This window comes from Panthera pardus, unplaced genomic scaffold (genome assembly GCF_024362965.1).
Source record: "Panthera pardus isolate Hobbes unplaced genomic scaffold, ASM2436296v1 HiC_scaffold_27, whole genome shotgun sequence".
In the NCBI taxonomy this organism is placed as follows: domain Eukaryota; kingdom Metazoa; phylum Chordata; class Mammalia; order Carnivora; family Felidae; genus Panthera; species Panthera pardus.
In genome coordinates, this window is record NW_026526843.1 from 7936917 (window position 1) to 8081095 (window position 144179).

General features: G+C 45.6%; 2 protein-coding genes and 1 non-coding gene across 9 annotated transcripts; all 3 read right to left on the reverse strand.

Annotated features, from left to right (window-relative positions):
• Positions 1-1104: 1104 nt before the first annotated feature.
• ARHGEF6 (Rac/Cdc42 guanine nucleotide exchange factor 6) lies at positions 1105-102330 on the reverse strand. 6 transcript variants are annotated; one of them, XM_019421506.2, is made up of 22 exons: positions 101909-102328; positions 100655-100738; positions 72166-72250; positions 69438-69559; positions 67877-68078; positions 57766-57836; positions 44469-44563; positions 41377-41472; positions 39623-39745; positions 22876-23014; positions 20140-20199; positions 17856-18002; positions 14768-14854; positions 14018-14096; positions 13254-13399; positions 12005-12130; positions 10504-10524; positions 9303-9396; positions 7953-8042; positions 5897-5996; positions 4151-4205; positions 1105-3544 (listed from the first exon to the last, which is right to left on the reverse strand). In XM_019421506.2, the coding sequence occupies exons 1-22, from the start codon at positions 102071-102073 to the stop codon at positions 3404-3406; spliced, it is 2328 nt and encodes a 775-aa protein (XP_019277051.2). In that variant the 5' UTR covers positions 102074-102328; the 3' UTR covers positions 1105-3403. The 6 variants fall into 6 exon arrangements, with proteins under 6 accessions (XP_019277051.2, XP_019277050.2, XP_019277055.2 ...); XM_019421505.2 differs by lacking the exon at positions 10504-10524 and having other exon boundaries at positions 101909-102329; XM_019421510.2 differs by lacking the exons at positions 100655-100738; positions 101909-102328 and adding an exon at positions 93413-93513.
• A 28173-nt stretch (positions 102331-130503) lies between these two features.
• On the reverse strand, positions 130504-139427 carry RBMX (RNA binding motif protein X-linked). 2 transcript variants are annotated; one of them, XM_019421511.2, is made up of 11 exons: positions 139272-139427; positions 138044-138172; positions 137740-137846; positions 137085-137256; positions 136377-136529; positions 135923-136037; positions 135705-135830; positions 135539-135621; positions 133675-134902; positions 132694-132776; positions 130504-131771 (listed from the first exon to the last, which is right to left on the reverse strand). In XM_019421511.2, the coding sequence occupies exons 2-9, from the start codon at positions 138150-138152 to the stop codon at positions 134592-134594; spliced, it is 1176 nt and encodes a 391-aa protein (XP_019277056.1). In that variant the 5' UTR covers positions 138153-138172; positions 139272-139427; the 3' UTR covers positions 130504-131771; positions 132694-132776; positions 133675-134591. The 2 variants fall into 2 exon arrangements, with proteins under 2 accessions (XP_019277056.1, XP_019277057.1); XM_019421512.2 differs by lacking the exon at positions 133675-134902 and having other exon boundaries at positions 139272-139426.
• LOC128774004 (small nucleolar RNA SNORD61) lies at positions 137926-137994 on the reverse strand. The gene has a single exon (XR_008418484.1). It is a non-coding gene; the product is annotated as a small nucleolar RNA SNORD61 (small nucleolar RNA).
• Positions 139428-144179: the final 4752 nt, after the last annotated feature.

Genomic DNA, 144179 nt, shown 5'->3' on the forward strand with positions numbered 1-144179 from the left:
TTAGCTGCAAGGGAGCCTGGGATAGGTCTTTTTTTTTTAAGGCTTCTGGGGAGAAACATAAGAGGGGGCACAACTCAGGAAACAGGTGTTGACGAGGATGCGGAGAAAGGGGAACCCTCGTGCGCTGCTGGTGGGAATGCAAACGGGTGCAGCCGCTCTGGAAAACGGTACGGAGGCTCCTCAAAAAATTAAAAATAGAACTGCCTCCGACCCAGCAGTCGCACCACTAGGTATTTCACCAAAGGATACAAAAATGATGATTCAGAGGGGGCACAGGCGCCCCAATGTTGATAGCAGCGCTGTTGACAACAGCCAGATGTCCATCGACTGACGAATAGATGAAGAAGATGTGGTATGTATACACGGTGGAATATTACTTGGCGAGCAAAAAGAACGAACGCTTGCCACGTGCAACAACGTGGATGGAACTAGAGGGTATTCTGCTAAGTGAAATTAAGTCCGTCAGAGGAAGACCAGTACCATATGGTTTCACTCATATGTGGAATTTGAGAAACACAACAGATGAACATAGGGGAAGGGAAGGAAAAATAAGATAAAAACGGGAAGGGAGGCAAGCCACAAGAGACTCTTAAATACAGAGAAGAAACTGAGGGTTGCTGGAGGGGTATTGGGTGGGGAGATGGGCCTGAAGGAGGGCACTTGTCGGGATGAGCACTGGGCGTTATACGTAAGCGATGAATCCCTGGGTTCTACTCCTGAAACCAATGCCACGCCGTATGTTCACTAACTTGGACTTAAATAAAATGAAAAAAAAATTTTTAAGGGGGCAGGAACAGATGCATCTGTCTCGAGGGGGAGCAACTATTTTCATCGTGACTGCTGACACCAGCATTCCAACTGTGGGCAAGATAGAGGCTACCACTGGTTGACCAAAGCCCGACACCGGGCGGAAAATGGTGTAGACAGGTCGTAGGCTGGGGCCAGAAGGAGAGGGGCGGAGAGGTTAAGGAAGGTCCCGTCTCATGGCACGAAGTATCTCTGTAAAGTGGGGAGCAAACGTCCCCTGCCCTGAGTGAAGACACGCGGGAGGAAACTGCCACCAGCTGGTGGGGGCGGGGGGAGAAAAGGAAAGAAACACAGGACTTAGTTTATAAAGCACTGTTATTCTTGTTTATTGAAAATGTCCGTTTGAAAAGTCTTCAAAATAAAAACAAGTTAGAAAATCTGAGCTTGTGTCAGAAGGGACGCGACGGAAGAGGAGCTACAAAGCCTCTAAGGGCAGCGGTTTAATTACAGGGTGACAGGAACCCACTTATAGAGTATTGTAAACAACACAACTACGGAGACACTGCTCTCGGGCTAACATGGCTTCGTTTCCTTTATATTATTGTTTAACGTGCGAGTGCGGACATCACTCGGCGCAAGCTTCAGTACCCAGCGTACCGAGGGCCTCTCCTGAGAAGGGCCGGGTTCCAGACACATGCATATGTACACGTCACTTTAAAATAAAGACCTTTCACTATGCTAAGCAATCCTACACCTTATCAACTAAAGGATTTCGCAATCGCAACAATGTTCCCTAGGGGTATAGTTTGTGCCATTCACTGCAAGCCATTGGTTAACCCCAGACGGGGCGGACGCTAAGATCTGTGTGGCTGTTGTTAAGTTTTAGGTGAGGGACGGCACATCTAGACTGCTGGGCTTCCGCACAGCTTCCAAAGACGGCCGCCTGGGGTTGGCTGATGGTGGGCGGCGGGAATAGTCCATTTCCCGTGGATGGTGTCATTTCTGCCGGGCGGCAAGCAGTCAACAGCCCCGTACTGTGTAGCTGTGGGAACTTGAGACCCCCCGGTACCAAAAAAGGAAAACGGGTTAGCAGGCTGGGGGTGTTCAAGCTTCAAGTTTGGTTTCTAGACAACACTTGCAAAACCCACATTTATAGGCACCCGTCAAACGTATCTGGAAGACAACCTTGACCGGTCCATTGGCCCTTGGCCTCTCTTTCCAGTGATTGTCCCCGCCTGCCCAATGGCACCTGTCTTTGGGAGAGAGAGGGGCGGGTTGTGCTGCTCTGTCCCGGAGCCTCATGCCAACGTTCGATTGTGTCGAATTCGGATGGATGCTGCTCTTCTGTGACCCTCTTCTAAACCGGGTTTACGTGGTGCTCATTTCTGAGACACTTACAGAGGCGATCACTTGATTCAAAGGGCAACTTTGGCAAACCGGTTCCAAATACTCAGCTTCACTAGTAACCAGCGCACGACCACTGGAGGGGTCCTTTCTTTCTGGACATACAAACCGGACCAATAGCACATCTCTGCAAATGATGCTTCGAGCCCTACTCGAAGAGGCTGATGAACATACAGCTTCTCACAGCGTATCTGGGAGAGCAATACGGGGAATTAAAGCTGTCTACTAGGGCACAATATCTCCTCGATGCAGATCGTTTTGAAGGATGAGAAGTCGCGAGGCGAATACGCAGTGTGGATGAAGGAGCGGCTCACAGTCCGTATTTTTTAAAAGTAAGCAAAGCGCACACTTACTAGTTTACGCACCAGTGGGTATGGTTGGCTTAAAGCACTGGGGAGACATAAACCTTACGCGGGAGGCAGAAGGTTAGGGGAGGAAACCTATCATGCGCTGGGGAAAGATGGCCAGCTCTGCTGCTGAAGGGGAAGATTGTCAAGTGCAATTTGCTAATGGGTCTGGTGTTGGCATGGATGCGTGGGGCTTCTGCCCCGTAGAGTGAAAATGTCAACCCGCACGAAAGAAATAAGGGTGCTACTGTCTTCTTGGCCCTACAGACAACACAGGGCGGGTAACAACAATAATAATCATAATAACAATAAAAAGTGTGCATTGAGGGGTGGCACATGATCACCCGGGGAAGGGTGGCTGGGTCATTGGGCAAATGTGCTAGTCTTCTACTCACCCTACCCTAGTCACAGCTCGGGGAGCTTCGCCTTCATTAAATTGGGTACTGAGGGGCTTCCAGATACAAGAAAGCGTTCGAGAAAAAGTCAAGTTCACATTTACTAAGCCACGGCCAGCCACTTTGCTCTGGTAGCCAGCCGCAAAAGAGTGACCCAGGGGTAATGGCTGGTAAAGAGGCACTATGAATTGAAGGCCATCTGAAGACCATTTAAGTCACTTGCCTACACTAGGTTTCCCTTTTCTCATCGGATGGAAAAGACTCTGGGGAGATTTCTACCACCTGTCAGAAGGATCTGTCAGAAGGAAAACAACCAACCAGTAACCAACCAACAAACACTCAAGCAAACAGGGAGACAGAGAGAGAAAGCGAAGGAGAGAGAGAGAGAGAGAGAGAGAGAGACTGACTCCGATACAAAATGAAAACCGAAGAAGTGAGCAAACAGAGCGTTTGAAGCTGGACATTTCAAGATGTCCCGAAGGCAACATCTGCCCAGCTGCACAGTGATGGTTATGGAAGGATGGAGATCTTGCTACTGGACTCGGCCCGAATACACTCATCAGTTTGCTTCAACAGCCTCCGGACCAGCTTTTCTAGGTCCCTCCTTGATTTCAATTCTTCTTCCAGGCATTGCTTCATTCTTTTATTTTCCTGTGATGGGAAAAGACTTGTCAATTCCCAAACCAAGTGGCCCCTTCTCAGGGCTCCTCCTGCTTATCCTGTTAGCAGCTTTCACCACTGACTGTACTTTCCTTTCTCGTGCTCCTCTGTCTCACCCTGAGTTTTGTGACAACTTCCCGAGTGTTCTTCCAGTCTCTGTTCTCCCCCCTCCAGTCCGTCCTTTACCCCGTCACCAGGCACAGCCAGTCCCCAAACACTGGGAAGAGTGTGCATCATGAAAACAGCGGATCACATCTCTAGAGGAGCCCACAACTCAAGATTTATGGTTCTCTTTACACTTATCCACTCACGGATGACTTAGCTTTGTAAAAAAAAAGTTCTGTTTACAAATGTCCGAGAGCATGAAAGTTATAACTAAGTTGGGGACCCTTTTGTAAACTGCTAAATAGGTATGTGAGCAATCCTGAGAAATTTAAACCCAAGACCACATGGGAAAACCAACAAGACCCACCTTGAAGACACAAGGAAAATAAAAATCCCCACCTCATCACCTTGTCCCTGGACCTCTCCTGAGAACACCTACCAGTGCGTGGTCCTGTTCTATGAGCTGAGAAAATGACTTTTATATTTCATTACCTGTTTCAGTTCTTTGACCTCATCCTTCAAGGCATAAACAGTATCGACAAGACTCCTAGAACATAAAGTTCAGAGTTTAACAGCTGGCACTGAAGTACTGTTAAGCAAAACGTAACAATAAAAGCAGCTTTCTAGAAATACAGATCCTGAAAAGCAGTGGACTTTCCAGCTGGTCGGGAGACATAACCGCCAAGAACGGTCCTCGTGGGGCCCTATTTTTGTGGGTGAACAACCATCAGCGCACGTGGTCATTCAAACACGATGTCATTACACCTTTTCTACACTGCCCTCCTCCTTGGCCACTTGCTTCCCAGCTGGGTGAACACAAAAGAAGAGACTAGGGCTCATCAAAAGGTTTCGATTCTTTCTCTGGGGCAGGAATGAACATCACCGAACATACAATGAGGGCCGTCATGAGGTCCTGCCCATCCTACAAGATCTGTGCCATGGCATTGCACTTTTCATCTCTCTGACCCTACATGACCCTACATGACACAAAGTCAGAGGCATTATTTCTGGAAGATTCCATCTATTCCAAAAGAGAATTAAAGTGCCCTGGCTGAGTCAGAACAGTCACTTCCCGGCTGGCTCTGCTCCTGGACAAGAACTTTGGAGATCCGGGTTCCAGTTCTGATCCTACCACCTACCAGTCCTCCAACCTTGGGTAACCTTGGGTACCTTGGGTAGTTTCTTTCTCCTCCTCTCCTTGTCTTAACTTTCTTCACAGACAGAATGGGGATAATAGTACATTCCCCAAAAACCTCACAAAGTTATCGTGTGGATTAATATAGCTACAATAATTATAATGACAATGATTATCATCTATTAAGTGATTACCATGTGCTAGCCTTTGTATTTATTTTTCCATCTAACCTCACAACAAACCTTAAAGTAGTACTATCATACCCATTTACAGATGAGGAAACTGAGGCACAGAGAGGTAAAGAGGTTTGCACCTAGGCCATACAGCTAACGTGATGCAGAATTTGGACTTGAACCAGGGCTGTCCCCTTGAGCCCAAGTGCTTTACCATTTTGCCACATCACTTCATGTACCAGATGGAAAAACACATTGACAATGTCAAGCACTTTGAAATATGCTGTCCTAGGCAAATTTAGGCCTGACTTCAGAAATGACTCAAGTTTAAACAAACCATTTGGCTGGCCACTTTGTGTTTATTTTATGAGCCCATGGGTACTTAACCTGATTCTCGCCCGTTAGGTCACCCTCACTGCCATGCAAAGGTAGACCAGGGACATCATCTCCCTGAACCCCAGCTTCCGCGCCTATAGAAGTGGTGAACATAAAGCTTATCTCACCGGGTTTCTGTAGGATTCTAAATAGGTCAAGTGTGTGAAAGTCCAGTGTTTGACTCAGTATGCATGAGAAGCATCCATCTGGGCAGGGAAATTGGTGCTGTGGCCTTCCCCAGCGCCATCTAGATTCATCTAGGGTGCTATTCTTGTGTGCCCTGAAGCACCGTGCCGTATGAGGGAGCTGATCCCAGGGGCAGCCACCAAGCAGAGAGTTCTGCCCGCTTGGCCTCCCTTTCCCCCTTCCCTTTGTTGGCGGGGAGGTGGGGGGAAGCCCTCCCACCGCTCCCAACTGCATGAGAGCAAAGAGGGCTATATTCCCGGAGAAGGATGGACTATCCTTCGGTGCAGGCTTTGCAAGAGACCCACTGCCCTGCCAGAACCTTCTTTCCGGCCCCCAGACAGATCAGAAACAGCAGCCTGCTCTACTCACTTCTCTTCAATGATGGTCTGGCCATTGCTCCTGGTTTCTTCAATGATGAGCTTTTCTTCCTCGGGGAGTAAGACCTGTGGAAGCGAATCTTTGCGAGCACCTACAAACAAGGATTCAGAGAGGGCAGAAAGGGGACAGTTACTGGAGACTATTCTAGGTGTTGGCCCCTTCCACTGTTGTCATCGAGGGGTCTTTGTGGATGGCATGCTGCTGCCTTGCACCCCAGAGAGCAGTCACCCAACATTTGGTGACTACACCTTCCCGACTGAGGAAACGGCCAAAATACACCGATTCAGTCTCGAAGCGGGGGGCCGGGGTGGGGTGCGTTCAGTCAGTCAAGGCCATTTTGGTCAAGGGTAGAGCGGGGGTTGGGGATTATCACATCATCTCAAAGATGTGGGCATCCTCAGGGCTCTGCTCAGACTGCCTCGAGGCTCTGGGACAGAAGAGGTGACGGAACAGACAAGGGACCTGGCCAAACAGCTCTCCTGTATGTCCAACCTCCCCCTCACTTCCGGATCCTTCCTTTCAGAGCTCAAGCCCTTAAACTTCAGTCTCCCTGAGCCACTGGCGTCCTCTCTTCAAAGCCTAATTCCTTCAAGTCATGAGTGCTCACTGCCTCCCCTTTGCTGAGGTGGCCCTGTGTCTGCCTTCCACAGGGCCCAGCACTTGGTAGGTGCCTAATAAGGAGACAGCGGACCGACTGACTGATCAGTTAAATGCAGCAGGAAACAACAGCAGTCGTTTCCAAGGAAGCACGACTTCTGGCCGGAGAGGGACAGAGGATGGGAGGTCACCATGATGCTAGACGCTTGCCACGTGTCAGGGGAGGCTGGGCAGGAGGGGCGGAAACGTGACTCTTTAGGCCACAACACCTGCCTGCCCCTGTGACACATCTACAGACACTGTCGACATGAAGAGAGCGGGTTCGGGGAGCAGGTGAGGTCAGGTTTTGCACAAGGGAGGCTTCTTCTGGGGCCTCCCCGTCCCCCTCGCTTTCCTAGTTTTCACGACACACATTGCTTTCCCTTTCCTTTCCTGCCTCCTCGAAACTTGTTCTCAGAGCTGGGCATGCCCAAGGCCACAGCCAGGATTTGTCTGTGAACTAGATGGTGTGACAGTCCTCCCTTCACCGTCAAACGTGTCAAGTTCGACATCAAACGTCTTCCTCCCGCCAGCCTTAGGGACAAGTTACTCCGAAGGCATCGGTCAAGGCAACCCACCAAAGTGATCCCCTCCCCCCCCACACCCAAGTGATTGGGCAGTGGCTGTGTTACGGAGCACTCGTGTCTTAAGCAAATGCAGACAGCAGACACCTCACTTGTGGTCCCCTGAACGCCTATAGTCACGGAAGACTCGTGTCTATGTGACTCGGTTTGGAAAAAAAAAAAAAAAAAAAAAGCTCAAGGATCAATCAGAAAACATCCGCTTGCTTTCCTTTGGTGCCTGAAAGTTGCTAGGGGGAGGGGTGCGGGGAGGGGGGGGATTACCCTCCCCCAGTAGCTCCCTGTAAATTGCACACATTCCAAACAGCCCCGGCTAAGCAGCTACATTTCCAGAATTTCAGAGCAACTTTGAAACTTGAGCTTGGTGAAGCACTGTTCGCTTAAATATGCAGCTGATCGGAGATAGTATTGTGACTTCCTTTCCAAATCTGCCCATGAGAAGAGATTAGCATCAGTTCACAGACACAGGAACTCTCTGGGTTCTTTAATTCCTAACTAGTGCTGGTGAAGGCATCTGCGTACTTCAAAGGAGAATGACTTTTTAAAAAACTTCTTTTGTTTTCATTTCTATCACCTCCAGCTTTTTTACTCTTGCGTGTCTCTTTCTCTCCGGGTGAAAAGAAAACACTGCATAAACAAACCGCCGGGCAGCTAAAAGCCCCTTATCGGAAAGATGCAGTTCTGCTCTTCTGCTCGCTGCTCCTCGGCACAAAGTCACCTGCTCTCCACACCCTGCAACCCAGCTGGGCTGCTTTTCTCTTCTTCAAAGAGGTGCCGAGCAGTAAAGAAGAAACAGGGCTCATTAGAGAAAGTGGTTTGGGGGAACCTACTTGAGCCATGGCCTTGTTGAAAGTTTGCGCTGGTGCAGTAGGCTTCGATCACTTTCAGGATCTGAGCATCTTCTTCCAGAGCAGCCGTACCTGTGAGATTTAATTACCAATGAGTTTGCAGAGACATCTACGCCCCTGGACCCTCAGAATCATGCACTGCACTCAACTGCTAGGGACTGGGCTCCCTGACCGGAAAGCTTCCTCCCCCAGTGGCTGTCTTTCCAGAGTTCTTTCCTGAAGAAATGTCCTCATCACTTTGGGGCTTTTGGTTTTAAGTTTATTTTGAGAGAGAGAGAGAGAGAGAGAGAGAGTGAGAGAGAGAAAGAGAGAGAGAGCGAGAGCCGGGAAGGGGCAGAGAGAGAGAGAGGAAGACAGAGTCCTCTCCACGTTGTCAGCACAGAGTCCGACGCGGGGCTCGAACTCATGAACCTCAAGATCACAACCTGAGCTGAAGTCGGACGCTTAACCGACTGAGCCACCCAGGCGGCCCTGGGGCTTTTACTAGACTCTTAGAGGCCGCAAGGACAGCACCAGCCTCAGTTCTCATCCGATATATGCCACAACCTGCCTCTCCCTCAAACTTCAAGGCTTCCCTTCTCTAGGAAGCTTTCCCCCATAGACCTCACCCGTTTTTCCAACCAGCCAGCAGAGTCATTGATTCCCCCTCCTGCCTCTCCTCCTCCAACTCATTCTTGAAATGACTGGAGGGCGAAACCCTGCTAGCTAGCGGGCGGATGCGCACATCCCGGTGGGGGGTGGGGTGGGGTAGATGCAGAAGCTGGAGTCCAGCAGATCTTTCCAGACTGTATTTTTGGCCAGGACGCACAGATCCGTCACCCCTTGGTGATACATCACTTACTCCTTCATGTGTGTCCCAAAGGACCTCGTTCCCAGCCATAGAGGCAAACACATACATATCCACTGGCTGACCGACTCTGCAGCCTGACTCTGAATCCAGCTGCTTCTATGCAGCAGCTGCCCGATTCCTCGGCTAACTCAGAGAACGTCACTGAGCGTTAACCTTCCAGAAGGATTTCAGCCTTCAGGTCTATTTAGTGTATCCTGGTAGAGGAAAATATCTTGGGCATCAGAAACTAAGGGAAAAAATGTATCCGTAGCAAACAGGTCCCTTTAGTGGTTCTCAACCAGGCAGGGCAAAATATTCAAAACGAAATCATACAGGCGGCAGCTGACTCAAAAATCTTAGAGGTGACCAAACCCTTGAATGCATGCATTTTTTCTTCATGAAACAGGGGGTAGGGAGGACAAACTGCTCTAATCATCTGCTTTCAAAAAAATCCTTCTGCTAGTTCATCCATAACCGACCTTCCAAAAGTACAAAACACATACTTTTCCGAATCACATACTCCTCCTCCGATGGCTTTCTTTCCGTCTTTCTTTTATGAAGAAACTTCTTCATCGTTTTGGGGCTTTTACTAGACTCCTGTAAGGACAGAGGTTTGTTTAGGAATTAAAATTCTCCCCCCAAGACAAATTAAAAAGAGCAAATGAAATGAAACCGAATGGCTCTCTCTTATTTTGACAGTCCCAAAAGGGCATCAAAGTTTAATAATGTACACAATAAAAAATGGCTCCAAGAAACTCTAAAAGCTTCCATAAAACAGAGGCAGTGACACTGGCCTCTCAATCGCCATAGGGACAGGTGCCGTGTACAGAGAAAATAGTGGGTGTAGATCCTAGGGAAACAACCGCATTCCTAACTTGGTTTATAGTCCTCGCTGATACAGTTTCCAGGGAATCAAGTAACAGTTGTAAATACTAATATGGTACATACTGCTTTTCAAGGAGCTTCAAAGCTTTTTAAATACATTTTCCTTAGTGACAGTCCCACAAAGAAGAATATTAATTTCCATTTGTCAGATGGGAAAATTAAGGGACCAAAAAATTTCCCTGAACTCAGAGAGAAGAGCCAAATGAGGGACGTCCTGATAAATAATTTGGCGTCAGGAGCAATGGGTGTAGACCGAAGCTTAAATATACATACAGAAAGCTGTATTTTTAATTAGCAGATAAAAGAGCCATGGATTACTGAATTTGCTTTTGCCGGATAAGTAACCGGTGCTCATTATCAGGTATCCAAACAAAGAGATGAGAATCTCAGACCCTAGTGACCGTCTTATCCCAATGTTCCATGCAAGGTATATACGTGATGTGTGGGTCATAATTAGTACCTTAAAATATATGGGACAAAACAATTGAATTTCTTCCACTTAGCCACAGCGACCCACTTAGACTTGAAAACGGACATGGAAAACTCACATGTGACCAAAAGGATCGGAAAAAGAGCGTTTACCAAAAAGACACAGGGAAAACAGGCATTTTCAAGGCGTCTAAGACAACATTTTCATGTGGATTTCACAAGAGGCTGCTTTCTGAAGAAAGTACTTACATGTCAGAACTGCATCTTCGTACTTTAGCCACCAATGAGAACAAGGGACAAAACAAGCATAAAGGAAAAGCTTCATTCATCAGAGGTGACAGCACAGCATTATGAGGCCACTGTAAGCCAAAGATATTGTTCTACCCTTACCTTTAAGATATAAGACATCCTCTAAAGTGAATATGTAAAGAAAGAGAAAATGAGCGTGAGAGGTCGATGGTTATAATGATCAAATCCATTTATCAGTAATTCTAAAACAACAGTCAAATGTTAGTGTCATCATCAATTACACAGAACATCATCATGTTTCCCGCATTAGTCTCAGATGCAAAATTGTCATGCGAAAGCCCAAGGAATACAGTTCTGTGCAGAATAACAAATACTGAAAATAACTGAAATACACACTGTACGCTAAGAGTATATTAATAGCTCTCTTCTCCCAGCAGAAACAACGTGATCATGCCTTAGTTTTAATGGATTAGTTCTGCGAAGGATTAAGTTAACTGGACCCTTCAAGGCTCACCTGAATTCGAACTTAGGAACTGACAATTACAAAATAGCGATCGTTAAAAAGGGGACCCAGATAACTACGATTTTCCCGGGTCGATTTCCACAGCAAACCCGTGGGACTGTTTCCTGGCCCAATTCTGAACAGAGGTACATAATAAGGATTCAGCTCAAGCATTATTTCTCCTGTCATGCCCAGTTGAAACGATCAAAAATTCCTCCGGTGTCAATACCGCTCTATTTTTACCGCACTCGGAGGCAACAATTAATCGAGACAGTAGCACAGTGTTTGAAATCAAAACAAACTTGAGATTGAGCTAAATCTGTGTCGCGCATCAAAACACACAGTCGATATGGCAATATACGCTGTCTTTGCTCCCTAATTCTAAGATGCGTCTCATAACCGCCACGATCTTAAACCTTCACTCAGGAAGACCTAGTTAAAGAACAGTTACTTATAAATGAGGCTCTTTACTGAAAGCTGAAATGATGATTAACATCTTAGGGAAACAAAACAAAACAAAACAAAACAAAACAAAACACCGTTTGGATGGAAAAACTAACACTCCACACAGTTACAGAAGCCAGTGACTGACATTTCCTGACTGTGACTTTCAGGAAAAAAACAGAAAGAACCTTGAAGTCCCCATACTACCCAAATATCCAATGTTGCTTAGAAGCCTCACTTGAAAAGACATTCTTTTCATTAAATTCTTTTCCCTTTCCAACTGCAGCAGAAGGTCCAGACTCTCATAGCTCAGACTTATGGCTTGGTCCCATAAGACTTTCCTGATTTGGCTTTAATAGATCAAAATGATCCAAAATGCAGAACTGGGTCTGCCTGGTCGCAAACTGAACTCCAAGGAAGCGGCTTCTGTTTAAGATGTGTGGACATTATATACAATTATCAGGAAGGGACCGGGGAACCCAGGCAGTGCACATAAACCCTTCTGGATAAATATTTGCACAGGGACAATGGGGAAATGGAAAATTAAGAAATAACAACATCCCCGAGTCTAACGATTCACGACTGACTGACATGTATCACCTAGCATAAATTCTAGCACATCCCCACAGAACTCTTCGGAATAAGCTGTGACATTAGCTTGACAGACACATTTTATACCATATGTAGCAAAATTACCTCTTTATAACCTAGTGCTGCTGATGGTCTAAGTGGAGGTGCGGGTCGTAGACAACTTAAACTCCACGGTTTTATAATCTGAGGAGGCTCCAAGGGTCCTCGGGACTGTCCGGTAGAGCTAAAAGACTGGGAAAATGTCTGATGAGATGCTGGCGATCTGCCACCTGAACCCGACCTTGTGCCGCACGGCAAGAGAACAATAGTTTCATTGGATCAGCAAAGCCAACCACAGGAAAGGAAAGGTGGGAAAACAAAAGTCCAGATGATGGGGTCTCTAAGGAACAGCACAAAATCGACTCAACATCCTACGGGCCTGTCTTCCCTCTCTCTTCTGGAATTTGATTCACTAAAGTCAGGGGTGGCTTTCCTTCATAAGAGAGGAGAGTGGAGTCAGCACTGGATGGCTTCAGTCGGGTGCCTGGCACTCTATCAGGTGCTGAAATAGGTTATCTCAGCAGAACTGCCTACGACAAACCTTAGCGAAGTGAAGTAACTAACTAGCTAGCAATTGACAAAGCCAAGATTTGACCTCAGATCTGATGCCGGAGCCCTTGTTCTTCCCACCACATCGCACAGTGCCTGAGACTGGAATTTTGGCATCACCGGTTGGAGTGTTAACAGCACTGCAATCTTCGCTCTCACTCAACAAGTACAGTAAAACCTCATCAATTCCAAGTCCAGGAATTCCAAATTCGTGATGACTTGGAAGAAGGCAGCGGCTGCAAGTTTACCCTTGAAGGTTGCCCGGTGAATGTGGAAGCCTAAATGAGATTACGTGGAGATGGTGAAGTACTTGGGCAGGTAAGCTATCTGTTTTTTGACTCAGCACACAACGAATAGGAGAATAACGGCTGCTAATTAACCCGTTGGGATGAGCACTGGGTGCTGTACGGAAACCGATTTGACAATAAACTATATGTAATAAAAAAAAGTGAAAAGAAAATAAATCTCGTTTACCGCTAAAACATCTCAGTGGGACTTCTGATTAGACAAAACTTTGCGGGCAGCTGGCGGGAGCTCCTCAACGCCGTCCGACAAAGCCGCACACCTCTACGTAAAACCTTTCATTAATTTGGATGGACCTCCCTCCACAAGTAGTCAGAATTAGTGAGGTTTAACTGTACTTCAAGACCTACGAATATAGACAACCCAAAGACTAAGGGCATGCTCACTGCTTCTTGTAAGTCCTCTGCAGGCAGGTGTGACGAGAGACTCAGTAGTCCCCGGACCGCACAAGTGGACAACTTACGGAATGAGCACCAGAAGAGGACGACGATGTTTTGGATAATGAGCTGCAAGAGGCAGGTCCCCTGATCAGTCTGCACAGCTGCTCCAGCCATTCCTGGAAGTCCTGGCTGTTGTTGCAATGGACCACAGTCCTCTCTACTAGGTTACCTGCATTGCCCCATTGGGAGCATTTGGAGACAAAAGACACGGAGGGCCTTGAGTTCACCTCATTCATAAACACACGTCGAGCAACTAAGGCTGGGGTGTCTGTTTCCATGAGTGTCCACAGCGATGAGATAACCCCTGTTGAAACCCCTGCTGAAGCAAGGCCAACATCCGATCTCGGGCTCCCTACTGGGGAACGAAGGGGGTAAGGCCCGGGGCCACCATCCCAGCGTGAGCTGCTGCGCCCTCTCGGTGCAGAGTGGAAATCACGTCACGTGGAAATCACACGGGCCTGGCAAAAGGGACCGTAGGCCAAAAGGTCAGGCCTGGTATTTTGCTCAATTTGTGCCTCTACGTCAGTCCATTCTGTTAGTTCTAACAAGTAGCTCCGATGCAAGAAAAGATTGAAACCAATGGCCACGCCGAGGCTTTTGAGTGGCCAGGAGACTTGGTTCTGTCGCCGGACCCTAATTATCCCAGAAAATGGAAGACACCTTGCTGTGGCCAGGTAAAACTTGCTCACGGACTTAGAGCAGAAAATAATAGCTTTTACTTACTCGAATCCCACTTCATTCCAAAAAGGATTTCAGGTAGCTACTTGAAAAAGACAAGAGTGCCTACCTGTGATTTCAAATGTGTAGTCATTTCCTTCGATTTCATCTAATCTGGTCACCACGATTCCCGCGACTGGTATTTTTCCCTATCAGAAAAGGAACATTCCCATCAGTTCTGTGGTTAGATGTGCCCCGGCTTATGTCTATTAGATTTTCTGACCCTCTCGGAAATCACTGCTGATTCAGGGCTCGACATATTTCTCTGGCCTGCATGCTTCCCTGCTTTCAAATGTGATCAGACGAGAAAGCAAGGGGGCAATGTGGCTTGTGTTTTGCTAACACATCCTAAACCATACGGTCAGGATTTACAAACAGGCTTACTTGTTTTCTAACACATTTTCCGGAGAATCAGTCAACAGAGTAAAGATTCAAAAAAAAATTTTTTTTTCCAGTTTCATGAACATTAGTCATTGCTAGGCCAGCTATAATAGGCAACAGTAACTTATAGCACTCCATATTTGGGGAGCGGACTGAAGGAAGTTTAATTTCCCAACGAGTGGAAGGACTTCTATCGGAACATTCGTAACCTAGCTCACAGCCAGCGCGATGGATGTTCAAGATAAATTCATTACAGCAATACAAAGGTTTTCCATCTAAGGAACATCTGCTCTTATAAGCTGTATAATTACAACAAAGGGTCAGAACATTCTGCATTTTCTGGCTGGAGCTTTTAGGGCCATAGAACAGATATCGCAACTGGATGCAAACCTGTTTTCATTCTGGGTCCTGCTGTTTGTTTTATATGAAATCTACTGACCTGATAGATAAAGCCACTCATCCGAGGACTTGCGGATAACATTATCAAGACACTTGAAAACAACATGAGGTACCGCTCCTCTTTTTCCTAAAGTGAAATGGAAAATATTAAGTGGAGGACAGAAAGTGGACATTTTGTTTGTTAAGAATTTCTGGAGTTGGGGCGCCTGGGTGGCGCAGTCGGTTAAGCGTCTGACTTCAGCCAGGTCACGATCTCGCGGTCCGTGAGTTCGAGCCCCGCGTCGGGCTCTGGGCTGACGGCTCAGAGCCTGGAGCCTGTTTCCGATTCTGTGTCTCCCTCTCTCTCTGCCCCTCCCCCGTTCATGCTCTGTCTCTCTCTGTCCCAAAAATAAATAAAAAAAACGTTGAAAAAAAAAATTAAAAAAAAAAAAATTTCTGGAGTCACTGTTGTACATCACAGGGCTTATATACGGCAACGAAACATGAACAGTGACCTTTTAAAAAAGATACCCAACTTAAAAGCACAAGACTAGTTGAATTCGACATCGAAGTGAATATAAAGCCACAGTTTATCCCTCTTTTTCCTATACGTAACGGTTAAATACAAATAACGTGCCTGTTTCCCAAGTATGTATGCCTGAGCAGTCACACAGTTAATGCCTTCCTACGCAAGCTGTAGGCAAAGCACAAGTCTCTAGGTTCGCAAAATGAAAATGATTTTACTCTGAAAAGTAGCAAAACAGAAGGGGCTTTCAGGTAGGAAAGCCTGAAATAGGAAATGTATTATGCTCTGGCATGTGTGTTAAGATCTTATTCATAAAATTACTTTTAATCAGTAAGAACATGAAAACCATCGTACTCATGTGAAACAAAGAAATAAATACCTTTTGAAAATGGCACCAAGGGAGATTTTACACGTGAGGGCTTCTCTGAACTCTACAAACAGATGCACACGTAGTAGATGCGAAAAAAATTACATCCAGGGGTGCCTGGGTGGCTCAGGTCACGATCTCACGGTTCGTGAGTTCGAGCCCCGCATCGGACTGTGTGCTGACAGCTCAGAGCCTGGAGCCTCCTTCGGATTCTGTGTCTCCCCGTGTCTGTCTCCCTGTCTCTGTCTGTCTCTCTCTCTCTCTCTCTCTTTCAAAAATAAATAAACATAAAAAAAATTTTTTTTAATTACATTCGGCTTACATGGCCAGCCATGTTAGCTCCAATGATCTCCATGCCCTTCTACAGACACTTAATCTCTTCTTCCTCCTTCCAGCAGCATCGCCTGCTTAATGAGCTTTTCCTCTTTCGCCTTTAACATACGCACATCTCCTGTCCTAACAGGCCTTCCCTGGCCCCTGTGGCGCCTTCGATATAATACAGGCCTGCCTTGTTTCCTTGCGGTTCACTTCATTGTGCGTCACAGGTAGTCGTGTTCTTTAACAGACTGGAGGCCTGTGGCATCCCTGCGTGGAGCAGGTCTGTAAGTGCCATGCTGCCAGCAGCATTTGCTCGCTTCATGTCTGTCGCGTCAGGGTAACTGTTGCCATATTTCAAGCTTTTTCATTATTACTGTATTTGTTATGGGGATCTGCGATCAGTGGTTATGACTCACGGAGAGCTCAGACGATGGTTAGCATTTTGTAGCAATAAAGGAATTTTTTACGTTTTGTAGACTACATGGCACTGCACACTTAATAAACCACTGCGCAGCGTAGAGATAGCTTTTATACACACCGAGAGACCGCTCTGGAACCAAACCCCCAGGATCTCCCGAGGTATGTCAGTACCCTGTTTCTCGGTATTTTATGGCCAAATGACTTGCTGCCTTCATTTTTCTCCTCATCGATTCCTCCCTAACTGCAGCCCCACCGCTGTCTCCGAGCCATCAATAACCGCCTTCTAGCAAAATCCGATGGCTTCTTCTTGGTCTCCATACTGCTTGACCTTTGAACCTTCTGCAGCACCCACCAACCTTCCCCAGGGTATCTGCGTCTTAAATGAGATTGCTTATTAACCCAAAGTAATGAATCTCTGACAGAGACCTGCCAGGGAGTATAGGAAGATGTCTGGGGACGGGGAAGGCAATTCTAACAGCCGATAAATCAGGCCAGGTGACATAACCAACCTTCCCCCCTCGCTGGACTGCCCCCTTCCTAAAAGACCTATTCCATCTCAGCCCTCCGTGCTTCTCTCTGGATACTTACTTCCTAGGAAGGCACATCTGTCAGGGACATCTAAATCCCTGCCTCTAACTCTGACCTCCCGCCCACGTTTCTCTACTGTTTTAATGGCCGCCCACAAGACATCGCCCCCTGGAGACCCACGGTCACTTGGACGTTAACAGGTCCAAGATGGCGGCCATCATCTCCTCCAGCCCATAGGTCACTGCTTCCTATCGGCTTTCCCTCCTAAATGGGGCTCAGATTTGGCCCTGAAGTTCCATTTTCTGCCCCCACCAGCTTCGTGGGGAAGGGGGGCGGGGTACTGCTCACTTGCCAACCCAGCCGGTCCTTCTGTTTACCTGACGTACGTGGTAGTCAGGTTAAGTATCATAAACACCCCTTCGCTACTCGAGCCTCTAACAGTTCCCTGTTGCCTGCTGGGTGGATCTGAACGACTCTTGCCTGACGCCCAGCGTTCTCATAACCTGACTCTGTCTCACCCCACGGCTTTCCTTCTCCCAACACACTTCCTCTGCTCCCGACAGCCCAGCTTCCTCGCCTTCCTGCAGCAAAAGGCCACGCTCCTGTTCTCTCCTGAGAGAAGAATGACCTCTGCCTTACGAAATGCTCGCCTTTTCCCTTCGTGGCCCTCCTCCTCGAGTCCCCTCTCCACAGCCTCCTTGCTCTCTCCCTTCTCTGAGCTTCCGTGCAACCCACTGTTGAGGCGCACCATCTACACTAACTACCTGGGTTCGTTTTCTGGCCGCAGCCTGTGTTTTCATCTGTGTTTAAGGCACGGCTCATCGCGTGGTCTCTCCTCCTCTCTCCCACAGCACCTGGCAGAGTGTGGGGCAAAGAAGAGGCGCTCGGTTTCCCGGCACGTTCGAGCAACCTGGCCTGGACGGACGAACGAATCAAAGAAGAACAAGAAGAAAGATGGCAGCAATGGCGTTGAGCTGTGAAACCTCTTACCTCACATGTTCCATACTGCACCATTACTTGTGACATAAACAGAACATTCCCCAAGGTTTTAATACTCTCTCCTTCCCACGCCTGAATAGGTTCAGAAAGTATCTGCAACTCCAGCTGTTTTCTCTTCCTTAGATCTTGGCACTGCCCCTATGGAACCAAAGCAGAACATACTGGAAGAGGAATTCTTGCGAAACAGACCCAAAACAAGAGCAGAGTTAGAGGAAGCTTTGGGCTCTCAGATTTCCACAGCGTCCTGATTCCTCACCACGAATCCCATCACCAGATCCGTTCCTCACGGACAGAGAGACCCACGGCCCTGAAGCTCTAGCCTGGGGCCCCCAGAGGTTTTGCGAAGAAGAGCTACCTTTCGCTGTGCCAAAACGGCGAGACAAAATGGCAGAACGGGCTTGCTTCTCCATCACCGCAGGTATATGAAGAGACGAGTGGCTGGCTGGGGTCCCTGCTCTAGCCCCTTTCCAGCTCGTCACCAAGCCGTTTTATTTTACTAACACATGCTCAGTTTCCAACCAAGCGACAGCTTAGTAAAGCAAACAAACACAAAATGACTCCAGGGGCTCTAGAAAAAGGGAAAACTAAATTTCTCCTGCTGCAGTGAATCAAATAGACCTTACAACGAAACAGAGGCACTGCCTATGCTTTGTTTAGGGACTGGGAGTAGGTTGGTATGGAGAAAAAAATACTACATTAATTCTGTTCCTAAAAGAATTGTAAGAAAGAGATACAACTGAATTTTATGAATACAAAGTGAAAATACAAACCAGGAAACAAAATGTGGGGTATGAATACTATATCTATCTATCTATCTATCTATCTATCTATCTATCTACATATAGATAGATATAGATCACTGTTTCAGAAAATGTGAAGTCATCTTAGAATAATTTTTAACAGTATTTACACATTTGTTAAAAAATGTAACAGTATTTACTCCAAATTGAATATGAAAATAAGCATATGGTTAGTTATGTTACTGTTTCCAAATAAATGTCACAGTTCCCTGGGGGCTGTGTTTTCTATAAAATCTCTGCTGCCCCTTTCGGCTAAATGGAAACTTGAAGAAATCAGTTCACTGGACACATGTTTCTGAAGCATCTAAAGTGGGAATAAATATACTAGAACCATCAAAGCAAGCTTCACAACATGTACTATGGTCAGAAAGGAATATTGTTGTCAAAAGGAATTTTATATTCAATTTACGTAGGACAAAATAAAAGGGACGCAAATAGTAATAAATGCCATGTAAAACTGCCAAGATTAAACTGTGACCTATGACAACAAAAGGTATTTAATGTAATACCTTACTCTGGACTTCAACTTGCTGTCTACCTGTGGACGCATCACGTACTGATCTTTCAACAGCAATAAAAATGAGGTGATGGCGAATGTTGCATCACAACCTTATAGCAAGAACCGACAACTAACCGTGGATCCCAATCCCTTGGAATGCTACATTAATGTCTAGAATGGGGGCACCTGGGTGGCTCACTAGGGTAAGCGTCTGACTCTTGGTTTCAGTTCAGGTCATGATCTCACCGTTTGTGGGTTCGAGCCCACACTGACAGCCTGCTTGAGATTCTCTCTCTCTCTCTCTCTCTCTCTCTCCCTCTCTCTGCACCTCCCCTGCTTGCTTGCTCTCTCTCTCAAAATAAATACATAGACATTAAAAAAAAAAAAAGAAATGTCTAGAATGAAGCTAAACTTAATCAATCACCCAAAGTGATGCTTTGTTTTCTCCTAAAAGGCCACCAAGTGCTTTTACATCAGTGGGTTCAAGAAGACATTAACAATCATGCTCAAGATACAAGATTACAAAACAATTGCATTTTAGTAGGTTTTTTTCCTTTCAGATTTGATGAAGGATTTCTTTTTCATACGCAAAGAGTAAAACTCACACCCTTTGGCATAAATAGATGAATCCAGCATCGATGGCAATCAGTGAGTGACAAGTTGCACAGACACAAGGTGAACGACACGGGGGTAAAGACAAAGAGACAAAAGGAAACCCCCCACCTACACAACAATGCTTAATGTGGCAGAGACTTCAAATGTGAGTGCTTTATACCCTCAGCCTGGCAACCTTTCATAGGTAAGCATGATTTTTGGAAGACAAAATTAAATGAAACAATCACTGCGATACTGTCGCTAAAGCTTATTGTTTCCACTCTAAAGACCTTTGCATTGGGAAAGAGACGTTACACACAAATCACTCTTTTAGGAACAACGCATACACAACGGAGAATTATAATTTGAGAGCATCACCTACCATGAGAGTTTTGAATGCTACGATTGCTTTCAGAATATCCTGATGATCTGGATGCGTATCCTAGTAAAGGAATACATTGTAAAACAATGTTAAAGGAGAACAGATCAGCGGTCGCCAGGGGTTGGGGGGGGAGGAGGGTTGCGGCTGCAAAGAGACAGGAAATCCGAGGGGATGATGGAACCGTTCTGTATCCCCGTTGTGGCGGTGGTGACACAAATTTAAAGATTACATAATACAACAGCACTTGAGCCTTTGGAATCTCAGCACCTCCGATTATCAGGCGAGCAAGAAATTAAGACAGCCGGTAACACATCATGGGTTTGGCAACAACATACTAGGTGCGGTTATTGGGGCAAGAGCTCTCGTTTCCCCTTTTGCTGCTATACTTGAGATAAGAAATAACCATTAGTTGGCGGGGGGCATCGTCAGGCCATGTTGTTAATAAGTGACCAGAGGTAGGGAGTTGTGGAAACAGAGGAGCGGTCGGAGAAAAATCAATCCAATCTCATTTCCTAAAATGCCTCCATTTTCTTTCGGCGGGTTCAACGTGGCAGACGGGGAAAACAATTCCAAGCTCCATACCGTGTGTTCTTTTGCAAGCGAGGTTCTTACGTATGGTCTGCAATTCCATGGTACTTACAACCCCGAAGAGTGGACAGCTTCAAAAACTACTTGCAGGGATCCACATCTCCGTAACTGTCCACGAAGGGAAAGGGGTGATGCTTGGGGAAGCTGTATACCTAACATGGGGGGCACATGGGGTGCAGCTGCGTACCTAACCTTGGGGGTATATGTACACCTAACCTTTGGAATTCAGCTGGAATAAATGGAAGGAGAAAATCCGCCGTTCGGCCGGCCTTGGGTCACAAAACGCAGCTGAACAGACCAGGGGTCTGCCCCAAGCCAAGAACTGTATCGCGTGTGTGGAGAAAGGTTGTATTCCATCATAGTTAGATGTATCCTTAGCCAGACTAGCGGAGAGCTGACAAGTTCAGGTTCTATTCTACCATTAGCCAGCAGCCAGGCTAAATGATGAGAAAGCTGGAGAAGGAGTCTCACCGGATGGTGAACTCGGGTGCGTGTTATCTGATGGTGGGAAATGGAAGGCAGCCAAAGGCAGGGAAGCAACAGAAAAGGGAGACAGGAGGGAACACGGGTTCCACTTCAAGGAAGGTCAAGAGAGAGGATCCCGGCAGTGGGGGCATCTGGGGAGTCTTCTCCTCAAACGGAGCGCATATTAGTACCTCAGCCCTGAGCAGTAACAGAAACTGATGCCGCTGCTTTCTGGATTTTTGTGATAAGCAAGGAGGGGCAAACCTCAAACGGTTCGGCAAACTGGTTGAGCTTTTGGAAAGGCATCCAGAGGTCAACACCTTCCCAAGCCCTAACTGAAATTTCACTCCGGCAGGCTTTACTCACTCACGGGCTCCCCGCTGCCTCCAGCTTTCCGGCAGGTCAAATAACCTGAGAATGTGGTTTTGCTCAGAGTACATGCTTTCAATCCTTACAAATGCTGACGAGACCGGCAGTGTGCAACCTTTTTCTTTAAAGATAATCAAGCCCTTTAAAACCTCAAAACCTTTCCCCAGACACAGGAAGAGCAACTAGGGTAAACGCAGCCTCCCCCAGAGGGCCCTCCTCTCCCACCCACACCACCTCCGGCGCCCATGCTCGATGGCTCAAGGACAATTCTAGAAGCTATCCCTGTTGATTGGTTTTTAAGAAAAGGATTGGGCCTCTCGATGAAATAATATTCAGTTATCAGGCCTCGGTGCAAACCTTAATATTCAAAGAAGATTATAGCTATGCCACGGCTGGGGCAAGCCAACTAGAAGTTTATAAACAAAAATGTGAGGGAACTTTGGTGTAGATCTACGATGCGTAGACAGATAAACTAATATTGGACCCGTCTATGAATCTTTAAGGAAATACCAGAATCTTCCAGTGTCATCCAGGGTCAGAAAGCTGAGTGATCACAGGGCTGTAGAGATATCGACCCCTGTCTAGAGTGAAAGTGGTATTTCTATTTTCTGACGTTTTGCTCTGTGTGTCTCCCACAGTCAGGTTGGTTCATATACCGGAACAACGGAAGATCTTGGTCGATTTTGATTGAACTGCCGTCTACAGATGAAGAAAACCTAAGTCAACCGGTTAGCATGGGCTTGAGAGAAGCGGCTGGACCGAGAAGGGGAACGATCATGAATATTGAGTAGTAAAGGAGGTGGGACCTTTGGTTATAAGATGAATAAATTCTGGGGATCTAATGTGCAGCGTGGTGGTCACAGCTTATACCACTGTGTCGTATACTTGAAATTTACTGAGAGTCTATCCTGAGTGTTCTCATCCTCTCTGTGAGGTGATGGAATTCACTTGCTCTGGGAATCATTTTACAATGTATACATATATTAAACCATCATACTGTAACACTTTAAAACTCACAATGTACAACCTAAATATACACAATTTTTATTTGTCAATCAGACCCCAGTAAAAGTGGGAAGATTAAATAAACTAAGTAAACCTGTAAAAAAATCTCCAGAAGGGGGAAATAAAGGAATGCTCCCCCCCCCCTTATTTTGCTGCATAATGAGGAAAACTAGAAGCCCAGGGAAGCGGGAAGATTGAATCAGGTAAAATTTGAAACCCAGGCCTTTTCTGAATTCCTCGGCAAGCTTAGTCTGGAAGGAGACTGGCTGCTTCTTCCAGAGCACAGGCCCATGCGTGGCCTTCCCTTACCTCCATATGGCGTTCCAGCTCTTGCAAGAGAGTCACGTACTTTTCCAGTCGCATGAACGGTTTGCTGAGGCTGGTTGTTAAAATGAGGATACCTGGGCTGGACGCACCTTGACTTTCCATAAATTGTTCCAGATCATCGCTAGAAAAAGAACGAACATGGCTTTGCTATTGCTTCATGTTCTATGCAAAGAATTATCAGCCAAGCATCATTTGCCTATATTTCGTACAATATAAAACCAAATAGAAGTTAGTCGCGCTAATCCAAATGCTGTCCCATGCACGTCAGTGCAAGCGGCGGAGGGGCGGACAGAGGGAGACACAGAGTCCAAAGCAGGCTCCAGGCTCGGAGCTGTCAGCACAGAGCCCGACGCGGGGCTCGAACTCACGGACCGTGAGATCATGACCTGAGCCGAAGTTGGACACTCAACCGACTGAGCCACCCAGGCGCCCCAACATCCAACATACGGTTTTAAAAAGTATTTTCTCAGTCGCCGCAAACATTCAAGTTATTGGCTGGTCAAAGGCGCAGGGTAGCGACTCACCACATGCTCCCTATCACCGGGCACCCACTCATAATGTTCAGAATCAAGTTGAAAATTTGGATAGCTGCGTGTTTGTGTGACTAACCACAAAGTCACGGAGCCTAGGATCTGAAACCAGTGCAGCAGGCGACACAGACAATTCCCATAAGGCAACAACTCGGTTAAAAGAAAAAGGCTATTCATATGTTGTGAACTGTGCCCAGGAAGCTCGTGCTTCTTCTGCTTTTTGCACCGTCTGGATTGTCTCCTTTCTCCCGGCGTGATATTGAGGCCTGGGGCTGAAAGATCATTTTAATATTCATTTATGCAAAATGAAATTAAAGAAGGACACCCACTGCCTACCTGCCAGCCTATTCTGAAACTTCTGCTTATTACTTGGCCCCTTTTACCTCTTTGCTTGCCCGGGCGTATCCAATCAGTCTCGCGTTTATTCCTTTGCATTCCTGCTGCCACTGTCTTGCTTCAGACCTTTCTTTCATCCCATCTGGTTCACTCCAAGAGCCCAACTGGTCTCCTGGCTTCCGGGCCTTTTTGCTTCCAAGTCTTCCTGCAGACCACGGCTCTAAGCCTCTTCCTTTCTCACTCAAGAACCTCTGCTTGCCTCCAAAACCAAGCCTTAACTTTGTAGACTCCTACTGGTCCCACCAATCTTTCTCATCACCCTCGATCACGAACCTTCTCCTACAAAATGACCTACTTCCTTGTGTTCAAGGAAACTTGGGGAGGGGATGCATGGCAGGTCACCCCTATTAATAGACACCGTCCCTCCTTGGGCTTTTGTGAGTGAGAGAGAAAAGGATGGCATTTCAGCTGATGTCCCAGGAACATGCCGTGCAGGGAAAACGGGCTGGGAGTCACTGCCTTAACGGAAGCTGGATCGCATGGGAGAGGTCACACCTGACAATCCACACCGAGTACTGTCATCGGTTGTTGCAGTCTGGCCCCCGAAGCCCCTGAGAGGAGAGAAGTACCCTGACCTGCAGTCATAAAACAGGTCTGGTCACCCTGGATCGCTTACCTAGCCTCAGCTGACTCATCTGTACAACAGAGATAAAACCCACTTCCTAGGGGCGCCTGGATGGCTCAGGCGGTTAAGCGCCCGACTTAGGCTCAGGTCATGATCTCATGGTTCGGTTCGTGAGTAACGGTTCGGTTTATGAGTTGGAGCCCCGCATCAGGCTCGCTGCTGTCAGCACAGAGCCCCCTTTGGATCCTCTGTGCCCCCTCTCTCTCTGCTCCTCCCCCGCTAGCCCACGCGCGCTCTCTCTCTCTCTCTCTCTCTCAAAAATAAATAAACATTTTCAACAAAAAACCAAGGGGGCCTGGGTGGCTCAGTCAGTTCAGCGTCCAACTTTCGGTGTCAGCTCAGGTAATGATCGCACAGTTCGTGAGTTTGAGCTCCGTAGTCGGGCTCTGCGCTGGCAGTGAGGAACGGGCTTGGGATTCTCTCTCGCCCTCTCTCCCTCCGCCCCTCCCCAACTCCCGCTCACGCTCTCTCTCAAAATAAAGAAATAAACTTAAAAAAAAAAAGATAAAAACAAACAAAAAAAACCCTACTTCCTACTAAAATTCTGAAGATTCGGTATTGGGGTTTAGAAGGCTACTGTTTCATGCTAAGATCTTTGCACACATTCATTCTTATTTAATATGGATGCCAACACTTCAAAACAGATGTTATCCTCATTTTACAGATGAGAAACCTGAGATTCAGGAAGAGAGAGTACTCCTAAGTAAGTAGCTAAGTTGGGGTTCATGCCCAGGTCTGAGGTCAAAGCCTCAAGTCTTTCCATGATGCCACACTGCCTCTGTACAGAAAAGTAGTTTGTAAACTTCAGCCTGAAAATGCATCTTTATTACTATTATTACTATGCCAAGGCAAATACCTTGCTAAAATCACATCTTTAAAAACTACCATTAAGCTGTGATTTCCAGCTTAATGGAAACTCAATTGATGTGAAGTTTCCAACCAAGAGCACAAAGTGCACAAGGAGGTTTAAAAATTCATTACATAAAAAATATAATTAGGAAAATAACTTGAATTTGGAGAATGCATCTGAGAAGAAATGTAATTTAGAGAAAATCACTTTCCTAATTTCTTTTCAATTTGGTAAAGAAGTCTTTCTGTGACTACAGAATTGCCCGCATCCTCAATATTCTAACTCTAATTGATACAGGGGTTACAACAATTAAAAGCAAATGCTAGCATGTACTTTGTTATTACTTTCCGTGCAGCACTCCAACTTCTAGGCTTGCTTAATATTATAAGAGAATTAAATTTTTTTTTCCATTTAACATGAGATCATCGGCTATCAGGAAGAAATGAACATTTGACGAGTGCAACGGAAGAACAAAATGGTCTTAATAAAGCCACTGCCCGTTACAATTAATAGGTCCTAAAAGACACATTTTACTTAGCCCGATAAATTTAATGCACAAATTAATATCATTATACAAAAATGAAACACTCAAATATATATTGTGATACCAAAGAACAAGCTGTCTTGAAAATGCAGTTTTTAACTTTATGCAGCCTATTGGAAATGTCAATGGGTTGACTTGTTTTTCAAGCTTAACATGTTCTGTACACGTGATACTATAAAACACAAGCAGTTGTCGAGGTATGGATGCTGTTTTAGACTCAACATATAGTGTACCTCACAGAATGCATGGTGGATGGGGCTCTGGGACATTCTGGGTTGGGCTGGAAAGCTCCAGAAAACTATCTTACCTTATAGTACCTATACAGAGCTTAACCACATCATATAAGAGCGTTTCTGTGGAATCTTTGCAGAGATTTCTACTTTTTTTTTTTTTTTTAATTTTTTAACGTTTATTTATTTTTGAGACAGGGACAGAGTGTGAGCAGGGGAGGGGCAGAGATAGAGAGGGAGACACAGAATGGAAGCAGGCTCCAGGCTCTGAGCTGTCAGCACAGAGCCCGACGTGGGGCTCGAACCCATGAACCGTGAGAACATGACCCGAGCTGAAGTCGGATGCTTCACCGACTGAGCCACCCAGGCGCCCCAGAGATTTCTACTTTGAATGATGAGAGGTCTACCTAGAGCAGCTGGAAAAGGATCGGAGATCTCCCCTCCACAGCCCCCTCCTTCCCACTCCCCTTTCGTGGAAATCACTCTGTTGGAGGCCCCGGGGTGGGGGTGGGGAGTCTGGCCAGTGGAAGATCCCAGGGATGCCGCTCAACTGGGCTGGGTGGATCCCTATTATTCCTTTTTCATTCACTTCATCCCACAGACCAGGCTGTCTGCTTCTTTTTTGTTCCCACCACTTTTTTTTTCTGACCAGTCTCACTTGACCCCTTCCCCGGTTCCTCAAAGACACAAACGGAACAGAAGCTACTTTCAGAATGTTCCCAACGCTCCTTGTCCCGAAGCAAATGCACAACACAGTTCTTTGGGTTTTTCTCAAAGTCTTCTATTGCTGACAACATGGTAAACAGAGGGTGAAAACTCACAAGAGGGAAAGGGCCCAGCGGTGTTTGTCGCTGCAATGGAGACAGAAGTAGGTAGGGTTCAGACCTGTCTTAGCGCTCATTCTCCCACCTCTTTGCTCTCTCTTTAAATCCGGGCCCCTCTCTCTCGTCAAAAGGATGGGAGCCACACCAGAGCGCGGGAGAGAAGTGGGTATTTTTGTAAGGGAGAGGTTAATCCCAGGAAGAAGGAAGAGCTTCAGTAATAAGCCTGAAGGGGAGAGAGAGGGGAAATCCCAAAAGACCTCAACCAGGGGATAACAAAAGACTGGGGCAGCCATTCAAATATATGTAAATATGGGGACACATCAAGGTGGGGGTCTGCCTCTATATCCAAATTCAGATAATACATTACTGCATTTTTCACCAGGTGCTAACACGCCACGAATTTTAAAGCCTTAGACCTCATGGCCCATTGTCAGGCGCATTTCTGGTATGATACTGCCACCTGCAGGCTGAAAGGGAGAAGTTCGACTGACTGGCCTGCCCAGGCTCCAGGGATTTTCCAGCGGCTGACCATCCACAGATTCGGCAGGCAAAGAACAGAAACCCACCAGAGTCCTTATTTCAGCTGACAGCTTCGTCTAAAACAGGATTTTAGACTGAAATTTCTGGAAATTTCATTCAACTACGCCTCGCCTTTACTGTGTCAGCATAAATCGCCACAAAATGCATGTAAAACAGCTGAGATTATGTTAGAACCACGTCTGGGGAAACCCCCCAAGTATTTCAATTTAATTTTCACTCCTTACATGCAAATCAAAGGTTCGATAAAAATTCCGTTCTATGGGACTCCAATGAGTCCTCCATCATTTCAAGGGATAGTATAAAATTCTCAAAAAACATCACCAACCCAAAGGAAGCAAACCGGATATAATCCTCCCCCAAAAGTTGAGAACCTCTAAATTAACTATGTGACAAACTTTAAATCATAATGTTTGAAGGAGTTTCTACGGATTCATAAAACTGAATTCCTAATATGGGGAAATGCAGTCAGTAACATTTTAACACACAGTTACAACAGAAACTTCTCTGAACACTACAGAAGTCTGCTACTTGAGGCACACTGTTTCTGGAATTGCTACTCTCAGGTTAAAAGGAAAAGAATATGTGCTCATAAAAATGGTAAGCTAACATGAGGGGGATCTCTTTTTTCCATGTTTAGTTTATATTTGAGAGAGAGAGAGAGAGAGAGAGAGAGAGAGAGAGAGAGAAAGCAGGTAGGGGGCAGAGAGAGAGGAAGATACAGAATACGAACCAGGCTCCAGGCTCCAAGCTGTCAGCACAGAGCCTGACACGGGGCTCGAACCCACAAAATGTGAGATCACGACCTGAGCCGAAGTCAGACGCTTAACCAACTGAGCCACCCAGGTGCCCCAGAGGGATCTCTTTTTATTGGTATTAAAAAAATTGCCCTTTGGGCACCTGGGTGGCTCAGCTGGTTAAGCGTCCAATTCTTGGTTTGGGCTCAGGTCATGATCTCACAGTTCGTGAGTTCAAGCCCAACGTTGGGCTCTCTGCTGTCAGCGCAGAGCCTGCTTTGGATCCTCTGCCCCCCTTTCTCTGCCCCTCCCTTGCTCGCACTCTCCCTCTCTCTCTCAAAAATAAACAAACATATAAAATTAAAAAAAAAAAAAGAAATTTGCCCTTTTACACACAGGATGTTTATGTATCCACCACAAGAAAAATGTCTCCGAACCATTTTTTTTTCTTTATTGAAGATGGGTGGTAAAGTATGAGAGCGTTCCTGGAAATGACAGAAACAAATCCAGGACTGAGGTCCCCTCCGGTGAGGGAGGGAGAAGCAGGAAATACGAGGGAGCACACACACAGAACTCCAGCTGCAGCTATATTTTGTTTTATAAGCTGAATGGTGGCTACCTGGATGGGATTTATTTTATCTCTGGTTTTTGTGTGCTGGAAATATTACACACCTTTTTTCTAAAAAGGAACTAGCAGCTCGCAGCAGATGAATAAAGTCAAAATAAGGGGTGGTGACAACTACCTTGGTTTTGCTTTAAATTTGTTTATTTTGAGACAGAGAGAGGTGGGAGGCAGAGAAAGCAGGGGGTGGGGGCGAGAGAATCCCTGTGCTGACTGCACAGAGCCCAATGTGGGACTCGATCCCATGAACCATGAGATCATGACCTGAGCCGAAATCAAGAGTCGGACGCTCGACGGACTGGGCCAGCCAGGGGGGGCCCGAAGCCAGAGACTTTGGTATACATTACTTCACTTAACCCACAAACCTGCAAGCTGGTGGAAACTATAAAAGCAACCATTTAAGGTCTCTAGAAACTGTCCTAATGGCATAATGATAAGTGAAAAAATATGTATTCGAGAAAACATTCTTATACTCACACAGAACGGGGAGAGTTCATGGCCTCTGAGCCAGGACCTGCTCCCCTCACCTCTCCTTCCTTCCCAGCTCAGCCTGACAGAGACCGTAGTGGCCAAGAAGACAGGTGTCCCTCTCCCCTTCGCTTCCAATCCAAGGACACCATATCTCACTAGCATATCTCATGTGCTTCAACGTTGAACTGAAAAAGCCAATTCCTGGCAAGGGTGGCTGAGAGGCCGGAGGCTTCCTTCTGTGCTCAGCACCCCCACAGACATAGGGAGGGGGCTCTACCCCAGGAGTGGCAGGCTGAAAATACCGGGGCCCCGCACCCTCACCCCCACTCACTGTTGGGCACAAGTTCTGTGCGGGGTGAGGCAAGCAGAGAAGGGCAGAGGCTAGTGCCCTGCCCAGACCACTGGCACAAAGATTATGCCAGGGGAGGAGGGCAGCCTACAAGAACAGAGGGCTCTGGAGCTCTCCCCAAAGGAACTGGTTTTAGTTGAAAAAGAGCGTGGGGAGGGGAGCGGGGCTGGCTCCGTCGGTAGAGCATGAGACTCTTGATCTCTGGGTCATGAGTTTGAGCCCCACATTGGACACAGAGCCTACTTTAAAAAGAAGAAAGAAAGAAAGAAAGAAAGAAAGAAAGAAAGAAAGAAAGAAAGAAAGAAAGAAAGAAAGAAAGAAGAGAAAAGAAAGGAAAGAAAGAAAGAAAGAAAGAAAGAAAGAAAGAAAGAAAGAGAAAGGGAGAGAGGAGAAATCCAAGCCTAAAGGCTCTTGCAAAAACAATGAAGATTTTGGTGGTGAGCAAATGAGAGGGCGCTGGCAGCTTTTCTTAATTAAGAGCAAGAATGTAAACCATAGGCCACTGAGGTCACTAGACAGAACCAAGGAAAGAGACTGCTAAGAACGGTCAGAACAAACTTCAAAGACTGGTCTCAAAAACAACCCCTGCGTGAACTTAATTGGATCAGATGACAGATCAATTTATGCCCCCAGGGAATTGTCAGAAACATTAGAGCAATCAGCTGGAAATCAGTGGATCTGGCACTAAATCAGCTGGATGTGGCATTAAATTGGGGTAAACAGCTTAACAGGAAAATCAGGGAGAGATGGTCAAAGAGAACCCCGCTAAAACCACTGTCATTTCGGGGTGACTGTGTGTGCATGACCAAGGCTGTGCCCTCTGAGGCGTGACCTCAGCGGATGCACGCTGTGGGCAAAACAGACCCCACTAAGACAGTCCAGTCAACTCACTAAACAAACAAATAAGCAAACAACAACAACAACAAAAACACCCCCCTCTAAGAGGGGAGAAGAGAATCCGTATCCAGAGTTGCTAAATCTAAAATTACATAAAGTGCCTAGTTTTCAAAAAAAAAAAATATATATGTACGACACTGGGGCACCTGGGTGGCTCAGTTAGTTCAGTGTCTGACTTCAGCTCAGGTCACGATCTCGTGGTTCGTGGGTTCAAGCCCCGCGCCGGGCTCTGTGGTGACAGCTCAGAGCCTGGAGCCTGCTTCGGATTCTGTCTCCCTCTCTCTCTGCCCCTCCCCTACTCGTGCTCTGTCTCTCAAAAAATGAATAAACGTTAACAAAAAAAATTTTTTTAATGTAACACACAAAGAAAAAGGAGTCTGTGACCCATACACAGGAGATAAAAAGAGACAACAGAAATTGTGAGAGTGACAAAATGTCAGATTTAACAAAGACTTCAAAGTAGCCATTATAAATGTGTTCTAAGAACAAAATGAAACCATGCTTAAATAATTACAAGAAGCTATAATGACAATGTCTCATCAAACAGAGAGTATCAGTAAAGAGATAGAAATTATAAAAAAAGAACCAAATGGAAATTCAGGCTATAAAGTACAATCATTGTGGGACGCCTGGGTGGCTCAGTCGGTTAAGCATCCGACTTCAGCTCAGGTCACGATCTCTCAGTTTGTGAGTTCGAGCCCCACACTGGGCTCTGTGCCGACAGCTCAGAGCCTGGAGCCTGCTTCATATTCTGTGTCTCCCACTCTCTCTGTCCCTCCCCCACTTGCACTCTCTCTCTCTCAAAAAAAAAATAAACATTAAAAAAATTTTTTTAAGTACAATAACTGAAATTTAAAAATTCACTAGAGGTGCTCAGTGGTAGATCTGAACTGGCAGAAGAAATCAGTGACTTTAATGATAAATTGGTAGAGAATGCAATCTGAGAAAACACAAGGGGGTTAAAAGAATAAAGAAAATTGAGGGGCGCCTGGGTGGCTCAATCAGTTGTGTCCGACTTCGGCTCAGGTCAGGATCTCGTGGTCTGTGAGTTCGAGCCCTGTGTCGGGCTCTGTGCTGACAGCTCAGAGCCTGGAGCCTGCTTCACATTCTGTGTCTCCCTCTTTCTCTCTGCCCCTCCCCCGCTTGTGCCTGTGTGTGTGTGTGTGTGTGTGTGTGCGTGTGCGCTCTCTCCCTCTCTCTCTCCCTCTCTCTCAAAAATAAACACACATTTTTTTCTAAAAAATTAAAATGAAGGGCACCTGGATGGCTCAGTCAGTTAAGCCTCTGACTTTGGCTCAGGTCACGATTTCGTAGTTCATGAGTTCAAGCCCCACATCTGGCTCTGTGGTGACAGCTCAGAACCTGGAACCTGCTTCGGATTCTGTGTCTTCCTCTCTCTCTGCCTCTCCCCTGCTCTCTTTCTCAAAAATAAATAAACATTTAAAAGAAAAAAAGAAAAATGAACAAGCCTCAGAGAAATGTGGGACATCTTTAAGCACAACAACACGTGCATCATGAGAGTCCCAAAAGAGAGAATGAAGCAGAAAAATATTTGAAGAAATAATGACTGAAAAATTTCCCAAACTTGAGGAAAATGTTAATCTACACATCCAAGAAATTCAATGAATTCCAAGTAGAAAAAATGCAAAGAGTTCCATATATAAATTATCGTAAAAATGCTGAGAGACAAAAGCAAAGAGAAAATATTAAAAACAGAAAGAGAAAAACAATTCATGGTGCGCTAGGGAACCTGAATAAGATTAACTGCTAATTTCTCATCAGAATTAATAAGGGCGGGGCGCCTGGGTGGCTCAGTCAGTTAAGCGTCCGACTTCGGCTCAGGTCATGATCTCGCGGTCCGTGGGTTTGAGCCCCGCGTCAGGCTCTGTGCTGACAGCTCAGAGCCTGGAGCCTGTTTCAGATTCTGTGTCTCCCTCTCTCTCTGACCCTCCCCTGCTCATGCTCTGTCTCTCTCTGTCCCAAAAATAAATAAACGTTAAAAAAAATTAAAAAAAAAAAGAATTAATAAGGGCAAGGAGGCAGTGAAATGATATACTCAAAGTAAAGAAACAAAACTGCCCACCAAGAATTCTATATCCATCCAAACTATCTTTCAAAAATTTAGGTGGAAAAGGGGCACCTGGGTGGCTCAGTTGTTTAAGCATCTGGCTCTTGATTTCGGCCCAGGTCGTGATCTCTCAGTTTGTGGGTTCGAGCCCCACATAGAGCCCTGAGTCAGACTCCATGCTGACAGCACAGTGCCTGCTCAGGATTCTCTCTCTCTCTCTCCCTCTCAAAATAAATAAATAAACTTAAAACAAAATTTAGGTGGAATGAAAATATCCCCCAATAAACAAAAACTGTAAGAACTCTTTGCTGGAAGACCCACCTTACAAGAAATACTAAAGTTACGTGATAAAATCAAGTAAATCCAGATGTAAACTCAAATCTACCTGTAAGAAGAAGAGAGATGTAAACCGACCTATCATAAAAGACAGTAAAAATACATATGTCTCCTTCTTCTCTTAACTAATGTAAAAACAATTGCATAAAGCCTGTAACATATAGAAATGTAATGTATTTTACAACCACAGCACAGTAACTCAAATCCACAGGAAGAAATAAACACATAGTAAACGAGAATGTTAATGTAACTGATGCTATAAATACATCCTTGCCCTCTTTTCTTCTCTCGTTTTCATTATTACACATAAAATAATACTTATAGCAATATACTATTGGGCTTGTAACTTACAGATGTAATATGTATAACAATTGTAGCCCAAAAAGGGAAGAGGAAACAGAGTTATACCAGGAATCACATTCGTATATCTCACTAGAATTAACTTAGTGTGACTTATAAAGGAGATTCTGATAAGATATATATGGAAAGCATCAGAGCAACTACCAAAGAAAGAATTCAAAAAAAAACAAAATCACTGAAGGACTTCTGGTTTCAGCTCTGACATGTAGAGTTCGGAAGGCATCATTACTATTCTCCCAAGTAAAAAACTAATTGAAAAATCAATGACTTTTCTTAGATCTACTGGGAATTGGGATCACAGGGAAACCACCACCCCCAAATCTGGAAAGACAGGTAAATACAGAGACTTAAAACAGAGATATGTTTCCCTGAAGGACAAACCACTGGCTCCAGTAACTGGCAGAAACATTCAAATGCTAATTTTAAGAGTCTGTTGGGGCCCGGAGCCTGCTTTGGATTCTGTGTCCTCCCCCAACCCCAGCACTCTCTCTGCCTCTCCCCTGCCCATGCTCTGTCTCGCTCTGCGTCTCAAAAATAAATATTAAAAAAAATTTTTTTTAAAGAGTCTAAGTGTGGACTACCTGGACAGTTAAAAAACCCCCAGCAACTCAGTCTCAGGATCCAAATATTTTTGTGGGTTTTGCATCCAAGAGCCCAAGCAAGTTCTCACGGTAAAGATCAGGAGAAAATCCTCTCGTGTGCTGTTCTTTACACTTAAAAGTTTGTTAAGAGGACAGATCTCATGCTACATGTTTTTTATTATTTTTTTTTTTTTGGTCACCATAAAAATAAAAGAGAAAAAAATTAAGTAGAGGAGAAATAAAACTGCCCCAGGCACACAAAAACTGAGGGCAATTATCGCCAATAGACCACCTTTGGAAAAATTGTTAAAACAAGTTCTTCCGAGAGAAGGAAACTTGGATCTACATCCAAAAGGAAGAGTGTTGGGTTGCCTGGGTGGCTCAGTTGGTTAAGCGTCCAACTCTTGATTTTGGCTCAGGTCATGATCTCACAGACTGTGGGATCGAGTCCCACATCGGGCTCTGTGCTGACAATGTGGAGCCTACTTGGGATTCTCCCCGCTCTGTTCCTGCTCTCCCCTGGCTTGTGGGAACACTCTCTTTATCTCTCAAAATAAATAAATTTTTAAAAAGGAAGAGTGTTAGAGAATAATAAATGCAGGTAAAAGAAAACCTTTTCTTCTTCTGATTCTTCGTGGATCTAATAGATAACTTTTAAAAGTAATAATAGTGACAATATATTAGGTGGTTTTACCTTATGGAAAAATAAAATGAATGAGCACAATGTTATAAGAGATGAGGGAGAATTGAGAATACTCTTTTATAAAGTACCCACACTGCCTATGAAATGGTAAAGTATTATAGTGAAAGTGCTGTTAGATTAGTTATAAATGGATATTATAAACTCTAAAGCACTAAAGTTTTTTTAGAAGTATAATATGCTAGGAGAGAAGATAAACTGAAATCATATAAAACATTTAACTAAAATCAGAGAAGTCAGTAAAAGCGGGGAGGGGGGGCGGATAGTAAAGAAACAAAGAACAAGTGCAATGAATAGAAAAGTTATAAACATGGTAAACATGAATCTGACTATATCAATAAGCACTTTAAATGTAAATGGTCTAAATACACCAATTAAAAGACAGAGACTGTCAGGGTGGGTTAAACAACAAGACTCAACTGCATATTGTCTACAAGACACAGACAGAATACAAGGAAAAGGATGCAAGAGATATATCATATTAACGGTAATCAAAAAAATAGCTGGCTTCAGGGCACCTGGGTGGCTCAGTCAGTTGAGCATCCGACTTCGGCTCAGGTCATGATCTCTGGGTTTCTGAGTTCGAGCCCCACGTCGGGCTCTGTGCTGACAACTCGGAGCCTGGAGCCTGCTTCCGATTCTGTGTCTCCTCCTCTCTGTCCCTCCCTTGCTCATGCTCTCTCTCTGTTTCTCAATAATAAATAAATGTTAAAATTTTTTTTAAAAAATGCTGGATTAGCTATATTAAGTTCAGAAAAAGCTGATATCAGAATAAGGAAAATTATCAGGGATAAAGAGGAAGCATTACATAGAGATAAAAGGGCCAATCCCCAACAAGACAAAATAATCCTTAACATGAATACACCTAAGAAGGGAACATCAAAATACACAAGGCAAACATTGATAGAACAGACAGGAGAAATAGATAAATCCACTATTATGGTTAGAAACCTCAACATCTCTCTATCAATAAACAGATCCAGCAGATAGAAAATTAGTAAGGATATAGTTGAATTGAACAGCACCATGAATCTAGTGATCTAGTTGACATTTATAGAATACTTCATCTAATCACAGCAAAATATAAATTCTTCTCAAGCTCACATGGAACATTCACCAAGATAGACCCAATTCTGAGACATAAAACACAGTATAACAAATTTATAAGAATAGAAATCAACAAAAGGTGCTGGGACATTAGACATCCACACACAAAAGAATGAAGTTGGACCCCTACCTCATACCACATGAAAAATTAACTCAAAAATAGATTAAACAGGGGCACATAGGTGGCTGAGTCGGTTAAGCATCTGACTCTTGGTTTCAGCTGAGGTCATGACTTCAAGGTTCATGAGTTCAATCCCCACATCGGGCTCTGCGCTGACAGCTGTGGAGCCTGCTTGGGATTCTCTGTCTCTCTTTCTCTCTCGGCCCCTCCCCTGCTCACTCTCTCTTTCTCAAAATAAATAAATAAACATCTTTTAAAAATAGAGTGAAGAGCTAAAGGTAAGAGATAACACTATAAAATTCTTAATCAGGCAAAAATCCTCATGACTTGGATTAGGCAATAGTTTTTTTAGATAGAACCCCAAAAGTGCAAGCAACAGAAGGCAAATTCGAAATTAAAACTTTTGTGATTCAAAAGACACCATCAAAAAACAAACAAAAAAGGACCCCATCAAGAAAGTGAATAGAAAATCCACAAAGTGGGAGAGAATTTCTGCAAATCGTATATCTAACAAGAGGATATAAAGAAGAATATATAAAGTGTTGCAAGTCAACAATGAAAAGAGGAATAACCCAACTGAAAAATGGGCAAAGGATTTAAAAAATATTTTTTTTTTAATGTTTATTTATTTTTAAGAGAGAGAGACAGAGTGCAAGCAGGGGAGGGGCAGAGAGAGAGGGAGAAAAGGAGGCTCCAGGCTCCGAGCTGTCAGCGCAGAGCCCAATGCGGGGCTTGAACTCACGAACCGTGAGATCATGACCTGAGCCGAAGTCGGAAGCTTAACCGACTGAGCCACCTAGGCGCCCCCAAAATAGGCAAAGGATGGAGGTACCTGGGTGGCTCAGTCGGTTAAGCGTCCGACTTCATCTCAGGTCATGATCTCAGCGTTCATGAGTTTGAGACCCGCATCGGGCTCTCTGCTGTCAGCGCGGAACCCACTTCAGATCCTCTGTCTTCCTCTCTCTCTGCCCCTCCCCCACTCACTTGCGCTTTCTCTCTCTCTCTCTCTCTCTCTCTCAAAAATAAGTAAACATTAAAAACGAATAAAATAGGCAAAGATCTGAATAGACATTTCCCCCAAAGAAGCTATACAAATGGCCAAAAAGCCCATGAAAGATATTTAACAGCATCCTTCATCAGGGAAATGCAAAGCAAATCACAATGAGATATTACTTCACACCCGTCAGGATGGCTACAATCACAAACGCTGATGATAAAAAATGGCGGGAATGAATATAAGTTGGTGCAGCCACCTTGGAAACCAGTCAGACAGCTCCTCTAAAGGTGAAACATAAGTTTTCATATGACCTAGCGATTTCACGCCTGGGTGTCCACCCCAGAGAAATGAAAACATATGTCCACACAAAGACTTGTAGCTAATGTTCATAGAGGCATTATTCACAATCCATATGTCCACCACCTTGAATGGAAGAACAGTATGCTGTATATTGCATGTAGTATATTGTGTATTGTATGCTGTATATTGTATATCTAAACAATGGAATCTTTTTTTTTTTTTTTTTTTTTTGGTGATTTAAAAAACAAGGTACTTAGGGGCACCTGGGTGGCTCACTCGGTTGAGTGCCTGACTCTCGATTTTGGCTCAGGTCATGATCTCACGGATCCTGAGATCGAGCCCCGGGTCATTGGGCTCCAACAGGGTGGAGGCGACTTGGGATTCTCTCTCTCCCTCTCTCTCTCTGCACCCCCCACTTGCATGCTCTCTCTCTCTCTCTCTCTCTCTCAAAAATAAATAAACTTAAAAAATTAAAAATTAACAAATAAAGACCAAGGTGCTAACAAGTGCTACAACATGGATGAACCTGGAAAACATTACGAGAAGGGAAACAAGCCAGACCCAAACGGCCCTGTGCTGTGTGATTCCACTTAAATGAAATGTCCAGAGTGCCAGCGAGTGCCTGGCGATTAGGATGGGTTTGTTTCGGGAGTGATAAAAATGGTCTCCAATTGATTGTGGGGATGGTTGCACAACTCTGAATATGCTAAGAATAATTTAACTGTATGTGAATTCGAACCCAGTAAGCCTGGTGTATAAAAAAGGAAGTGGTAATGTTTTATTTCTTAAGCTGGGTGGTGTGTACCATGGGTGTTCACTTTATTGCAATTCCTTAAATTTGCATTTAAGTTATTCTTTGTAGGTAAAATATATATCTTAACAAACATATCTGTTTAGAAGTCTGGCAGACCTGGGTTCTAATTCTGGCTCAACCGCTTAACGGCTATGGGTTCTCGGGCAGATTCCTTGACCTTCCAACGTCTTATCTGTAAAGCAGAGACGGTAATAATAGTAATTCCCTCATAGGCTCTTACATCATGTGCCTGGCACACTATCAGTGCTATTATTAGCTAATATTAGCTCTAAGGAGTTGAGCCACTTGCCTAAATAACTCAGATTCACGGCTCCGCTTTCTTTAAACGTCAACTTCCGGGTTTGCTATTCTACAAGAATTCACGACGTTGGTCAGGAAATAAAAACTGACCTTCGAGTAGGACCCACTGAATTCTACCTTAAAAATGTCCTTACTTAACGGCTCTATGAAGTCAATAACGCTTCTAACAGAGCAGGACAAAACCCAAAATTCCGCCACCTCCGAGGGTTGGTGTTGACTAGTGTTCCAGTCTGGCTCCGGGAGTTCAAGTCTGAGCCAGATTGAGAGAAGAATATTCCTTTTGGCCATGAGCAGTCTCTACAACTCCTATCCATTCTGAATCTAGTCTCCAGGTTAAGTCCTGAGAGACTCTGTGTGTTGTACTTGCTACTGTCCCCACCACGTCAGATTTCTAGCACATGATTTCAAAGTTCAAACGGCATCTTTAAACCTATCGTACAGGGGCACCTGAGTGGCTCACTTGGTCAAGCACCTGACTCTTGATCTCGGCTCAGGTCATGATCTCATGGTTCATGGGATCGAGCCCCATGCTGGGTTCTGTGCTGACAGCGCGGAGCCTGCTTGGGATTCTTCCTCTCCCTCTCTTTCTGCCCCTCCCCTCCTCGCTCGTGCGCGCGCGCGCTCTCTCTCTCTCTCTCTCCCAAAATAAATAAATAAACTTACAAAAAAGAAACCCACCATACAGCGTGCTGGCCCAGATGAATGCATCAGTAAATGTGTCAGGGACAGGGAGCCCCAGGGTCAGGAGGGGTAGGAGAGAGAAGCATTTATCAAGGTCCCTTGCGAGGCCTCTGAAAGGAGATACTATTCTGTTATTCCCCATGAATCTGAAACAATTTCTAATCCTGTACAATTATTATCACAGCCTAACGCATAAAGTACCTGCCAGGTAGTTCCCACCGCTCGTGCCCTTCCGCCCTCCATGTTAGTAAATATCTGCCTTCCAGTCACAGCGCTGCTTGAGACGTCCCCCGCCAGACAAAGGGAAAGTGAAAACGAGATGACCCCTGGCACTTGAGCTGTTTGGCAGCAACTCAGAAAAACCATTCATGGGGGCACCGGAAGACTACACCAAAGGATCCCAATGGAGTTTTGCTTCAGGAAGGCCTTCCCTGAGCCTCCCCTCCCCCCACACTAAGCTGATACCATGTTGCACAGTCTCACACCATCCTTTTCATTACCCTTTTGTCCTACAACATGGTTATGGTGTTTGATTTCACGTCTGCATTGCTCTCAAGAGTCTATGCTCTGAGGGGAGGGACTTCCTCTTCCTTGCTTACTGCTGTATCCCCGCCAGCCAGGACAGGACCTTGCACATAGCAGCTGCTCAGTCATCAAAAGTTCAGCTGGCGACCTTGGACTTCCAAATGAAGCAGTCCCAGGAAAGGATCTCACTGTAAAGCAGCCTATTTGGGGAAATGGTAACAGTTTACCTGTGCTGTGTGAGTACATTGACAGCTGAGGGGTGATTTGCGCAGTAAGCCAGATACATAGATTTAAAATGAGGCATGAGGTTCAGTAGACAGCCTCCTACTTTGTGTTGGTTTTCTGGGAACCTGTAAATAAAACAGATGAAACACAGAACGTAAAATAATAAACGCAATAAAGGAAGATGGCTCCAATCAAACCTGGCAACGTGCAAACCTTTGGAATTCTTTTGCCAAAATTAAAAGAGAAACTATATTATAATCACTTCCTCCATGAAATGTAAGCTCTTGACCACCAAACACAGCACCAATGCATAAGGTCAGGTACTTACCTGGAATTACGAAGTAGGGTGTTTTGGGTTTTTTTTTTTTTTAAGATATTTATTCAAGGGCGCCTGGCTGGCTCAGTCGTTAAGCATCTGACTTGGCTCAGGTCGTGATCGCATGGTTCGTGAGTTCGAGGACCACATCGGGTGAGCTCGAGCTCTGCTTCGGGTGAGACTGCCTCTCTATCTCTGCCTCTCCTGGGATTCTCTCCTTCTCTGCCTCTCCCTCACTTGTGCCTCTCTCTCTTTCTCAAAAAAGGTATTTATTCAAATTATAATATTCAAGTTTTTGGCCAGGCACACACAAAAATACTGTCGGCTAATTTATATGAAGTTCAAGTACAGACACAACTAATCAACTCCAAAAATGACATATCACAAAAGAGTATTATGTAGTCTTAGTGACCTGGTGGTCCCTAGGCAGGATGGCCTCAAGATTTTTTTAATTATTTTTTTTTAAGTTACAAGCCACCTGTTTTTATTTGTAGAAAAATCAGAAAAGTGCAAGAAAGAAAAAATATTACCCAGAACCCCACCATTCGGGGATTATAATAATTTTGGCATTTTCCTTGGACTTCCTCCTACCTCTTTCTCTATAAAATGGAAAACGAAGATTACAAATCTAGTTTGTGATCTGCTCTTCTCACCTGGTGACTTCTCTTCCCTCATCAACAAGCTGGATCCCTATGCACATTGAGGATGGCTCCACAGGTCTCTTTGGTGTGGGCTCTTACCATCTTCCTTCCTGGATGACCACCCGTGTCCCAGAAAGCTCAAGAAACAGGCAATCCCTCCAGTTTCGCTATAGACGATGAAAGCTGCCAACTTCTCCAAGATACACTGCTTGGAAAATGAATCTTGCTACAGAAATATACTGCCTGATGATCATTACAGCCCATTCCATAGTTGAACACTTCAACCATCGAGCGAGCCATCAAATATGTATTGTGGTTCACACAAAGATATACTTTCCTTTCCCCACTTCTTCAAGTTTCAACTGTTAATATAATAGATAAGATCCTGGGTGTGATTTAAAGAGAAGCAGCAGCTTGTGCAACCAAATGAGTCATCTGACTAATTTTCCATTTGCAATGTACAAAAGAAAATATCTAATCAATGTCAAAGGCATCATCCGCGGTCGATCGAGACCGTATTTGGCTCTTACACTGCCCAGGAGCAGTAAAAGCAATACAATTTTTCAGTAAAGTCAGGAACAATTTACTGCACGTAGAGCCCTGATATATACAACTAATGGTTTGGCCCTGTGAATGCCACCACCTAGCGTATTTTCTCTGTACCGGGACCGTTTATCAGAGTTGTAACAAATGAGTAAACATAAAATGCCCTTAATCTAAGACAACGGTTAAAAGGAAAACAAAACACGCCAAGGAAGCGATGTTGCTGGCTATCTTGATGGCAATATGTGACACTCACTTTGAACATTCTTCCAAGGCTTGGCAGAGCGTCTGTTGAAATGAGCATACTTCCTCAAAGTTCCCCAATAAAGATGTAAACTCCACAGTACTCAGACTGGAAAAAAAAACATACATAGTTTCAGTGGCTCGAATTTAAGGATGATTCTAGTTATCTATCTCTGGTCTAGCGAGCTGATGATTTGCTAATAACTGGCAAAGGGGACAAGGGAAGCAACCCCTAGATTTTAACTTTCGCTTTTTAATTTACACCAAGTCCGTGTTCTTAAACAACTTGTAAAAGCATCTTTACTCGGGGTGCCTGGGTGGCTCAGGTGGTTAAGCGTTGGACTCTTGGTTTCGGCCCAGGTCATGATCCCGCGGTTTCGTGAGTTCAAGCCCAGCGTCGGGCTCTGCACTGGCAGCATGGAGCCTGCTTGGGATTCTCTCCCTCCCTCTCTTTCTGTGCCCCGCCCCCCGACGCTGTCTCTGTCTCTCTCAAAATAAGTAAATAAACTTAAAAAAAATAAAAGTGAAAGTGTCTTTCCTTGATTTTCTTTTCCTGCAGTAAGAATAATGATCGTCAAGCAAACGAGGGTTTATCAAAGCCATTTAGGCATTTTACAGTGCAACGAGTGAACGAATTACAACTGCGTACTATCTAAATATCTTAATAGGCAAAATGCATCACAACGGGGGATAAACGTAAAGCATTTTGAGTCTTCTAGAGCCGCTGGGAGAGCAATCGAAGGATAGTATATATGCTCGCAGAATGCACAGGGGAAAAAATCACAAAACCCAGTTTCTCCCAATTTGCAATGCTCATAAATCAACAAAAGGAAATGTTTAGGAGAGGAGGTCCAGGAGAAGAAACTAGTACTGATTTGTCTGTGGAGTGGAACGGAGCAGATAAAGGCAAACGGAACAGTTTTATCCAGAGCTTCCGAACCGTGACCTCTGTCCATTCCTCCCCTACCAGACAGTACGTGGTAACAAGAAGCGCCAACCACACTCACTCGGCACTTTACACGGAGGCGGGCGTTTCACACATAACGCATCGTAACCTGCCCACAATTTTATGAGGTAGGGGCCGTTGCCTCCGTTTTTAATTAATTTTTTAAGTGTGTTTTTTTAATTTATTTCTGAGACAGAGAGAGACAGAGCATGAGCAGGGGAGGGGCAGAGAGAGAGGGAGACCCAGAATCCGAAGCAGGCTCCAGGCTCGGAGCTGTCAGCCCAGAGCCCGAGGTGGGGCTCGAACTCACGGACTGTGAGATCGTGACCTGAGCCGAAGCCGGACGCTTCACCGACTGAGCCGCCCAGGCGCCCCTGTTGCTTCCGTTTTACAGGTCAGGAAACCCAGGCACAGAGAGGTCCAGCAAATCGCCCGGAGTCACAAAGCCAGTGAAGGGTGACGCCAGAATGCCAATCAAAACGTTCTAGCTCCAGAGTCCATGCTCTTAGACCGTTTGGGGGAGGAGGCTTTTCTGAAGACTTAAAGGCCTTTCTTCTTCATGTATTAATACCAGGGGCGTGTTTCCCAGAGAGTCATTTTTGCTGACAAAGAAAAGGAACACCCAAACAAACGTTACCCGAAACCCCTCGGGCATAAAAAGCTGCCAGCTTCTCTGCCCCCATCGCCCTCCTGAACCACACGCTGGAAAACCCCTATGATGGGGAGTCAAAAGCAAAACGTTCAGGCAGCCAGCTTCCCTTTCCTCTTACTGTTTCCAGCTTGCTAATCAGTCACTCCTTCATTTGAAATCTCACCATCTCCCCTCCCAGGGTCACCGCCTCCGTGTCCTGCCTCTGCCTGTCACCTCCGCGAAACGGAAGGCACATGTTACTGGTGGCAGGAGGCACAGTGGGTCGAGCGTGGCCACTTCCTGGCTGTGTGATGGGTACGGCAGTAAGCCCTTCTGGACTTGAGTTTTCTGTGTTCAATGGAGATGGTGATTTCTTCCCGGGCGCTGGACCCAGTGATTCACTGGGGTTCCTTCCATTCAGCTCAAAGAAGCATGATTCACAGAATTCACTTCGTGCTTTACATAATAATAACAAAGGACACTTTGTTGTTGATCGCGTTTAAGCTCTTACAAAACATAGGACTATAAAATCCTTTCACGCTGGAGTAATATTCCCATAGTGCCGTGGAAAATTCCCAATTGGGAAATTCAGCCAGGCTTTACGCCTTAGCAAACATGATGTGGACAAAAGGGAGAAAAATCGTGAAATATATGAAACATATTTCCCTGACTGAAGCCCAATACTTTAGGCAGCTGTCCAGCAAAAGTAAACTCTTCCCGAGGAAAAAGAGGAGGCTTTTGTCCCCCATTACATGGGCCAACTGCCACATTTTCTATTTGACTTATAGATCGTAATCTCCAGTAAAGTGTAATCAAGTAAGATATAAACACAAACAGATGCAGTTAGCCACTGTTTAATATGCTATTCTAGAAGCGCACACACACACACACACACACACACACACACACACACACACACAAAATGAGCGGTCGATATTTTTCTTTCACGAAGACTAAGTTTTCAATTCCAGCCTCAGACAGTCACTTCGAAGAGCAGAATAAGGTTTGAATGTTTTGTTTAAAAAAACAAAAAAACAAAAACATTTTAACATCTCTATCATTCTCTTTTTGCCTGGCTGAAATACAGGCTTGAAGCGCCCTTATGAACATTCACAAAATGCCACACTCTTTCCGCTCTCAGACCGCGGGAAAGAGTTTCTGCCCTGGCAGGAAAAGGTCACGGGGAGCACAAAACTTTCCAGTTTACATGTTTGCTGCACAGAAACACCAGCAGGCCCTCTTGGGGCGAGGCAAAACCGCATGTGTCGCTTTTAGGATGTACAAGATAAAAATTGTGACAAATGCGGATCTGCTCATTCCTTCCACAGCCCAAAGAGACAGAAAGCCAAGCTCTCCAGCAGCAACATCTTGCGTAATTTCCGTTGCCTTGACCGCGTTTCTTGGCAACCTGTGATCTGTGGAAATTCTTCTAAAGGGCAAAATCAATTATTCAGTGACATAAGAGTAATGACTCGATGCGGACATTATCTTGCTTTATTTAGCAACGGGTTTAAAACGTAAATCTTACTTGTTATTGGCCTGCAGGGGTCTTAAGTAAGTGACAAGTAGAGACTGAAGTTCTTTAGCATAATCCTTTTCGGTGTCCAAAATGTTCTGTAACACCTGTGGAGAAACAAAGGTCAGGGTCTTGTATTTGTCAGGACAGTCCCAGCTAAGAAAGAGCTTTTAACCAAATTATGAGGCTAGCACTGTAAGTGAAAAGCACAAAATCTGAATGCCCTTTGTTTCATTCTAGCAAACTATTTTAATGATTACGGTTATATTGCATAAGTCATATGAATACAATTTTTCAAAGTCACCCATAACCGGAGGGGCCTGGCCATTTACACAGTACTGTTGAGAATGCTTTTGTTTGGGTACCAATTTGACAGTAAAATATATTTAATAAAAAAAGAGAGAGAGAGAGAGAGAGAGAGAGAGAGAGAATGCTTACTGTGCTTAAATCATTGATCCTCGGGAAAGGGCTCAGTTAGCTAACAAAGGATCATTATTCCCATTTTATGGAGGAGAACGTTGAGACCAGCCGCCTTAGAACGCGCAGATTCAATGTCAGGATAATTTAATGAAAATGGACGCCAAATGCCGTCAAGTGTCTTTATGTTTTTGGCAAGACCTTTAGGGGACAAAAATCTGAGGCCACGGTGAATTTTTAAGTAGAGTTAAACCTAGTCTTTCAAAAAAGGTAAAAGGTGCTGGGATGAACGATTCAAAGGGAAGAGGAAGCAGGAGTGTGAATTAAAACCAAACTAAAATCCTCTGGGCAAAACAACCCACGTACGGTCCACCGTCTCTCTTGCCCCACCAGTGCTAGGGGCCCGGTCCATCCCCCAGCCTCTTCCGGGGGCAGCTCCAACCTTCCCTCCAAGCTCCTCGAGACACGCAAGCTAACGTTTTCGTACCTTTTCTCTCCTACCTCCTGATTCATTCAACAAACATGTACCGAACGCCTACTCTGGGCCGAATGCCGCGCGGCCTGCCGGGAGCTTCCACTCCGTTCGCAGGGCCAGACAGCGTGAGGCGTTCTTAGCCGGGACGTGTACTCACAGGACAGTCCATGACGATCTGCCTTCGAAAGGTGGAGTGAGCGAGGCGAGCGGAGGCCCGGGCGACTGTGGGCGTTTGGGGGGACACAGCCGGACTGGAGGGTGGTCGTCCGGGCTCTGCCCCCGACTGACAGCCCGGCTACGGTTTTAAGGCTTCACCCGCCTCACCTCAGATTGTGACATTTCACCTACCTCAGGGACCATTGTGAAGAGGCACTGAGACACTGGACAGGTAGGTGCTAAGCGAGCGGGAGACAGTCCCGCCAACGTAAGGGGGCAAGAAAAGGTTTCTCCACGGCAGCGCTGTTGACATTTCAGACCAGATAACTGTCCGCTGTGAGGGGACGCCCTGTGCGTTACAGCATGCCTAGCAGCATCCCTGGCCTCTACCCGAGAGATGCTAGACGCCACTAGCCACCCCCTGCTCCAGCCTGGCGATGACACACGGGTCCCGGCATTGTTCAGTGTCACCGAGGGACAATACTGGCCCTAGGTCAGAATCCCTGCTTTAGAGGGAAGCCGCCCACAGGGTGGCTTCTGAAGCGAGGACTGAGGTCACACGGCCTTCTCCTCAGCCACTTCTGTCTCCTTTCAGTTCCTGTCTTCCTCAGAAACCACTGTCGAAAGGTGTCAGTGGAAACAAATCCCAGGGCCTGGAGGTTCCACCGCTCCCTGGAATTAATCCAGTGACGGGCTGGCGATGCTTTCCTCCCCCCCATAGAAAGTTTAGGCACCCCAAAGGAAGTCAGCAACTACCCTGAGATGAACAAAAAAAGAAAACACAACGTAAAAACACTCACGGGATGCCCTTAAGGCAGACGATATGTAGCTATAAATGTCTCTATCGAAAAATAAGCAACAGGATTTCTGGTTTCTGGGCCAGCATTTAAGGAGCTTGGAAGTCATTACTCCAGCCTAACAATCAGCAGACTAGTTGAACTAACTGGGGGAAAAAAAACAAAACAAAAACCTAACTCTTCTTCTCAGGGAATTGAGGTCACAGGGGACAATGCTACCCCCAGAACTGGAGAGACAGACAAGCGGACACAGAAAATCAAACCTTGCTGGAGCAGAAACCCATGAGCAGAGGCCTCTGCGGAACTCAGCAGCAGGGCAGGAGAATCCGAACTGTGACCGAATTGCTGGGGGGCTCAGCGTAGCCCAGTCTGAGAGTTGAAAACCCCAGGGGGCCCAGTCACGGGACAGCCCGCCCACCTTTTGTTTTACCTCCGCTAGCCACCAGGTTGTCTCAGTGAAGTGGGAGGAAAATCTCCGTCCTGCTTCAGAAGGGGGAAAGGAAGGGGAGCCATCTTGAAATACGCCACAGCATTCTGTTCATCCTAACAAGGTCTGCCCTCAAGAGAGAAACTATTTGACCAGAGCTTGATCTATCAGGTTTTTCGTCAGAGCCTAACCCACCTAGGGGAAAGGAAATACCCTATCCCAGTCCCTCTAGCCTTCCTGTCCCACCTAAGGGAGGAAAGCTGCTTGAGAAGCACTGGTGAAGTTCGTAATCCAGAGACATAAACTCACCAAAAGACTGAGACCTAATCACCGGGCTCCAGAATACTGCCCCTGCCCCCCGTGCCATGCCACCATATTACTAAAGACCTATTTACTGCAGTTCCTTTCAACTAGTACATCATGTTTGGCTCTCAACGAAAAGCAACAAGGCGTACTACAAGGCAAAAAACGCAGTTTGAAGACACAGAGAAAACATTAGAACCATGGTCAGATATGGCAGGAATGGTGGAATTAATGAGACTAGGATTTTAATATAACTATGTAACATGCTCTATGAAAGTAGACAACATACAAGAACAGATGGGAACTGTAAGCAGAATGAGAGAAATATTTAGAATAAAAATGAAACGGTAGAGGTCCAAAACACTCTAATAGAAATGAAGAATGCCTTTGGTGGGCTCATTAGTACACTGGCCCACTAAAAAAACAATCTCTGAGGGGCTCAGTCGGTTAAGCGTCTGACTTAGGCTCAGGTCATGATCTCACGGTTCGAGCCCCGTGTCGGGCACTGTGCTGACAGCTCGGAGCCTGGAGCCTGCTTCCGATTCTGTGTCTCCCTCTCTCTCTGCTCCTCCCTGCTCATGGTCTGTCTCTCTTTCAAAAATAAAAAAAATTTTTTTTTAATTAAAAAAAGAGTCTCTGAACTTGTGGATATGTCAATACAAGATTTCAAAACTGAAAAGCAAACAGGAAAGAAAAAAAGACTAAAGAAAATGGAACAAGATACCAAAGATGACATATGTTTAATGAGGCTAGCAGGAGAAGACAAAGAGAAAGGGACAGAAGAAATACTTGAAACAACAATGACTGAGAATTTTTCCACATTGTTAAAAACACCAAACAACAGATCCAGGAAGCTCAGAAAACACCAAGCAGGCAGATCATATTTAAACTGCAGAAAAAAACAATGATAAAGAAAAGTCCTGAAAGAAGCCAGGGGGAAGGGTGGGGAGGGTTGGGAACAGCTTACCTAGAGAGGAGCTAAGATAAGAATTATATTCAACTTATCCTCAAAAACTATGCAAGTAAGAGAGGAGTGGAGAGAAATGTTTAAAGTGCTGAGAAAAAAAAAAAATCTCCCCAACTTGGCATTCTGTACCTTGTGAAATTTTCCTTCAGAACTCAGGCATATAAAAATTGAGGGAATTTGTTGCCGGTAGACCTGCCTTGCAAGAAATGTTTCCCAAAAGTTTCTTCAGGAAGAAGGAAAATGCTACATAGGTCAGAGACCCAGATCTACATAAAGAAAGAAAGTACGAGAGAAGTAGTAAGTGAAGCATCTGACTATTTCAGCTCAGGTCACGATCCCAGGGTCATGGGATCAAGCCCCGCGTCAGTCACGCGCTGAGTGTGGAACTTGCCTGGGATTCTCTCTCCCTCTGCCCTTCTCCCCATCTCTCTCGCTTGCACGCTCTCTCTCTCTCTCTCTCTAAAATAAAAAAAATGAAATAAAATAAAAACTCGAATTTTTTGTATTCTTTTTTTTTAATGTTTATTTATTTATTTTGAGGGGGAGGAGGGGACGGGAGAGAGGGAGAGAGAGAAGCCCAAGCAGGCTCTGTGCAGCCATCACACAGCCCTCCGTGGGACTCGAACCCACAAACCACGAGATCATGACCTGAGCTGAAACCAAGAGTGGGTCGCTTAACCGACTGAGCCACCCAGGTACCCCATCTACTTTTTTTGTATTCTTAATTGATCTAACAGATAACAGTTTGTTCAAAATAGTAACAGGAACAATGTATTCAATTATATATGCTTATCTACAAGCATATATATGATGCCTACGTATGTTTATGTATAAATGAAATGAATGACAGTAATGATGCCAGGGGTGGGAAGGAAGAATTAGGTATACTCTGTTATTATAAGGTGCTTGTGCTACCTGCGAAGCGGTATAGTGCTCTGTGACAATGGACCCGGATTCCTTCTAAATATATATTGCAAACTCTAGGTCGACCACCCAAAAAAGTAAAAAAAAAAAAAAAAAAAAAAAAAATCTATAAAGACACAAACTACCAAAACCGACTCGCAAAAGAAATGGAAAATCCAGGAGCGCCTGGGTGGCTCAGTCGGTTAAGCGCCCGACTCTCGATTTAGGCTCAGGCCATGATCTCACAGTCATGAGATTAAGCCCCACATGGAGCTCCGTGCTAGGCGTGAGGCACGCTTAAGACTCTGTCTCCTTCTTCCTCTGCCCCTCCCCTGCCTCAAGAAAAAAAAAAGAAATAGAAAATCTGAGTACATCTATAACAAGCAAAGCCATTGAATAAAGCATTCGAAACAATTCCCATCATTTAAAGCCCAGGATGAGATGGCCTTACTGGTCGGTTCTCCCAAAAGTTGAAAGAATTCATATCAATCCTTCACAAACTCTTATAATCTTAGAAAAGAACAAAGTACAGGGTACACTTCCCAATTCCAAAACACACTCCAAAACTACAGTGACAAGATAGTTTAGTACTGGCATAGGATAGATACATAAATCAACGGAGTAGTCCAGAAATGAACCCCTGGTCAACTGAGTTTTGACAAGTGTGCGAGACCTTTCAATAGGGAAAGAACAATCTTTTCAGCAAATGGTGCTGGGACCACTGGATGTCTACATGCCAAAGAATCTGCACTCCAACTTTATAACATATACAAAAATTAAGTCAAAATGGACTCAAGAGTTAAAACTACCAAACTCTTAGAAGAAAACAGAGGAGAAAATCTTCACGACTTCAGATTTGACACCAAAAGCACAAGCAACAAGAGAAAAAAAAATACATAAATTGGAATTCATAAAAATTAAAAACTTATGTGTGTCAAAGGACATTATCGAGGATGTGAGAAGATAACCCACAGAATGGGAGAAATATTTACAAGTCGTATATCTGATAAGAATCTAGTATCCAGAATATATAAAGAACTCTTACAACTCAACAGTAAAAATAATTAAAAGTTGGCTAAGGGGGCGCCTGGGTGGCTCAGTCGGTTAAGCTTCCGACTTCGACTCGGGTCATGATCTCACGGTTCGTGAGTTCAAGCCCCGCGTTGGGTTCTGTGCTGACAGCTCAGATTCTGGAACCTGCTTCAGATTCTGTGTCTCCCTCTCTCTCTGCCCTTACCCCGCTTGCACTCGGTCTCTCTATCTCTTAAAAAAATAAACAAACATTAAAAAAAAAAAAGTTGGCTGAGGATTTGAATAGCCCTAGAGTTACCATATGACCCAGCAGTTCAATTACTAGAGAAATGAAAACCTATGTCCACACAAAAATTTGCACATGAATTTTCACAGAGCGTCATTAATAGTACCCAAAAAGTGGCAATAATCCGAAGGTCCATAAACTGGTGAATGTCTACACAAAACCTCGTGTGTCTATACAATGGAATATTAGCCGCAAAAAGGAAAGAAGCACTGATATATTCTACAACATGGATGAACCATGAAAATATTATTCTAAGTGAAAGAAGCCAGACACAAAGGAACAAATATTGTCAGCACAGAGCCCGTGCGGGACTTGAACTCACAAACCGTGAGATCACGACCCGAGCCAAAATCAAGCGTCGGACGCTTCCCCCACTGATCCACCCAGGCGCGCCCGTGCAAGTTTAAAACGGTGAGTCTTGTGGTATGGAAATTATACGGCCAAAAAAGCGATTTTAAAGACTCAAAGCACATATTTCTCATCTGTTAATGGAAACTCTTTCCATTTTTTTCTCCCTGACCCCACATCCTTACCCAGGATGGTCCTTCCAAACTCTAGTTTGTCCATCAGTGAAACTGCCTGCCCAGCTGGGCTGGGGTCGCCTGTGGTACCTCAGATAATCGCTTATATAAATGCGTTGCACTCATATTCATTTTGTATTCTTAGAAATGGGGAGAACTACACCAGAATTCAGCAGCACCGTCTTTTATAAGTAAGAGGGAAAACGTACGCAGACTGCTTCATTAACAAGATTTATTTGTCTACAGCATTTGTATCAAGGGTGGGAAAAGGCTGGTAGCGTGCCTTCCTGCTAATGTTCAGGAAGGGATGAAATCATCTAATCATCTCCTTTTGTTCACATTTTTCTAAAAAGACCAGGTCTGGATACGAGCCATCTCACATCCTCACCCTCCTTTCGAGCACTGTTGCCTAGAGCTGTGACACTACCCAAATCATCACGTCTGTTGAAAATAAGAAAAACAAAAGAAAAAAAAATCAAACCGAATCCGCTCACCCGTTGCCCGAAGGAACTTTTTAAATTAGAAACTGCAGGCGTTATTTACCTCGTAAAATGAGGTTTTCATTTTCTTTTTTTACTTTTTTTATCTTATTTTAGAGAGAGCGTGCACTCATGTGCCTGGGGGAGACAGGAAGAGAGAGAGAGAGAGAGAGAGGAGAGAGAGAGAGAGAGAGAGAGAGAGAGAGAGAGAGAGAGAGAATCTTAAGCAGGCTCTACGCTCGGAGTGGAGCCGGATGCGGGGCTCAATCCCATGACCCTGGGATCATGACCTGAGCCCCAGTCAAGAGTCGGATGCTCAATTGACGGTGCTCCACAGGCGCCCCATAAAATGTGATTCTTAACACAATTAAACAGCATTGTTTGAATCCGACCTCCCTCTCACCACTGAAACAGCGTTACTGTTTCAACGTCCTTCAAAACGCTATCATCTGGGGCTCCTTTACAAGAAATCAGTAGGATTTTGCAAGAAAGGTGCCAACTCTCCTGCTCCAGTGGCTTTATTTGCCAGGTGAGGCGGCGCACTTTCTAGAAGTCCCACTCTCGCTGGACCCACCAGCCTGGGACACGCAGAAGGCAAAGGTGAGGGAAGCAGGCGGATATCTCCCGCCGCCTTTCAGTGAGCAAAACTGAAACAAATTTCATAGCTAAACATTTCCTCCTTCAGAGCTAAACAGAAAACATATTTTAACTCTTATTGTTGAAAGTTTTGAGGGTGGCTGAATGCTGACTTTACAAAACTAAACTGACAGAGATGATCCACGATTCCTTCACTTAATAATGCAAAAAACAACAACAACAACAACAACCCAATTGAACGGTAACATGTTAAATAGCGCTGCCCTGGCTGCGGTCTGACGAGCAGAAATGCTCATCAGGGTGGGCACTTAGGATTCTTTCTCAAATTCATTTGAGCTTTTATTGCTTTCCTCAATCTCAAAAGACCAACTGATGAACTTCTGAGACTGGTTCTTTATTTTTCAGGCCACAGGGCATGTACTGTAAAGGGATAAAAAGGGAAGCAGACAGAGGAGGCTATGTGTTCCCAAACAGAAGGCCTCAGTGGTGAGTCAGAAAGCAAGGGGTTTGGCAAGCCAAACAGCAGCACAGTTTGATCGAGATGAAATCCATTCAAACTTACTAAAATAGACTGCACCCAGACATTGCCTTTGCCTCCCTGACTCTGTCTTCACAAGGGCGACGGAGTATTCTTTTGCTCAATTAACCTTGGACTAAATTCAGAGCGAGACAGATGGTAAGAAGCCATAGAAAAACAGGTGGCGGCCTTTTATGCCTCTATCCTGGGCTATTGATTTTCCAGTAAAATATATTTCCCACATTTCCTGGAAAGGCTTTAGAGTGAGTTCGTTTTTATAACTCTTCTTTTTTTTTTTCCAAAGGGAAAGAGTCATAGAATATGAAGAAATTATCTTAAGAGGCTAAAATGCATAAACAGCCGACCCTTGAACAACACAGCTTTCAACTGCGGGTCCGCTTACTGTAAATGTCTTTTCTGTTCCTTATGATATTTACATTTTTTTTTAAGTTTATTTATTTTTTAGGGAGAGAGAGAGACGGAGTGTGAGCAGGGGAAGGGCAGAGAGAGAGAGGGAGACACAGAATCCCAAGCAGGCTCCAGGCTCCAAGCTGTCGGCCCAGAGCCCGACACGGGGCTCGGACTCCCGAACCGTGAGATCGTGACCTGAGCTGAAGTCGGACGCTTAACCGACTGAGCCACCCAGGAACCCCCTGTTCCTTATGATATTTTAAATAGCATTTTCTTTTCTCTAGCTAACTTCACTGTAAGAAGACAGGATGTAATACATATGACATACAAAATATGTGTTAATCAAGAGGGAACCCCAGTGTAAACGATGGACTTTGGGAGATCATGACGTGTCAGTGTAGACCCCTCGCTTGTCACAAGTGGTCACCGATTCTGGTGGGAGACGCTGTGAGCGGGTGAGGCTGTGCGTGTGTGCGGGTGGGAGGGGTACGTGAGAAATCTCTGTTCCTTCCGCTCGATTTTGCTGTGAACCCCAAACCGCTCTGTAAAATAAAGTCTTAAAAAAGAGGGGGGGGGGGCGGATAAGCGCTAAAAAGGTAGAGAAAACTCCGGGTGGGAGCAGGTGGGTAGAGAGATGAGTAAGAGGGAAAATGGGGTAAGCAGAAGGTGGGTGGTAAGAGCAGAAATTGCGGGAGGCTTCCTGGGATTTTTATGTGAGGTCACATGTTACACACTCCCCACCTTTCCCACTGCGTACGGGTTCTCCAAGGCATACCCTCTAGGCATCCGCCACAAGTTACAATGAAGTAGAAGAAAGTTAGGAGAAAAATAAATTGTGCTGGCCGCTACCGACTGTACCTTCCTGTTTGGAGGTAGGGAGAGATCATCTCTCCCTCTGCAGACGGATAGATGCTCGCGCCCAGAATCGAATGTTCGGATCACTGCGTGTGAATACAGCACTCCACCTTCCCGGGGGGCATTTTGACGGGCGAAGAAGACAGTGCAGTCCACTCTATGACCAGCAGGGAGGGATCGCGGGCGCGCCCACTCTTGCCCGGGGGGATGCGCCCATGTGGCCCCCCTGCCTGAATTCCCTTCCAGCTCTTCTCTGCTTAGCTAAGTCTCGACACGCTTGAATCCCGTCTTCCACTGAACCTTTCCCTTTACTGGTTCTCCAACTTCAGTTTAGTGAGCAGCAGAATCAGCCGTTTCCTGGGGCGCCTGGGTGGCTCAACCGGTTGGGCATCCGACTTCGGCTCAGGTCATGATCTCACGGTTCGTGGGTTCGAGCCCGGCGTCGGGCTCTGTGCCGACAGCTCGGAGCCTGCTTCGGATTCTGGGTCTCCCTCTCCCTCTGCCCCTCCCCCACTCATGCTCTGTCTCTGTCTGTCTCTCTCTCAAAAATAAATAAACATGAAAAAAAAGTACTGTTTCCTGAGATCTATGGCCAGAGATTCTGATATACAGCAAGTCCGGTATGGGGCCCGGACGTGTGCACTTTTAACAAGCTCCCCGGGGCCTTCTGAGGCAGGATCCCCCAACCACGTTTTGAGAAGCCCATCTTAGGACACTTTATAACTGCATCATTCTCTGCCACGTGGCTTCCTGTCACGTCTGTCCTACGTTCCCAGTGAGACAGACCATGGGCACGAAGAGCTAAGCGCTGCGCACAGATTCAGCCTGATCGCTAAGCCACATACATCCCTTTTCCTGTTCTTTGTTTTCTCAGTTTTACTGAGGCATGATTGACAAATAAAAAGTGTCTATGCTTGAGGTGTATAACTTGATATATTTTTGAAAGATTTTATTTTTCAGTGATCTCTACACCCGACAGGGGGCTCGAACCCACAACCCCGAGATCAAGAGTCACACGCTGCTCCGACTGAGCCAGCCAGGGGCCCCTGTAACTTGGGCTTTTGATATAGGTATGCAGTGTGCAGTGATCGCCACAGTCAAGCTAATTAACACCAGCCCCTCACATCGTTACCATTTTCCTTTGTTGTTGTTGTTCTTTATTTTTAAATGCCTCCTGGCACGTCACAGCAAGTTATGAAGGGCAGAGAAAGCCAACAAGCAGCATAAGATTATTAGAAAAACGATGGATAGAAAAATGGCATGCTGTTTCTCAGTAGTGACAGAAGTTTAACAAACGGCAGTGAATTTTGGGAACGCGGAAGGAACCACGGTCAGGGGCAGCAAAAGCCTCCTCTGGGCTGCCACGGCCCTAAAGGACCCTGAGCACCTATTCCAAGCACCAGGCCAGGAGTGGGCAAGCCTCAGTTAGACACACTGAACGTGGCTCATGGCACACGCAGGTCTGGGCTGGGTACCCAAAGCCACTTTGGTCACACTGGAGAACTTGCATCAAGGCCCGGGTGGGGCAGAAATCAGCACACAGTCCCCTGGAAACTTGAAAAGGGGGAGACAAATCTACAGACTTGCAAATTCAAGGAGTCTCTATCCTGCCCAAATTGATCGGATGCGATTGGTTCATTTTACATGTCAACTTGACTAGGTCACAAGGTACCGAGCTTAACCATTATTTGGGTATGTCTGGGAGGGTGTCTGCAGATGGCATTGGTAGGTTGAGGAAAGCAGACTGCCCACCCCAGCGTGGCTGGGCATCATCCAATCTTTTGAGGGCCTGGAAAGAACAAAAAGGGAGAAGAAGGGAGAATTTGCTCCCTCTGCCTGACTTCTTGAGCTAAAAATATCAGTCTTTTCCTCCCTCAGACTAGAATTTACACCATTGGCTCTCCTGGCCCTCAGGCCTTTGGATAATTGAACTTCCAGGAATCCAGCTACAGGTCTTTATATGCCTTGCCAAAGTCCTACGTATAAGATGTTCACTGCAGAATTGTTTAGAGTAGTAAGGTACGAGAAGCCATGCACATGGCTTTCATATCTCAACTATTGTAAATAATGCTGCAATTAAACATAAGGGTACGTGTATCCCTTCGGATTAGTTCTTGTATTCTCTGGGTAAATACCCAGTAGTACAACTGCTGGATTGTAAAGTAGTTCTATTTTTAACTCTTTGAGTTAAACACACACACACACACACACACACACACACACACACACACACACACCATTGGAATATTATTCGGCCATAAAAAAGAATGAAAAGAATGAAATCGAGCCATTTGCAATGACACAGATGGAGCTAGAGAGCATAATGCTGAGAGAAACAAGTCAGTCAGAGAGAGACAAATGGCATACAATTGTATTCATCAAGAAACAAAACACACGAGCAAAGGGGAACAAAATAAAAGAGAGGAAAACCAAGAAACAGACTCTCAACCATAGAGAACAAACTGATGGTTACCAGAGGGGAGGTGGGGGGGGGGGGAACAGTTAAATAGGTGATAGGAGGGCACTTGTTGTGATGAGCACGGCGTACTTTATGAAAGTGTAGAACCACTACAGTGCACACCTGAAACTAATATAACACTGTATGTTACGTAACGGGATTTTAAATACAAACTTAAAAAAATAAATAGAATCAGCAGAGGCAGAGACAGCTCCAAAGCCGTGTGATGGCATACTCCAGATGCAAAGAGAGAAGAAGCTACTGCAACGTTTTCATCCACCATTTGACTGCATACTTTCTTTAAAGATTAAATCACGGTGGGGAGGGGGCGCCTAGGTGGCTCAGTCGGTTAAGCGCCAGACTACGGCTCAGGTCATGATCTCACGGTTCGTGAGTTCGAGCCCTGCATCGGGCTCTGTGCTGATGGCTCGGAGCCTGGAGCCCGCTTCGGATTCTGTGTCTCCCCCTCTCTCTGCCCTTCCGCCGCTCATGCTCTGACTCTCCCTCTCAAAAATCAGTAAACATTAAAAAAAAGTTTTTTTAAATAAAAAAAAAGAAATGTAAGAAGAAAAATAGTGACAAGATTGTCCCCTATGATTATTGCCCATGTCCCCTATGAAGCTGCTTCTTGAGTTTTCATACCCACGACCACTCATGTCATCATTATGGAGCAAACTCATGGAAGGGGGCAATTCTGACTTTTGGAACGCTACATATAGAGATGTTGAACAAGCTTATCCATGTGCAAAATGAAAGGAGTACGCAGTCCAAATGCACATCCAATATTGGGTGAAAAGTGACACTAAGGAGCACCTGGGTGGCTCAATCGGTTAAGTGCCCGACTCTTGATCTCGGTTCAGGTCACGATCCCACGGTTCGTGAGAACTGTGCTGATGGCGCAGAGCCTGCTCGAGATTGTCTCTCTCTCTCTCTCTCTCTCTCTCTCTCTCTCTCTCTCTCTCTCCCTCTCTCTCTCTCTCTCTCAAAAGTGACACTATTTCAAACAAGAAAACTTAGAGCTTACAATGATTTCTCCTTTTCATTAGTGATTGGGCCGAGTCTGGAAAGGAGACGTGAAGGAAAGCAGAGGGAAGATTAAGGAGAATAATACAATTTTTTTTTCCTCAAATGGGAACTTATTTTGAGTACTGTATCTGTCCTATTTATAGCTAATATATTTTGACATGTCTGTGTTCAAGCCAGAGTCATTCCACGCCCCCTGCTGTGCCAGAGGGCAGTCTTCCCTCCGGGCTCTCCTCAAATACAAGGTTCATAATATTTTGGAGGACACCATAATGGATTGATTGATTCGAAAATAAAATCACAGTATGCGATCACTTAAAACTAATAGCATTAGAGGAATGTGGGAACTCACCTTCTTAATATCTGGTAAGGCTATATCTAACTGCTGGGTTTCCCCATCACGCCTACTTATGAACCAATTTCTCTTTTGGTGCCGTTTAACAGGCCTTGCTCCAAATCTTTGGGCTACCTTGGAATTTTTCAGTACGGTGGATGTAAAACTTCTAGACATCTGTAAGAGGCCCACCAGCAGAAGAGCTCCACGGTAGCACAGCTGACATTAGACCCTTGCGATACTTTACCCAGTCTCCTATGAGCGTCACCTCAACGCATCAGTGGCTCAGCAAGTGAAAAGGTTCCATACAGAGAGTCAAGAAATTTTGTTAGTTCTGATCTGAACACTCACCACAGTATAATAGTTCTTGGTAAGTGGAGTAGTTTCGAATCCTTTGCCAGCCTTGGGGGAGAGGGGTCTCTCTGTGGAATAGACATTTAAATTATGTTAAGATCACACAGATCTAAGATGAACATTTTATAACTGAAGTCAACTCACATACTATAAATTTTGTCAAATGGAAGGATCAGTGGAAATGTACATTCCCCGACAAGTGACACTCTAATTTTACTAAACTCTAGATGGTCCAAGCTAGGGTTCTTGTCCAGACCCCTTCAATTTCCGAGAAGTTAAGGCCTAGCTAATGAATGGCAGGGCCAGACCAAGAACTTCACTCCATTTGGGCTCGTTTCTTTACTCCAGTATGCCTCTCCACTCACCTCATTCAAAACAGATAAGCCAAATTAATGCTAACCAAATACACATATTTGTAACTTGTAAGTTACTATACAAGTATAGTATAGATATATATTATAACATAGGTAATAGCAGCCATCCTTTCTTGGGGCTCTCTACTGTGCCAAAAATAAAATAATCAGAATCTCTAACACACTGAAAACGAGCAGAAAATTCTTCTTTCTTTTATGTATCGTTTGAGTATCATGACATCGTGCTACAAAATGCTGCCTTTCTTTTACCAAGTTAATCTTACCTATTAAACTCATGACTAAGAGACATCCTAACCCATTCTTTCTTTAAAAAAAAAAAAAACCACCTCAGGAAAATACAAGATGGTGATGATAAATGTTTAACAGTGTCACTAACACTATCGTTCCTCCCCTCATTTTCTCCTTTGTTTCATTTTGTTTTACATTCCATTTTTATCTTGCTATATTATATGCTGCTTTAAACTCTTTCTGAAGTATAGTCGAGTTTATATAAGTAACCAATTCATAAGATATCATCACACTTGATTTTTCTTTTTAAAAAATATTTTCTAGTTTTAAATCTATTACATCCCAACCCTAAAAAATGCAAATTATAGAGAAAACATAAAAACCAATGATTAGTCAGAGTTAACCATCATCAAAGTAACATTATAAAGCATGTCTTCTCACTCTTTTTATATATGTATTTGTGAACACACACACATACACACACACACACACACACACACACACACACACAGAGGGATCTTTCTTACTTTACTTATGGTTTTGTAATTCTCCTAACAACCTTTTTAAACATTTCTTATTTATTTACTTATTTTTAAGTGTTTTCTATTTATTTTGACAGAGAGAGAGAAAGAGAGAGAGAGCCCCAAGCAGGCTCCGTGCCATCAGCGCAGAGCCCGATGTGGGGCTTGATCCCACCAACTGTGAGATCATGACCTGAGCTGAGATCAAGAGTCGGACGCTTAACCGACCCACCCACCCAGGTACCCCTTTAATCTTATGTTTTTATGTTAGCTCGAACCCCAGTGTGGGGCTCCAACTCATGACCCCAAGGTCAAGAGTCACATGCCCTACTGACTGAGCCAGCCAGGCGCTCCTCTGTAATTCTATCACATTATCGCATGAATATTTTCTCATTTAACCTTGACTTTTAATTATTGTTATATTTAAAATATTATTATATTAAAATAATCCTTTTATTTATTTGGCACTTAATAGCTTTTCAGACATGTTATTTGAGCCTCACGACCCTAGCAGGCAGAGATGATTGCATTTTGCAGAGAAGGTCACTCAGGTCCAGGGAGGTGAAGTTAGTTACCTAAGGGCATGTATGTAGGACATGGCAGGGCCAAGACTGAAGCTCAGGTGTGCCTTGACAAGAGCCTGGGCTCCTAACCAATATGATGTCCAGAGGTAAATCTGCCGAGAAGGGCTTGGTCAATGGCATTTGCGGTGATTCCTACTGGCGTTCAGAGAGGCCATCAGTTTGAGCTGGGATGCTCAGAGAAGACCTTGCTGGGCAGGAGGCACTCAATCTAGTCCTGGAGGGTGGTGAGAATTCCAACCAGGAGAGAAAACAGTAGAGAACTTTCTGGGCAGGGAAGATTCCAGAAGCACAGTTGTAGACATGGCAATGCTCAAGGCAGGACTGTTCCTGTGCCAATCAATTGTCCAGCTGGGCCTTGCTGGGTAGGGTGAAAACAAGGCAAAAAGGCAGCCCTCTGGGCCAACTGTGTCACGTCCGAGTGATGACAAGTGGGGTACAGCCAGTTGCTGGAAGCTTCACGCCATTTCAAGATCCTCCTGGATCTACCTGGTGGCTTCACAAGATTGCAAGTGGCAGAGCCAGGACTTGAAATCAAGTATTGTACCAAGCCGGCTGTGCTTCCCAGGCACCACTGTTGGACTCTTAGACTTACTTGAAATTGACAGTTACCAAATTCTTTCAGTGTTTAGGAGGCCAGTTTCCTATAACGTAGTGATAATGGTTCTACTTAGAACTCATAGCCGAGAGCACCTGGGTGGCTCAGTCGGTTCAGCACCTGACTCTTGGTTTCAGCTCAGGTCATGATCTCCCAGTTCGTCAGTTCGAGCTCCACACTGGTCTCCGTGCTAATGGTGCGGAACCTACCTGGGATCCCCTCTCTCTCCCTCTATCTCTGCCCCTCCCCTGCTCGCTCGCTCTCAAAATCAATCAATCAATTAACCTAAAAACAGTTTTTTCTAAAAGAACGCACAATCGTTTTCTGCGACTGTAACGTAAGCCAGTCTTGATAAAAATGAAACTTTCTAGAGATACCGGCAAGATAGGGTCAGCTTTCAAAAGCCAGGCTGAACGGGAGGGTAAACAGTAATGGAGAGCCTGCCAAGACGGAGAAGCAGGAAGGAAAGGCCACAGGAATGGGTGATTGCAATGGAAACAAAATGTTAACTATGCAGAGTAGGACGGAGAAACATGAACCGAAAAGAAAGGACTGGCTGCATGGAGGTTCCTGGGTGGCTGAACAGGATGCAAAAAAACAGCTGGTGCTTTAAATAAGATCAATACCATTGTCAAACCTCTAGCAGGATTGACAGAGGCCAAAAGAAGACACGAATTACCAATATCAGGAGTGAAACAGGGGCTGTCACTACCTATCAAAAAGATGACAGGGGCACCTGGGTGGCTCAGTCGGTTTACGATCCGACTCTTGATTTCAGCTCAGGGCATGATCCCTGAGTCATGGGATCGAGCCCCGGCGGGCTGTAGGCTGCTCATGGAGCCTGCTTAAGATTCTCCTTCTCTCTCTCTCTCTCTCTCTCTCTCTCTCTCTCTGCCCCTCTCCCCTACTCGCACTCTCTTTAAACAAAAAAAAAGATGATAAAGCAATACTCTGAGCAACTCTACACATATTAACTTGATAATTAGATGTGAAACGAACCAACTCTTTGGAAAATAAAAACTACCATAACTCACCCAGTATGAACTAGACCATTTGAACAGACTTATAACTATTAGGGAAATTGAATTTCTAAACTTGAAACTCCAGAAAAAGAAATCTCCAGGCCTATATGGTTTCACTGGAGCATGCTATCACACGTTTAAGGAAGAAGCAATACCAATTCTTCACAATCTCTTAGAGAAAATAAGAGGAGGGATAACCTTCCAACTCATTTTATGAAGTCACTATCACACAGACACCAAAGCCAGACAAAGATAGTATAAAAAAAATGACAACTGCAGACCAATAGCCCTCATGAATATAGATGTAAAAAACCTTAACAAAATATTAGCAAATAAAATTCCGCAACATTTCTGAAGCATTGTAGACCATGGAATCCATCCCCATGGATGCCAGGTTGGTAAAACATTCAAAAATCAATCAATGCAACCCACAATATTAACAGTCTACAAAGAAAAATCGCATGATAATACCCATCAGTGCAGAAAAAGCACCTGAGAAAACTCAACAATCCCTCAAGGGGAAGAAACTCCCACCTCCTATCCCCCCCGAAATAGGAATAAAGTGGAACTCCTTCAACTCAATACAGAGTATCTACCAAACACCTGCAGCTGGCGTAGACATACATGGCACAAGATGTAAGGCTGAGCGTGGTCCCCCTGAGATCAGGAACAAGGCAAGGTGGTCTCTCTCACCACCTCTTATTCAATTCAGTTCAGCTCAATTCAATTCAATTCAAATCAACTCAATCACTGACATCAACCAACGTCATGAAGAATTCAAATGGGTTACTTGGCATAAGATAACTCCAACAACAGCACTATCCCACAGATAAAGCCATAAGAGACCCTCCTAATCCTGATATAAAGAGCCTTTTCCAATTAACGCTTGGTTCTTCCCCGCCCCCCCCCACCCCCCCCCCCCCCCGCGCTGCTGTACAGATTCCTATTGCCTGTTGGTGGTGACGGGACAAAAAGAAATCTAGTGACAATGGGTTTCTCTGGATATGAAACGTCTATGTGACATACCCAGGGGATTACAACAGGAAGTCTAAATATAAAGCTCAATCTTACTTTTGGTTTACAATCAGCAGGAAGAGTCATTTCTTAAGCTGCCTTAATACAAATTTAATTAGCCAGCCACCTCATCTCCTCATCTGATAACTATATTTACCTGCTGATAAAAAGTCTTAGAAGGATTTAATGACCCTTTAATGGAACCAGTTGCAGAAAACAGAATTTGCTTAAAATATCTGTTCTGATCATACTTGCTTCAATACTTCCTTGGCATGGACATTTTGCCAGGAAAATTTTAATGCAAAGTCCTTAGCTTTTCTCTAAGACAAAAACGAAAAAAAAGATACAATTTATGGTGTTACTGATGTATTGGCAGGAATTTTTTTTCATGCATAAATAACATGCTAATTTACAGGTCACCACTGATTTTTAAATAAAGGACTGAAAATTGTTACCAATGGCTAATTTTCTTATTTATAATGTATCTGACTCAAACAAAGGAGCAAAGGCCCTTAATATATCCTCTGATGCTTATATAATGCCTAATTGATTCATACATATATTTTTCATGAAACAAAATCTTTGAGAAAATGTTTTTGTTCAAAAGGGTTTCTTTTTCTCGTGCAACAAGAAAACGAGAGGTACGCAAGCAGGACTGGGAACAATGGCTCCATAATGTCACCACCGTCCAGGTCCCATCATTCTTGGTGAGAGGCCTTTATTATCACGGTCACCAAATCCTACCCTACCTTCAGCCTCAATCTCATGTTGAAAGGAGTCTCGTGTGTACGTGTGCGTGCACGAGATACTCAAACATTCTACTTCCTCACTTCCTACGGTAGTAGACTGGTGGCTTCACAGGTCCTCTGAAACCAGTCTCCTCCTGATGGGAGGGAAGAAGCTGTCCCCAGGGCCTTGACCATAATTATCTTCTAGACAAAAGTTACAGTGGAATCTCAAATTTAACATGTCACTCCCCAAGGGCAACTTTACCAGAGCACAAAGCGCTCCTGTCCATAGCAGGCTCAAGGGAAGAAAAGCGGGCACAGCCCTCCCACGGCACCAAAATCTGCAGGGTGGGGGTTTGCACAGGGCCAGGGTTGCTTTGTTCCGTTTTGAAGACAATACAGAGGCACATGGAATACCAGCCTGAATGAGAAGTACCCCAGGCTACCACGAATGAAGGTCAGAATCACCGACTATTCAAGTGACCTCAGCGTTACCCACTTGACCCAAGAGTAAATGGAGATCACAGGAGTTCTTGACTTCCATGCCTGATTCAGCCTCCCAAACGACCCAAGAGTTTGTGTGGCCGTGGGGTTTAAAACTCTAAATGGATGGTTTCATTTCAACGAAAGACGCATTTAATCTAGGAGTCATTTTTTTCAAACTCCTTACAGACAAATCTTCCCTAAGCTTATACATCAGTATGAACTTCACGAAAAGAAATAAAACATTGCGGGGCGCCTGGGTGGCTCAGTCCGGTAAGCATCCGACTTCGGCTCAGGTCATGATCTCGCGGTTCGTGAGTTCGAGCCCCGTGTCGGGCTCTGTGTTGACAGTTCGGAGCCCGGAGCCTGCTTCAGATTCTGTGTCTCCCCTTCTCTCTGACCCTCCCATGCTCACGCTCTGTCTCTCTGTCTCTCAATAAGTAAACATTAAAAAAAAATTTTTTTTTAAAGAAAGAAAATGTTGACAGGTGTATTTTCTACACCAAACATAAAATAGCACAACACTGAACTTAACGTGTCCCTCGGCAGCATCCTAAATAGGTTCCGGCCAACTTGCCACCCTGTGGAGGCGGCGAGAGGTGGTGTGGGCAAGAATTCGGGTCAACAAAGACTCATTACCTCCTTCCCAACAAGACATTTTCATGACACCGAACTGATCTCCACCACCCCAAGCTCCCTCTGCTCAGTCCTACCACAGATCCTCTGTGGCTTTGGTCCTCCCTGACCAATCACTATGGCTTGGATTGTCCTCCCCTCTCATCTGGACCTATCCACAGCCTACATGTCTCAAGCCCTACCTCCTCCACGAAGCCACTTCCAACCTCTCCAGCCACAGCACACTCTCCGTCCGCCGATAATCTGCTATGTATTTTTACGCTTTATCATCTACCACTTTACGGCGTCAGTTGTCAGTTTCGTCTCCGGCTATTAGCTCTGCCCCGGACTCCAAATCAATAATGACAGCTACCTGCTGGAAATCTTCAGCACGATGACTCTCTGGTGCCTCCACTCAACATGTCCAAAGCAACTCATCATCTTCAGTGAGATCTCCCCGTCACTAGACTATAAACATGAGGACAAAACTCATGTCTTAGGTTTCTCTGCCTCACCAGTGCCGGGACAGAGCCTGATATCCCAGTCATGGCAAAGAAACCTTCGCCGGCTGGCTGGGTGCATGACTCCACATGCCCTTAAGGAGCTCACCCTCAAGCTGGACCCCTAGACTTGGAATTATCTTCACCTCCTCCCTTCTGCTCATCACAAATCATCAGCAAATTTTCCTGATTGTTTTTTAACAGTATCTACTGCATCCGCCCACTTTTTCCGCTCCACTATCACAAAAGCAGCCCGCACGGCTCTCTGGATTGCCAAGATCTCAGCAAGAGTCTCTACTGGCTTCCCCACATCCTCGTTGGTTACCCCTACCACTTCTCTGCCATCCAGCCCCCACTTGACCACTAGAAACAGCTTTCGAAACCACATACTGTCCCCTACTATCCCCTGCTTTGTGTTGACACCCTTCTTCATATAGCTCCAGCCGAAGCCCCACTCCTCTTTACGTGCCTTACCCTCAACCCAAATCACCCTACCACCCACTCCACATCTTCCTACCTCCATGCTTTAACTTACTAATGCCCTCTAACCTTCTACCTGTCAGAAGCGTCTTTTCATCCTTCAAGGCTCGATTCAAGTGCTCCCCCCTCCCGCCGAGGTTATTGTTCATAGAATCTTTTTTTTTTTTTTTTGCCTGCACCAATAGCATCTTGTCTAGACTTAGAGCTTTGTCTGCGTTACTTATCCTGTGCTACCCTGTTACAGTTGTCTATGTACACACCTATCTTGACCACTAGACTGTAAGGTCATTAGAGGCAGGGTCCCCGAGGACAGACTATTATAGCCCCACCACCACTACTACCAAGTATCTAACTGATGCTCAGTGAACAAGCTGAACAGAATATAATGACCTGCCCCACGGTATCCATTCATTTTACAGATACTTAGAGAGCCTAAACAAAACAGAACATCTCTGCCCTCATGGTGCTTACATTCTCATGGGAATATACAGATGGTTAGTGAAGTAAATAAGCACATGTACACTATGTTAGGTGGAGAGAAATGGTTAACAAAAAATAGAGTAGGGAAGGGGGAGAGGGGCAATGGGGATAGGGTTCAATTTTCTTGGGTGACCAGGGAAGGCCCTACTGCAAAGCGGACAAGTAAGCAGAGACCTGAAGGAGGTGAGGGAACCAGGCATGTTAAACATGTCCCTGGTATACATCCAGGGAGCGTCTTAGGCAGAGGATCAGTAAGTGAGGTAGGTGCCCATTTGGCACAGGAAACCGGGAGCCAGTGTGGCTGAAGTGGAATGAGTGAGGGGGAGAAAGGTCAGAGAGGAGGTCAGAGGGGCAACAGGAAGCTGAATCCTGGAGGACCTTGTAGGCTAGTGAGATGACCTTGGCTTTTACTCTTTTTGAGATGGGGAGCCATTACCCAAGTTCCATTTTGAAAGAATCACTCTGGCTGCTGAGTTTAAATTCGGTTTAATTTAAGTAGCAGGCTTCCTGGCCCCAGCTGTCCAGACCTATCCTTGATGGCTGGGTAAGACGCTTCAAAGGGTTACCTAGGTGCTCAAATCAGAGCCAGAGATTGCCACGTGAGTCCTTAACTGAGCTCCAAACCAAAGAGAGTATAGAAGAAACCCTAAGGGAAGGGTCCAAAGCCCAGAACAAACAGCCCAGGGCAGTCCACAATGCAGCAGCCAGACTGTGCTACAAGGCATCTCAGCGAGGGACATGATGATGAAGGCATGCTGTCTGTCCACTTCCGGTGTCCTCTCGACAATGCTTGGACAATGCCTTGGGGAATCCCCAGGCAAGGCGGCAAGACCTGTGGCTTTCAATCTGGGGGATGAAGACACTGAATCAACGAACAAAGCTAGAGTGAATCTGGAAAGGTAGAGACCGTAACAACCAGACCAAAGCAACTGAAAGATGTAGCGAGGGGTAAAAATCAGCTGTGAGAATCATCAAAACCAAGGAAATTCCAAGAAGGCCTGTGAAAATATTTCAGGGATCAACAGAAACATCTCAATTCCCAGTAATAAAGAAAAAGCTAAGGGGTACCTGGTTGGCTCTGTCGGTAGAGCATGCAAGTCTTGACCTTGGGGTTGTAAGTTCATGCCCAATGTTGGGTGTAGACATTACTCAAAAATAAAATCTTCTAAAAAATGCTAAGAAATCTACACATACGTATATAACTATAAATCTTTTAGTAAACATTTATTCCATTAAGGGAGGTGCCCCCTGCCTTAAACCAACACACGACACAGAAAAGCGTGCAAGCCAAACTTTCTCTTAAATGCGCTCGGGAAAAGCTCCTAAGAGGGGTTATCTGGGGGAGGATGCAAAGGAGAGAGGAATTTGTATCGCCTATATTATACATCTTTGTAATTTTTTAATTTATTTACAATGAGCCTATGATTATATTAGCCGATAGTATTACTTTTGAGTCATTAAAAAAGCAACGAAGACGTCTACAAAAGAAAAAGCGCACTGAGCAGCTAACCACTCAAAGGAGCCCTTGGGTAAATATTTTGGGGAAGTGAAGAGATATAACAATGTGAATAACCGAACACTACTTTATCTGTATTGTGACATATTTTTATATATCAGGGTTTTTTTGGTGATATAGGCAGGGCCTCCTTGCTTAAATAACAAAAGGCAAGGAAGTGACCTAAGAAAGTTCTAGAAAGACTACTGAAGAATTCTTAGATTTCATTCTCCCGATATTATTACAAAAGAGGATAAGCAGTTAGCAGTACGTAAGAGTTAAGGGCAATTTTATTCAGACTCAAAGCAGCCAGACGGCTTCCTGCAGCCCTATGATTGTTATTTCTCGAACACATGTCTGAGGCATTTAGACTTAGGTCTGCTTAAAGAGCTTAGGGCTAAAAAAAGGAAGTTAGCACATGGCCTCTCTTATTATTCTTTTCTACCATGGTGATTCTTAGAGTGGCAGGAAGGGGACATAGTTAAGGTGGAACAGTTGTCTGAGCTTTGAATTCTTTAGCTTTTTTAGGTTTTTGCTGTCTTGATGTAATCGAAATGCAACTTCGTTTCAAAATATCGAATCACTGATTTTTCCTAGTTCCCTCCTACCCCAATTGTCGGCTTATAAATGCAAATACAAACAGTTTCTGTTGACCAATTAAAACTACAAGATTGTCAGTAGGGGGGCGCCTGGATGGCTCAGTCGGTTAAGCGTCCTACTTCGGCTCCGGTCATGATCTCATGGTTTGTGAGTTCGAGCCCCGCATCAGGCTCTGTGCTGACAGCTCCGAGCCTGGAGCCTGCTTCGGATTCTGTGTCTCCCTCTCTCTCTGCCCCTACCCCACTCACACTCTGTCTCTCTCTCTCTCTCTCTCAAAACTGAATAAACGGTAAAAAAAATAAATAAATTAAAAAAAAAAAAGATTGTCAGTAGGAATACAAGAGAGTACATGAGTCACGTTCCAAAAGGCTTTTGAAAGATCCACTTACCACTGGACTTAATTTCTCGGACATAATTACTAGGGAACCAGCCTGTTCTGCCATTTAATGTGCCTTCCCACCAGCCTCCTTCTTCAACTCTGGTGACATAAATGATGTCCCCTTTACAAACTGACAGTTCATCTTCATTAGTCTGCTTAAAGTTGAATCTTGCCTTTACTATCAACTGGTGGCCTCCATTTTCCATCATCTCCTAGGGAAATAAAAGCCACACCAGATTAAGCACCCATCTACATGGGGCAGGGGCACAAATGACATGAATTGAGGCAGATAACGTGGGATGCGCAAGGACGGAACCCCAGGTCCACAGCCGTCTTGAGTCTTTAACTTAGGAGTGGGGCTGGGGTGGGGGAGGGTAATAAACGGCGCAGAAGTGCATGCAACCTTTTGTGTTTACGAGAATGTGTATTTTGAAGGGGGCCATAGCTTTCATTCCCCTCTCCCCTCGCCAGTTGCCTAAAGATACTTGCTAAATGCGCCAGGAAACAAAGTAGAGTGATAAACTATTCCACCCTGCCTCTCCCCAACACCCAGACACGGTCTTACATAATTATAGGGCCAAGATTAAGTACTAATCTACACATAAAATCTGCCTCCCACCTCTCAATGGCTAAGAATATCTTAAATTGGCTGATTTAGTCATATGCAAACATCAAATATCCCGTAGATACCTAAGGCGGAGTTGTTAACCTGTCACGGGCTCCTTTGAGAAGCTGATGCGCACAGGGATCTTTACCTAAACCACCCGTAAGTTCCCGCACAGGAGGTCTGCACACAATTTGAGAGGGTCCAAGGGGGCGCGGAGGAACCGTAGTGTTCATCAGCTCCCCAACGGGAGCCGGGAGCCGTGATCTCAAAAGGTAAAGCGTAGTGTTCATCAGCTCCCCAAAGGGAGCCGTGATCTCAAAAGGTTAAGCGCTTTGGAAGTAATTAAAGTGCTTTGGAAGTAATAGCTCCTGATGGCTTAAAGCAAGTGGGTGGCTTTTGACAAGGAATAAAGGTCTCCAAAGAGCCAGCCGAGGATGAGGCGGTTCCTCCCAAATAAAAGCTCCTATTAAGACCAAATGCAGAGCTAACTGGGCTACCCCACGAGGGGAGTTCATCGTCACAGGCTCAATAGGAAGGCACAGAGAAAAAGCAAATGACAGTAACGATGATGATGGCAAGTAATGCATATTGATTGTCGGTTATGTGCCAGGCACTATCTAGTTCTCCTAATAAGCCAGAGGTAGAGGAAATGCCAGCAAGCTGCCATCAGGAAGCCGTTCTAACGACTTCCATTTGCACGGCATTCTCCGCTAAACGAGTCACTCGGTCCCAGGAAGGGAAAGAACTCTGGGACTTCGGCCCCGATTTTCTGACCCTCTGCCCCACATGCCTTTGATGCGCGCCAGCGGGCCAGCCCGAACTGGCGCCGGGTTTAAAGTAGTTTCACCGGCGACGCCCCAAACGCACAGGACGGCTATCTCGCCACACGGGGAGATGAAACCAGGATATCGATTTCATCTGACAGACTGTGAAACAGGCAAGGGGAATTGGCTTCTATACTTACCACTGCCTTTGACTGCCTCTGCAGCCCTGGAGCTGTGCTAACAACTGCTCCCTGTGGGCTTGTCTGAGAACTATTAGCACTAAGAGAAGAGGAACGTCCACATGGTCTTTCTGATAGCTGATCTGTGAAAAGAGGAAAAGGCAAGATAAAGGGAGCCACTCATGTCAGAAGCACGTCTAGAACATAACACAATCTTTCACGGGACATTAGCACGGGCGCCCTGGCCGTAATCCTCACGGTTACCATTCGGAACGTGCCAAGTGAATTTCCTCCCCCCGCCTCCCATTTTGGTGGCCAACTTCTTCATAGCCTTACTGGCCATCGCTGTCCAGTAGAATGAAAAACAGCGACAGAGCCACATTTTCTCTTAACCCATTTCCCTACGACTCTCCCCTCTTGAACCGGTTGAGACAGTACGCCCTGTTATCCAAGGCAGAACTATATTGGGTACCAAACAGCTGTTTGTGGCTCTTATTACTTTGAAATATTTCAAACTTCTCTCTTTGTGTTTTGGCCCTTAACTGGGTGGTTCTTGTCTTCCTCATATGCGGTAACATGTGTAGCGTATGTAATGTAAATTCTCACAGAAACTGGAGGTGCGGCGGTGGCGGGGGGCGGTGGGCGAGGCGAAGGAGAATCGGAGACAGAGTGTGTCTGGGAAAGATGCGATCTTCAAAAATTACACTCGAGAATCTTCTCTTCCTTGAAACCTTGTGAAATTCGATCAGACCAGCGCTGAGCTGGGTGTTTTCCGTATGCTGGCTTCTCGACAAATTCAAATGAGGGCTTTTTTCCTCTCCGTTTATTTTTAAAAGACATAAACTGCAAAAGTCTAAAGCCCAAACATTCCCTAGGCGACAAGCTCAGTATCCAAGTAATTTCCTTGATGCTGTGGGTTTTAACTTTCACCTCCTTGTATTTTATAAATATCCGCGGCAAGGGAAGAGACTATAAAACTTGCTAGCAGAGTTTGGCAAAGGAACGTATAATTTGGATGGCATAATGCTAGAATGATACGATCCTCCCTGCCTAGCACTGGCTAGTTGTCATATGTCTTAAATATAGTTACTCGAATTAGCTGTACTTCTGCTATACGCCTTTGCAATAGCTCAAAAGCCTCCTTTTTTTTTCCCAAATAGCAAAAGAACAACTCTAGAGAAGTATTTTTACATTTATTGCTATTATGTACAGCTCTTTTGACTAAAACTATAATTACTTGATAGCTTCCTAGATGCTCCATTCTATTTGGCACTCGACTATATTGTCTGCTCTCGTGCGCTAATTGTTTCACGTGGGTAAGTTGAGTCTCCCTAAATAGATGGTAATTTTCTCAGGGGCGGGGACCGTATCTTACACTTCCTTTGTAGCACCTGGCGGTGCTGGGCACACAGCCTGTGGACTCTCCAACAGTCTGAGCACCAAGACCTATGTTTGGGGGGCGGTCAGTCCGATGTGGGTTTGAACCCCAGCTCTGCCACTTACTTCCCGGTTGGGCAACTGTGGGCCAGACTTCCCTTATCTGTAATACGGACCTAATAATAATACCTACCCCCAGGGTCATTTCAAAGAGGAGACCACCGATGATTCTTAGAATTGCTTAGACCCATGGTGAGGGCTCAGTGCATCTCAACTATGCTTATTCCCACCCAGCTGTACGAAAGATGCTGTCTCACAGGAGTAAGGTTATACGCCAAGGCTATGGGGCGTTTTCTTCACATTTGCTAGGATTTATAGTTAATGCCTCCAATGTGGTGGGTATTAAACATTTAAATAAAAAATATTCTTTTCACTCACTACGACCCTGAGGTTTCGTTTCCAGTGCAAGGTCACTGACAACTTCTTTTTTCTTTTTAAAGTATGTGGATTTCTTTTTTTTTTTTAATGTTTATTTGATTTATTTTTTGAGAGAGAGATTGACAGAGTGTGAGCAGGGGAGAGGCAGAGAGACAGAGGAAGACACAGAATCCGAAGCAGGCTCCAGGCTCTGAGCTGTCAGCACAGAGCCTGACACGGGGCTCGAGCCCACGAACGGTGAGATCATGACCTGAGCTGAAGTCGGGCGCTCTACTGACTGAGCCACCCAGGCGCCCCACTGACAACTTCTTTTACGTGGACAGACACATACAAAAATCTATGAGAAAAACATGGCTCTAATGGGGAAGTAACTGCTATCTTCTGTAAACTTTATGAAAAGGGGAACTCATCTTTTCCTTTTCATTTTCTGTCTTGTTGTTCTCAGTTGTGTATTCTGTAGCTTTGGACGAAATAGTTCCTTGGTTCTTATCATTATATGAAGGCCATTACAATAACATCTGTGATAGATGTGTTTAAATCCTAAACTCTGAACAATTAAAAGGGGCGCCTGGGCGGTGCAGTCGGTTAAGCGTCAGACTCTTGGTTTCAGCTCAGGTCATGATCTCACGGTTCATGGGTTCGAGCCCTGCATGGGGCTCAGTGCTGGCAGTGCAGAGCCTGCTTGGGATTCTCTCTCTCTCCCCCTCTCTCTCTGCCCCTACCCTGCTCACTATCTATCCACCCCACCTCAAAATAAATAAGTAAACATTTAAAAAAAAAAAAAAGCATTTGACACCCACTGGGGTTGACTTGCAGGGAGGGGAGAGATGTGCACCGATCGAACAATCGTGGCCAAAGTTGGCTCCTCGGGGAATGAGACGCCCGTGGATCCAAATGTGTCACGCACGACTCACAAATGGCAAACCCAGCTCACCTTCTGTTGCTTTGTTGACAGCTAAAAGCGTGCTCAGAACCTTGGAGAAATTGACCCCTGCATAAAGGTCATCAGGATCAAACACCTATGAGAAAGGAAATTGAAACTGTCAGATGCCGTTAAGTGTTCAACTCAGCAAACCAACCTATCGAAAAGGCCACTCCCTCCAGCTCTCAGGAGAAAACGATGTAAAAGCCAAGAGCCAAACCTCCGTAGAGCCTTGCGAGAAGTGAAAGCGGCAGCTGAGCCGCCTAATGACATGTGGCAGGGCCCTCGGTGAGTCAGAGCGAAGCAGTGCTGGGAAATGAGAGCCGAGCCAAGAAGCTGAGCCCATCAGCAGACGCGCGCTCCGGCCCTGAGCGTGTCAATGCTCGGCCCCGTTACCGGAGCCCCGTAGGCACCTGTTACAGTTCGTGCCCGCCACCTACACAATGCCCTTCCAGCCCACGAAGAAGTTGCTGGAGCCCTTCTGACACGTTGCCACCTGCACAGTTCAATCGCTGGACTCAGGAGGGCCACTGGGGCATGCTGTCTCTTCCTCTGCTGTCCTCCCTGCTGCCACCCACCGGGTCCCAACGGCCTGGGATCCCAACTCCGTGGTCACTCAAACTTTTCCAGGTGGGTCTTTTGCTCCCAGCCTTGGTTCCTGGTTTCTGCCGTTTGACCTCGCCCCTCTCAGCTCATCGTCGTGGATTTGAACCTGTGCCGGCTCTTCCTGGCCTCAGGTGACTTTTCCAGACGTGACCTCTGGCCTTCCTAGTACTCCGCAAGTGTCAGCAACAAAACATGAAATAAATACGATATTTCACTTCGCCTTCGTTCCGGTATGCCACCGTCCCTGGTGAAGACTCCTATCGGTTGTTGTCTTAAATACAAATTAATTGTTGATTTGTAAATGTCTTCAATGTATTAAAATGCACATAGAATTCTTCTAGTCTCATATATGAATATTTGAAGCTAGCAATATTCTCAAACACAGGCACAATCTATTCATCTGCCAGCCAGCCCACAATGTAGATATACATATCTATAGGTAACCAGATGCCCAGGTTCTGGATGCAAGTTCACCTTCTAAAAGCATTTCATTCTTTGGGGCGCCCGGGTGACTCAGTCGGTTAAGCCTCCGACTTCGGCTCAGGTCACGATCTCACAGCTCATGAGTTCGAGCCCTGCATCCGGCTCTGTGCTGACAGCTCAGAGCCTGGAGCCCGCTTCAGGTTCTGTGTCTCCCCCTCTCTCTGCCCCTCCCCTGCTCATGCTCTCTCTCTAAAAAAAAAAAAAAAAAAATGACACACTCATTCTACTTTTAGTAAAGGGGTAATCCCAATATTACTAAAGAGTCAAATGACAGTACAATCCAAATATGTCTCTGAATCCCACAATATGAAATTCAAAATTGTCCAGGAATAAAGGGGTAGGCACTCTGTTTTAGTCTGCCAAAGCCTGGGTGAACAAGATACAACAGACCCTGGAGAGCGTATCTAGTATCCCAGAGGATTCCAGATTCACTGAATCTCCCTTAGAGCACATCGGTGGGGAAGTCTTAAGGGCACGGGTGCCACGATGGTAACCAAGCCAAAAGGTCATTTGTTTTTAGCCTCTGATTCCTAACGGGAGCGTGAATACGTGTGCGCGTGTGGATGCGGGTGCTGGGGAGGTGTGGTGGGGATGAGCAGCCTAAAATAAAAACCACGAGTAAATATTAGTAGGAAGAGACATGAGAGCAACAGCTGTGAGAAAAACGTCCCCCCTTTCCTTTTCTGTTGCTCCCTGATCCAGGTGAATTGACTGCCTACGTGCGGCAGATGCTGGCCCACATCAGGGGCCCGTACCCGTACAAGGGCACTTGACTGAGATTAAGACAAATAACCCGATCAGAAAATGAAACACGCATCCACAAGAGTCACCGCCTGTGCTTGTGGGAAGCTGCCGGGACTATACAGGGTTTCCTTTTTAGAAAACCCCCATATGCTAGAGTTTACCCACGGACACTGTTTTTCTCCCTGCAAGCCTATTCTGTAGCAGCAGCAACTACACAGGAAGGAGCTGGAAGAGGCCTCTAGGGAGTAGCAGAGACAGCAGAGCCTAAGAGTTATGATTTCAGAGCAGTTGGAAGATTAAATATAGCCAGGAACACCCTCCACCGCACCACACCCTTCCAAACCTCAAACTGCATGCTGTTAAAAATTCCGCCCCAGACTTTTCTTCCGCGCACCGAGATGGGTCCCTTACTAAAATGGAAACACTGGGAGGGAGCCTAACGCTTTCAGCTGTTAGCAGTCTTGTAGACCTTAATGGAAATGACAGGCATGAGACCAAGTTTAGAGCTGATGGTGTGGAAAACGTAAAGGCATTAGCGCCCAACTTGGGAAAAAGCGAGGGAGAACGGCCGGACGACGTGGAGAGGGTAGGGGAGCGCGAGGAGAACTGGACTGCAGTACGGGGCCGTTTGCCTGGGAGCGATCCCAACCATTTACACACACAAAATGGAGAGCCAATTCCCCTTTTCTGTCCGCAGAGCCCCGGGGCTTGTTAAAGGAAACGCACATTTGCACATTTGCGGCGTTGGTGCTTTTCCGACGGGAAGCCGTGATGTTACTACTCCCCGTCTGCTACTCCGCGTGTGCCCGAGTCCCGGATTAACTGAACTTGCTCTATACCATTTGGGTCCAGAAATTAGCTGGTTAGTCGCAGTGGGGTCTGTGAAGGTCGGATGAACGGCAGGATTCCTTCCCTCCATCTACCACGACTGTGATGCAGACAAGAAAGGGCGGCTTCTGGAACTACTACGAGATGCTTTCAAGGTCCCGCCTCCTGCAACGGGGAGGGGTGGGGGGGCGAGGTTCAAGGACAACAACGACGGACGTTTACTCTACTCTGGGTAAGCAACAGGGGAGACCGAGATTAAACCTCATGAAAGATGTTTTTTTAAGTGCCGTTGACCCTTGAACAACACAGGTTTGAAATGTGCGGGTCCACTTACACATGGGCTTTTTTCGATAAATACAGTACAGTACTGTAAAAGTACCTGCTCTTCCTTATGAGTTCTTTTTTTTTTTTTAATGTTTATTTATTTTTGAAAGAGACCAAGAGAGAGCAGGCGGGGGAGGGGCAGAGAGGGAAGGAGACCGAGGATCCAAAGCGGGCTCTGCGCAGCAAGCACCGAGCCAGATGCGGGGCTTGAACTCATGAACCGTGAGATCATGACCTGAGGCGAAGTCGGAGGCTCCACCGCTGAGCCACCCACGCGCCCCTCTTCCTTATGACTTGGTAACAACATTCTCTAGCTTACTTCATTGTAAGAATGCAGTATATAATACATCTAACATGCAAACTGTGTGTTAATGGGCTGTTGATGTTATCAGTAAGGCTTCGGGTCAATGTACATAAGGTCAATTTACATAAGGCCCAATACTACATCAGTGGCGGAAATCAGACAAGGCATTTAATTTTTACTTTTTTATTTTTTTTTAAATTTTTTTTAAACGTTTATTTATTTTTGAGACAGAGAGAGACAGAGCATGAACGGGGGAGGGGCAGAGAGAGGGAGACACAGAATCGGAAATAGGCTCTAGGCTCTGAGCCATCAGCCCAGAGCCCGACGCGGGGCTCAAACTCACGGACCGCGAGATCGTGACCTGAGCTGAAGTCGGACGCTTAACTGACTGAGCCACCCAGGCGCCCCAAGGCATTTAATTTTTAAATGTTTCCTCGCATTTTTCCATTTCGGATATCCACAATGACCGCACAATTTCTTTTCTGTCCACTAAACACCAGGTGTTAATTCTGGACTGTTGGGCATCTGGCAGTATAAACCACGCAGACATGTAATATTTTCATGGTTTTACAAGTAGACCCTTTGGGGACAGTTTTCACTTTCAATCTGCACGCCGTTCGATGATGTTTTCCCTAAATCGACCAGCGCAAGGAAGCACATGAGAAGAAAATCTCCAAACCCCCCTCCCCCCTCCCCGCCGCTCTATTCCCTCACTAATCTTACAGGTACACTGTACTGATTTACTGAGCCCTTGCGACACGCCGACACCGTGCCTGGAGATATTTATATGTCTCCATTCACTGCACACGATTCTCCCAGCAAGCCCGAAACGTGGGCACGTTTATTTCCCCCATTTTACAGATGAGCAGACTGAGACTCAGAGCGGTTGCGTCACCGAGCAAGAGAGTGATGGAACCAATGCAGATACACGAGAGAGAGCTCTGGGGGACATCTGAGCCCTGTCTGCATACTTCCCACTGTCACGAGGCACTAGAAAGAAGAGGAAGAAATCCGTGGGTTTGTACCCAAAAAGAAATCCCTGCCTGCTGTCAACACAAGTTCGTTACAACCGCTACGATGACTAATTCAACTAATCGTGGCAAGGAGAAAATGTCCCACAGGACCAGACTGTCTCCGCAGGGGCTGTGCCACATTCCCGTGCTGGCCTTCTCCTTTCAAGCCCCGACCCGGGAGGCACCGGCTCAGGTTTGCCGGAAGCAGGGAAGGGCTGCACTGAGCCACTCGCTATGTGTTCATCTGGTTCCACCTTGTGAGCCGCTGTCCATATTTGTGAGGTGTTGCTTGGGCGGGGGTTCAGCCCGGGGTTACAGGGCAAACCTAAACTACTCCTTGGCACCTCGCTCTGACCACCTGACATAACCAGTGACAGCTCCGGCCACGTCCTCGTTAAGAGAAGAAGCCACACCATAGAACAGGGTGTCGGAACAGGGTAACGTCTCCAATGTCATGAGGCTTCAGTACCCCTCAATTGACTTCCATTTAAAGTTAATTTAGGGGGCGCCTGGGCGGCTCAGTCGGTGGAGCGTCTGACTCAAATCTCACGGTTTGGGGGTTCGAGCCCCACATCCGTCAGTGCAGAACCTGCTTGGGATTCTCTCTCTCTCCCTCTCTGCCCCTCCCCTGCTCATGCTCGCGTGCTCTCTCTCAAAATAAAGAAAGAAACTTTAAAAAAAAAATGAAGTTCATTTAGGGTCTGGAGTGATCCCAATAGGCTCCGTCACTCAACTGTTAAAACCTAATCAATTAAAAAGCAAGTGATTCAGTGGAGCCACATGGACACAGCTTCTGTTTCGGGCCCGTTAAAAAAAAAAAAAAACAAAAACAGACTCCAAATGTTTTAAGAACATTCCATCTCTCCCTTGTTCCTACTGGGTAAAATCTGAAATGCACTTAGCCCATCTTGAATCACAGCCTCCAGTTCTCACAGCTGAGCGTGCTGCCTCTGTTGACCCCTGAACTTTGGAGGAAATGTCATTACGTGGTGCAGCAGAGCAAAGCAAATCCGAGCTGCTTAGTCATATCTCACGGGGTGGCACTGCTCCTGGCTCTGTGAACCCGGGATGCTTCCGCGCGGCTCCTCCTGAAAGCACTCACAAAGTCAGCAACCATGCCACTTTTCTGCGGCTCTGTTTCCCACGAGGGATGTGAGTGACGTCTTTCACCAAACCAGCACAGCGAAAGGCTCGCCGGCCCATGATCTGAATAGGGGACTCTCAGAGGCAGCACCTCGGCCGTGTCCCCAAGGTCCAGAATCTGCTCTTCAATTCTCATGGCTCTGGAGAATGGACTCGTGCGAACCAAGTTCGCCCAAGGCCAATGCATAACCCCAAAAGGCCAACTTGCGTAGTCCTGCTAAAAGAAATAAACCATTAAGCAGATTGGATACTGCCACTTTATGGCCAGCGTATCACTCTCTCCCGAGACAGAAATCCGCATGATAAGCCAAATCAGAAATAGAAATTTGTTGGGTAGTACAGCATCTAAGCAGAGGGGTTCTGGGAGATCACAGGCTAATGTCACTACTACCTGTTTACAAGTGGACTTGTTCAAACTGTCATTAAAAAAAGAAATGACCGATTTGGGGCACCTGGGTGGCTCAGTCGGTTCAGCGTCCAACTCTTGATTTGGGCTTGGGTCATGATCTCACGGCGAATAGGCTCGAATCCCGTATCAGCCTCTGTGCTGCCTGCTTCGGATTCTGTGTCTCCCTCTCTCTCTGCCCCTCCCCGGCTCACTCTCTGTCTCTCTCTCAAAATAAATAAAACTAAAACTGTTAAAAAATAAAAAATAAAAGACGCCCTACTTATAAATTCTGGCTCTAGCTTTGACCATCTACGTCCTTGCGTCTCTGTGGATTTGTATGGCGTCGTTCTCCAGAACTAATACGGGCTTCTCGATTGCCTGGACCTTAGAGAGTTCAGAGCCAGGAAGTTCCGCTGCATAGAGCTCCCGTGACAGGAGCGAAGACCGGAGTGCGACCCCCTCGTTGCTCACGTCTCGTCACAACATCACCAAATCCTGATGGCCGCTTCAGAATCGCCAACACCTCATGGCCTCCAATCTTCCTTGTTAGCACTCCTCCAGGGGAAAAGACCCTTTTGCTCCCCAACAGGGAGTTATCATCAATCGACGACTAAGTGTTCGGGAAGGAGGGGGATGACTGAGGAATGATCTAGGCATCTTGGCCGGGATGGTCACAGGATTAAGAAGAGAAAGAGACAATAGAGGGCTTTGGATAATTGCCCCAAGAAGAGAGTAGGCATCAGCGGAAGGGAAAGATGAAATCTCTCTTGTTAACAGGGCTTGCCAAGCCGAGGACAGGAAGCAGGGCGCCCAGAACCAGCTGCTGTTCAGCCAGACGCCATCGCGGCCCGCCCCGCCACCCCTCCCGCACTCCCGTCACCAGAGCCTTTGCAGGAGCCGCACTGGCTGCCGCTTCTGAGGGGCGGGGCGGACGGGTGATTCCTCAGCTGCTAGAAACATCTGGGTGCCAGACCTGGGGGTGTCCTCCCCAAGCTCCTCACCCCCACCCCTCCGGAGAAGGGGACTTATTTCCTAGCGTTCCAAATTGGAATGCGGAACACATTTTCCCAGAGACATAGGGTGAATTCTATAGTTCGGCCGCATTTATTAAACAGGCTGTTGTGGGCCAGCCAGAAAACATAATCCCTGCGTAGAACCTGGTTTCTAGGGGGAAAAAAAAATGTCTTCCGGGTTCCTAACAATAACTTGCAAATCAACCTTCGGAAAAGAGCCCGCTTTACGGTGAAGAATGCCTGGACGTGTGGTCCCAGACGAGCGTCCACATCCTTCATACTTTCTCCCTGTCCTCGCACGTCAAGGATGAACGATGACTCTAGACACCCCGAGCACTATCCCTGTCTCCGCGCTGCCCATAACGAGAGAATCGAGGGATACAACAGGAAGGTGAGAATAGCCTCCGAAAGTCTAACGGTCGACCAGTCCTGGCTGTTAGGCGGGCCAGGCAGTTGAGGAGGAGACGCACATGTGAAGACAGGGCTTCCGCAGCCCCAGCTGGCCTAGGAGTCCGCTCGGGTTCAGGGTGGGAGCCCTGCAGCCCAGCAGAATCAACGGCTTCACCACGAGTCCCAGGCACCGGAGACACCGGCGTCAAATGAACCCCACACGGAGATTAGGCAGGGAGGAGCACCGCGGAGAAAGGAACCGCGGTGCGGTGGCTTTACACGCCCTGGCCTGCTCATCCGCTGCCTTCCCCCAAAGTCCCACATCCACTTACCCTCGGGCTTCCGTCTTCTGAACTGCCACAGCCTTCCGGTCCGTACGGACGCTGTACAGTTCAGCCCTCAACCATCTACCGCTGTAACATTCTCTGTTTATTCGGTGGGCGTTAAGATCAGGTCTGCGTTTCCAACTAGAAGGCGGGCTCTTGGGAGTCCAAACTGCCCCACAGACGCGGCCCGGTATCCAACGCATGTGAGACGCTCGATAAGGGATCATGCATCGGCCGATCGACGGGGAGTGCCGGCAGAGAAACTTAAACACAAACGATGCCTCGAATGTGAGCCCCATGAAGCCAGGGCTTAAAAAAACGTTTTCACTTCCGTATCCTCGGGGTCTAGAAGGGTGCCTGTCACGCAGCAGGCGCTTAATACGTATTTGATGAATTCACAAGGGTTGAGAAGCTCTTGCCAATCGATGATTAGTCCTAACTGAAGAAACAGCATTGCCGAAATTACGGTAAAGTTAAAAAAAAAAAAAAAAGCATACGATTAAATATAAAAAGTCAGGGGGCACCGAGGGGGACTCAGTCGGTTAAGCGTCCGACTTCGGCTCAGGTCACGATCTCACGGTTCGTGGGTTCAAGCCCCGTGTTGGGCTCTGTGCTGACAGCTCGGAGCCGGGAGCCTGCTTCGGATTCTGTGTCTCCCTCTCTCTCTGCACCACCCTTGCTTGCACACTGTCTCTCTCTGCGGCTCAAAAATGCATAAACGTTTACAAAAAAAATTTTTTTTTTAATTTTTTTTTTTTCAACATTTTTTATTTATTTTTGGGACAGAGAGAGACAGAGCATGAACGGGGGAGGGGCAGAGAGAGAGGGAGACACAGAATCGGAAACAGGCTCCAGGCTCCGAGCCATCAGCCCAGAGCCTGACGCGGGGCTCGAACTCACGGACCGCGAGATCGTGACCTGGCTGAAGTCGGACGCTTAACCGACTGCGCCACCCAGGCGCCCCAAAAAAATTTTTTTTTAAAAAAGACAGATGATTGTATTGAGGAGGGCACCTTTTGGGATGAGCACTGGGTGTTGTATGGAAACCAATTTGACAATAAATTTCATATATTGAAAAAAAATAAAAAATAAAAAAAAATAAAAAGACAGATGATTAAGGAAGAAAATCTCAACTCCCACGTGACTTGCCAGGAAACACCTATCGGCTAAAATAACATACACCCGTATCTGTCTGCAAAATTAAGCCCTGCGACTGTGAGGTGACCTGCGTACTTCAAATTCCACGTTTGTGGATTTCACTGAGTTTCTGTGCCCAGTCTGGGCAAAGTCTGCAACGGCTGGCCTGTCCCAGTACCGGTGCCTTTTGGTCTCCCCACAAAGCACCAGGACCTACGAATCAGACAGCAAGGAAGCACCAAAGAGCTGAGGGGTTTCACCGCTTTGCTGGCCGTTGGCTCTATCGTTTGAACTGTTTCATTGTCAATGGCGTAAATGACAAACACCATAAGCCACACTCACCTGTTTCACACCTCGCTCTAAAACGGGCTCTGCCGAAGGAACTCAGGAGAAGCAAGAAGGGGTGACAGATTGAAAGCCTCCAAGCCACCTGCCCGAAGACCCCCTTCCACCAGCTCATCAGGGTAGGAAGGATGTTGTGCCAAAGTGATTACCGTCTTCTTCGTTGAGAGATCACCCCCCACAACATCCTTGGCAAAGACTTTTGGCACCACCCCCCCCCCCCCCCCCGCTCACGGCCACATGTGAGTCACATTTTCAAAAGTAGGTCCTTTCAGAGATGCCCCATCAATGCCCTAACAGACGTCAAGCAGTTAATTTTCCTCCACCCGATCCCAAGCAAGATGTCCACGTGGGATACAATCCACGCACGGCAAGGTGGGTGCTTGCGAGCTCTCATAGCAGACACATGATGGAATGGCGCTTTCCACGGACACCCAGGTCTCTCAGCCTGACGGAACCCCGCCTGCAAGTGCCATTTCATCTCAAGCCCGTCATTTCTCACCATGGTCTCCTCGTTTGCCCCAGAATTCTTCACGTTCTTCACCGTGCCTCTCTCTGACAGGTGCACGTCTCCTGATGGAAAACTTCCCTCACCCATTTGGTCTGGTTTGGTTTTCTTTTTAGTTTATTCATTTTGAGAGAGAGAGAGACAGACAGCAAGTGACCCGCTATTTCAAGACCTGAGTCAAAGTCGGACGCTGAACTGACTGAGCCACCCAGGCGCCCCTCCTCAACCATTTGAATCCCCCTTGTCCTTGGGGGCCCGAACAACATCACTCCCTTCCACAGGGTCTGCCCCAAACACGGCACCTCAGGCTACAATGGGCTTCTTCTTCTGAACTCTGTATTATGTTCTAGACCCTGGAATCACTAAGCCGGATACCTCGAGGTATCGCTGTTAAATGCGGCGAGTTCCCACAATGCCAGGCATAGCACCCACCCTAGAGACAGTGAACAAGTACTTGCTGATCATTAGTCTTTGCTTTTCCACCTAAAAGCTAAACAGGTATTTCTTCCACCAGAAACACCTGCCCTTTTGGTATGCCTTCCCCCGAAGGAAAGACAGAGAAAAGGTCTTTTTTTTTTTTTTTCTGGCAGAACTTGATAAATCGGGGCTTATTTATTTTCCATCGCTTGGCAAAACAGATTCTTCTCCTTGAAGACGGTGATTCAGAGAAGGGAAGAACGTTGAAGGAAGCGAAGGTACCGCCTGGGATCACATTCGAGAATCAAAGTTACCGAGTCCTAATGTGTGCAAACGTCACGTCTTGAAAACCCAATGAAATCAAAAGAGTTTGGGTAACGTAAGAAATAAGAGGTGAGTGGAGGACTGGAAAAGCAGAAAAGGTCTTCCCTTCGACATTATGGGACCTAACTCGCATACCATTAACTGTCTTTTCTTTTTTTCTTTTTAATTTTTGAAAACCACGAAACAGGTAGTCCAGCTTGGCAGAAAGAAGTTGAGTAGATACTGTATTAGAAGAGACTCAGCTTTCTCCTTACCCTTACTTACACTCACTAAAGAGTCATTTCTCCGAATAAAAGTCAGCTCCTGATATTTTACATACAGACTCTTAGATACACAAGCTATCTAAAATAAACTTTAAAAACACGCATCCGGTCATTCTCCATTGGACAAATACTTACTGAGCCCCTGGGAGACGCCAGGCACTAAGGGAGACATTCGTTGTAGGATGAAAACAAAAAGGATAGTATGTAAAATGAAGCAAATAAAGAAGCCACCCATGCATGGGCTCACCAAGCACGAAACCATGGTTTTCCATCCTGTTGTCTTTCCTGAAAAGTAATTTTTCGATCCCAAATCAAAATTTTCCCCAATCCATAACACATTCCCAAACACCAGCATGTCTTCAAGGAATGCTATCACAACACTTGTGCCCCCAAAGAAGTGGTTACATTTCTTTTGTTGGTAAAATACTGGCTGCCAGACGCTTCTCACAAATTATTGGGAAATATCCTGTTTGCTGGAGACCTAGCCATGAAGAATAGACGAAGGGGCACCTGTGTGGCTCAGTCAGTTAAACGTCCGCCTTGGGCTCAGGTCATGATCTCCTGGTGCATGAGTTCAAGCCCCACGTCGGGCTCTGTGCTGACAGCTTGGAGCCTGGAGCCTGCTTCGGATTCTGTGTCTCCCTCTCTCTCTGCCCCTTCCCCGCTCATGCTCTGTCTCTCTCTCTCTCTTTCTCAAAAATAAATAAACATTTTTTAAAAATAGACGAATTACAAGATGAAATGTTCAGGCCTGCTTCTCAGGCTGGGCTCTTCATAAAAGATGCTAAGAGCTTAACACCTTAAACATGCCTTGTAAAATGACGTCCGCACTTCCAAGGGTAGAGAAACGTGTCTGCTATTGTCCAGGGTGAGACAAGCCCTTAATAACCGTGTCACTCACTGCTTTGCAAAGTGCTGTTTCCACCTTTCCCTTAATTTAATCCTTCCTTTTCCCTGTTGCCCTTTTCAATCCCTCAACTGATACGGCTGATCTCTGTAATAATATTCAAGTTCCCAAGAAAGTATAAAGCTGGGATTTGACTCTATTTGTCTAAGCAGAACTTAATTAGGAAGGCAGATCTTCTGCCAGAAGGCAAATAGAAATGATGGGTGGCTCTATGTTCTCTCGGATGAGCCAGCTCTCTGAACCCACACACCCCTCTGTGTGATGGGGTCCAGTTCGCCGGGGTCTGCCTGAGCCCAGAGCTAAGCAGACAGATGTCTGGTGCCCTAAGTCTTTCTTCCAGATGAAATGCAGATATGGAGCAGCTTATGAACCGGGTGGACATCTATCCCCTCTAAAAAGCGGGTAAGCAGAGGCCCTGAAAAACTAGCAAGTGCCCTCACCCTTCTTCATTTGCAATTCAAAGGCCAGACCTTGGGCATCTTTTCCCTAGGAACTCCAAAGTCATCACCCCTCACACTGATCCCTGGGGGCTCCCGCTACGGGATAACATATGACCAGAGTAGGAGGGGGCTGGAGTAGGGGATAGCTGGCCTACATTGTGTGGTTTTAGTAAAGAGCTATATTGTGTTCTGTTGCCCCCCGAAACGGCCTGGATTACAATCAACGTTAAAACCAAATTAGAGGGGTGCCTGGGCGGCTCAGTCGGTTGAGTGTCCAACTCTTGATTTTGGTCAATTCATGATTCCAGGGTGTGGGATCAAGTCCTTCCCGTCCACAGGGTCTCAGCGTGAAGCCTGCTTGAGATTCTCTCTCTCTCTCTCTCTCTCTCTCTCTCTCTCTCTCTCTCTTTCTCGCTCTCTCCCTCTGCCCCTCCCCTACTTGTACTCTCTCTCTCTTTCTAAAATAAAAAAAAAATTTTTTTTGAGTGAGATTTAAAACAAGATAACTTGTATATCTCCCAGCAGAAAGATTCAATTGATCAAATTTTCTAACAAAACACATTCCCTTTGGTATTATCAATATATATTCAACCCAGGGGCGCCTGGGTGGCTCAGTCGGCTGAGCATCGGACCTCGGCTCAGGTCATGATCTCACAGCTGGAGTTCAAGCCCCGCAACGGGCTCTGTGCTGACAGCTCAGAGCCTGGAGCCTGCTTTGGATACTGTCTCCCTCTCTCTCTGCCCCTCTCCCACTCATGCCATGTCTCTCTCTGTCTCTCAAAAATAAACATTTTTAAAAAAATTTTTTTAAAATATATATATTCAACCCAATTCAGAAATGACATGCTTCCTTTTTAAGTACTGCCTACCGTGGTTTTTTGTATAGAGGCAATTGGTTTTGATTTCCCCCCTCAACTATGCCCAATTCATCAGTTTTATTACTTATTTCCCAGGGGCAAGGGAAAATGTTTTTTGTCAGTCATCACCAAACATAGAAAGCCATTTGTCGAATTGTTTAACTAAAACAACAAGCAAAAAAACAAAAACAAAACAAGCATCTTGCTCTGGAGTGTATTTTTATTTTTTTAAACCTTTTTTAAAAATTATTATATTTTATTTTATTTTTGAGACAGAGAGAGACAGAGCAGGAGCAGGGGAGGGGCAGAGAGAGAGAGGGAGACACGGAATCCGAAGCAGGCTCCAGGCTCCGAGCTGTCGGCACGGAGCCCGACGCGGGGCTCGAACTCACAGACTGTGAGATCAGGACCTGAGCTGAAGTCGGACGCTTAACCGACTGAGCTACCCCGGCGCCCCTGGAGTGTATTTTTAAGTTTCAAGCTACTGTAATTAAGAAATGAATATGTTGGTCTTAAAAGACACAAAAGTTAAACTATCTCCTCCAGGTAATCAATGTGAGAAACTGAAAATATTCCTTTTTCACGTTCTTCTAGCTCATGCCTAGACTAGAAAAGAGTGAAAAGCATTCCTGATTTTTTCGACTCCAAGAGGAATCCGTCCAAATGGTTTCTATTCCTCGCACACAAAATGGCGGCTGAGGAAGTTCCTGTGGTCCACAACTGAATAATTCGTAGTCTCCGAAGAATTCGGTGGTTTTGTCTTCTCCAGGTCCTCCTTGGAATGAGAGCCCCACACACATTTCTAGTCCTGAGTTCTTACAAAGGAAACCATATACGAATTGTCTTCAGCAGTTAAAACTTGGCCACGCTAAGCATCGAGAACAACAGTAAGACAACCAGCCAGAGACCTTAATGTGAACTTTCATAACCAGTTCATAAAACTCTTAAGATTGCACATAAATTGACAGAAATGACAGTTAACGTTTCCGACCTCTGCTCCGGGGATATCACTGAGCCACGATATCACGGAAATTTCAACCGTCTTCACGTAGCCTTCCGAATAAAATACGTAAACAAATTAAATAGGACATAGGAATAATTTTAAACACACTTCAACACACTCTCATCTAAATTCAAATTGTTTTCTGTGATGTGAGGCACAGAGAATTTCAAGTACAAGTGAAAAGAAGAAGCACTTCAATTAGTGAATGAACGATATTAATAACGGGCAAAGGACTGATGTCTGCTGGTAAAGACAAGGAGGGCTGCCACTATTCATCCATAGTTTCCAGAAAATGCTCAACTTTGTTTTGCCTTCAGAAGAGGGCTGTTAAGTATTAGAAAATATGTGGAGATTTTACCATCAACTTCACTTTTTTTTTTTTAATTTTTTTTTTAATGTTTATTTATTTTTGAGAGAGAGAGAGACAGAGCATGAACGGGGGAGGGGCAGAGAGAGAGGGAGACACAGAATCGGGAGCAGGCTCCAGGCTCCGAGCCATCAGCCCAGAGCCCGACGCGGGGCTCGAACTCACGGACTGCGAGATCGTGACCTGAGCTGAAGTCAGACGCTTAACCGACTGAGCCACCCAGGAGCCCCCATCAACTTTACTTTTAAAAAATGTTCTTTTCCAGGGCCGTCTGGCTGGTTCAGTCAGTTAAGCATCTGACTTTTGGTTTGGGCTCAGGTCAGAATCTTGCAGTTTGTGGGTTGGAGCCCCACATCGTGCTCTGTGCTGACAGTGCAGAGCCTGCTTGGTACTCTCTCTCTCTCCCTCTCTCTCAAAATAAATTTTAAAAAAACCTTTAAAAAAGGTTTTTTTCCCAAAATCATGCGGTCTCTGTCCAATAAATCATGGAACTAAGGAACAAGATGGCTGGATTTTGTTTTCCTGTTTTAAGGTTCCTCCCTGTTTAAATTCTCAAAGTAACTGGTGTAAAAGCTCAGAAATCTGGGAGAAGCTATCATTTTACAGAGGCCACAGTCTACCCCTGCCTGTGTCCCAGTTGGGTTTTTTGTTTGTTTGTTTTTACTTTTTTTTTTAAGTTTATTTATTTTGAGAGAGAGAGAGAGAGAGAGAGACAGCATGAGCAGGGAAGGGGCAGATAGAGAGAGAGAGAGGGAGAGAGAGAATCCCAAGAAGGTTCCACGATGTCAGCGCAGAGCCCAACGCAGGGTTTGATACCAAGAACTGTGAGATCGTAACCTGAGCTGAAATCGAGATTCGGAAGCTTAACCGACTGAGCCACCCGGGCGCCCCTGTATCCGAGTTGTTTTTAATGTTAAGATTTCAAAAGAAGATCTTCTCTCTAAAGCATGACTCACTTCTTAATAGACTTTGCTTAACACGGCTAAAGACTTAAGCAAAAAAAATTTTTTTTGATAACGCAATGTTATCATTTGCAAATAATCGTCTACTGGGGGGGGGGTTGCCTGACCCCACGCCAAAAGGCCCCGGGTGGTTATGTATTTGGGGGTCTGCTCTTTTTAGAGTTTTCCTGGCTCCTTCCCTGACACGCTGTTGACTTCATTGCCTCCATGTGGTACATGGACGTGAACTCTCTCTACCCCTGCCGGTACGTCTAGTCCCCAGCAGCCCCCCACTTCTCCCTTTATCACGACCTTCTATCCAGATGCTGTTCCCCAGTTTACAAAGTGCTTCCACAAACCTTATCTCATCTAATATAATTTTCTATTTCTAATCCGTTTAGGGATGAGCAACCAGATGACCCATAATGCCAACGAGCTCAGTTAGATAAGTAAAAGTCATCAGGCTCCGAGTGGGATCCTGAAGCAGTCTCCCAGGAATAGAGCGCGTAAGCCTTAAGGCAACGATGCGGTATCTCTCTGCAGCCCAGACTTTCCCTCACCGTTCAGTCATTCTACTGATCACTCACTTCATAAACAGTTCCTGAGTACCTGCTACGCGTACCTGTTAAACTGAGGGCTGGGATTATGAGAATGATCAAACCCAGGTTCCTGCCTTCGAGAAGCACCAAGACTAGGAGAGAGATCAACGTGTCCACAGTTCCCCATAGTGAGAATGGCCCATCAGCATTAAGACAGCTTGGCACAGGGGCGCCTGGGTGGCTCAGTCCGTTAAGCATCTGACTCTTGGTTTCAGCTCAGGCCGTGATCTCACAGTGGGTGAGTTCGAGCCCCAGGTCGGGTTCTGAGCTCTCAGGGCAGAGCCTGCTTGCGATTCTCTGTCTCCCTCTCCCTCTCTCTCTCTTCCCCTCACCCATTTGTGCTCTTCTCTCTGTCAAATAAATAAACATTTTTTTGAGTTAAAAAAAAGATAGCTTGGCACAAAGGATTACGAGAACGGGAATGATAGTCCCCCAATCCAGCAGAGAAGATTTTCCAGAAGCTCTCAAGCTGCGGAAGAAGCTTGGCATGTCTTTCTTTACGGTTCTCAGCTGGAGGTTGCTAGACTGCTGAACTCTAGATATACCACGGAAACGGTTCTCAAATCTGGCTGCACATTAGAACGACTGGGGGGACCTCTCGAAACAAAATAATTACAAGACACGGTGCCTTTGGGAAACTGTCGGGCGGTACCTACTCAAGCTGAACATATACCTACCCGATGACCCAGCTGTGCCATCCGTAGGTACAAACCCCACAGAAACGCGTACCAGAAGACATGCCCGAGGCCAGCACTGTCACAGCAACCAAAACCTGGAAACCACCATCAACAGGTGAACGGATAAACAAACCATGGGACGTCCACATGATGGGACAGTACCAGCAATGAAAAGAACGAGCCACTAGTATCCATAACATGGGTGACTTGTACAAATGTTACCCTGAGTGAAGGAAACCTTATATAAACGAGTACATGCTGTATAATTCCACTCATATAATGTGCCAAAGCAGAAAAAAAAAATGTATCTATTGTCTTAGAAGTCAGAGCCGTGGGGCCCACTGGTGAGGGGTGGTGACTAGGAAGGGGCACTGAAGGTGGTTTCTGGGTGCTGATCATGTTGTGTTTCTTTTTTTTTTAATTTTTTTATGTTTATTTATTTTCGAGAGAGAGAGAGAGTCAGAAGGTGAGTGGGGGGAGGGGCAGAGAGAGAGGGGGACACTGAATCCGAAGCAGGCTCCAGGCTCCCAGCTGTCAGCACAGAGCCCCGAGGTGGGGCTCGAACCCACGGACTGCGAGATCATGATGTGAGCTGATGTCGGACGCCTAACCCACTGAGCCACCCAGGCGCCCCAATGTTGTGTTTCTTAATTGGTGTGCTGATTATACAGATGTGTTCAATTCGTAAAGATTCGTCAAACTGTATACTTAGGATTTGTGCAGTTTCCTGAACTCATGTAATATTTCAATACCAAATTTATTTATTTATTTATTTACTTTTTAAATTTTTTTTTTTAATGTTTATTTATTTTTGAGACAGAGCATGAACGGGGGAGGGTCAGAGAGAGAGGGAGACACAGAATCAGAAGCAGGCTCCAGGCTCTGAGCTGTCAGCACAGAGCCCGACGCGGGGCTCGAACTCACAGACTGTGAGATCATGACCTGAGCTGAAGTTGGACGCTTAACTGACTGAGCCACCCCGGGCGCCCCTTCAATACCAAATTTATTTAAACATTAAAAAAAAAAAAGAAGAAATACCTAGGCCTGGGCCTCACCACAGGCCAATTAAGCTCAGCGGGGGGGGGGGGGGGGTTGGGGGGACCACAATGTCTGTATTTTGTAGAAGCACCCAGGTGGCTCTGATGTCCGGCCATATCTGAAAGCCAAGCAGCTTGGTGTTCCTATATTTATCAATAGCTCCTTTGTGGGGACAGCCTGGCACATGGCAAAGGGAATGAGCCCTGGAGTAAGGCCCATCAGCAGCGCCGTTCTGATTGGCGCATTTGCCCGGATCATCCCCAAACCTCAGTTTCCTCCACTGTGTAATGGGCACAACACCACCTCCCTGCCAGGACTGTCGGGAGGATTAAACAAGGTAATATGCCTAAAGTACCTAGCACAGTACCTAGAACACAGTAGGTGCTTGAGAAGCGGTAGGCACTCCACTCCTTTTCCTCCTTTGCATCTTAAGTTCGTAAGCACGGTGATGAGCGGGCCGCTGTAAAGGAACCAAATTCGCGCTCTCCAATTTCTCCTCCTGAATGAGTTTCTTTGTAAAGACTGAAGTAATATTATACTTGGACTGATGATGTCAAACAAATATCGGACATTTCCGGGCCCTGGTTTGCTGACTCTATTCGGCACCTGCTGTCCCCAAAGATGCATGGGGAGGACAAAGACAGCAGATAAATACAACAACCACAGACCCTCCTTTGGAAAGCTTTACTCCTGTCCTCACCCTTAAGCACAGCGCCAGCCCTGTGCGAGCAAAGACAAGGCCAAGATGTGAGTTGGCAGAAAGAATCGAAAAAATGAGTAGCTCAGAAGACATACCATCCATGAAATGTGCCAAATGAAACACTTTTGTATAAAAGTGTTTTAGGGGTGCCTGGGTGGCTCAGTCAGTTAAGCATCTGACTCTTGGTTTCGGCTCAGGTCATGATCTCACGGTTCATGGGTTCGAGCCCCGAATCAGGCTCTGCGCAGACAGCACGGAGCCTGCCTGAGAGTCTCTCTCTCTCTCTCTCTCTCTCTCTCTCTCTCTCTCTCTCTCGCTGCCCCTCTTCTGCTCTCTCTGCCTCTCAAAATAAATAAACTTAAAAAAATTTTTTTTAGCTTTAAAATGTCCTCTATTAGTAAAAACAAACCAAACAAACTCCTGGGTGGAGAGCAGAAGATCTATATTGGAGCTTTAATGCTACCACGGGTAAGCTGTCTGTATGACTTCGGTGAACTAACTTTTCCGTTTCTCTGGCAAACGAAGAGTAATGCCACCTCTCCTACACGCTTTTCCAAGGGCACGGCGAGTTTCAGATAAGGTTAAGTACAAGACATTCTGAAAAATTAAGCAGCAAAGAAACCCAAGCTGAGAATCCAAGCTGCAAATTTCACTTTGTTCCAAACTCCAATCACCAACCAGCACCACCCCCGGAGGCTGAGAACTCGCTGCTATGAACTCCTCCAAGCACACACCCAGAGCCTGGAGCCGGCTTATGTAAGAGTGAACTGCGGTACCGCCTGGCATGTAGCATAATACTTTGCTTCAGAGAAATCCTTGGAAATGCCTCAGCTGAAGTACAAGGGCAGGCCCTGGCCTTACGTTTCGGAGAGAGGTGCCCTCAGTCACAGAACACCAGGACCGTGGCTGGAGCAAATGATGTCATCCCAGCTCCCCTTACCGTGGTCAATGTCAAAATTAAGATAGGAAGTTCAAGGACAAATCGTGGGCTTTCCAGGCAAATAGAAGTTAGAAAGGCAGTTTGCACCTTAGGGTCTTGCAGTTTAAACTGTTAATACTTTGCAGAACCTCAACCGAAATCTACCCGTTTCGGTGATGGTTTTTAGGTTATATAAAGCTTTTTATTCACAAAAAGCTAAGTAGCCGCATAGACAAATATATTCCCGTATTCTATTTTTATTCCCGCTACACATTAAGAAAAGAAAAACAAATCATGTGAGTCACCCCTATAGCCCCAAACAATAACAAACCAAAAAATGAAAACAAGGTTTTTGAAGAGACAGAGATAAACTTGAGGGCTCTCCACTCGAGAGCTAAGAAACGAAATAGCTCAAATACCTGTTGGGTTCCTAAATGACTGGAAAATGAAAACTCGAAATTAACTACGGGCACGTCAGTACACCTTGTAGAGTACAGCCACAAACCCTTCCTGCGACAGACCTGTGTACTCGACGCCAAAGATATCCCCAAACGTGCGGATGCCCGGGACTGAGGGGGTGGGGAGGGGGGAGGCATCAAATTAGTATCGAAAATAGTGCTGTTGACTCCCGCCCTGGTTCGGGAGGGGGGGGGGGCGGGAAGAAGGACTCCTGTCCGCTGCAAACCCGGCGGCCAGGGCCGGACAACTCGCCCCTAAGTTTGGCGCGTCCTCGCTCCGCGCCCTCGGCCCCCCGCCCCCCACTCCCGGCCCCCGGGATCCCAGGGCACCGCCAGGCCCTGGCCCGGCACCGACCCCGCGGCCGGGGCTGCGAGCCACGGCAGGGGGAGGAAGGGCGGCTCCTCTGCAACCCCGGTCCTGCGGCACCACCCCGGCCCTCGCGCTCTCCCCTTCCCCTGACCCCTAGCCCCCAGGCAGGTCACCTGGCTCGGCCGCTGCCCGCTGCTCCTCCCGCTGCTCGCTCGCTCGCTCCGGCCGCGCCGCCGCCGCCGCCGCCGCCTCCTGGAAGCGGCTCGCCCTCGCGAGTCACGGGGCCGGCGAGCGGGCGGGCGAGCCCGTGCCAAGGCTGCGGGAACCGCGCGCCCCGGCCGGAGCTGGGACCCTGCGCGGAGCGCGGCCGCCACCCGGGCGAAACTGGAGAGCTGGGGCTCGGCTCGCCCGGGCGGGGAGGGGCGGCTGCAACTTTGCTCCCGAACGCGGGCGAGGAGGGGGCGCCCGTCTCCAAACTCCGTGCCGCGCCCGCCACCTCTCCGGCCGAAGGATTTTCTTTATGCCTTTTTTTTTTTTTTTAAGATCTAAAGGGAAGCCAGATTCTCGCCCTCAAGTTCTTGCTTCCAGGGCCGTGCGGCTCGGCGGGCGGAGGAGCGCGGCGCCGAGCGGGGTGCGGGAGACGCTCCCGCCGGGTGCGCTGGCGGCGAGCCGGGCCGGGGCGCGCGGGGCGGCGGGGCGGGCGGGAGCGGCTTCCCGGGGACCCCGCTCGGCCGCCGCGCGCTGGCCCCTCCGGCCCGGAGCCGGAGCCGGGCAGGGAGAGCGGCCTGGAGGGACCGGGCCGGCGGCGGGGAACCGGTGACCCGGACCTGGATCGCCGAAGTAGGAACTGGAAGTGACAGCGGCAGGGCAGAGCAGCAGCAGCAGCCGCCGCCGCCGCCGCCGCCGCCGCCGCCGCTGCCGCCGCCGCCGCCGCCGCCCGGGTAGCCGTGGCAGCGGCAGAAGCCGCGGCGAAGCGGCGGCAGCATGCGCAGTGTGGCCGCCGCCTGCTCCGGCCGAGCCCGGGGCCCGCTGGCGCCCGGCCTGCCGCGGGCCACCGCCGGGGCCTCGGGCGGGAGTCCCGGCCTCCCGGACGCGCCCTTCCCGGTGGCCTTGCTTCCTCCTGCACCCCCGGACCCGACCAGGAACCCCCCCACCCCCACCCCCCAGCGCCGTGCGGAGCCGCTGAGACCGCCAGAAAGGAAGCGCTCTCCGTTGGCCCTCGGCATCCGTCCCTTCCCCAACTCTCCTGGATGCCCTTCCCGGGCTCTCTGATAACAGGACCCAAGTCGAATGGTCCCTCCGGGAGAGCCTCACCACGTTCGTGGGGGGGTGGGGGGGGGTATTTACCGCCTTCCTCGAAGTCTTTTTACAGAAAGACAATGCAGTCGGTAAAAGATGAGGCTGGCCAGAGCCCTGTCAGTTCCTGTAACTCATGGAAATTCCATTAGGAGTGTCAGATTTGCTCAACAGACCAAAAAAGAAAAACTTACCAAAATCCTCCTTAGTCTTCCCACTGGCACAAACTGAGCAGCTAAATATACAAAGCTTTGCCGGGCAGAAACTCCTGGAATTGGGCCAGTTAAAAACAGAGTGTCCAACAGTTAGACGTTACCAGTCCCTACTCTAGTCTCCTCTTTCACAGATGAGTCAACCGAGGCCTAGGGGAGGGGACTCTGACTTCACAGCGGTGGCAGACTGGGGCTTGAGGGAGGGTCTGATACCCATTACAGCTATTGGTTAGTCGTGTGACCTCATGCCTCACTCCTCCAAGATGGTTTTGCTCTCCTAGAGCTGGAGCGCTCTTAGGGGAGAGCCAGCCTTGACTCTTGGTCATCAGTGGACCTGCCTGCCTTCCAGAACTGCCTCCCTGCAGAGCAGCCCCTGGGAAATGGCAAATCGTCCATCCCACAGGCCCCACTTTGGGGACGGCACCCAGGCTGTTCCAGTGACAAGGCAGATGGAGTGACTCAGGGAGACAGGAGGCAGTGAGGGGGTGGGGGCAAAGAAAAACCATACTGATACCAGCTGGTACTGGAAAGAGAAGGAGAGAGAGAAGAAAGAAGGGAGGGAGAGAGAAAGAGAGAGAGAAAGACGCACTAAGTGAGCCACATGTACATTCAATGAAATCCCTCATGAACAAAACATCTCTTTATAAAAGTAGGCTTGGGGGCGCCTGGCTGGCTCACTCAGTGGAGCGTGCAACTCTTGATCGCAGGGTCGTGAGCTCCAGCCCCACGTTGGGTGTGGAGCCTACTTAAAAAAATAAAAAATAAATAAAAGTAGAGTTGGCCCAGGAGCAAAATAGGAGATAGCAGGGTAAACCTGGCGATGGGTTGGTAGTAAGGCGGGCAGGGGACAAAGCAGGAGTACGGGGGGCGGGGGGGGGATGAGGCCAGGAGGAAATCACAGAGGCCGTAGCCAAGAACAGCCCAGACAGGTATCAATCACTCAGGCCACTCTCAAATGATCGGAAAAACTGTATCTGTCCCTACACCTCCCAAGTTCAAAGGCAGAATGAAAATAAAACTACCATCGCTAGAATAGTGTTGTCAAAGGACTTCCTGGTCGCATTAGTGACACTCTACCTAGACATCAGGGTTTTTCCATGCGCTCTAGAACATTTTCTCTTGAGGCCTGAGTGTCTTCCCTGCCTTCTCCATTTCTACAAAAAAAGATCTAGTTGGTTCACAGGAAAGGAAATACAAATGGACCATAAAAGGGTCAGAAGATGCCCCAACTCACCAGGAATCATGAAATTCAAATTACAGCAGTAAATCAAATACCATTTTCACCCAACATTTGAGCAAACATTGAAGATAAATAATACCCAGTGCTGCCCGGGACATGAGGAAGAAGGCACTTCCTACTCTACTGGTGGGGGTATAACTTCACAGGGCATTTTTATAGGGATTTGAGAACAGCTATCAAATTTGACACAGTAATTCCATTTCTATGAAGAAAGACGTTTCAAGAATAATCACAGATGTACACAAATCTATCTCTATGTGCACATACTACAACATGACCCACTCACTGGGATTTATCCCAGCACTGCAAGATGGAACTAACATATGAAAATCAATCAGAGTAATACAACATATCAATATAATAAACCAACGGTCACCTTAACAGATACAGAAAAAGCATTTGACAAAATCCGGCACCGTTTCATGACAAAACAAAAGACAAAACAAAAAACAAAACTCAAAAAAACTCAAAAAACTAAGAATAGAAGGGGAACTCCTTCAACCTGATACAGGGCATCGATGAAAAACCCACAGCTAACATCCTACTTAATGATGAAAGACTGAAAGCTTCCCTCTAAGTTTAAGAACAACACCAGGCTGTCCACTTTAATCACTTCTATTCAACATTGTTCTGAAGGTTCTAACCAGGCAAATTAGGCAAGAAAATGAAGTAAAAGGCATCCAGATTGGTAAAGGAGGAAGTAAAACTATCTGTGTGCGCAGATGACATAATCTTGTACAGGAAAACCACAAGGAATCCAAAAAACTATTCAAACTAATAAATAAGTTACACAAAGTTGAAGGATACAAGATCGATATGCAAAAGCCAATTGCATTTCTACACGCTTGCAGTGAGCAATCCAAATATGAAATTAAGAAAACAATTCCATTTACAACAGCATCGAAAGGAATCAAATACTTTGGAATAGATTGGACCACGGAGGTACAACACGTGCACACTAGAAACTACAGAACAATGTTGAATGACATGTTAAAAAGCCCAAATAAGTGGAAAGACATCCTGTGTCCATGGATCACAAGACTTAATATTGTTAATGTGGCAATACTTCCAAAGCCATCTACAGATTGTACACAATCCCTATCAAAATGCCAGCTGGGTTGTTGGGTTTTTTTGGGTTTTTGTTTTGTTTTGTTTTTCACAAATGGACAGGCTGATCCTAAAATCCATATGGGCACACAAGGGATCCAGAATAGCCAAAATGATTTGGAAAATGGAGAACAAATTTGGAAGGCTCATGCTTTCTGATTTGAAAACTTACTACACAGCTACATTAATCGAGTGGGGGAAGGAATGGTCTTTTCAACAAATAGTGTTTCAGAGAATATGGTTGGACGCCTACCTCACACCATACACAAAAAGTAACTCAAAACGAATCGAAGACCTAAAGGTAAGAGCTTAAACTATAACACTCTTAGAAGAAAACATAAGGGTAAATCTTTACGACCTCGCATCAGGCAATGATTTTTTAGATACGACACCCAAAACGCAAGCAACAACAACAAAATAGATCAATTTGACTTCATCGAATTTTTTAGAGAATCTTTTCTTTAATGTTTATTTATTTATTTTGAGGGGCGGGGAGGGAGGGCCAGAGAGAGAGGGAGAGAGAATCCCAAGCAGGTTCTGTGCAGGCCTGAACTCAAAAACCATGACGTCATGACCTGAGCAAAAATCAAGAGTCAGACACTTAACTGACTGAGCCCATCCAGGCGCCCCTGACTTCATCAAACTTAAAAAACTTGTGTGTTTCAAAAGATACCATCGGGGTGCTTGGCTGGCTCAGTTGGAAGACCCTGCGCGCCTGGATCTCAGGGTCATGAGTTTAAGCCCCACGTTGGGGATGGAGAGTCCTTAAATAAATAAAACTTGAAAAAACAGATACTATCAAAGTCAGGAGGTGCTTCAGCGAGTGCTTTGTTTTTTAGATGTCTCAGCAAACCTCCCTGACCACTTACTAGCTGTGCGATCTTCTAGACACCCTCGGACACTACTGCCATATGAGCACACAAAGACGGAGGTCCCTTGGAGAGGCCCGCTGGACCCCTAGAGATTCAGAAGGCAGCAACTCTTTTTTTTTTTTTAACATTTATTTATTTTTGAGACAGAGAGAGAGAGAGCATGAACAGGGGAGGTTCAGAGAAAGAGGGAGACACAGAATCTGAAACAGGCTCCAGGCTCTGAGCTGTCAGCACAGAGCCCGACGCGGGGCTTGAACCCACGGACCACGAGATCATGACCTGAGCCGAAGTCGGCCGCTTAACCGACTGAGCCACCCAGGCGCCCTTGGAAGGCAGCAACTCTTTAATGGGGCTACCATACCCCACAGCCAGCACTCGAACTGTCATTCTGCTGTATCTCTGGCTTCATTTTTCTGCATTTCCCAGCTGACCATTTCAAACTGGCACTCTCTCTTTTGATAAATAATAATGTGTTCTGGGCAACAGTCAAGCCCTACTCTCCTTGCGTTTTGTACATTAACAGCTTTATGGCATTAATCAAAATCTATTAAGTATGTCCTATACTAGGCACTGTTGCTAGGTAAGGTAGGCCTGAGAGATACTGTAGCTGAAGCGACGAGAGATGCAAACAACTTAAATGTCCATGGATGGATGGATGGATAAAAAAGATGTGGTATACGTACACAATCAAGTATTATTCAGCCACGACAAAAGGAGCGTATCTTGCCACCTGTGACAACACGGATGGCCCCTGGGCACATTACGCTAAGTTAGAGAAGTCACAGAAAGACAAGTAGTGTGTGACCTCACTTACATGTAGAATCTAAAAAAGTCAAACTCGAAAAACTGGGAGTAAAATGGTAGTTACCACGGGATGAAAAGCGATATGGTTTAAGGCACAAACTTGGGGTGCCTGGGTGGCTCAGTCGGTTAAGCGTCCGACTTCAGCTCAGGTCATGATCTCCCGGTTCGTGGGTTCGAGCCCCGCGTCGGGCTCTGTGCCGACCGCTCGGAGCCTGGAGCCTGCTTCGGATTCTTTCTCTCTCTGTCTGCCCCCCCCCCCCAATCTGTCTCTCAAAATAAAATAAATAAGCATTTAAAAAAAAAGAAAGATTTGTATCCGAAGTGGGTGAAAATATTTTAAGCATTGGTACTTACAGGAGTAAGCTTTATTTATCAGAAAAATCCACTTTTGTGAAACGACTCATTCTCCAATAATGCCGGCTAGACCCAGGAGGTGTTTCTGTATCATCTAGTATTCTTAGAACTGCAAAGCAGCTCAGGATACCTTCTGGCAGCTTCATAGTGCAGAAATCATTGGCACCCTCACCGTGTTTTTATTTGTCAAATAAAAAAGAAAATACCATGATCTGTTCCGTAGAAGACATTATTCTAGAAGATACATACAGTCGTCCCAGGCTCCACTTACCTCAAAAACCATACACACACACGTGCCCGTGCATACACACGCAGCTAAAATTGGGCAACAGGGACACCTGGAACACGATATTCTGAGACAAGCGTAGCCTGATGCTGTGGCTAGCTTTAGGAAAAAATCCTGAAGCAAGCCAAGTTTTATCCGGGGCAAAGCGACTTGCATTACTACTAATAACGATAGCTAACACTTGGAGGATAGTTACTATGTACGAGGCACTCTTCTGGGGACATGAATTCATTGGCATCTTACACTGATCCGATGAGATGTGTGCTGCTATCCTTCCCATTTTACAGGTGGGGAGACTAAGGCGTAGTCAAGTAGCATGCCCAAAGCCACAAAGCTACTAGTAAGAAGAGAACTGAGATTTGGACCCAAGCAATCCAGCATCGGAGGGCATGATCAACCCACTACTAATAATTCTCCACAAATAACACTGCTAATACATGTCTATACTTCTTATGTCCCTGGTTCTCCGCTGAGGACTGTACATACATTATCTCACAGATCTTTTTCAGGTTGGAGCTCTTAGTTCTAAATTATTATGTAGTATCTCATTTAATCCTTAAAACAGCCCCATGAAGTAGTAATTATTGTGTCCGTTGTACAGATCAAAATACTGAGGCACATACCCAAAGGGGGGAAAAGCACAAATTCAAAAAGATATGCATCCATATGTTTATTGCAGCATTATTTACAATAGTTAAGATATGGAAGCCACCCAAGTGTCCACTGATAGAAGAATGGACACAGAGGTGTATATGAACCATTAAAAAAAGAATGGGGGTGCCTGGGTGGCTCAGTGGCTCAGTCAGTTAAATGCTCGACTCTTGATTTTTGGCTCAGGTAATGATCTCAGGGTTCATGAGTTCAAGCCCCACGTCGGCTGCTTGGGAGTCTCTCCCTCTCTCTCCTCCCCTCCCCTGCTCGTGCTCTCTCTCTCTCTCCCTCTCAAAATAAACATTTTATTAAAAAAAAAAAAAAAAAGAACGAAATCTTGCCATTTGTGACAACACGGATGGACCCAGAGGGCATTATGCTAAGTGAAATAAGTCAAGACAAAGAAAGACCATTATCATATTATTTCAGTGATAACGTGGAATCTAAGAAACAAAACAAACAAAGCAGAAACCGACAAATACAGAGAACAAACCGGTGGTTGCCAGAAGGAAGGGAACTGGGGGGCTGGGTAAAATAGGTGAAGGTGGTTCAGAGGCACAAACTTCCAGTTATAAAATAAGTAAGTCACGAGGATGGAAAGTACAGCATGGGGAATATAGTCAATAATGAGATAGTAACGTTGTATTGTGTCGAACAGTAGCTATACTTAGAGTGATGAGCGCTGTGTAATACACAGAATTGGCAAATCACCATGTTGTACGCCTGAAACAAATACAATATGATATGGCAACTGTACTTCCATTTTCAAAACTACAATCTTTTTTAAATGAATGTATAAGACTTCAGCATCATTTGAATGTACTATAATTTATTTATTTGACTACTCCCCTATTGCTAGATATTGACGTTGTTTCCCTGGTTTTTACTTCTGCACATAAAGACGTGATACACACACGCGCACACACACACACACACACACACACACACGTTGAGGAACAGAAAAGTTAAGTAATTCAACACTCAGGCAAAGTATCACCTCCTTTCCAGCAACGCCCCCATATGTACTGTAAGGATCCATATAACATAACATAATGCGATGTAATTTCATATACAACTTCTACCACAGGCCCACGTTTTCTCAGCTTTCCAAGGCTTCTGTTCTAAAGGGTTAATGGGAGGGGCGCCCGGGTGGCTGGGTCGGTTTAAGGGACCGACTTTTGATTTTGTCTCAGGTCATGATCTCACGGTTCATGGGATCAAGCCCCAAGCTGGGCTCTGTGCTGAGCAGGAAGCCTGCTTTGGGATTCTCTCTCTCCCTTTCTCTCTGTCCCTCCCCCACTCACACTCTTTCTCCCTCTCTCAAAATAAATAAACATTTTTTTAAATGCCCTTAAAGTGTTAATGGGAAAAAGTGACAATATACTTTCCTCTCTTCCCAGCTCAGGGGGATTATGGTCAAGGCTTGGATGCTGTATTAAAAGATAATCATATTCCGGGGTGCCGGGGTGGCTCAGTCGGCTGAGCGTCCTACTCTTGATTTCGGCTCCAGGCATGATCTCGCGGTTCGTGAGTTCGAGCCCCGCGCTGTCAGCACAGAGCCTGCTTGGGATTCCCTGTCCCTCTCTCTGCCCCTCCTCTCCTCTCTCTCAGAATAAATAAATAAACTTGAAAAAAAAACACCCTATTTAAAAAAAAAAAAAAAAATATATATATATATATATATATATATATATATATATATATATATATATATCACATTCTGAGTTTTAGATTTTGTTTTCTTTTGCTTCGGAACTGGTTTCTGGAAAAGACAGACTGACGAGCCACCACTGGAGACCACCAATCTTAACCACGGTTTCCCTAAAGCGCTACCTCTGTTCAAGAGTCAGAGTCAACCAAGCGCTTTTAGTACAACAGCATCTTCCTTAGCAGGGCCTGGGCGGGCTTACCTCCACCTGAAGGCTTGCACATCCTTTCAGGAAGTCACTGATGTTGTTGAGGCAGTCAGCTTCGGTTTGCGGCTCCAAACAGAACTAGAGAAACACAGTCAAGCGTCACTTGGATGCTGGCATCCCATGCCAAGCACGCCACGTTCCTCATTTGCTGATAATCAGAGAGGTAGGCTTTTTAAGGCAGGGGCAACACCGCTGTCAATCCAGGAAGAGAACTAACCACCGGAGGAAGTGATGCAAAAGTCTAAACGGTCGGTCCCGTTTCAAATGTCACTAAACCTCTAGTCCCAAACCATCTATCTCTGCGTGCAAACTTTTTCTTCGCCTTCTGCCAAAGTGTGGCGATAGCGAATTAGATCCAGGCTGTTTTCTGAGCTTGGTTCTTGCTTTTAATCTGAAATTATACTTTCCCCTTGGCCGTTTGCAACATTTGGTCATAGTTCTGGATGTTTTACCACCATGTCAGCACTGGTTTTCAAGTTTCAGAAAACTTCTGAGTCAATCAGTTGGCTCACTAAAAATGCAAACTGGTTCAAGGAGGCAAAAGAAGTCACGTTACGCTCACGGTCATGTTCCCTGCCAACCTAAAGAAAGTGACAGGAGGACTTGACCTCTAAACTCACTTAAAGTGCCTACTTGAGAAATTAGCCATCCTCGTGATCATGGGTTCCCAACATTAAAACTTTTGGAGTTTAGAAGAGAGTAAGGTTAGTTTCGCTTTGAACGCATGTTGCCTTCAAAACCTGTATTTGGTTTCTATTGTTTTACCAAAGCTTTCCTGACATTTTGGATTATTTCTCCCGGTTGCTAAATAGCCTCTGTTTCAATGGATATTTTCTTTCTTTGAGAAGAAAATCGCCATGGATTTTAGTCAAACTGTCAATAAACACCATTAGTATCTGCTCTAAATCATGCCATGATTACACAGACTCACATAGACCCCAAGTTCAAAAGATACCTTTGATACACAGGGAGGTACCACATGGATCTCTATGACAGAACAAATGATAGCAGTATTTTTTGGTGCCTTGTCCCCTGGCACCAAAGGTGTATCAGTTGTATTATATTTGGGGGCCAATCGTTAAAGGAGAATATTTCACTTTCAGAGTTTTTCAAAGTAGAAAAACAACAAGACAGAATGCCAAACTCTTAGCGATTAAAAGTAGGAGAGTCCCTGGCAATAGAACACCTCCAGAGTTACATTATTACCGCTCTCTGGCGGTAAGCAATGCCAAAGAGCCTTTCTCTTACCTTTTCTAGAGAGCCAGGCCTAAGTCTGTTGATCAGTTTGCACAGCACTACCCCATTTTTCAGCGAAGACTTCAAGAACTCCTCCGGATCACAGATGGTCTTTTTGGGGGAATCTAAAACCCCCAAGGATATAAGCCATGTCACGATTCGCTCTTCTGGATTCATTGCTGAGGACTGTCTGCTCTGAACAGCTCTCTGGGGCAGCTGCAAAGACTAAAGCCACATCCGCGATTGCATCTGCTACTGTCTTCCGTTTTTATGAGTTCTCTGCTGGTGCTTGCAGAGCAAAGCATTTAAACAACTTTTCTTAGATAACGGGGGAGCCCACTCAACTTATGGGATCTTAAAGCCACAGAGATCACACGTAAAAGATGTAGAAATCGAATGCATAAAAATCCTGGAGAACGCTGGGCTTCTTTTTCAAAACCTGCAAAACAAATTCACTAGGATTAAAAAGAAGAAGAAACACACGCAAACACCGCCCCTTCCCCCCCCCCCAAAAAAAACCACAGTGTAAGAAGCTGTAAGGGAAGGAAGTGAAGGAGAGAGTAGGAAGCAAGTGCTCTCAGAAAACAGAAAGGACCTTGGAAATGAGACACCCAAGGGCCAGTCTGGGAGAACACTGTCAATAAATAGTCTAGCCCCAGTGAAAATCTGGCCTCTGTCAGGAGGAAGATGCCAACTGGCTCTTAGGTCAGACAGATCTGAGCCTCGTGGGGAAGGTAGGCTGAGAAAACGTGCCAAGTGAATGAAGATTGTGCCTGCTGTCAGCCATCACGGTGTATACGCAGAAGCTAGAAGAATGGCATTTTACTTTGCAGCCAAAAAAGCTATGTTTAGGGAAATAGGCTAAGGATAACATCTGACATCCTGTTTACTTGCATTCTTTAGCAATTCCTTTTCTGGACCTGGTTCCACTACACAATCCAGCTGCAGTACCCTTAGCAAAGGCTCAGACACAGTCCCATAAGTGGGTCCAAAACACTTGAAAACAGAACTTTGGAGAACAAAAGAGCCCTTGTCCTCTGTCTATACTAAAGTCTGGAAAGTGCACGCTTCCCCCAACAAGAAACACTTTGCATTAAAAATCCTGCTCTGAGAAGAGAAAAAAAAAAACTGGTCTATAACAGATCTTGTTACCCTCAAACATTGTCACCACCAGTTGAAATAGTCATAGAATTGGGAAACTTACGATAAGGCCAGTGTGAAGAGCATAGTCTTTTTTTTTTTTTTATATTAAACATAACTTATCGTCACATTGGTTTCCAGACAACACCCAGTGCTCATCCCAACGGGTGCCCTCCTCCATGCCCATCACCCACCTTCCCCTCGCCCCCACCCCCCATCTAGCACAGCCTTAAACTAGCCAATGCACGGTACTCCCCATCAGTCACCACCCCTCCTCACGCAGAGGATCTTCCTAAGCTTCCGAATCCTTCTCAGCACAGCTTTAGACATCTACCACCAAATAACCAGCTTAGATGAGCTTCAAAACTTCCCCTTCTTGCCCTGTCCTAACACTTAACCACGCTTTACTATTATTACTTTTTGATACGTCTCCCCCACCAGAACGTGACCTCCCTAGAGCAGAGAGAGGTCTTGTCCGTCTGGTTTAACACCGTTCTCAGCAGCGCCAGGGGCACAGTAGATGTTCCAAAATGAATGAATGAATGAATGAGTGTGCACATATGTCTTAAGACAAACGTTTTTTTTTTTTTCCTGGCCAATGATTTTTACTTTTGAGATATAATTGACACATAATAAATCGCACATATTTAAGATGTACGATATAATGAATTTTGACATATGTATATACCTGTGATAGAACCACACACATACAGACTCACACAATCCAGATAAAACTTTCCATCACCCTCAGATGTGGCCTTTGTGCCCTTTCAATCCCCTCTTCCTCCCCTTCCCTTCCCATCTGCTTTCAGTCCCTGTACATTAGTTTGCATTTTCTGGAATCACATATAAATGGAAGCATACAGTATGGTACTTCCTTTTTTTGTTGTTAAGTATATTTATTTACTTATTTATTTTGCGAGAGAGAGAGAGAGAGAGAGTGAGTGAGGGGCGGAGAGAGAGGGAGAGAGAGAATGCCAAGCAGGCTCCATGCTGTCAGCACACAGAGCCTGATGTGGGGCCTGATCCCACAACCACTAGATCATGACCTGGGCTGAAATCGGAAGTTGGACGCTCAACCGGCTGACCCACCCAGGCACCCCTGTGGTACTTCCTTTTACCTGGCTTCTTTCACTCAGCAGTATCATTTTCAGATTCATTCATGTTGTTTTGTCTAATAATAGTTTTAAAAGAAGGATTTGACCTCCAAATGTTTGATCTGATGTAATTATACTTAGAAGCAAAATACGTACAGTCAATCAAAAGTTTTTTTTAATTTTTTTTTAACGTTTATTTATTTTTGAGAAGAGAGAGACAGAGCATGAGTGGGGGAGGAGAGAGAAAGAGGGAGACACAGAATCCGAAATGGGTCCCAGGCTCCGAGTTGTCAGCACAGAGCCCGACGCGGGGCTCGAACCCACGGACCGCAAGATCATGACCCGAGCCGAAGTCGGACGCTTGACCGATTGAGCCACCCAGGTGCCCCCCATCAAAGGTTTTAAGTGACGGGGTGCCTGGGTGGCTCAGTCGGTTAAGTGTCTGACCCTTGGTATCGGCTCAGGTCATGATCTCACGGTCCGTGAGTTCGAGCCCCGCGTCAGGCTCTGTGCTGACATCTCAGAGCCCGGAGCCTGCTTCGGATTCTGTGTCTCCCTCTCTCTCTCTCTGCCTCTCCCCCACTTGTGCTGTCTCAAAAATGAATAAACGTTAAAAAATTTTTTTTTTTTTAAAAAAAGATCTGCAGGAAGTAAGGTCAGTGTTAACATCTGCTGGGTACCAGTTATACTGTTTACTTTTACACGTTTGAAACGTTCATAATTGATGTTTAAATTTTTGGACCTACCTGGGCACTTCAAAAACAGAGTTGGGAGCCGTAGTCCCCAGTACCCTGCTTCAGAAGATCTGCCCTAAGGCACCGGAATCTAAATTACTAAACACCCCACTTGATTCCGACACAGGTACACCAAGGTCACACTTGGAGACACAAGTGGGTTTATAACCTTCCACTCTACCCCAATTTCCACCAACACCTGGGTCACGACCACCCGGTTCCTCCACTTTCCCTACTTGCGATTGATGGGTTACCTCCAGCCCTTCTGTGAAAACGGACCTGGGCCTTTACATCATTTTTACTTTGCCAGCTGGCACGAGAGGAAGTTTTATCGGTAGCGGTAGCCGGTGATAGACATTGCAGAAGAAGGGGTTTTACTTCCTGTTTCCTGTGTGCTCGCTCCACAGGCTCTTGCCGGGTTTCCAGCTTTCCGAGTGCTCCCCTTCTGCATCCGAGTGCTCCCCTTCTATGACACTGGCTCCCTCCAGTGCACAGTGGGGAGCAGGTTCTCCTGGCAGCCAATTTGGGGGGGGGCGGTTTCTAAAGCAAGGTGCCTTTGGTGAGACACCTCCCCCATGAATAGGAAACAAGCACCGTAAAGGGCACATTTTCAGCAAGTTCTAGAGGGCAGATGTCCAGCAAGTTCCATCGACTCAGCCCCATGGCAGCTTCTATAACAAGGCCTGGATTTCAGCTGCATTTTTTTCGAGTTCCCTTTACTTCTTACTAGCCAATCCCTCATTACTCCAATCCCCTGTTACTGTTCAGAGCCCTGTCCAAAGCTTGCTGTGGTTTCTCTGTCCTGATTGGACCCAGACTGACACGCCTCTTCACCTTCAATGAACAGTCTTCCGTGTTAGCCAACCGCTTGTACTTTGTCATCACAGATTTCTCCGCTTCCTAAATCGTGAATTCAAACATCACCTGTCTCTAACCACAACCTACCGTCTTTCCAGCTGCTTGTTTGGTTTCTCCCACTACAACTAGCCCTTAACCTTGTAGGGATCTTCAAAGCACCGTTTTCCAAAATGATTATACCATTTCAATAATCAGGGTCTGATTTCCCATTGCTCCATATCACAGCTAATACTTGATATTTCCGACGTTTTTTTATGTTTGTGGCTGTGAAATTTACTTTTCTATGATTACTAATAAGGTTAAAGCATTTTATCATATGTTGATTGATAATATTTCCTCTTCTGTCAAATACTTGCTCGTTGCCATCATCCACTTTTCTACTGGGTTGTCTGTTATTACTGTCTTGTAAAAGCTTGTTATACATAATGGATACTAAACCAATGCTAGGTATATGTGTTTGTACATAGCTTCTTCTTTTTTAAGTTTATTTCTTTATTTTGAGAGAGAAAGAGAGAGAGTGGGGAAGGGGCAGAGAGAGAGAGGGAGACAGAATCCCAAGGAGGCCCCGTTCTACCAGCGCAGAGCCTGACATGGGGTTCGAACCCACGAACCGTGAGATCATGACCTGAGCTGAAGTCGGACGCTCAACCGACTGAGCCACCCAGGCGCCCCCGTGTATATCTTCCTGTACTCTTGTCTTTCTTCGCGGTGTAACATGTGGTGTATTTTAGGAAACAGAAGTTCTTGATTTTTAAAAATAAGATACTTTATCGCAGTCTCGGGTGAAATAAATCCAGAATTGGGCAGCCCAAGGCCAGCATGCAGCTTCATAGTCACCAGAGACCCAAGACTCTGTTCTCTCACTACCTCACCGTCCTTAACTTCCCACCTCATAGTTCAAAATGACTGTTTATGTGAACGTGGACTAGGCAATGATTTCTTAGATATCAGACCAAGGCCACAAGCAACAAAAGAAAAGATAAGTTGGGTCTTCATCAAAATTGAAAATATTGTGCTTCAAAGGACACCATCAAGAAAGTGAAAAGACAACTCCAGATTGAGAGAAAACGTTTGCAATCATATATCTCATTAGGGACTTGTATGCAGAATATATAAAGAACGCTTATAACTCAATAATAAAAAGACAAATAACTAAAAATAGGCAAATTATCTGAATAAACGTTTCTCCAAAAGAGATACACGAACAGCTAATAAGCTCAAGAAAAGATGCTCAAAATCATTAGCATTCAGCGAAATGCAAATCAAAACTGCAGTGAGGGGCACCTGGGTGGCTCAGTCGGTTCAGCATCGGACTCTTGGTTTCGGCTCGGGTCATGATCTCACGGTTCCTGAGTTCCAGCCCCACCTCGGGTGAGCTCAAGTCCCGCTTCAGGCTCCTCGCTGACAGCTTGGTGCCTGGGTAGGATTCTCCCTCACTCCCTCTGTCCCTCGCTCACTCATGACCTCTCTCTCTCAAAAATAAATACATAAACAAATTAATTAATTTTTAAAACCCCCCAATGACATTGAACTTCATACCCATACGAACTTGTACACAAATAATCACAGCAAAAAGTTTAAACAACCCAAATATCCATCACTTGATGAATGGATAAGTAACGTTACAATCAAATATTACTCATGACAATGAATGAATAAGCCTCGAAAACATTGTACTAACTGCCAGGAGACAGATACAAAAGGTCACACATTGTGTGATTCCGCTTATACGGAATGGTCAGTATAGGCAAGTCCGAATGGACAGAAAGTAGGACAGCAGTTGCCCGGGACTGGGGTGGGGGGTGGAGGGGAAATTGGGAGTGACTGCTAAGGGATATGAGGGTTTCTTTGGGGAAGCGGTGAGGAAAATGTTAATGTTGTAAACTCGATTTGGTGATGGTTGCACAACTCTGAATATGCTGGAAGCCATTAAACTGTATGCTTAGAATAAGTGAGTTATATACTCTCTGAATTATGTCTCAATAAAGCTGTTATTTTTTAAATTTTTTTAATGTTTATTTATTCATTTTGAGAGAGAGAGAAAGAGCACGAGCAGGGGAGGTGCAGAGAGAGAGAGAGAGAGAGAGAGAGAATCCCAAGCTGTCAGCATGGAGCCTGGTGTGGGGCTCGAACTCACGAACGGTGAGATCATGACCTGAGCCAAAATCAAGAGTGAGATGCTCAACTGACTGAGCCACCCAGGCGGCCCCAAAGCATTATTTTTTATTTTTTTAAGTTTACTTATTTATTTTGAAAGAGAGAGAGAACACACACGAGCGAGCAGGGGAGGGGCAGAGAGAGAGAGGAAGAGAGAGAGAATCCCAAGCAGCCTCTGTGCTCACAGCAACTCAGGGCTCAGTCTCACAAACCGTGAGATCATGACCTGAGCCGAAACCAAAAATCGGACGCTTAACCAACTGAGCCGCCCAGGTGCCCCAAAGCTATTATTTTTTTAAAGGCAATTGTGAGTTAAAAAAAAAAATAGGCTGCTTGAACTCCAACCATGTCTGCATTTCAGCCACCAGGAAGAAAGAAGGGGAAATTAAAACGATACACACACACACACACACACACACACACACACACACCATTTACTAGGAAAAATTTATAACATACCGAAAAATTGAAAGACTAGTATGATGACCTCCTTTGTACCCAGCATCCAAATTTAATAATTAGTAACATTCTGCCATATTTCACTTGCCTCCATAGGTGCAGTGGCTATATTTTTAAAAATAAACTATGTGCAAGCACACCGAAGGCATCATATCACTTCAGCCTCTCCTAAAATTAAGGGCATTTTCAATGTAACCAAAGGTCTATTATCACAACTAAGAAAATTAACAGTAGTTCACGAATGCCTTCTAATTTTCAGTCCATATTAAGATTTCTCCACGTGTCCCTAAAAATGTCTTTTAGAGATTTTTTTTTCCCCCCAAAGCAGCATCCAATCAATTTGCCCTTCTTTGGGGTCGTAGTACTGAATTCGTTTTGAGGCAAAACAATCTGAGTGACCCTCGGGGTCTTCATCCTTTGTTTCTCTTCTCTTGGGGACCAACGTTCTGCACTGCTTGTTGTCTCAGTATTTCGAAAGAGCTCATTCGTATACTTTGTCCAGTTTACTAGTTGTTTATGTTAGGGGAAAAAGTCCATACCACATAATCTTTTACGGGTAGAAGCAGACATTGGCTTAGTCTACTTTTTTTGCAATATGTATTTATTTTTGAGAGAGCGCAAGTGGGGAAGGGAGAGAAGGAGGGGAACAGAAGATCCAAAGCCGGGTCTGTGCTCAGCACAAATCCCGACGTGGGGCTCGAACTCACGAACCGCGAGATCGTGATCTGAGCTGAGGATGGATGCTCAACTGACTGAGCCACCCAGTGCCCGAAGTCTACTTTTAATTATTCTTCTACAGCATGCGACAAATGAGACCCAATACAGTCCATTGTTGTTACGATAGTAACAGCGTCCGACGTCAGAATATTTAGTCAGAATATTGACCTTTTGGTATATATGTTTTAAATTTCGGCTCACGTTATGATCTCACAGTTCATGGGTTCAAGCCCCACATCAGGCTCCGTGCTGTCTCTGCACTGGCAGCACAGAGCCTGCTCGCGATCCTCTCTCTCTCCCTCTCTCTCTGCCCCTTCCCTGCTCGCTGTCTGCCTCAAAAATATATATGTATTTAAAAATAAAAAAAACCAATCTCTCTCAACACTCAACAGTTAAAAAGAATCCAATAGAAAATGGGCAAAAGACACACACAGATATTTCATGAAATAGAATACATAGATGATAAATAAATGCATGGAAAGATGATCAATATCATTGGGCAATGAAAATTAAAACCACAGTCAGAGATCACTGCACACATATCAGAAGAGCTAGAATAAAAAACATTGACAACACCAAATGCTGCCGAGGATGCAGAGAAACTAGATCCTAACTCATACGTTGCCGGCGGGAAGGTAAAATGTTATAACCGCTCCAGAAAGTAGTTTGCAGTTTTTCAATGAACTAAACAGGTTATTGCCATACAACCCAGCAATTGCACCCTCGGGCATTATCTAGGGATATCAGATCTGACTTCTGCACTTTGTATCTGTAGATGCCAGCTTTCTGTTGGTCTGTTAATTCAATGTTTGGCTTTTCTGCATCGACCTTCCAATCAAACCAGTTAACGAAACATTCCTGTGTTCGATTTAGAGCTTGAGTATGTATGTAGACGCATACCGGCCACGTCTACTTTGCTATGATCAAGAATTACTAAGAAAGACGGCCCCGCTTGTACTGTGCCAATAATCAGATTGCTGGATTTATAAACCCAGATCGTGTCCATACTAAGAGCACAGAAGGAAAAGGCAGTGTAACAACGCTCGTCTTCTTAGTAAATGTGATTTTTAAAAAAATTTTTTTAATGTTTGTTTATTTTTTGAGAGAGAGTGACAGAGACACAGAATCCGAAGCAGGCTCCAGGCTCTGAGCTGTGAGCACAGAACCCGACGCGGGGCTCGAACCCACAGACCGTGAGATCATGACCTGAGCCGAAGTCAGACGCTTAACCGACTGAGCCACCCAGGCACCCCAGTAAATGTTATATGGGTGATCAGCAGCATTTGAAAGTGTCCCTTTCAGGGGTGCCTGGCTGGCTCAGTCAGAAGAGCGTGCAACTCTTGAGCTCGGGGTCGAGGGTTCAGGCCCCACGCTGGGTGTACAGATTACTTAAAAATAAAACCTTAGGGGCGCCTGGGTGGCTTCGGCGTCTGACTCTTGATTTCGGCTCAGGTCACAATCCCATGGTTCGAAGCACGAGCTCCGCTCCGGGCTCTGCGCTGACAGTGCGGAGCCTGCTTGGGATTCCCTCTCTGTCTCTGTCTCCCTCTCTCTCAAAACAAATAAATAAACTTAAAAATTAAATTAAATTAAAAAAAAAAGAAAAAGACAATGCACAGACCCGCCAAAAAACTAAGTTCAAAGGGAGCGCCCCTGCTTGCTTCCAGGGGCCACTTTAATTTTTAATAAGGCTCTAGGTCATTTTAACCTGGTAGATTGCTGAAGCTTGGCCAAGGAGTTTGATGCATTTGATCTGCATATCCAGAGGACTGAGGCTTACAGGAACCTGCAAACGTCAGCAAACGTAATTCCTGGACAACAAGAGAAATAAAATGACGTCCTCTGTCCCAGTCAATACGCTGCAGGATCCCCGAAGTGGGAGTTACGTGCATTAAAAGAGCCTTTCCCACTGTCTGCAACATCAGCTTTTCAAGTGGGAAAAAATTCAGGCCACCTAAAGGCCATACATACCATAATGAGAAAAAATCTCTTACCTTCTGCAAGCATTAGTTCCATGAAATCCAACTGGCACCAGGCTCCTGGTAAATCTGGCTAGGGAGATCTTTCTGGGCTTAGCTTGGGAGCGGCCTGGAAAGAATTCTGCTGATAGGGCTGCCTGGGTAGCTCAGTCGGTTAAGTGTCTGACTCTTGGTTTTGATTCAGGTCATGATCTCACAGCTCTTGAGTTTGAGCCCCACGTCGGGCTCTGTGCTGACAGCTCGGAGCCTGGAGCCTGTTTGATTCTGTGTCTCCCTCTCTCTCTGCCCCTCCCCTGCTCGCACTCTCTCTCTCTCTCTCTCTCTCTCTCTCAAAATAAATAAACATTAAATTTAACAAAATTATTTTAGTTTTTTTTTTAATATTTATTTATTTTTGAGAGAGACAGACAGAGTGCGAGTGGGTTAGGGGCAGACAGAGAGGGAGACACAGAATCTGAAACAAGCTCCAGGCTCCAAGCTGTCAGCACAGAGCCCGACGCGGGGCTCGAACTCACAAGCCGTGAGATCATGACCTGAGCCGACGTCGGACGCTCAACCGACCCAGCCACCCAGGCTCCCCTTAACAAAATTATTTTTAAAAGAAGTGTCGTCAGGTAATTCCCATAGCCCAGTCAAATTCAGCTTCTTTCTCAATCCATTTGCCCCTTTCCCTTGGTGAAGTACATGATTTATTTTGCCCATTTTTTTTTTTTTTAGTTAACACAAGTTTCTTCGTAGGAAGTTATCCACGAGATGTTGTTTTCCGTGAGATATGCTTTCGCTCAACAAAGTAAAAATGCTCTATTTTTTTTTTTTTCAGTCACGCTGTTGCACGACCGACACCAAAGACAGATCTGGTATTAGTAGATTTTATAGGTCGATTCTAAGTCCAGAACTAAAAATGGCAGCTGTAGTGTAACTAACTGGTATTAACTTGTCGGCCTTGCGCAGGTTTAATTCCAGACCAAACATGAGTTTCCGGGCCGTATGTTAAGTCATCGCAGCAGAGGAGGCCTTAAGCGGGCTGCTTTTAGCCACAGCACCTTACCCATTGGTAAATATTATTACATCTGCATTTGGAACAAGAACATCATATAAATCAGGTCAGAGTTTTCAAAATTTGGACGCCTCAAAGCTGGGAGAGAGCTGGCAGCTTCAGTTGTCCAGAAGTCTCTTCAGATTCTAGGGACCACACGAGGAGGTCTGGTGGATTATCATGCAATTGTTTCATCCGAGGTTTTACACACTCTGCCAAGCCTGGAATCCACTGTCTACGGTATTGTGCTGGTCTCAAAATTGTCTAAGTTTTTTTTTCTTTTAGGAGGCTGTTTGAGCTACAAAACGGGTGGCCTCCTAGACTGTCACACTCTGTGGCTTACGGCTGACAACAGACGCCTTAAATATTCCACCTCAGATAAGCAATACTGAGACTTGTCTAGTGAGGCCTTTTGCCCTTGTAAAGCAAAGAAGGAGAACCAAGCCAATGCATCAACCAGTTTTCCATTGTTCTTCGGCTTCTAAGGCTGCCAGCAAACCATCTACATTTTGAAAATTGTAGATCCCTCCTAGTGGAACAAATTTCTCTAAGTTTTCCTGTCAATGATGAGAAAAAACAGTAGGGAGTCTCAAAACCCTTGAGGAATTCTTTGTCATAAATCCCAGACTCCCCCATAAGCAAAAGCAAACAAGATTTCGGATCCACCTGCTACTGGAACAGAAAGAGGAAGGAAGGGAAGGAGGAAGGAAAGAAAGAAGGGAGGGAGGGAGGGAAGAAGGGAGGCAGGAAGGAAGGAAGGGAGGGAGACAGGGAAGAAGGAAGGAAGGAATGGAGGGAGGGAGGGAGGGAAGAAGGGAGGCAGGAAGGAAGGAAGGGAGGGAGACAGGGAAGAAGGAAGGAAGGAATGGAGGGAGGGAGGGAGGGAGGAAGGAAGGCAGGAAGGGAGGGAGGCAGGGAAGAAGGAAGGAAGGGAGGGAGGGAGGGATGTGAGCCAGGACTGTAGGCCTGACCCACAGGTATGTAATGAGATGACTCATAAAACATTGTGTCCTAGGGGCAAGATATAAGAACAGCCAACAAGGGTATTGCTTTATACATGTATAAATATATATAAATATATTTATTTAATAAAAATTAGATAAGCAGATGTCTGAGGTGGCTATAGTTGAATGTTTGTGTCCCCCTCAAAATCCGTATGTTGAAACCTAATCCCCAATATGAGGATATTTGGAGGGAGGGCCTTATAAAAGAAGCCCAGAGAGCTCCTTCGCCCCTGCTGTCATGTGAAGTTAGAGTGAAAAGATGGCTGCCTGTGAACCAGGAAGCAGATTCACAACAGACAATGAATCTGCCATCACCTTGATCTTGGATTTCCCAGCCTCCAGAACCATGAGAAATAAATGTTTAGTTTATAAGCCACCCGGTCTCTCGTGTTTTGTTCCAGACGCCCAAACAGACTAAAACAGAAGTCAACTGCCCCAATGGGAAGTCACACCCCCATTCCGGAACTAAGCCAGTTTGCAGACCCCAGAACCCATAAAGTAAAGGAGAGGCCAGGTTCCCACGAGGAAGCACGGTACGACATGACAAATACATCGGTAGCGATTTCCCCTGTCCTTCTCCAAAAGCATCTGTGACCGTTTACTCAGATAGCCAGGGAAAGGGGAATATACACAGAACTTTTGAGGTCTCCTGGAACCAGGAAGTGAAGGAGACACTGATACTGAGCCCAAAGTGGGTAGAGAGAGGGTTTACAGTGGTCAGGTAATAATAAGGAGGATAAGGAGTATTGGCTCAGGTCTCACAGTAGGTCCAGTAGTCATTTACGTGGCTCCCAGATGAATAATGGATGAATATATTAGCAGTTACCAGAATCCTTATATATCAGCTCATTGATCTACAGATTAAGAGCTATCATAATAGGAAAGGTCCTGTGGAAGCCCCCGAAACCTTTCCCCTCACAAAAAGTCCCCCAATGACCAAGAGAGTAAATAAAAACCAGTATCACATCCCTGGGCAGGGGTGGCAGGAATGGCAAAAATTAGTGTCACCCTCAAAACATACAATGATGCAAGAGTCACGGTCCCCATCACAGCCCCATTTTATCAGTCTGGCATCTGCCCGATAACAGTCCCAGTAATGGGGCGCCTGGGGGGCTCAGGTGGTTGAGTGTCCAACTCTTGATTTCGGCTCAGGTCATGACCTCAGGGTCATGAGATCAAGCCCCGTGTAGGGCTCAGTGCTGGGCTGGGTGTGGAGCCTGCTTAGGATTCTCTCTCTCCCTCTTCCTCTCTCTCTCTCTCAAAAAAAAAAAAAATAATAATAATAATACTCCCAATTACATTTACTGAGCTGGATGTGGTATCTTTACTAGAGCAGATTAACACAGCCTCTGGCAAGTGGCAGGTGGCTACAGATTTGGGAAAATATACTCTTTCATACCCACCAGGAAGAAAAATCAAAAACAGTTTCCAATTGCATGGAACAGACACCAATATATATTCACAATCTTACCCCAGGGCTATGTAATTTCTCCTGTTCTCTCTCATAATAAAGCACAAAGGTACCTAAGCCATCTGGATATTTCATAGAACACCATAATGATCCCTCAGATTGATGGTATCATGTTAATTCGATCTGATGAGTAAAAAGCAAAAGTACCCTGGATGCTCTAAGACATATGCACTCTAGACAGTCAGAGATAAACCCCACAAAGATTCAGGCAGGGATAAGCCACATGAGTGAAGTTTTTAGAGATCTAGGGTCTGGGGAAAGCTGAGGCATTTGCTCCAAAGTGATTCTGAACTTTGAATCTCCTACCTCTAAGAAAGAATATAAAAGTGGACCTCTTCGGGTCTGGAAGCAGCACGTTCCAATGCTTGGGAACACCACACCGGTCCGTTTAGTGAGCGGCGTAGAAGGCAACTTGTTTGGAACGAGGCCCAGAGCAAGAAAGGGCTCTGTAGCAAGTTCAAGCTGTAGTAAATGCCAACCTGCCACTTTGGTCATATGATCCAGAAAGTTCCATAATACTTGAGGTATCTGGGGGGTGGGGGTTACGTTTATGTATTTATTTTTTTCAGTAATCTCTACACCCAAAGTGGGGCTTGAACTCAAGAGTTGCACGCTCTTCCGACTGAGCCAGCCCGGTGCCCCAAAAGGTATCTGTGGCTTTAAAAAAGTGCTGACAGGGGCACCTGGGCGGCTGAGTCGGTTAAGCGTCCCACTTCGGCTCAGGTCATGATCTCCCGGTTCGTGAGTTCGAGCCCCGCGTCGGGCTCTGGGCGGACAGCTCGGAGCCTGGAGCCTGCTTCGGATTCTGTGTCTCCCTCTCTCTCTCTGCCCCTCCCCTGCTCATGCTCGGTCTCTCTCTGTCTCAAAAATAAATAAAACATTTAAAACACTTAAAAATAAATAAATAAATAAATAAATAAATACTGGCAAGCCCAAAAAGGAGCAGGGCAGTGCAGATCCTCAGGGTTCTGGAGTAAGGCCAGGCCATCCAGAAGCAGAGAACTATGTATCATTTGAAAAGGAGCTCCTGACATGCCAAGGGCCCTGGCAGAGATCTAAGCACCGACCTCGGGACATCAAGTGACATCATGTTCCCAGAACTGCCCATCACGAGCTGGGTTCTGTGAGATCTACCCAGTTTGGACAGACCCAACAGCAATCCATTGGCAGATAAAGTGATACATGTAGCAGGATTAGGCTCAAGCAGGCCCAGGGGACACAAGCAAGCTGCAGGAGCAGGTGGTCCAGACACCTATGTCACCTGCCACTGTTGTGCTGGGACCTCTCCCTCGACTCACACCTATGGGCATACGGACCGTCGGTGACGTAAAAAGGAAAGAGCTCAAACTTGGCTCGTGGTTGGGTAGGCTCAGTTTGGGCACAGGCTGAAGATGTGCACCCCACCCCCCTCCCCATGGCCACACTCGAGGATTTCTACGAAAGACACGAGCAGAGCTTTAGGTGGTATCCTTGGTCATCCACCTTGTGCGGAAGAAGCGTCCTGGGGTTACAACGCATATTGGTTCATGGCCACAGGGAATGGTTAGCTTGGTTGGTCGGGGGCTTCAAAGGGAAAGATGGGAAGATTGGGGTCAGGGAGGTCTGAGGAAGAGGCATACGGGTGGACTTAGGGGAATGGGCACAACGTGACGGGTTTTGTCTTTTCACGTTAACACCCACCAGAGAGCAGAAGAAGCACTAAATGGCCAGGGAGACATGATGGCCTGGCCGGTTGGTATCGGCCACAGCGGCAGAGATAGAGGCTACGCACGGGCCCAACAGCACCGTCTTCCTCTTACAGGGCTCATCTGCACATGGCCGCGGCCAAATATCTGACCTTCCAGCAACAGAGACCAACACTAAGTCCCCAAAATGGCACCATCCCTTGAGGATAGCAACGAGTTGCTTGGTCCCAAGATGATTATATTTGACCCCATCCCGTTGGAAAGGTCAGTGGTTCCTTCCGACAGAGACTGACCCGTGTGCCAAGTATGGACTTACCTTACCTGCCCACAAAGAAGGCTTCAGCTGGCATCACTATCTACGGGTTGGCAGAACATCTGATCTATCAACGTACACCAAATTTCTAGTCCTCAACTCACAATTCAGCATGTCGGTCCTCCTCCCGTGGCGGGGGCGGGGGGGGAGTAAGTGAGGGGCACGGAAGCCTGGAGTGTTACCTCAGTAGATGTCCCTCAACCTGAAAACTGGGGGAATACGTGACCCGCCTTGTCCCAGGGTGGGTTTCCCAGCAGCAGATGCTGAGATGAGAATTCCCGTACATGCAATTAATTTAAAGACGTGCTCCCAGGAGAACCTGATACGAGAATGGAGGAAACAGAACAAGAAAGGGGAAGAAGCTAAACACGTGGGTAATTTCTGGCAGCATCTTGCGGAAGGTTGTCGCTTCGGCACGATCCGATAGGGGAGCTCTGAGTGTCAACTCTGCCTTGCCTGAGAGTTTGTCTCTGCTTGAGCCAAAGGAACCGAGCTTTCCTACCCCCACATCAGTCAGTCATCGGGTAAAGACTGTCCACGGCTTGCAGGTGGGGAGGAAGAGGGGTGTGCAAGGGTGAACGTGAACTCACGCGCACGATCAGCCCTCTGCGTGCACGAGCCAAGCAGCTCCAGCGGGCCTCACAGACACCCCCACAAGTGTGTCTTTACCTGGGCATCCCTTAGCCCCGTCCAGCTGACACATAAAATGAACCATCACAGGTACTTACCTTCTAAGTTCTCAAACGTAGGAGCGTCCGGTTGTTCCTGACACTCCCTTTTGTATCCTTTCAGGGTCTGGAGATTCCGTAGTGATTTTCCTGTTTGGCTCCCGATATTGGTAGTTGTGTCTTCTCTTGTGATCAGTCAAACTTGTTAGAGGTTTATCGAGGTTATTGATTTTTTAGAAGAATCATGTCTAAAATCACTTATTTCTCTACTGTTTTCCCTTTTTCAGTGTCAGTGATTTCTGTTCAGATTTTTATTAGCTCCTTCCTTCTTGTTTCTTTGGTTTCATTTTGCTTTCTGTTTTCTGGTTGCTTAAAGAAGGAAACTTAGGTTATGGATTTGGGAACTTTCCTCTTTCCTAACGTAAACAGCATTTAGTGTTAAAAAGTTCCCTTTCGTGGGATTGTAGAATGGTTGTAGCCACTGTGGAAAAGAATTTTGTATTAACTCAAAATGGTAAAAAAACTAGTTACTATATGACCAGATACTATATGATCTGGGTGTGTCTATACCCAGGAGAACCGAAAAATGTTCACACAAAAAGCGGCACAGGAATATTCACAGCCGCATTATTCATGATAACCAAAAAAGGCGCAAACTACTCAAACGTCCACCAGTTGTTGAATGGATAAACGAAATGTGTTATATCCAAACAATATGATTATTAGTTGATTCATAAAAGGAACGAAGCACTGGGGCATCTGGGTGGCTCAGTTGGCTGAGGGTCCGACTCTTGATTTTGGCTCAGGTCATGATCCCGGGGTTATGGGATGGAGTCCCACATCCGGCTCCACACTGAGTGCTTGAGACCTTCTCTCTCCCCCACTTTGTGCCCCTCTCCCCCCACTCACTCTCTCCTTCTCTAAAATCAAAAGGAACGAAGCACTAACACATGCTACAACAGGGATGAACTTTGGAAACATGTCAAGTGAAAGAACCCAGTCACAAAAAGCCACATATCGTAAGATTTCATTTACATGCAAGAATACGCAAACCCATAGAAACAGAAAGCAGATTATTTATTTCTAGGGGCAGGGAGGAACAGAAGGAATGGGAAGTAACTGCAAACAGTTACAGGGTTTCTTTTTGGGGTGATGAAAATAAATTAGTGGTGATGGTTGCACAACCCTGAATATACTCAAAACCACGGAACTGTAAAGGATAAATTATATCTCAATGAGGCTAGTATATAAAAAACATTTCCCTTCCAGCACCGCTTTACATGAGTCCCACATATTTTAATATGTTGGATTTTCTTTTTCATTTAATTCTATGTATTTTAAAATTTTCCTTTGAGACTGTCTCTTTGATCCACGGATTGTATAACAGGGCTAAAGTTTTATTTCCAAATGTTCATTGATTTCCCTGCTGCATTTCTGTTGCTGATTCTTTTTAAACTTTATTTATTTTGAGACAGAGGGAGAGAGAACACGTGCAAGTAGGGGAGGGGCAGAGAGAGAGGAAGAGAGTCGAGAACCCCAAGCAGACTCCGCACTGCCAGTGTGGAGTCGGATGCGGGGCTTGAACCCACAAACCGTGAGATCATGAGTCTCTGAGTCGAAACCAAGAGTCAGACGCTCAACTGACGAAGCCACCCAGGCGCCCCTCTGTTAATGATTGCTAATTTGGTTCCATTACAGTTAGAGAACGTACTCAACGTGGCAGGCTGAACAATGGCTCCCCACAAAGATGCCCATGCCTTGATCCTCAGCCCCTGTGAATATGTTAGGTTACATGGAAAAGAGCTAAGGCTGCAGATGGAATTAAAGTTCCTAATTAGTTTACATAAAATTGGGAGAGAATTCTAGATCATCCACATAGGCCCAATCTAACCACATGAGTCCTTAAAAGTAGAAGTGGGGAGCCGAAAAGGTCAGAGGGACGCAAGACGATGAGGACTCAACCTCCCTTTACTGACTCTGAAGACGAAGGGGGATATAAACCAAAAAACAAAATGAGTAGCCTCTGGAAGCTGGAAACTTGCCTCAGTTTACAGCCTGCAAGTAACATGGGCGTCAGTTCTATAAACCCACAAGGAAATAAAATCTGCCAACAAGCCAGATGAGCAAGGAAAGGGATCTTCCTGGTTGTGTCATTACCGTTTGTCCAGTTGTACAATTGTTTACGGTGGGAAAGTAGGTTTCGGACCAATTACTCCATCATCATCACAAGTGGAAGTTGCTTAGTTTACTCTTCTGTGTGCTATATTTCAATGTTATTAATGTTTTTAAAAAGTTAAAGGAAGATTAGTACAACATACAGCTAGAACCACCAAGGGGGCTTACCCCTCAGAAATAAAGGTTTAGGTCATACCACCAAGTAAATAGCACCCTTAACAGAGGTAAAAGGGAATATAAAGTGGATCTTTTAAAAAAAATGTTTAATGTTTACTTATTTTTGAGAGAGAGAGAGAGAGAGAGAGAGAGAGAGGCAGAGTGAGCAGGGGAGGGGCAGAGACAGAGGGAGACACAGAGTCCAAAGCAGGCTGCAGGCTCTGAGCTGTCAGCACAAAGCCCCATGAGGGGCTCGAACTCATGAACGGCGAGATCATGACCTGAGCCGAAGTTGGATGCTCGATGGACTGAGCCACCCAGGTGCCCCAAAATGGATCTTTTAGAAGGAACATTATACATACCAATATGGTCTTGTGACCAGTTACCAAAGCAAGTGTTGTAGATTACAATCGAATTTTGCCCCCTGCTCTGTAACATTCTTGTTTCCTCCCAGGACTTTACATAGAATATTTGGAGATGGGGGTGCCTGACTGGCTCAGTCGGTGGAGCATGCGACTCTGGATCTTGGGGTTGTGAGTTTGAGCCCCACGTTGGATGTACAGATTATTTAAAAATAAAATCTTTAGGGGCGCCTGGGTGGCTCAGTCGGTTAAGCGTCCGACTTGACTTCGGCTCGGGTCATGATCTCACGGTCCGTGAGTTTGAGCCCCGCGTCGGGCTCTGGGCTGACGGCTCGGAGCCTGGAGCCTGCTTCCGATTCTGTGTCTCCCTCTCTCTCAGCCCCTCCCCCGTTCATGCTCTGCCTCTCTCTGTCTCAAAAATAAATAAACGTTAAAAAAATTTTTTTTTTTTCTTTAAGGGGCACCAGGGTGGCTCAGTCAGTTAAGCATCCAACTCTTGACTTTGGTTCAGGCCATGATCTTATGGTTTGTGAGTTCGAGCCCCGCATCGGGCTCTGTGCTGACAGCACGGAGTCTGCTTGGGATTCTCTCTCTCTGCTCTCCGCCCCTCCCCCGTTCATATTCACTCTCTCTCTCCCTCTCTCAAAATAAATAAATAAAACTTAAAAAATAATAAATAAAACATAAAATCTTTAAAAAGGAAGAATGTTTGGAGATAAATTTAACACGTTTAGTACATATATTAGAGAATATGAGATCGGTGCCCAGAGATTCCGCACTTAGGAGCTGAATGTAATTATTCACAAACTTTGGGGTCTTTCTTTGGGGTGGCCGTGAAGCAGTACATTCGCGGATATATGTGAAATAAAGTGTGGTAGGCAGATACATTTCTGGAAGAATTGGTCTGAGGAGTGAAGTATATTCATTCACCCGACACACGTTTGTTGACCTCCTACTGTGCCAGGCACTTTTTTAGGTTTTGGGGGAGACATCAATAAACCAAACAGGTGAAGTTCTCTGATCTCATGGAGATTATATTCTAACAGGGGAAGACAGAAAAGAAACAATGGATATAGTAAGCAGGTAAATTATATGGTATGTATGAAAGGAATAAGCATTACTGGGGGGAGGGACGAGAGCGGGGGAAGAGTTCAGGCATGCTGGGAGTGGGGTGAGACGGGACGGACAGATGGAGTATTAAATAGGACAGTCAAGGTAGGCCTCATGGAGGGCGTGGGTGAGATGTGAACACAGACTTGAGGGAGGGGAAGGAGGGAGTCAAATGAACACCTAGGATAGGTAGTGGGTCAGAAGCCCAATCAGGCCCTCCAGGGGCGAGGGGGGGCTGGGAAAGTAACACGTAAGACTAAAATCAAGGTGTGGGCTGGGGTGTTCTCTGGGGGAACTTCTGGGGGAAGTTCTTCTTCTGGGGGAAGAATCTGCTTTCAAGCTCACTTAGGCTGATGGCAGAATTTAGTTCCTTCCCTTTGTTGGCTGACAGCCTGGAGCTGCTCTCAGTTTCTAGAGGCTACCTTTATTCCTTGACACGCAGCCCTCTTTCCATTTGTGAGCAAGCAAGAACACATGAAATCCTTCTCATGCTCTAATCTCTGACTTCCTCTTGGGGCAACCTGGGTGGCTCAGTCGGTTGAGGATCTGACTTCGGCTCAGGTCAGGATCTCACGGTTTGGGAGTTTGAGCCCACGTCAGGCTCTGTGCTGACAGCTCAGAGTCTGGAGCCTGCTTCCGATTCTGTGTCTCCTTCTCTCTCTACCCCTCCCCTGCTTGTGCTCTCTCAAAAATAAAGAAATGTAAACAAGAATTTTGAAAACAATCTCTGACTTCCTCTTTTGCTACCCGAGACCATCCTTGTTCTTAAAGAGCTCCCATAATTACAATGGGCCTACCCAGATAATCTCCCTTCTGATTAACTCAAAGTCAAGTGATTAGTAACCTTAATTATATCTGCAAAATCCTTTACCTTTTTTCTAATTTGTTTTTTTTTTTTTTTAGTAATCTCTATCCCTAAGGTGGGACTTGAACTCATAACCCCAAGATGGAGAGTCGCATACTCTTCCAACTGACCCAGCCAGGTGCCCCTCCCTTTTATCTTCTACATAATACTATCATGACTGTGACATATCCTATCCACAGCCCCGAGGATTAGGGAGAGAAATCTGGGGAGCCACTTTGGAATTCTGCCTACCAGAGACACAAAAGGAAGTAGAAAACCTGAAAAGACCTGTATCTACTCAAGAAATTAAATCTAAAACAACAAAAATTAATAAACAAAAAGCACAATCAGACCTATAAATACAGAGAACAAACTGATGGCTGCCCGAGGGGAGGGAGTGAGAAGCTGGGCAAAATGGGTGAAGGGGAGTGGGAGGTACAGGCTTCCAGTTATGGAATGAATGACTCATGGGAATAAAGGGCACAGCATAAGGAGTATAGTCAATGATACTGTAACAGCAATACCTTCACCTGTGGTAAACATACCATAATATATAAACTTGTACAACCACTAAGTTATGCACCTGAAACTAATGTAACACTGTGGGTCAATTACACTCAAATAAACATAATTTTTAAAAATAATTTAAAATTTGGGGCGCCTGGGTGGCTTAGTCAGTTAAGCGTCCGACTTTGACTCAGGTCATGATCTCATGGTTCTTGAGTTCAAGCCCCGCGTAGGGCTCTGTGCTGACAGCTCAGAGCCTGGAGCCTGCTTCCCATTCTGTGTCTCCCTCTCTCTCTGCTCCTCCCCTGCTCACACACTGTGTCTCTCTCAAAAACAAATAAAGATTAAAAAAAAAGTATAAAAATATTTTTAGGGGCGCCTGGGTGGCTCAGTCGGTTGGGTGACCGACTTCGGCTCGGGTCATGATCTCACAGTCCGTGAGTTCGAGCCCCGCATCGGGCTCTGTGCTGACAGCTCAGAGCCTGAAGCCTGTTTCAGATTCTGTGTCTCCCTCTCTCTCTGACCCTCCCCCGTTCATGCTCTGTCTCTCTCTCAAAAATAAATAAACATAAAAAAAAAAAAAATTAAAAAAAAAATAAAAAAATAAATAAATTAAAAAAAATATATATTTTTAAATAAATTTGCAGGGGCGCCTGGGTGGCTCAGTCGGTTAAGCAGCCGACTTCGGCTCAGGTCATGATCTCGCGGTCCGTGAGTTCAAGCCCCGCGTCGGGCTCTGTGCTGACAGCTCAGAGCCTGGAGCCTGTTTCAGATTCTGTGTCTCCCTCTCTCTCTGCTCCTCCCCTGCTCACATGTGGTCTCTCTCTCAAAAACAAATAAAGATTAAAAAAAAGTATAAAAAAATTTTTAAACAAATTTGCAATAAAAAAACACTCTTCCCACAGAGAGAATTCCAGGCCCAGAAGATTTCATTCGTGACTTCTATCAGACATTTAAGAAAAAGACAATACCAATCCTAAACACGTTCTTTCAGAAAACAGAGGAAGCATTTTTGAATTCATTTTATGAGGCCAGCATTACCCTTCATACCAATTATTGATTTATTGCCTCTCAGCTCCAAATTCACTTTTTGCCTGCTCTGTGAAAATGAATCTGAACCCTTTAAATATTTTCCTTTTGTCAGCTGGCGTAACATTATGTACAAGAAAAACTTGTTTCCTATTACTACTCTCAATAACTCTGGCCACCAAATGTGGGTTTTTCCCCCACATTGACCCATTGTCTGACAACAGCTGGGTGGCCTACAGTTCAATTCTATCTGGAGTTTGCATCAGATTCTACAAGTGAAGGGTTCAGTCCCACAAGGCTGCCCTCCTTTAGATGCCAATCACAAGTGTGTCTATAGATTGATAAGTTGCTAGAACGGCTCACAGAACTCAGGAAGAGCTTTACTATTTACTCATGTCTTATAAAGGATACGACTCAGGAACAGCCAAACTGAAGAGACGCATAGGGCCAGGGACGAAGAAGGGACTGAAAAACATCCATGCCCTCTGGCAGGGCACGCCCCCTCCCTAGCAACTGCGTGGGTTCACAGCCAGGAGGCTCTCCAAATTGATGGTTTCCTTAGGTAGGTAGGACTGATAAAATCATTGGCCACTGGTGATTGGCTCATCCTCTTCCCAAGGTCAAGGGGGTGGGGCCGAAAGTTCCAAACCTCCACAATCACGTGGTCAGTTCCTCTGACAACCAGCCCCACCCCTCTTAGGGACTTTCCAAAAGCAAATTTAACGGAATGCCTAAGTGGCTCAGTTTGGTTAAAGGCCTGGCTTGGTTTTGGCTCAGGTCATGATCTCATGGTTCATGGGTTCAAGCCCTGTGTCGGGCTCCATGCTGATGGTGTGGAACCTGCTTGGGATTCTCTCTGTGCCCCTCCCCTGCTCAATCTCTCTCTCTAAATAAACTTTAAAAAGAAAAAAAAATAAATTTAACAAACTTGGGTGTGGTTGAAAGGGGCTTTTTAGGAATAAACAAAAGGCATTCTCTTCTCCTTTATCACTATGGAGCTATTTCAGGAACTGGGGACAAAATCCAAATAGAACAAAAGATGAACCTCTACCTTTATCACTCCAGAGTTGAAAGACCAAAAGAGGCCTTTTTTGTTTAAAATTTATCTCTTTTGAAAGAGAGAAGGTGCAAGTGGGGAAGGGGCAAAGAAAGAGGGAGAGGGTCCGAAGCAGGGATCAAACTCATGAACCGCGAGATCATGAACTAAGTCTTGACACAACCAACCGAGCCACCCAGGCACCCCCAAAAGATGGATTTCTTAATGTATCACAATACATTAGGTTTTGTCGGTAAAGGCCATTAAAGAGACACTTGTAGGAAGAAAAAGGGTTTTTGCTTCCCGGTTCAGGTATGCTTCCTTGGAAGGCTCTTACAGGAAGGATGTGCTTCTCCAGCTTGGGCAACTCCTCAGGTCTGGCTGCTGCAGTGAGGGTGGGTTTCTCCAGCCTCAGGCCCTTAACTGTGCTCAGAGCCTGTCCAGGGTCCAGGTCCTGCAGTATTCCAGTCGCAGTGGCTTCCCCAGAAAGCCTCCCAGGCAGTTTTAGAGCCAGGTACCTCTGGTGAGACCGGAGCACCACCTTCTCCAGTACCCTGGAAAATCGTTCTAGTAAGTTCTGTAGGTTGGGGGCAGGGGGAGGGACCCCCATTCCATAGGCCACAGCCATGCCTCTCCAACATGGTGTAGAGATTGGCCCTGGGGTGCTGGCAGGGCTCTTCCTTGATCACTGCTCTTGGCAGGAGTTGGGGGCGGGGGGGAGGTTCCTACAGTACTCACTCCATCACAGCCTTAGGAGTAGCGGTTATCACGCGTATACTGTATGTTGTTGCATGTTCTATTATATCGGTATTCTTTTCTTCTTAAGAGCTGTTTTCTTAGTAGTCCCTTATTTTCCTCTCCATGTTAAACTTTCTATAAACCTTCCCTGTTCAAACTACCGTGTGGCTTCTGATTGGACCTAAACATATACTGCATGAACCTCGCCATAGACCCAGGAGTGGCAACTGGAAACGGACCCGGCAAAAACGGGATTTGGGGGACTGGTCTGTTCATGCCTTTGGGCTTTATTGCAGTTTCGGCCACACGGGAAATGGGATGCCAGTAACCCACGCAGGCAGGAGCATCACGATGAACTAATAGGAAGTGCCAACCGAACCACGTGCTCCGAGCGCCCAAATGCTTGCTGCTTAACCCTTATACCAGTAAGATGACCAGAAAGACCGTAACGTTGGGTGGAGTCTTTGGAGTTCACGTGAAAGCTTCTGAAGAAGCAATTACAAGCCCAAGTCCGGTAACTCTCAGCTCAAGTCAGTCTGGGAATCAAAGAGCTTCCGTAACTACGGTCAAACCTCAGCCTGCTCTAGGCAGCCAGGTATACACTACAACCCAGGAAGGAATAGCTTGCACACCAAACTGGCAAGTGGATAGACAAACTATGGGGGATGCACACCATTAAATACTATACTTAGAAGCAGCGGACACGATGGATGCCGGGTACGTGTCCAAAACACGGTGATGAGAAGTTACGAAGGGATATTTAAATACCGTAGCGTTTAAGTCAATTAAAAATACATGCATATAAAACATCGATATCCATTAAATGCATCAGATGCTTCCCACTGGGGAGGGGCAGATGGTGAATGGGAGGAGGAATGGGAATAAAATGTGAAAATAAAATGAGAAGGGCCCTGTATGGATTAATCACCATAGTGTCCCCCAAAAAAACAGATGACTAGGACTCAAAAAAAAGGAAGAACCTTGGCTTATAATAGGGACTTCCAGTCCTTGACAAGATTCTACCATAAGGTGCTGGGCTCCCTCCCCCAAATCCAGCCCGGATGAGGACACACAACAGGAAAATTGACAGATGATGATGAAGTCTACCACTTAGGCGGCATTTTCTATGTGCCCGGCACTATTAACTCATTTAATCCTCGCGCTAGGAGACGGATACTATGAGCTCCACTTTACAGGTGAGAGAACAAGTACAGAGAGGTTCAATAAATTGCCTGAGGCCACACAAACGGTAATGCTGGAGTTCCAAGTCCAATTCTAGATAGTCTAGATAAAAGTGAGAAACACCTAGAGACTGGAGAAGGTAAGTCTCCAGCAGGGATGGAGGTCAGGAGAGCGTGGCCTAAAATAGAACAGAGGCAGGCACCACAGAGAGGCCAGAGAAGAAATTTCTAACTGTGCCTTTCTTCTCCCCCAACATTACTCTGGAAAGATCATTCTCCTCCCCATCACCATGGAAAGACAAAGAACAGCGCTTCCAAGCCACCCGGAGATGGGTTACATCAAGGCGGCACTGAAGCCGCTGCCGTGGGGGGCAGACCTCGTGTGCAAGCACGGGGCCAATCACCACACACCCGTACGGCAAAACCCCAACCTTATGTATTAAACCAGTAAATACCCCCTACGCCCTCAAGGTAGGAACTTGGCCAAGATTTCCTTGAGGTATCTGACTAGCCCAAGAGCAAAGCCCTAAAGGCGCTGGCCTCAGGGGTTCCCCAACGGAACAGCCCCACAGTGAAGCTCAGCTCAGCGTTGAAAAGCCCCCGGAGCTTACAACTTCATCCCCTACCCCTTATAGTCAGGAGCACAAAACCAAAAACCTCCATTTGTTTAAGAAAGCCTTGAACAGGGGCACCTGGGTGGCTCGGTCAGTTGAGCTTCCAACTCTTGATTTCAGCTCAGGTCATGATCTCAGGGTCCTGAGACTGAGCCCCACGTTGGGCTGAGCGTGGAGCCTGCTTGGGATTCTCTCTCCCTCTCTCTGCCCCTCCCTTGCTCGCTCTTGCAAAATAAACAATATCAGAAAACCTCTAACATAAGATGGAGTTTGAAGTAAAAAAACCAAAAACCCAGCAACAATAACTTCAAGGAAGAAAAACATCCTACACACACACAAAAAAGAATTTCTCTTTAGTCAGCTTACGATACATAGTGACAAAAATTAAGATCAGACACGTTACTAAAAAACACATAGTAATGGGGCCAGTGTATACACTGTTCCTACAAAGACAGAGGCAGTAATCCAATGGAAAAGTAGTCTTTTCAACACACATTAGAATAAATGGTATTGTATTCCTGGGGCGCCTGGGTGGCTCAGTCGGTTAAGCATCGGACTTCAGCTCAGGTCATGATCTCATGGTGAGTTCGAGCCCCGCGTGGGGCTCTGTGCTGACAGCTCAGAGCCTGGAGCCTGCTTCGGATTCTGTGTCTCCCTCTCATTCTGCCCCTCCCCCTCGCTCTCTCTCAAAAATAAATAAATAAATATTAAAAAAAATAATAAACAAAAGATTAAATGGTATTCCTATTTTTTAAGAATTTCAACTCTTGCCTCCCCAAAGGAAAAAGAAACCCAACTCAAAATGAATTGTACACCTAACAAAGTTAAAACTACCAGACTGTAAAACAGATGTACCAACGTTCATCTCGTTTTGACAAATGCACCACAACGATGTAAGATGTTGAAATTAGGGCAGCCTGACTGCCGGATATATAGGAGCTCTACCCTATCTTTGCAACTTTTCTGTAAATTTAAAATGATCCCAAAATAAAGTTCATTTTTTTAAAAAAGCGCTCAGCATTAGTCACCAGGGAAATGCAAATTAAAATCTCAATGTTATACCACCTCGCCCACCCACTAAAATGGGTAAGAGGAAATAGACCAACAGCGGCAAATGCTGGAAAAGCAACGAGAACGCTCATAAATTGCTAGGAGGGCATCAAATGGTACTCTGGGAACACTATTCAGCAGTTTAAAAATTAAACATATATAGTCCACTGTATTACTCATCAATCCAGCTCCAAAATTTATCCAAAAGAAACGAAATTATATGCTGAAGACTTACACATTACTCACAGCCACATTATTCCTAACAGTCCAAAGCTAGAACTCCAGATGTCCATCAACAGAACAGGTAAACTACATATACACCAGGGTTCTCTGCACCAAAAAGGAATTCATACAAACTACGTGGAGCAATCTCAAAACCATGCTGAAAGCAGCTGGACACAAAAAGTACATGGCGGAAGGATTTAACTTCTGTGCAGTCCTAAATGTGCAAATATATTGTACAATAGAAACCAGATTAATGCTGTTTCTCTGGGCATGGGAGAGGAGATACTGACTGGTAAGGGACACGCAAAAACTTCCCGGACTGGAAAATATTGCATTTTGATGAATGGGTAAACAGTCTTTTTCAAGACTGAACACAAGATCTGTGTGCATTTCACTGCAAATTATAGATTTTTAAATACAAACGGTACTCCTTCATCAGGGATATACAAATCTAAACAAGATGAAATGTACCCACCAGGATGGCTACATTTAAAAGCACCGAATACAGGGGCGCCTGGGTGGCTCAGTCAGTTCAGCGTCTGACTTCCGCTCAGGTCACGATCACACGGTTCGTGGGTTTGAGCCCTGTGTCCAGCTCTGTGCTGACAGCTCTGGAGCCTGCTTTGGATTGTCTCCCTGTCTCTCTCTGCCCCTTCCCCACTCGTGCTCTCTCAAAAATAAACAAATGTTAAAAAAAATCTTAAAATAAGGGGCACCAAATATGGATACGGCCAATGTTGACGGCAAGTAAAACAAGTTTGGGAAAACATCTGGCAATTCCCTATGAAAGGAAGTATCTACCCTACAATCCAGCAATTCCACATTGAAGTGTTTTCCATCTCCTTGTGTACAGACTTAAATATTAGAATGTTCACAGCAACTTGTTTTCACCTCATTGTGTACACAGACTTAAATGTTAGAACATTCACAGCAACTTCATTACTAGCCAAGAGCTGAAAAAGGCCCAGGTCTCCATCAACAGGCAAACTGTACCATGCTTCTACTTGGCAATAAAAAGGGAACAAACGGATACACTTGCAGAATCTTAAAGCATTTTGTTTAAAAAAAAAAAAAAAGCAAAGCTTTACGCAAGGTTCCACTTTTATGATTGCATTTATTCTAGAACAGACAAAACTAGTCTCCATCTTTGAGGAATGATGGCAATTGTCTGCAGCAAGTCACAAGGGAACTTGGCCCGGGTGATAGTAACGTTCTCCATCTTGATAGTGTGGACTTTTGCTAAATTACACATACTTAAAACAATCCAAATTAAAATTTTAAAACTCATCTTCAAAATCTGTACATATTGAGGTCACTGTTTTTTAGGGAAGCGCACAGATGTGTGCAACTTAACAACTGATGGGAAGGACTAGTTCCTCTAGAAGTCGTGTGGAGCGAATTTATTTACAGGTCAATACTTACGGCTTTTTCTGCCATCCTAATGCTCAACTAGCATTACTTTCCCACACAATGATTTCTGTTCAACTGACTATATAACCCAAATCCACATTTTAGGTGCAGATGAATTTAAGGGGGACCCAGAAAACAGAGACTGCCCCAGTGGTCTGGCCCAGGTCTGAAATCTAAATGTCAGATGTCTAAATGCACGCACAGAAAACCTGAAATATCAAACAATCCCAACTTAGCTTTACCTCCCCCTTTACCCTAGAAAATAGGACCTTGTAGCCAGCCAATCGTGCGTTTCCACACCTTGAAATACTCCATGAAACTCACTCATGCCCCAAACCCCACTGGGAGCAGTGCCTGTTTGAGGTACTACACTCCAAACCATGGTGGCCTTCCTTTTAATAAAGGACACAGGTAAACAGTGCAGGAGTCAGAAATACACAGAACAGTAGACAATAACAGAGAAAGTGCTCAATACAGAAGCACGTTAATCAAATGGCACTGTGTTTAAGAACATCGCTGAAGGTCCCCATTGGGATTCGCTACCAAACTGAGCCAATGGACCTGTGCCTCCCCCCAAGAGTTAAGCAGTAAAAACCAGAGTATACCTTCTAGTCTTTTAGCTTCTAGTTCTTTGGTGTCACTGCCTATGTAGGGGTAGAGATTAAATGGGCTCACCTCATTTACCTTGATACCTACACCTGAAGCTCACTCCCCTAATAAAAGCAGCCTAGTCACAGAAGAGGCCACCTTGGGGACTATGTTCCAAGGCAACCGCTCAAGATGGACACAAGGTCATATGGAAAAGCCTAAATTCCTTATTACAAAAGAATAAAGAACCCAGGGGCCACAACATATGCATGTTAAGTTTTATTAAGTTTCAAATACAAAACATTCCAAAAAGAGAAAAGTGATCTAGGATATCTAAGTTCTGTATTCAACTACCAGTTCAACAAAACATTATATCATTCTTTTACAACCAGTATAAAGCCAGAAGACTCAAGATGGATTCTTTTCCCAACGGGAGAATTAAGTCTGCTGGGTCAGTAAACTATTTGCCAACAGCTGAATGGTCATTTGGGTATGCTTAATTTCGACTTCCTATTAATGATCACTATGTTTAATTTCTATGTTCTACACTATTTTCCAGATACCTAAATAAAATCTCCAGAGCCCAAGTCATCAGAAGCATAATCCCACGTACTTTACATCATAGGATTGAGGAAGACAGCTATGTAAGTGTCAACAGCTATTTAAATTTGGTCAATACCCTCATGGCCTGGGATTAGAAAAGCCTGTCCGAAGAGGGTTAGAATTTTGGGGTTATTTCCCACAATGACAAAGATCAAAGATGATAGCACTGATTTTACGATGAAGAAAAAAAGTCTTAGGAGTTGAGTTGGTTTTTCTAACCCAACTACTCAAATCTGTTTCCTTTGGAAACATTAGCTTTTTTATACTACCAGCTCTGGTCTCCAACACAATTGGTTTGTTTCCAAGACAGGTGGTGGGGGTAAAAGCAGGCTTACCAAACAATACAGTTAAAAAAAAAAAAAAAGCCAAGTGGCCCAATTTTGTTTCCAGTTTTTAAAGTGTGCTTTCAATCATTTTGTCTATGTTTCCAGTTACTCTAAGTTTCCAGACACTACTCCCTTGGTTTGCTGACTAAACCCCACTTCGGGATAAACTGCACCAAAATGTTCCACTTGCTGAAAAAAATCAAACAGTTTGCTGGATAAAGAGTTACCACTTACGCCTTTCATTTTTCTACTTCAACTTTCTGACAGTAGTCATCAGCCAGTTCTAAACTGCAGAGTCGTCCCCCAGGACTTTAACAGAATGAAAGCCAAACTTGTCAAATCCACGTGAAGAACCACAAGAACTTCCTACCTCCACTTACCAATTTCCTTAAATGCTCCCCTTTATCTGGTCAATTACTTTTTTGAAGTAACTACCACTCCCTAGTTAAGAGTGCTAATCAACACTGGTGCCTTCCTTCCTCAGATCCACAGGAACCCTCGAAGGCAAAAACTCTATTGCCTGCACCAAACCAATTCTGAGGAGTACTGCTTATGCAACTGTTGTGCCTTATCGACAATCAGCATTCTTCTGCTTCAACAACTCTGTAAAATGAAAAGCATGTGATCAGGTCACAAGATATTGTTTTATACTGGAAATTACTCCCCTTACCCATTCTCTAAACACATACTTTGTAACTGGCAACATTTCCTTTAAGCTGCAAGCTCCAAGATGCAACCGTAAATACTAATTCCTTTATCACTTTGGGAATATTAAAACCGTGTCACCATTATGCCGGTAACATTACTCGTAAGTGGAACTTAGAAGCAGCTGCATCTGTTCTCCCTTTAGTCCATTTGTACTGTGGCTGGGGCGGCACGAACAGGGCGTCCTCTTACAAAATTCACGGGACCAAGTTTGAACCTCATGGAAGTGAAGTCTGCGCACCTACCAAAACACTAACTGGACAGCTCCAGTCAACAACTGCTTAAGGAGACTAGATCAGCAAGCTTTGTAATACACTCAGAAGGAACTAACACAGGGCATGAAGAGGTACCAACTTCCAGTCGTAAATAACATGAAAAGTACAGCACAACATGGGGGGGGAGGGGAGCTAAGGGGCACCAGATTGGCTCATTTAAGCATCTGGACTTTGGCTCAGGTCATGAGCTCATGGTTTGAGATCGAGCCCCCAGGTCTGGCTCTGCGCTGAGAGCGCGGAGGCTGCTTGGGATTCTCCCTCCCTCGTTTGCACACACGCTTGCTTGCAAACTTAAAAAAAAAAAAAAAAAAAAGCTAAGATCACTTGACTGAGCCACCAACGGCAACCTACCTGTTTAACCTCACCCTCCATTCTAATGGGTAACTTAACGCGCCAGGTGTAAAATACGTTACAGCACTTAACTTTATCCTCCTCACCCACGTTAGGTTATCCTACCCCATGGAGAACTTACAAATATCACAGCTATGCAAACAGGCAAAGCTACATAATTTGTACCTATAAAGGCCATGGCTTTTGAAACTTACCTTAGCATTTGATTTCTCTTGCTGTGAGGTTTATGTAGTGTGAATAAATCAGCACTCCAACCATAAGGACCAAAATCCTCAACCTGTAAAAATTAAATAGGTAAACTAGTTATCTCTCTTAAAGGAAATTCTTCAAAACTTGCCTACAACTGCTCTTTTCCAGAAAGAAAAGGCAAGTTCAGACTTGCAGCTTAACGTATTTCATGTTCTACTAATTCTCTTAAGTGGTGGAAGATTCACTGGCTTGGGATGGACTGGAATGGCTTAAAATGGTTAAGTCGCATGGCTTATGGATTCTCATTCTGTTCCAATGGTGCACTGCCATGTTAAATCCATAAGTTGAACGGACAAAACTTATTTGAAGGAATAAGTGCATTGTAAGGATTTTTAGTTGGAGGTCTTCAAGTTTACTATATTCAAGAGCATCTTTTTCAACTTCATGGCTGGACCTGGGTCATGCTGCCTCAGGTTTTGCTTTTTAAAGACCACTTTGCAATAGATTTTCTCCATACAGTGTAGTTCCATAGAACTAAAAACAAGTCAGGCATCCAACTAAATGTCAAGTTTGCAATGGCTTACAGGGGCAAGAGTGGGACCCCAAACTTAAGCCATTTCCTATATTGACTAAAAGGCTATTTTGAAAAATGTTAAAACATACGAAGCATGTTTAAAGGTCTTCATCAAAAATACTTTAAAAAAAAAAAAGGCACCCCCTCCCAAGCCCCAGATCGCTATTGGTAAACAACAGCTGTATTATTAAGGCCTTTAAGTGTCACACATGCTTTAAAAAAAAAAAAAAAAATCCATGTGTTGAATTTGGAGAACTTCTAATATGCTATCGAACACTTTGCTTTTCCAAAAGTTTTTTTTTAATCTAGAAAGCATTTCCATTGCCATGAGGTACAGTATGTCTCACTGTACTAGGAGGAAGGTAAGTGTTCAATCTCGACTTAGACGGAAAAACTAGTTTGCTTTGCTTACCATCTTTGCTGTTTCACAGGCATTTGATGCTTTAAATCTGATGTGGAATGCTGATAGATTCACTTTTTAGAAGTCATAAGCCTTTGAGAAGTTGGAGATAACTTCATTGCTTATCTATTTTCTCCTTTGCAATCAAGCTGTTCCTTAAAAGTGAGACACTACAGAGTTGCAAAAATTTGAAACAGTAAGAGCAAGCACCGTTTGCAGCTTCATGGTTGGTTTTGGCCAAACTTTTTATTTAGTATTCTGTAGTTGCTTAACACACACTTAAATGGTCTTATTGGGGGAGGGGAAAGGGGAGGTTCTTGTAGATTCCCAAGGAAATGTCAGAAAGGCAAAATATGGCCAGCATTATCCATTTGCTTTTTTGGATTTACTGGGTGAATAGCACTTTCCTTACATAAAAGCATCTGATCTCAGGTTTTTCATACTGAGAACATGGAGATTTCAGTTTGAAGACACTCTGAAATCCTAAGAGTAGCATATCCCGACCACCCTCTAATAGCTAGCTTGTTTGTATAGGCAGAAGAATTCCACCTCTCCATTTTAGATGGCTAGATGTTTGTGGAAGGTCCTAGAATTGCTTGCCTCATTTACTGGGAAAAATCAAGATATAGGAAGTGACCTTTAGGGACACTTTTACTTGGAAAATTACAACACTAGTACACAAGTCAAGTCTTAAACACATTTAACATTTGCTTACTGAAAGCAATGTCATAAAGTCAAATAAGATTAACAGATTTTACTTTTTTCCCTCACAAGAACATAAAAATTATGGAAGGGGAACTTAACAGGAAATTTAAAAAAGGTAACACAATTTTTCCTTTTAGTAGTCCTTGGGTAGTTATGACAGAAAAGGTTCCACTGTTTTGTTTGTTTCTTTGAACGGGGATTTTGGTCCAAAGTTTTGTTTGCTTTTAATATCTGCTTCTGCCTCCCCCTCTATCAGATCGGCTTCCTCCACGGCCACCACCTCTTGGTGCTCCGCGGCTTGAACTGCTGTAGGAATCACGTGGAGGAGGGTACCCCCTTTCCATAGAAGGGGGAAGCCCTCTTTCTTGTCTGCCAACCCGATCACGACCACTTGAGTAGAGATCACTTCGGCTGCTTGAGTAACTGTCTCGACTTCCACCATATCCGTCACGTGAGCTGCTGTAATCATCATAGCGACTGCTTCCACCATAAGATGGCGGGGGCCCTCGTGTAGGTGGAGCACTACGTGAGTTACCTGCAGGGTCAATGGTCAGGTAATATGGCAACACTATAAATTGTATATATACAACATTTAAATCTGAATTTACAGAATTCTTGTATTAAACGTTTACTTTCTTAACTGGAAGGTTTTAAACTCTGCCATTGCTGGCCATTAACAGGGATTTGCTCATCTGCTGAGATACGGAAATGGATGGGTTTTAATGTTTGTTTGCAAAGACTGAAGACGGTGTGTATTTCAAGAGGATATTCCAGACAGCTTGTTATTTTAGAGAAGACACTCAGACACTTTCCAGTGATAAGTTGCAATTTTGAACTGTAGACTTTCCTTCACATTGCAATGGTAAACATTTGATCTTGTTAATAAAATTTTTAAATTGTATTTTCACTGTTGGGGGAAAACACATAAGGCTGCCAATTTAAGCAAGCAAAATCCCCTCCAAAGCAAGCAAACAGCCTCAAAAAAAAAAAAAAAAAAAAAAAACTTAGAAAAAACAAAAGCCCCTCACAAAACTAGGAAAAGCCCAGCTGATACCCCTTAAAAGCAAGCAAATATCCCTTAAAAAGCAAGCACCACACAGCCTAATAAAGTGGCTCATGAACCTAAAAACTCAAGCTGGTGATACTCGAAGACCCTCAACCAGTATCTTACCATAACTCTCATATGAATCTCTGTAGGAGCCTCCACTCGGATGATCTGAATAGTCACGATCACGACCATAGCCATCTCTATCACTAAAGAGAAAAACTCGTAAGCCACAGGGTAGCAATATTCAGAGCAAATTTACAAGCTGTCGCAGGCTGCAGTATCACTTTACCTATAGCCTCTTGATGGGTAGTCATCACGTGAACTGGAATGACCATAGTCACGGTAAGTATAATCTCTCGGGGGTGGTGCGTAATCTCTTGTATCACGAGAACTTGGGTAATCTCTGCTTGAATAGCTACAAAAACAAAAATGAACTCGGTTCACACTTTTGGCAAGTTCTCCCTTCAACCGAAATTATGGAGACAAACTACTACACTTGTCTGTTACCTGTCTTTAGTAGAATATCCGTCATCTCTTGGGGACAAATAAACATCTCTACGAGAGGGCAGGGGTTCCCTTCGAGGTGGGCCTCCATAACTGTCTCTTCCACGTGACACAGGAGCTTAAGACAAAATAACCATTTTTAGAAATACATCCAAAGTGGGAAGCTTCGGTGAATGTGAATTTCCATCCAGATAATGAAAGCAGGGCAGTTCACTCAGATAGGACAGATGGTATGGAACTCAAAGAGTTTCTTCCCTAAAACCCCCTTGTTCACAACTCAAGTCTTTTCAGTGCATATTAACTTCATGTACCTACATCACCCCTAGTCCACAAGTCACTTTCATAAGCATCTTTTATATTGAAGATTTTTATTTTAAACCATCATTTTTTAAATCCCTTGTCAACCACGTGCAGGTCATGGTGGCAGGATGGATTGTTCTAGAAATCCAGCATTTACCTCTTCCTCCCATTCCACTGCTGCTGCGAACTGGTCCTGAAGGGGCTGATCTTTTAGGAGGAGGGCCGCCACTTCTTGGTGGAGGTCCTCTTTTTACTGGAAGTGGTCCCCTGGAAGAACTCATGTTAAAATTCATGGAATAACCACCATCATCTACATTAAAATAAAAAAGAAAAACCTGTTAATCGTCGTAATAATCAGTAGGAAGCTGTACAAGTTCTTTTTTGCTCTATCAAGAATGACCATTTTCTGTTCAGTTGGGCAATCTTGTTTTCGTTTTCACTTCTACAAGACTACTAAGCAGAAGGGAGTCTATCTAGACTAATCAAAAAACGGTAGTCTTTAAATTGCTTCAAAGAAAAAACCCGAATGGTTTCATTTTTATATACTTAAAATGAAGGCCTAGATCCAAATTTTTCTGTGAAGTCTTCTGCAATTTTCCCCCCCCACAAACTACCTAGTTCTGGTGCCCAAACTCACAACCCCAGAGATCTGGGGCTTTGAGCCAGCTAGTTACCCCGTCCACTGTTTTTTTAAACACAAACTTATGACTTCTAGGTCTCTTGAGTCTCATGGACTTCAATATATGCATCAAGTGTTCGCAGTATCAGGTGGAGTCTTTACACAAGGACTTAACCAACGCACACTGGCGTGAGGTCTGCAGTTCCCAAATTCCACACCAAGCCTGAGGCAGACCCAAGTCATTACCCATGTGCCCTCCACGTGAGGGAGGTCCCCTGGTTCCTCCACTTCCTCCTCTTCCGCCCCTAAGACCTCTTGGGGGGCCTCTGCTTCTTGGGGGTGGAGGTGGTCCACGTCTGCCACTTTCAAATGACGGTTTAGTGGCTTGTTCTACCTTGATGGCTTTTCCATCTAAGGACTAAATAACATCAAAATGTAATTCCATCAACATTTAAAGAAAACCTGCAGATCCCTTCACTATGCAACGTGACGCCAACGCACCCTTCAAAATAAAGTTTGTAGGTAAATTTTGCTCAATAAAAATACGGGGTCGTTTTTCCATTGGAACTTTTTGAGAATGCTACGGAGGAGGAGTTGAACCCAAACGTAAGGTCCATTGCACTACTGGTCAACAAAACATAAAAGGCCAGTCAAGTTGTTAACAAACTGATAACCGAAAAGCCAAGTTTTCAAGTAGAGAACAGAGTCATGCAACATTCTGAACTGAGACACTTTCGGAGCATAATCCCTAACTTTGCAAATTGTGAATTCACAAATGGCTAAGATCAGATGCCTCTAGAAAGGTATACACTCAAACACAACTCAAGAGCTACCCTCGACCAGATTTCAAGAACACTGTGCCAGTTTATGCACTAGAAACGGGATCACTGTGCAATCTCACCTTTCCGTTCATGTCTCTGGCTGCATCCTTAGCATCTGCTGGGCTTTCAAAGGTGACAAAAGCAAATCCTCTCGATTTGTTGGTTTCACGATCTTTCATCAACAGAACTAAAACACAGTTTTGGGGGGGGGGGGGGAAGCGTTACTCTAGTTCAAATGAAATAACCAAAGCTAGTCTATAAAATGCAAGCTCAGAACTTCTTAGAGGACAAAATGTATCATGTCAGACGATCAACGTAATCAAATTCATCACAGCTTACATTTTTAATTATTCACAGCTCCGCGTATGCCTTCAGAGAACTCACCTTCCACTATTCGTCCATATTTGCCAAATACGGCTTCAAGGGCTTTTTCATTTGTTTCTGTATTGAGGCCACCAATGAAAAGCTTTCCTGGGCGATCTGCTTCAACCATTTTTTTCCCCTGGTGAGAGTCTGTTGAAAAAGAACAGTATTACCTCCCTAGAAAAAGTTCAAGCTTATGGGACACATGTATTTATTGGCACATCTTTCTTGTTACACTATAAAATCATCATTCCTTAAAAACTGAAGGCACCAAAAGCATTCTCTTCTTCCAAGCGTCAGCAGGAAACCAATTTAAGTAGTTTAGTGATAGCGCAGTTTGCATTAGACCAGTTAAAAGGCCCAAGTTAACTTACGCCTCCATCCTTAAACCACCTTGGCAATTTTAATCAACTACTCAACGTTTGAAAAAGCAGTTCTAGTTTTAATCCTACATGTGTTGCCTTTTAAGGATTCAACGATCACATCCAAATTACCCTGATGGTTTTTTTTAAGCGTGTAGCCTCATTCAAGGTCACAGGCCAGTCGGAGGACCTCTTCCAAGAACTTTGTCTTTCCTCGTTAGGATTCCCCAGTAAACCTAAGCAGAAATCTCAAGTTTGAGCCAAGTTATACCTCCCCTTCTCCACCAGCCCCTGCCCCGCCGAAAAGGTTTAAAAATAAAAAAGGTTTCGGCATCGTTTCATAATAACGGAAGGTGGAAGCGCGCATCGTATCACTCAGCACTCCATGACTGCAGCAGAATCCAATTAAAACCCGTCATTAAAAAGCGCGTGGAAAACACAAAATGGCGACACTTGGATTCAACCCAGAAAAGCCTACACCGGCCAGGGGAGTAACTTTCGCTATCGGCAGTGGCTGGGAAAATCCGTAGGGCTTCCTCTCCAAGGCCGCCAATGAACAAGGACCCGCGTAAAAGTGCACGTGCCCGTCCGTGGCGCCAGCGCCATCCCAATGCAGGTACCGCGGTGGCGCGGTCGGCCCTCGTCCCGTTCCCACCCCGGCCTCCGCCGCCACCCCCGCGGGCGACAGCCAAACTTTCTCGAGAGGCACCCGGCCGAACGGAGCCCCCACGTCCGTTTTCCCCGGACACGCTCAGCCTTATCGAAATAGGTCGGCACCTCTCGGTTCTTAAAATGGCGCCCGCCACCCCCATCTCAGGGGAGATAATCCCAAGTTCTAACGTGGCAGGAACGTAGGCGCAACGGGCGAAGGGCAGGGGAACACGTACCGGAGGGGTGACGACGGTTCCAAGCTCCTACGAGCTCGCCGGCAGGGGCTTCGTAGCAGCCCAGCACGAGGGAGGGCCGCTGGCTCCGAGAACGGAAGAGGGAAGCCGCTAGCACTACTGCGCAACGAGGGCGAACAAAGGAGACAGCAAACTTTATACTGCCCGGGAACGAGGCTGAAGGACCCGGATGGAAACCGAGCTTAGAATTTGAAACGCTAAGGGAGGGGGAGCGGTTCCCAGCCTCCCCATTGGCTGTCTTCTCTGTCATTCGCTCTTCGCTCCTCCCCTTTCCCTGGGCCCCTCCGCGTTTGGGCCGGCGCCCGTTTCTAACCGTTTCCCCAGCCCCCACCCGTGCGCCACGAACCCGCGTTTTTGCTTTCCGCTAAAATGGTTCACGGGCTGCCTTTGATACCGAGCTGAAATTTATTGCGTGTTCTAGGGGGCCGGGCACGGGGCTGAACTTTACAACCATTAACTCGTTTAATTCTCAGAACAACGTGATGAAGGTAGATACTCCTAACTATGCTGATTTTACATAAATGGGAAACAAAGAAGTTTAGGTAATAAAATAGATCCTCCCCAAATATCTGCAACAAGAATTGCCGGTGAATGGGGACAATTCTGAGAAATAAATGTCACTTGGGGAAAAAGAAGTACAAAACGGCAGACTGATCGTTCCTTCATGTAGAACAATTACTGAACACCTACTAATAAATGGCAGGCTCTGGGCTTGGCTGTCAGCATACAACCCAGAACAAGCGAGACAAGGGCAAGGCACTTACTTCAAAGATGAAGCTCCCAAATTTGGCAGATAAAAATACAGGATGCCCAGTTAAGTTTGAATTTCAGAGAATTTTTTTCAGTATGCGTATATCCCAAAATCATATACCAAAAACTTGTTCGAGGTGTATCTTTAATTCAAGTTTAACCGGGCATTGTGTATTTTAACTGCGGTAGTCTCGTGGTGGGGGATTACAGAAATTAAAATTGTTCTAATTTATTTGAAAACGAAAAAAATCTGAATACAATTAACAAAACAGTTACCTATTGTGGTTGGGGCCAAGGAGGAAGCAAACTAGGTGCTTTGGTGGACAATATATGGGAGACCAAATTTGATATTAGATGTCACATCAGATCTGAATGGAGAAAAGAAACCAGCCATGGGAAAGCTTTTCAAGAAGAGCAAGCAGTTAAGTGCAAACTGGAAGAAAAGAGCGTGCACCAGCAAGGGACAGAAAGAGATCCAAGGTGACAGGAATTGAAGGGGCATAAAGAGAGAGCCGAGTTAGAGGTAGGCAGAATCTTCGAACCCATTAAGATCGCAGGGGGTTTGAGTGCAGAAGAAGGGGCCCCACTGGGGGCGTGCGAACAGACCTTGAGAGAGAGCACGGGGACTTGAATTAGGGTGCTGGCAGTGGAGAGAGGGAGGCAGGTGTGTGTAGCAGGTAGCATAGAATTTGTTAAAGAATCAGATGGAAAGGGGGTGGAATTGAGGTGACTGAAGTCACTACGGATGACTAGGTATCTGGCATAAATGGGGGTGGCCACTTACCAAAATGGTTGCAGACGAGCAAGTTTGGGCTGGGCGGGGGGGTGGACGGGGGTGGAGAAAGCTGACGTCCAGAGTAAAGATCAGGGCTAAATTGTCGCTTTACAAATGATAATACAAGCCATCCGAATGAATGAGACCACCAAAGAAGAGAACAATGGGAAAAGAAGGCCCAAGATCACACACAGCATTAACTATAAAATACATACTGTATATGGAGAGAGATAATTGTATAGGCTGAAATGTCACTAGTTCATCTTGGTGGGGGTAGGGTCTGTAGACAATTGTGACTTGACTTCTTCCCAGTTACAATTACTCTGCTTACAGGTGCATGATGGTATATGCCAGGCAGGTGATAGTCAATGATGTTCAGGTCACGGGTGAAAGCCCCAAGGAGCTTTGGAACCAGTTCTGAATTACTGACATGACCGGAGGGAATAGTAGTCAGTAGGGTTAGAATATGTGTTCTTTTATTTCCTAGCCAAATGATGACAAATAAAGCAAAAGTTCTGTCCGTTTGCCTTCAGAATGAGTTATGTAAATTACTTGCTGTGGTGATAGTTGGGAATTGGCCAGGTTGGCAAAAACCACTTAAACGCCCGGCTCAGCAAGCAGTCTGCACCCCCAGGAGGAACCAGGAGAAATCCCTCCCCCCTGGATTGGCAGGCACTGTCTTTTCTCTGTCTCAAATCCAGACCGAACACGACAGCGCCTTCCCCGAGGCTCTGATTCTGAGCCAGGCCTCCCCCAGCCCAGGGCAGAACAAGGCCAACTCTACAATAAATGTCCCTGTCCCCCTCGGTCTCCAGAGGGAAATGTGCATCTCTGTGAACCAGATCGGTCTGGCCTTTGCAATTAGTGCCCAGGGAGTGTGGAGGTGGCGGAACAGGACTTCCGAGGACAAGAAGCCAGAGCGGGGTGGCGGCGGGGGATGGGGGGGGGTGGGGTGGGAGTGGGGAGGGGGGCGCTCGCTGAGGGAACGGCAGGAGGGCATCAGTATGGCTGTAGTGCAAGCCAGGACTGAGAGGACAAAAGAAGAAGCTGGACACGGGGAGCGCAGGGCCTACTGACGAGATCTAGGTGGCCATGAAGAGGGGAGCCTTTTTTAAGAGGTGGAGCAAAGTAATCAGATTTCATATTAAAGAGATCACTGTGGCTGCAGTCTGGAGACTATATTGGGGGAGGGAGGAGCCGGAAGCAGAGGATTGCTGATGTAATCCTGGAGAGGGGAGGTGGGCCTGGCGAGTGTGGGAATCTGGCCAACGACAGTCCTAGAAGCAGGTCTCACGCTGCCCGAAGGGAATCTCTGAAACCCATCCCTCCCCCTCGTGGATCCTCTAGATTTTTCCCTTGGCTTCTTTCTTTCTTTCGACTCCCTCCTTTGGATTATCAGTAAATAGAGTTATAGGTTCTCTTTACTCTAATTTGTCCCTCCAGATGCCATCTCAATGACTGGCTGACAGACTGAGTCGGTATCCGGTGCATAGCAAGTACTTAATGAATACTGGTGGCCTTGTCTCAAATCTCAGTTTGCCTGCAAAGGGTTCACACTTGACTAAAACAAACAACAACAACAGCGCAGCACTCCATTCAGTGTTAAAAGCTTCAAGCAATGAAATGATTAAGAGAGAACCCTAACTTAATTCAAGAAAACGTTTTTAAGAAGGAAACTTCGGTCATCAAACTAAGGATCACTCTGAGACGACTAAAGTGGGACTTCTGGCAGGCTTGCATTTTTACACGAAGGGCAAATGTAAGGTCACTGCACCCAGTTATGCCTGTTTTCCCAACTGCAGAAAGATATTCTGCCACGTGTTCTAAAAATGTCTGTTATCTGGTGTCAAGCAAGAAAAAGGAAGGGAGGGAAGAATTTTATGTGATTAAAGGTTGGGAGACGTTCCAGTCCACTGAAAGTAGCCACTCTCCGGAAGATAGCCTGCTTCGCGACAATAAGTGAAAAATAAAAACTTTTTCAACCAATGTATAGCTCTGATATCGCTATACGCTGGCTGAATGAGTGAAGGTCAAATTCCATCGGACCTTTCTTTTCTTTTTTTTTCTTTTTACATTTATTTATTTTTGAGAAACAGAATGAGACAAAGCGTGAGCGGGGGAGGGGCAGAGAGAGAAGGAGACACAGAATCTGAAGCAGGCTCCAGGCTCTGGGCAAACGGTCAGCACAGAGCCTGACGTGGGGCTCGAACCCACAAACTGTGAGATCATGACCCCAGCCGAAATCAAGAGTTGGATGCTTAAACGACTGAGCCACTCCGGTGTCCCAGGAGATAATGAGTTCTAACTAAATACTTGATTCAAAGGAGCTAAGGTATGTCTTAAGAAACATTTCAAATGGGGGGGGGGGAATGGTGGGTTTTGCAATAAACTGTGTTAGGACAATTAGCCATTTGAAGGGGGGAGGGGAATCTGGATTCATGCCACACTTTTTAGTTCGAGATAAATTCCAACTGAAGGACTGAAATGTAGAACCGCTGAAGTAGGAGAAAAATGGGTAGGCGCTTTTATAATCTTGTCAGGCAGAGCATCCGTCCATTCATTTTATTCCCTTAGCAAGTACTTGTTCAAATACGGTGCCTACTCTGGGCCAGCCCTGTTTCAGTGCTGGGAATACACCAGCGAACAAAAAGATAAGAGTTCCCGCCTACCTGGAGCTAACATTTTAGTTATAGGGGGGAGGTACAGTAAACAATCTAAATAAATAAATAAATAAATAAATGACACAGTACGTTTGAACTTGAAAACTGCTGTGCAAGAAACAGTGTACATAGTAAGGAGGGAGGGTCCAGAGTATGGAATGGAAGGGTGCCACCTTGAAAGAGCGGGTCCGAATTGGCTTCACTGAGGTAACATTTGAAACAAAGATACAGGAGGAAGTAAACCGTGTGGATATCCTGGGGGAAAGTAGGCCCGAAAGACCAAAGCCTACCTGCCATGTTCTAAGAACAGCGAGGAGGCCGGTATAGCTCAAACTGGGTGAGGAAACACAAGAGTGGTAGGAGAGGATGAGAAGTAGCAGAGGGGCCGGATCATGTAGATTTTTCTAGACCATGGAAAAGCCTTTTTTTTTTTTTTTTAATGTTTATCTTTGAGAGAGAGAGACAGCGTGAGCGGGGGAGGGGCAGAGAGAGAAGGAGACAAGGATTCCCAAGCAGGCTCCAGGCTCTGAGCTGGCAGCACAGAGCCCGACGTGGGACTCAAATGCACGATGTGGGGCCTGAACTCACAAACTGGGAGGTCATGACCCGAGCCGTGAGAAACTAAGAGAAAAATTACCAGGTGTACTCACAACTGCAAAGAAAAGACCTTCCCCCCCCTCCCCACCCCCCTCACCCCTCCCCGCC

Bases quoted from the DNA above. Each gene is read 5' to 3' on its own strand.
- ARHGEF6 (XM_019421506.2), bottom strand. From the start codon at position 102,073: ATGAATCCAGAAGAGCGAATCGTGACATGGCTTATATCCTTGGGGGTT. The intron at 69,560-72,165 runs GTGAGCTGGGTT...CTCTTTTCACAG, and splicing joins TGTCAACAAAGCAACAGAAG to ATCAGCTATCAGAAAGACCA. The intron at 14,097-14,767 runs GTCAGTAGATTT...CTTTTCTGATAG, and splicing joins TGAGTGGCTTTATCTATCAG to GGAAAAATACCAGTCGCGGG.
- RBMX (XM_019421511.2), bottom strand. From the start codon at position 138,152: ATGGTTGAAGCAGATCGCCCAGGAAAGCTTTTCATTGGTGGCCTCAAT. The intron at 135,831-135,922 runs GTAACAGACAAG...TTGTTTTTGTAG, and splicing joins GGATATTCTACTAAAGACAG to CTATTCAAGCAGAGATTACC. The intron at 135,622-135,704 runs GTAAAGTGATAC...TTTTCTCTTTAG, and splicing joins TACCCATCAAGAGGCTATAG to TGATAGAGATGGCTATGGTC.